The sequence below is a fragment of the Triturus cristatus genome, chromosome 5_2 (genome assembly GCF_964204655.1).
Source record: "Triturus cristatus chromosome 5_2, aTriCri1.1, whole genome shotgun sequence".
NCBI classification, from domain to species: Eukaryota; Metazoa; Chordata; class Amphibia; order Caudata; family Salamandridae; genus Triturus; species Triturus cristatus.
Window position 1 is genome coordinate 40,656,874 of NC_140588.1, and position 144,179 is coordinate 40,801,052.

Here is a 144,179-nt window from a genome sequence, read left to right on the forward strand (position 1 = left end):
GTCTGTCACTCCTTCACAAAATTCCTTTGTCAGCGTTCTTTTAACCCATCTTACCTTAGGTTTTGTGCACTTACAAGGCACATCCCAAGGGCCACATCATGTGTACCATTATGGACATTTAAATATGTTCCATTGGACAGGAAGAAAAAACCTGGGTGTGCAAAAATTGGTCTAGCATAAAATCTACAGCAGAATACCGGTAATTCCTCCCAAATGTACTTGGGTCCTTTGGATCCACTAAGGAATATGTACACTTACGCAGAATTATTCCTGAGCAGTTGACATACAGAATGAGGTCAGTAAGAGTAACAATTGGACAACATGCGGGGTAATAACCTGCCTCTCGTGGAACCGTCAATTCCTTATAATGCCAACTCACCAGTGTCACATTCTGTTTTTTCATATAAAAATTGTCACAATAAGGGGCCGATTCCGATAGCAAAACGTACCAACCGACACCTACCCGGAATGGAGATCGACCGACACGGACCGGCGCCGTACAACCCATGCAGTACGATGCAACGCGTGTGAATTACAATTACAACCGACACGTACGGAATACAAGCCGTACGACCAAGCCGTAGGGAAAACAGTGATTTGCCCAGAAAACGGACGCGATTAGCACCGACCGACACGCACCAGGAATGAACCCGACCGACGCGTACCCGCAATGTCCGATCCACGCAGTAGGATGCAATGCGTGTAAAACCAGACCAACTCACACGGAGCCCAAGCCACATGACCGACACGCACAGAAAACAGGGACCTGAAGCAATAGAGATCTCTGCGACCGAGGCGTATGAAACACAGAAGAAAGTCAGCGCGAAAGAGCCAGAGAAGCCCGCACGAGCCAACATCAGCATCCGTCTCGGTCAGAAGAACGTCTCCTTCATGCCTAGAAAACCCAAAGGATAAAATACAAAAAAAGGACCAAACAAGCAATGACAAAGTCTATAAATATAAAAAAAAAACTTGGAACAAAGACACACCCACAACTGCACCTATATAAAGGACACCAATCACTACTATGATCCTTTGCAAATTGAATGCATCAGCCAGCAGAAAACACCATCACACAGCAACCACAGACACACTCACAACTCACCCATCACTCAACTTTCACACCATTAGCACCTCACCAAAAGCACCCACACATACAGCTAGCAAAACCGACACTCACCCACCCTCACTTGCACCCTCACACACATATTACTCACCACCACCACCCATCACCATGCCCCCAAAAAGGAATACAAAGTTCACAGATAGTGAGTTAGAAGTGCTGGTAGACGAGATCATCAGAGTAGAGCCACATTTGTTTGGTACATTGGTCCAAAGGACCGTCATGTCACAGAAAACAAAGATGTGGGCGAGGATTGTGGACAAGGTGAACGCACAAGCACCAACGTTGCGCACAAAGGACAATGTCCAGAACAGGTGGTATGACGTGCGCAGGAGGGTCAAGAAACTTATCGAGAAAGATCACGCCTTGAGTCAGCGCACTGGTGGTGGCCCTCCTGCCAAACCAGTATACTTCAGGTCCTGGGAGGAGAAGGTACGGGACATCCTACCACCAGAGAGTGTCCATGGTCTAGCAGACATACCAGAGCCTGGTGAGTACACAACCAACATACTCAATATTGTGTGGCAAGGGGACAGTGAAACCATGCACCGTTAGCAAAGCCACAGTAACCAATGGATAATCATCCCAAGAGTGTATGCTAGTCAGACAAACACAATACCTGCCATCTGATAGTGACTTGTAACTGTGTCATGACATGTACAAACCTACCAACAAATAGAGCACAGCAGTGGCACAAAGCCAAATAAACACTGTCAGACAGTTTGCCACCACAAACACACTACCTCACAGTGCAGCTGACTGACAGGAAGGAATAGTGGGTATGCAGGTTAAGTGAGTTTGTCCAAAAGCATGATGGGGTATGTAGTCACAGATAATGCCCCCCTACAAATTGGCCCATCAAGACCTCTCTGAACCATGCCCACATCACATGGAGTGGAAAATGACTGACAAGATGTCTGACACTGGGCTCTGTTGTGGAGAGCACAAGGCCATGCTGGGAACTGGGCACCAACAAACACCAGGACTGCACAGTCAGCCATCTTGTCATTGCTGCCACACTCCCTCACAGGGAAGCAGAGTCAAAAGGAAGGAAGTATGGGCATGCTGCGAAGGGGGGTGTAGCCAAGAGCATGATGGGTGTTGCAGTGACAGACATTCCCCACCCACATGGCCCAGCAAGCTCACACTGAACCATGCTTACCTCAAAGGGAGTGGGAATGGACTGACAGGATGTCTGACACTGGGCTCTGTTGTGGGGAGCACAAGGCCATGCTGGGAACTGGGCAACAACAAACACCAGGACTGCACTGACTGACATCCTGAAAGTTGACCTGCACCCACTGCAATGGTGGCACGCTTCATGATGGGATAACTGGCCTGGGGGAGAAGGAGGTCCTGACTTGAAAACAAATAACACCAATGCTGGCCATACACACACCTTCTATGCTAAAACACATTGCACACGTGGTACCAGTCACTCATAAAGATGATGCCCGGGCAAGATGTCTGACACGTGGGCCTGAGAAATGATGTGGCTGAAAATCACACATATGCACTGGCCAAACCAAACACGGTCGCACACATAGCCATTGCAACCATATGTTCAAACTCACTGTCTGGGGATGCAGTGTCCAGGGGTGCCCCCTGGCCTGGCTGGGGAGGTGTGTCTTGCAGATGGCAAGTGTGGAGAGCCATATATAGTACATTGCACAAAACACACAGGAACTCACATATACATCATTGACAGGGGACATCTGACAGGGAATGGAATGGGCACACCAATATAGCCGACACCATAGCATGGTCTCATTCACACTCGGTGCTGTTGTGAGCTGCATTCCACTCCTACATCGTGCTGCAACATATGCATCCTTTACACAACACACCACTGACATAGACACTGTAGACACAAGGTCTAACCTGGACTGCATTGGAGGAGACATACTACTCACAGCAGCCAAACTGCAACACACACACCACCGGCTCTCACTGTCATGAGCATTGAAAAGCTAGAGTGCTACCTTGCCCAATCCATGTCACCATGGAGAACATTAACAAGTCAAATCACATATGGGCGTACAAAACTCAGCACCAGACTCATTAACGATGGTGACATCATCACTTGTATGAAATGAGATGGGAACTAGGAACACTGTAAAAAAACACTTTCTCCCAAGAGATCACAGGCAGACTGTGACCATGTCGTACCAATACACCAATGTGACACACAAAGACTAGCAAAATCTGCTACCACACCTACCCCAATCTTACAACATCTCCTCAGTGGAACTGTACGTATGTCCTTGATAAAGCTCAAATGTGTACAGGGATGACACACATGTGTCAGCAACGTGATGGCCCTCGAGTAGTAATGGCCATGTACAGACAAAACTATACATGAGCTGGGCATGCACACACTTCGACATGCACATTGAAAGTTTCATTTTGGCTGGGCAATGTGCCACAACAATATCAATCTCTGTCTGTGACAACCTTGGACAAAGCAGTGTACAGGCACGCATCCTGGCGTACAGCAGAAAATGTCATGTATGTGAACCATCGATGCCTGTAGAAACATAACTTACATTGTGTGTCTCTTCCAAACACAGGTGGAGCTGGGGACACAGCACCAAATGAAGAGGAGTCCCTGTCCCAGACTCTGGTGGACCCTCAGCTCTCTGGTGTGGATCCGTCTCTGTCCTCTTCGGATGATGACGAACAACCTGGCACCTCCGGTTTAAGTCATCATGCAGCACCAGCAGTACCAACATCTGCACCCCCTGTACCCATGCCTCCAGCATCTTGCAACAGACAGGGCACCCCCGCCAACACGGACAGACCAAGGCCACAGAACACCGACAGCACAGGGACACAGGACCCCCAGGAAGCTACAGACAACACCACCAGCAACAACACCCAAGGGGGCCCAGTGTCCCCTGTGCGTGCCGCCGCAGGTCCTGCCCGTGCGGATAGGGGTGCTGGGAGGGGTGGTAGGCAGAGGTTGCGCCTTACAGAGGGGTCTGGACTGCATGATGACCCCCAACTGGCACGCATCATAGATGTGTACCAGGATACCACCGGAGGATTCGGCCAGGTAGTGGGGGTCCTCAAGGACATTCAACAGTAGCATGCTGCCCATCATGCCCGCATGGCGGCAAAGTGGGATGCACTTACTGTGGTGCATCGGGACATACTCCAATGCCTCCGCCAGATAAGCACCAACATGTCCACACCTCCCTGTGTCGCCACAACATCTGTTGCGGCACCATCTGCCAGTGCCACAGGGAGGGAGAATGACTCTGGCGGAGAGTCCCCTGCACCGCAGACGCCTGCACCTGAGGATCCCCCCCCAAGAAGAAGAGGGGTCATCCGAAGAAGGACAAGTGAGACGCAGATGTCCCTACACATCCCCCAGGGCCTCCAAACGTGTTCTGGACAATGTTCTTTGTGCGCACCTTGTTGTATCTAACACAACTCGCCTACATGACATGGAGGGTTCATGTTGGTCCAATGTAGCAGATGACTGTGGACTTTACTCTGGACATTTCATCTACCAACACTTCCAACTCTACTGTGAACTTTGGATTCCAAACCCAATGTACAACACCCACCATCCTGTGCACTATCTTCACACATGTTTGTAAATAAACTCACCAGTACACTATACTTGTCTCTGTTGTGATTCCAACTTGTCATGTGTCATGGAGATTTTGATCTGCTAAACAACAAAGTACATGCCAAATACTACAATAATGTGACCACCATTATGTGAGTCAGGATGATATGACACATGTGAGGGAGACACACCACTATGGCACCACAACACATACTCACCATGTCCATGTAACTCATACCACACAATGATGTTGACCTGAAATACATTGGTATGCACAGACACCACACCTATTCATAGTCAGTGGTAACAAGCCCACAGGTGAGGTAAGCAAATGTCAGACAGATGTGGGAAGACAAACAACGCAACTAACAAAGCGTAGCACAGGTTCATTGCACATCATCAACATGTTTATTCCACAATAGTTGCAAGGTAATTGTGCGTTACAGTGGACACACGGTCACAAAGTGTCGGAGAATTGAAGTCCAGGGGTGTGTGGCACATCACTTGATGGGAATTGACAACTTCAACACTGGTGTTGGATTCTGGGTGTTGGGGGTCAGTGTGTCATGAATGCCGCCGTTCCTGACCTAAGATGGCGGCCGTTGACTGCGCATGCGCGAACAAGCCAGGCAGATTCAAAAGCCTGGTTTCCCCCGGAAGTGGCGCTTTGCGTTCAGGATCTTGAAGCCCCAATAACCCGAAGCTCGTATGTTATCCTGTTTATCCCTGGAACTCGGAGAATCCTGCTCCTCGCTTTCCCCGAACTCTATGACTCGCTTTTCATTCTTTGCACTCGGAGACAAGAACCTGTTTTCCGGATCACGAGTGCTTTCAAGAAACCCCGTTGCGGTACCTCGAGAGGTATCATTTTGTTTGTCCCGACAGTCGAAGTACGGAGGGAGGGGTTCCGCAGTGGAGTAGGGACGGAGGCTGTAGGTTCCGCTTGCTGGCCGGACCTGTGTTCTGCTTTCTGGCTGGACCTGTGTTCCGCTCACGGGCCGGACCTGGGTTCCGCTTGCTGGCCGGGTTGGTTGTTCTCCGTTCTGCTTCCCTGCCGGACGTCCACAACTCTGTGCTCCCGTCACTCGTTTTCCCCCCTTTTGCCTTGCACTTATTACCCCTAAGGCGGGGGTTGCCTTGGCTTCCAGCGACTTATAGTCGGTTCCAACTGTTACCTATCCTGAGGTCGGCTGGTACCATATGCCGAGTGAGACAACCTCCAGATATCCATGCGTTTCTATCCTTGTTTTGTCTCCCTTCTTCCCCAGCTCACCCCTGTAGTATAGAGTCTGATATACTTAGGTGGTGTTTGTGGGAAGTTGCGGATCTTGTCCTCAGTTCCTGGGCGTCTCTGCAGAAACACAGGTGAGAGAAATCACCTTCTTGACAGAACGCAAAGCTCAAAACGAAATAGCCTATTACTTCTGCCCAGGCGCCATGGAACTGAGTCAAGAGATGTTGGCGGATTTGGCTCATATGATAGGAAACCTACAAGTAGAGACTCAGTCTCTAGCAACTAGGGTAGATTCCCTGCAGAGGGACAGGAGAGTAGAAGGCGAAGTAGGCCGACCAGGTTCTAGCGCTTCCCCTTCAGTGATACAGGTGTCCACTCCACAACCTATACCTTTAGCACCCCCTGAGAGGTTTTTTGGGGACTCAGCTAAATTCGCTGTATTCATCAGTCAATGCCAATTACACTTCATGTGCAAGGCTACTTGTTTTCCCACAGAACAAGCCAAGGTAGCTTTTGCTATTTCCTATCTTGGGGGCGTGGCTGCTAATTGGGCCATACCACTCACAGAGAGAGACGATCCCTTATTACATGATTACAACTCCTTTCGAAGAGAGCTTAGGAAGTTATTTGATAAACATACATTCACACACTCAGCTGACACTGAACTCTTGAATTTACGTCAGGGTACCAAAGATTTAGCCAGTTATATCACTTCCTTCCAGAGATTAGTGGCCGAGGCTGGTTGGCCTGAGGAAAAGCGGAGTGCGCTTTTCTATAGAGGATTAAGGGACGATTTAAAGGACGCTTTAGCGCAAGTAGTAGATCCCCCTGATACCTGTCCCGCCTTGATAGATTTAGTGGTGAAAATAGATCATCGCCTCAATGAAAGATAAAGAGAGAAGGGCAAGGGGGACAACAAATCGGTATCCTACCGCGACAAGAAATAGGACACGGAAAAGGGTATTGATGATACAGAACCTATGCAGATAGGGATATTGAAGGGGCCGTTAACCAATGATGAAAGGCAAAGACGGAGAGACAACAAATTATGTTTGTACTGTGGGAAACCTGGGCATTTCCTTAAAGAATGCCCTGTGAGACCGAAACAGAATACACGGTCGGAAAACTAGCAAGCTCGAGACGTAAGGAGACAGGGTTCTCGGGTACTTCAGGGTTAATTGTCTCCTCTTCCGACATGCCTTTAAGTCAGGCACGCCATTTCTTTGTTACGGCTTGTATCTCATGGGATCGGCAACGGGTAGAGGTCCAGGTGATGATCGATTCAGGTGATTTCATTGACCTCCGGTGGGCTAAGAAACCCAATATTGAACGGGTATCCAAGCCCGTTTGGGAGGACGTAACCACTATTGATGGCAGTACCTTAAACTCTGGTCCCGTTACCCACCATACAATACCCCTACGGGTAGACATAGAAATAAAACACTCGGAGATTTTGGTATTTGACCTGATCGGTGCTCCTCAGTTCCCAGTTATATTAGGTTTGCCCTGGTTACACCAACACAACCCTCTAATTAATTGGAGAGACTTAACATTAGAGTTTAGGCCAACCTTCACTCCGGCTCAAGTACCTTCTCTTTCACTACTTGGGAGTGATCAAGTAGTCTCGGTTATGGCTGATGAGGGATCCTTGCCTCCTACGTATCGAGATCTTCGGTCTATTTTTGATGAAAAAGAGGCCACTAGTCTCCCCCCGCATAGAATCTATGACTGTCGGATAGATCTACAGGCCAGAGATCGTATACCGTGCAGTAGAGTGTATAACCTTACTGAAAAAGAAAACATCTATCTTCGGGAATATCTAGACAAAATGTTACATATGGGTTTCATCCGTCCCTCACGCTCACCGGCCTCTTCGTCTCTTTTTTTTATTCCTAAGAGAGAGGGAGGCCTGAGATGTTGCATTGACTACAGAGTGCTAAATCTGGTTACTATAAAAAACAGGTATCCATTGCCTCTGATTTCTGACCTTCTCGATCACGTAATGGGTGTAACAGTGTTCACAAAATTGGATTTACGCGGAGCTTATCATCTCGTCCGTGTCAGGGAGGGGGATGAATGGAAGACGGCATTTTGCACAAAATATGGATTATACGAATATTTAGTGATGCCGTTTGGACTGTGTAATGCCCCTTCGGCATTCCAGTTCTTCATCAACGAAACCCTCAAGGATGATTGATGAGTATGTCATCGTTTATATTGACGACCTGCTGATTTTTTCCTGTTCCATGGCAGAACATGAAAGACATGTAAGAAACGTATTAGAGAGGCTAAGGACGAACAAACTCTACTGTAAACTAGAAAAATGTATCTTTCATGTACAAGAAGTGCCCTTTTTAGGCTTCATAATTTCGCCGCAAGGACTTAGGATGGATCCGATGAAGGTGACAGCTATTCACCGATGGGCGGCTCCTCAGACAGTAAAGGAGACACAGAGCTTCATTGGCTTTGCCAACTTTTATAGAAGATTTATTCGTAACTTCTCCCACTTGGTTTCTCCCATTACTGCGCTCTTGAAAAAAGGTGTGAAATTCCTGTGGACTTCGGAAGCTGAAGAGGCATTTCAAGAGTTAAAGAAGACATTTACCCAAGCCCCCGTGTTAAGGCACCCGAATCCTGCACACACGTTTGTAGTAGAAGCAGACGCCTCCCAAGTGGCAGTTGGGGGGGTCCTCTCACAGTCAGACCTACAGACAGGGATATTGCATCCAGTGGCTTTCTTTTCACGAAAGCTTACCCCTGCTGAAATCAATTACACCATAGGGGACAAGGAATTGTTGGCCATAAAAAAGGCGTTTGAAGAATGGAGGCAATATTTACTAGGCGCCAACCACACCATTACGGTACTAACAGATCATCGTAATTTGCAGTATTTAAAATCAGCGAGAGCCCTTTCCTTGAGGCAATTACGATGGACTCAGTTTTTTAACGAATTCGACTTCCTTATCCGTTATCAGGCAGGAAGGAAGAATGGGAAGGCAGACGCTTTATCCCTCTTAGGCTATGAGCACGAAGGAACCCAACCTGAACCACCCCTTATTATAGCCAAGGATAGGAGGATAGGATAGTAGGGGGAATCTGTTCTGAAGAAGACTTTCTTGAAAAGGTTCAACGCGAACAAACCTCTGTAGATAGGAAGAGCGTAACCGGTTCACATACAGTCACAGAGGAGTCTGGGTGTCTTTATGTAGACGGCGGTCTGGTACTTCCAACTAAGGAGCTACAAAAGCAAGCATTAGAATGGAACCATTTGCATCCTCTTGCAGGACATCCAGGGTACATGAAAACACTAGAGTCCCTACGTAGACAATTCTGGTGGCCAGAAATGAGAAGGGACACTAAGCTCTATATTCAGCAGTGCAACATATGCGCCCAAGGCAAGTCGTCCCACCAGAGACCAGTGGGACTGTTGCTTCCCTTGCCCACACCTCCACGCCCATGGCATACTGTCTCACTAGACTTTATAGTAGACTTACCACGTACAGCAAAGGGACATACTACCTTATTAGTGGTAGTGGACGTGTTCACAAAACTAGCACACTTCATTCTGTTAACCCAACTCCCTACATCACAGACGCTGGCCTCGATATTTTTGCAACAGATAGTCCGCCTACATGGACTCCCTTCAGTTTTAATTTCGGACAGAGGGGCTCAATTCGTGTCTAAATTCTAGAAAGGATTGTGCACCCTGTTACAAATAGACGCCCGTTTGTCATCCAGTCACCATCCTCAAACGGATGGACAAACGGAGAGGGTAAATCAATGCTTTGAGCAGTATATTAGGTGTCAGGTCATGCAGTCCTCTAGCGAATGGGATGAGTTGGTGTGGGTGGCAGAGATAGCTTATAACAACAGCTACCATACATCAATCAAAACCACCCCTTACATGTGCACTTATGGTTATCATCCCAAAACAATCTGCCACCCCGCATACCCCTCTTGTTCTACGCCCAAGGCAATTGAATTGATACAAGAACTTCAAAGGGTTCATCAGACAGTTAGAAATAATCTTGAGCAAGCAAAGATCAGGTATAAGGAAGGGGCAGATGCTCACAGAAGGCCAGGGCCCGAGTATAAACAGGGGGACAAGGTGTGGTTATCTTCGAAGAATGTGGCTTTGAAAGGTTCTTGCAAGTTTAAGCCTAGATACATAGGGCCGTACGAAATACTAAAGGTGGTGAACCCAGTGGCCATGAAATTAGCTCTTCCCATGTCACTAAAGATAAAACCCTGTCTTCCATGTTTCCTTGTTGAAACCTTTAGAGCCAGGAACTCGTCTACCCCTCACTCCTGCACCCGTACTTATTGACAATGAACCAGAATACGAGGTGGAAAGGATCATAGATTCTAGGAGAGTCAGACGCAAATTGCAATACTTGATACACTGGAAAGGGTATGGAATAGAAGAACGCTCGTGGGAACCTGCTAGTAACGTGCATGCACCCCGTTTGCTACGCATCTTCCACAGACGGCATCCCGATAAACCCAGACTAGTGGGAGGGTCGTTGGGAGGAGTGTACTGTCATGAATGCCGCCGTTCCTGACCTAAGATGGCGGCTGTTAACTGCGCATGCGCGAACAAGCCAGGCAGAGTCAAAAGCCTGGTTTCCCCCGGAAGTGGCGCTTTGCGTTCAGGATCTTGAAGTCCCAATAACCCGAAGCTCGTATGTTATCCTGTTTATCCCTGGAACTCGGAGAATCCTGCTCCTCGCTTTCCCCGAACTCTATGACTCGCTTTTCATTCTTTGCTGGCCTGGCTGGTTGTTCTCCGTTCAGCTTCCCTGCCGGACGTCCACAACTCTGTGCTCCCGTCACTCGTTTTTCCCCCTTTTGCTTTGCACTTATTACCCCTAATGCGGGGGTTGCCTTGGCTTCCAGCGACTTATAGTCGGTTCCAAGTGTTACCTATCCTGAGGTCGGCTGGTACCATATGCCGAGTGAGACAACCTCCAGATATCCATGCGTTTCTCCTGTGAATGCACCGGACTTCGGATGAACGAACAAAGAAATCCTGAAAACTGGTAACTGTGAGAAGGGCGCTACTTTATTTCTTTTTTCTTAATGGCTGTTCTAATTTACATGAGAAGAAACTGAAGTGACACGTATAGCTCTGACTTATCAGATAATGGGTCCTGTATTTCTACCTCAGCAGTGAGGAACTAAGTGGTGAGCACGAGTATAGCTATTTATGATTATTCATCTCCTTTAGAAATACATTCAGTGTAACGTTCCTGTTTTCTGTGTTACTTATTTTCAAAGCCTCCTCGGCGTCCCGCTTTATTGTGTTGTCAGTTCAAGATAGGAAGAAGTGAGAATTAAGGTATTGCACTGAGTTGTGAGGGTTAGACAGGTAATTAGTGTATAATCTGTTAGCTAACCCCTCCTTCTTTCTTTTAGTTACTTTGAGATGAATCGTCTGGATGCTGTGACGGTGCCTGAGGTTCTTCCCCTTTTTTCTATCCTTGTTTTGTCTCCCTTCTTCCCCAGCTCACCCCTGTAGTATAGAGTCTGATATACTTAGGTGGTGTTTGTGGGAAGTTGCGGATCTTGTCCTCAGTTCCTCGGCGTCTCTCAGAAACACAGGTGAGAGAAATCACCAGCTTGACACAGTGTTGACCAAACAACAGGCAAAGTACCCTGGGAAGGACAGACACAAGACACAGTCAAAAGCACAGCAGAACAGGAGAGAAATGCAATACACATGCACAAAACATGTCAAAAGAAACCTACACAGAAACAAGTTAGCAGTTCGACACTATTGTGGAGTACAGACCACCTGAAAGGACACATCACTGCACGCATCCAGTCAAGTGGCACACAGACACACTCAAACAGCAACAGAGCAGCCCCAACACATTTCAGGCTAACTAAATACATTGACATTACATCCCTGTAAACTCACATTCAGGTGAAGAAGTTGTTGAAGAGCTGCGTGCGGACGTCACCCTCATCATCATCATCACTGGCATCGTGGCCCAGGCCTGGATCCTCCACAGGTGGCGGAGGTAGGTCATCGTCATCCTGGATGAGAGGCAACTTCTTCCGCACGTTGTGTAGCATGCAGCATACAAGGATAATTTTGCAAACCTTTGCAGGGTCATATGAGAGGGCCCCTCCGGTCTTGTCCAGGCAGCGGCATTTCAGGAGACCAAATGTCTGCTCAATCACCCTCCTGCTCCGGCCATGAGCCTCATTGTAGCGCATCTCGGCTGGTGTCACAGGTTTCCTGAGGGGTGTCAGCAACCACGGCATGTTGGGGTATCCGGAGTCACCTACATACAAACAGTTGAACAATTAGCTGAGTTCTGAAAGAGGGTGGAATACAACATTGCCAAACACACACAATGGTGAACAGTCAGTACACACCGACAAGCCAGGCATGCTGGTCTGACATCTGTGACATCAGCGTTGCAATGTGACTACTCCTCATGATGTAGGCATCGTGCGCAGAACCGGGGAAACGTGCACACACAAGTGGAAATGTTCCTGTTCCGGTGTGCCTGCTCATGTGCCTGTGGTGGTACCAGGGCTACATGTGTACCATCAATAGATCCGATGACGTTCGGCATCCTCCCCAGTGTATAAAAAGCATCCTTTATTTCAGTGAGTTGACCTGGGCTAGGAAACTTGATGTACAGGTCAAGGAAACGCAACATCCCCTTCAAGACATCGTGTAGCACACGACTGAACATAGTTTGCGACATACCACCAGCAGTAGCCACAGTGTACTGGAAGGTACCAGTAGCAAAGATGTGCAGGGCTGCCATCACTTTCACCTCTGGGGTCAGTGCTGTAGGGTATGTCCGGCCAGGTAGCAGATGTGGCGCCAACTGCTCCGCCAACTCCTCAATCAGTGACCTGGTGAAGCGGTACCGTCGGATGCAGTCGCGTTCCTGCGTGGTTTCAAGGTCTGGGAACGGTCTATGGACAGCTGGTGCCCTGCAATACAGAGATGAACAGAGGAAGATTGTCAATTCATCCACCCATGTGGCTATGACCAAGCCAAATATCACATGATACAGCATGACAATACACAATGTACTGAGGTGTGTGCAGTTGGGTATGAAAATATATGTCACCTACATGCCTATCACCTCACATCTCAAGTCCACATGTCTACATAAGTCCCATGTAGTGCAATGGCCAATCATTGGGCTGTGTCACAGTATCTATGTACTGCTGTCACGTTACCAACACACACCACAGTGACAAGTGAGGCCTGATGTCTCCCAGGCATCACAGATCTTTGACATGCAGATTCCCAGGGTCCCTGTATTGCCACATGGACACTGGCATGACATGGTGTATCATATACACGCCACAAGACAACCGTGAGTCCCAGCAGTGGACAGACATGGGGGTGGGTGCAGAGGACTCCCAGCAGTGGACAGAGACATGGGGGTGGGTGCATATCACTACCACCAGTGGACAGACATATGTGTGTGGGTGCAGAGGTCTCCCAGCAGTGGACAGAGACATGGGGGTGGGTGGATATCACTACCACCAGTGGACAGACATGTGAGGGGTGGGTGCAGAGGACTCCCATCAGTGGACAGACATATGTGGGTGGGTGCATATCACTCCCACCAGTGGACAGAAATGTGAGGGGTGGGTGCAGAGGACTCCCAGCAGTGGACAAACATATGTGGGTGGGTGCATATCACTCCCAGCAGTGGACAGACATGTGAGGGGTGGGTGTATATGACTCCCAGCAGTGGCCTGCAATATGAGGGGTGGGTACAGAGGACTCCCAGCAGTGGACAGAGACATGGGGGTGGGTGCATATCAACACCAGCAGTGGACAGACATGTGAGGGGTGGCTGCAGAGGACTTCCAGCAGTGGACAGAGACATGGGGGTATACATCATTATCAGATGACCACAACTCCATGGGTGTATGTACGCATCCCTAACTTTGGACAATGATAATAGTGCCATAACAACACATCACTCACAGCAGTGTCCCACTCCCAGGAGGATGGATGTCTTTCCCCCACTGCATGACACACTACATGTGGGTGTGAGGACAAATAACACATGCATACCCACCCCTGGCGGATGCAGCACAATACACACACTGAGATCATGCCACAAGACTGTATAGTCATGTCACTGCCAACTAAACTAAGAGAGCCACACACTGTCACGCACATCCCAGGACTGATAGGAATGTACAGATGCTGGGCCAGCCACCAAGATGTTGTCTCTCATGGAAGGAATAGGGTGGAGTTCCCACAGATACGATACCCACAATTGTGAGTCAGGTGCCCAAATACCCTGCAGAACAAGTACCATATGTGTGCTAGGCCGGGAGTACACACATGCATAGTGCTGAAAAGGGAGAATTTCTCCATGAAGGCATTTCAACATACTCAATACACAAGTACAGTGACTAGCAAGGATGGCACAGACGATGCAGCCGGAGAAATTGCTGAGCAGGCATGGCCATAGTTGAAGGGATCCGTCACCAACAAAGGAAATGTAGACACAGGTCAGCACAACAATTGTGCAACTCTTTGCAGGGAAGATGTCAGGTGCCACAGAGGAAGGAACACTCCTTGGGACAATGTCTCAAAACCAAAATAACACACACTACCAATGATTATTTGCAGAGACCTTGTGATGGCACGCAGAGACCATGGTCCACCTCATGACCATCAGACTAGAACATTTCTCAGCACCATAACACATTACCACAACACCAACTCCTGGAGCCTCAGCACCAACATCAATACCTGAAATGCGATAGTGTTCAAAGTAAAAATAAAATGCTTTATTCAGCTGTTGGACCCGGCCCTCGTAACATAGTCACACCTGACCCCTGCACCTCACACCAGCCCCGAGCCCCTGGCCTAGCCGATCCTTCCCACCAGAACACACGCACCCGACCCGGACTTCCCCCGTCCATAGGCCTTCCTCCTTCGGCCACCCCGGGCCCGCGTGCCCACTGTATGCACCAAGATGGCCACCCGGCCCCAGCGCGACCCTAGCCTACAGGCGCCACTCCGGCTGGAGGACATCGCGCCCCCCCTTGGGATGAGAGAGGGAGGAGCAGTTTCCATCACACCTCTGCGCTTCCCTGGGACGGTGGGTTTCGATCGACCTGCCGGCCTCCCTGAGGGCTGGCTCCACGCCTGCTGGGTGTCTGGGGCTCCTCCCGACCCGGCCCTGAAAGGATCAAAGGACAATGGCAGGAAACCCCCAACAAGCGACCCCCAGGTGACAAGACCCCTGCCTGCACAGACTCCGGACATCAAAGAGGAGTCGCCCTATAACAAGGGGTGCTCTGGGACTGTCCGGCAGATTCGCCTTGGAACCACCTGAGCCCTGCTGAGTGACTCGCGGCTCCCTGAAAGATCGTAAGACCTCCGAACTTGTGCTTGAGCCCTGCTGAGTGACTCGCGGCTCCCTGAAGATCGTAAGACCTCCAAACTCGTGCTTGAGCCCTGCTGAGTGACTCGCGGCTCCCTGAAGATCGTAAGACCTCCGAACTCGTGCTTGAGCCCTGCTGAGTGACTCGCGGCTCCCTGAAGATCGTAAGACCTCCGAACTTGTGCTTGAGCCCTGCTGAGTGACCCGCGGCTCCCTGAAGATCGTAAGACCTCCGAACTTGTGCTTGAGCCCTGCTGAGTGACTCGCGGCTCCCTGAAGATCGTAAGACCTCCGAACTTGTGCTTGAGCCCTGCTGAGTGACTCGCGGCTCCCTGAAGATCGTAAGACCTCCGAACTTATACTCGAGCCTGCTGAGTATCTCGCAGTGCCCACAGACTCCCTTGGTCCCGCCGGACCCCACGACGACAAGCGTATCCCCCAGCTCGAGGATTGTGAGCTGTGCGCCGGATACGCTCCTGCATTTGATCCATTCCCCCTAAAGACTGTCCCGCTACCTCCGAACCCCCCTCCAAAACTTTGTGAGCCCGCGCTCCACTTGTATATATATTGCCTTGCGGATCATAAAGATCTTACCACTCCGATCTGATAAAGATTTGCTCTTAAGAACTCTCGGTGTTGTGTCTTTTTGTCGTGTGGTGCAGAGTGTACGATCCTAGATACGAGATTCCTCCCCTGAGGAGTCTCCCGCCAGTGCCCGGTTACGATACCTCGAGGGTTGGTCTCAGGCCAGTCAGGGCCCCCTCCGGGCCCCTCTGAGGTCGCCTTCTAACATTGGTGGCAAGCGACGGGATTCGGGCCCATAATCTAGAGATCGTACCGTGAACGGCTGACGCACTACCGACAAAGATGGCAGAAGGGAGCGCCGTGGTTCTCGTAGAAGACGACGCCAGCACCGTGTTCCAGGTGGAACAGCTGGAAGAGTACACTCACAGAGAACTAAAGCAATTCTGTAAGGAACTCAGAATCGCTACCACTGGTCTCAACACCAAAGAAGATATGCAAAAGGCACTGAAAGCTTGGGTGGATTCTGGAGCCTCCCGCCCAGAAGGAGCGGTGGAGCCCCACGACGAAGCAGGACCCTCCCAAGGAGAACGCGGCAGCAACCAGGTGCGAGGCTTCGTACCAGACGGGGGCCTATCCCCGGAGGAACTCGCAGACAGAGAAAAAAGTCGCCATCACGAGCTCGAATTAGCCAAACTCAAAATTGAGGGCGAATTGAAATTAGCCGAGAAAAAGCTAGCAGTAGAACAGTTGCGAGTGCAAGGAGAACTGGAGGAGAAGAAACTTCAACGAGAACACGAGGGAAGGAGACTTCAACTAGAACATGAACGCAGCTTGAAGGAGATAGAACTGAAAGCAAGAAGCGAAGAAGCGCGGCCCCCGGGGAACCGGGAGGCGGCCGCCCCGACGGAACAGAAGGTCCACATCCCCAAGGATGTGGTCAAGGAATATTACAAGAATGATGACATTCAGCAGTGGTTTCGGGCCTACGAGGTCGCCATGACCTCCCATCGGGTCCCGCAGAAGGATTGGGGGGCTGGGCTATGGGGACGGTTCCTGAGCGAAGGGAGAGACACCCTGCTCGACCTACCCACCTCCATGCAGACCTCCTATGAACACATGAAAGCGGCCCTCCTCACAAGGTACGGCCTCACCCCGGAGATGTACCGCCAGCAGTTCCGGGACTGCAGGAAGATCCCGGGTACCACCTGGGTGGAATATGTGAATTTCTTCAGCCGTGCCTTCGATGGGTGGATCAAGGGCAGCAAGGTAACCACCCTGGAAGAACTAACTGAACTTATGTTATGGGAACACCTGGCTGCCAACTGCTTTGTGGAACTACGCCAGCATCTGCTCGACAGCAAGCTCACGGACCCGAGAAAGCTGGCTGTCGAGGCGGATCGCTGGACCAACACCCGGGTCTCCTGGGGCCCTGTAGGAGAGTACCCCCGAGCCAGTCAGGGACCACCCCGCCAGAGAGGGGGGGGAAACCAGGGAGGGCAGAGAGAGCCCCAGACTAGTCCCCCGAAGTCCCAACCTCTGCCTTTCCCGGCACCCCCACCAGCTGTATCCGGCCCCCCCTGAGACGGGGGCACCGGGTAACCATCACTTGTTTCCGTTGCCAGAAGCCCGGGCATTACGCCAATGACCCTGAATGCCCCATGGCCCCACGCACCAACCAGGCAGCACCCCCCGCTAGACAGATAGCCAATGTAGCCCTGGGGGAGGAGGTTGAGGAGGCCGAGGAGTGGGAACCAGCCGCTATGGCCCTAGTGTCCTTAGGGGATAGGGAGATGGTCCCTGGGAGCCTCCTGCCCTCTAACACAAAGAAATATGGCCAGCTCGTCACGATCAATGGCCACCAAGTAGAAGCCCTCCGCGACAACGGGGCCAGCATCACTGGGGTCCTCAGCCATTTAGTCCACGAGGACCAGGTCCTCCCCAACGTATTTTGCCCTGTCATTTCAGCCGACAACACAGAAAGCCTATGTAAGGTAGCCCTGGTGCCCTTCGAGTGGGGAGGGGTGGTCGGTAAACTGAAGGTCGCAGTGAGAACATCCCAGCCCTTCGACTGTCTCCTGGGGAACGACCTGGAAAGTTCCCCCTGGGGGCAAGTTGAGCGCAAGACCCACCTAGGGATGATGGGCCTCCCGGAGTGGGTGTGCGCCACCGCTCGATCCATGGCGGCTCGACTGACCCCCCTGAGGAACGTCGACGACGCCCCGACCCCTGAAGATGGGATGGTCCCAGCCGAGGGCCCCCACATCCCCCAACCGGAAGAGTCGCTCGCCAGTAACGACCCGCCGCCTTCCAACTCCACCTCAGACACCGAGTTAGGCAATCTGCCCGAATTAGCACAGTGGTGCCACGAAGGGGGCCCCTCCCGAGAGGAGGTCTGCCGAGAGCAGGCTACCTGTCCCTCCCTGGTCGGGCCCCGGCAACAGGCAGAGGCCCAGGCCGCAGGCGACCAGACGGGGACGCACCGGGTCTATTGGGAGAATGACCTTCTGTACAGCGAACAGAAGTCGGTGGAGCTAGGGTCCGGCCGGGTGCTGGTGGTACCACTACGCTTCCGAAACCTCCTCCTGGGCTTGGCCCACGACGTCCCCCTCGCAGGCCACTTGGGTCAGGACAAAACATACAGTCGCCTCGTGACTCACTTCTACTGGCCTAGAATGAAAGCAGATGTAGAAGCCCACTGCAAGTCTTGTCCCACGTGCCAGGCCAGTGGGAAGAGTGGAGGGAAGCGCAAGGCTCCCCTCCAGCCCCTCCCTGTCATCAGTACCCCTTTTGAGCGGGTCGGGATCGACATTGTGGGACCTCTGGACCCCCCAACTTCCCAGGGGCACCGGTTCATCCTCGTCCTGGTGGACCATGCCACTCGTTACCCTGAGGCCATTCCCCTGCGCACCGTCACGGCCCCCATGGTGGGCCGGGCGCTGATGGGGATCTTCTCCCGCATGGGTTTTCCCCGCGAGGTCGTGAGCGATCGCGGGACCAACTTTATCTCCCGATACATGAGGTCCTTATGGCAACAGTGTGGGGTGTCCTACAAGTTCACCACCCCGTACCACCCCCAAGGAAACGGCCTGGTAGAGCGGTTTAACCGGACTCTGAAGGGGATGATCGCGGGCCTAGAAGAGCCCCTCCGGCGTAAGTGGGACCTCCTGCTCCCCTGCCTCCTATTCGCATACCGAGAAGTTCCCCAGAAATCCTTGGGTTTCAGCCCCTTCGAGTTACTCTACGGGCACCCCGTCAGGGGGCCCCTCAGCCTGGTCAAAGAAGAGTGGGAGGCGGCGCCCCGAGGCACCCCCCGAGACGTGTTCCGTTACGTCCTGACCCTCCGCAATCAGACTAGGAGGTTCCGGGAGTTGGCAGAGGCCAATCTGGAGGCGAGTCAGGAGGAGATGAAGCGCTGGTACGACCAGAACGCCGCACTAGTAGAGTTTCAGCCGGGCCAGCTGGTGTGGGTCATGGCCCCCGTGAAACCCTGCGCTCTCCAGGATAAATGGACCGGGCCCTTCAAAGTAGTTGAGCGAAAGAGCCCGGTCACGTACTTGGTAGACGTCCAGTCACCCCGGGACCCCCTCCGGGTCCTCCACGTGAACCGCCTCAAGCCCCACTTTGTGCGGACAGAGCTGAGCCTCCTACTGGCCACTGACGACAGGTCCGAAGAAGAGTCGGATCCTCTCCCGGATCTTCTATGCACCAAGGAGAGGGACGGCTCCGTAGAAGGAGTGAACCTCTCCCTGTCTCTCACGCCCCAACAACGTGAGGATTGCCGCCAGCTCCTAGGGCAGTTTCCGGACCTTTTCTCCCTGGTCCCCAAGGTCACCGACTGGTGTGTCCATGACGTGGATACCGGAGACAGCCCACCAGTGAGACACCGAGCCTACCGAGTCCCCGATCGGGTCCGGTCCTGTATCCAAGCCGAAGTCTCGAAAATGTTGACCCTAGGCGTGATCGAACCCTCAGACAGCCCCTGGGCCAGCCCCGTGGTCCTGGTCCCAAAAGCAGCCGCCCCCGGGGTCGCCCCGGAACTCCGCTTTTGCGTGGACTACCGGGGACTCAATGAGGTCACCCGAGCCGATGCCCACCCCATTCCCCGAGCCGACGAGCTCATTGACCGGCTCGGAGCTGCACGGTTCCTCAGCACCTTCGATCTCACCTGCGGCTACTGGCAAATTGCGCTCACAGAGGGAGCCAAGGAGCGGTCCGCCTTCTCCACCCCGGATGGGCACTATCGCTTTCGCGTAATGCCCTTCGGGATGAAAAATGCCCCGGCCACCTTCCAGCGACTGGTAAATAGAGTCCTGGCCGGGCTGGAAAAATTCAGCGCTGCATATCTCGACGATATCGCAGTTTTTAGTTCCGAATGGAGTGAGCACCTCCAACACCTCCGGAGGGTGCTAACCGCCCTACGCCAGGCGGGCCTCACCGTGAAAGCCAGCAAATGCCAGATTGGGCAAGGTTCGGTAACCTACCTGGGGCACCAGGTCGGAAGCGGGCAGGTCGCCCCTCTACAGCCCAAAATTGACGCCATCCTAGCCTGGGAGCCCCCCACCACCCAAACAGAGGTCCGAGCCTTTCTGGGCCTCACGGGCTACTATCGGAGATTCATCCGGAATTACGGCAGCCTGGTCGGTCCCCTCACGGGACTCACGTCCAAGAAGCAGCCCAAGAAGATACAGTGGTCCCCTGCCTGCCAAGAGGCGTTCAATGCCCTGAAAACGGCCATGTGTACGGCCCCCGTCCTCCAGGCCCCCGACTACTCCAAAGAGTTTGTGGTACAAACTGATGCCTCCGAGCATGGCATCGGGGCCGTCCTCTCCCGAGTAAATGACCAGGGTCTGGACCAGCCCGTGGCCTTCCTCAGCCGAAGGCTGTTGCCCCGGGAACAGAGATGGAGTACCATCGAGCGCGAGGCGTTCGCAGTAGTCTGGGCCCTCAAGAAGCTACGCCCTTACCTGTTCGGCACCCATTTCAGGGTCCAGACCGACCATCGCCCCTTGCGATGGCTCATGCAGATGCGAGGAGAAAACCCCAAGCTTCTGCGGTGGTCAATCTCCCTCCAGGGGATGGATTTCACCGTGGAACATCGCCCTGGTACGGACCACGCCAACGCCGATGGCCTCTCCCGATTCTGCCGCCTCAGCGAAGAGAACCCCCAAGAAGATGGGTAGTTCTCTCCGGCTTTCAGCTGGGGGGGACGCGTGTTGGACCCGGCCCTCGTAACATAGTCAGACCTGACCCCTGCACCTCACACCAGCCCCGAGCCCCTGGCCTAGCCGATCCTTCCCACCAGAACACACGCACCCGACCCGGACTTCCCCCGTCCATAGGCCTTCCTCCTTCGGCCACCCCGGGCCCGCGTGCCCACTGTATGCACCAAGATGGCTGCCCGGCCCCAGCGCGACCCTAGCCTACAGGCGCAACTCCGGCTGGAGGACATCGCGCCCCCTCTTGGGATGAGAGAGGGAGGAGCAGTTTCCATCACACCTCTGCGCTTCCCTGGGACGGTGGGTTTCGATCGACCTGCCGGCCTCCCTGAGGGCTGGCTCCACGCCTGCTGGGTGTCTGGGGCTCCTCCCGCCCGGCCCTGAAAGGATCAAAGGACAATGGTAGGAAACCCCCAACAAGCGACCCCCAGGTGACAAGACCCCTGCCTGCACAGACTCCGGACATCAAAGAGGAGTCGCCCTATAACAAGGGGTGCTCTGGGACTGTCCGGCAGATTCGCCTTGGAACCACCTGAGCCCTGCTGAGTGACTCGCGGCTCCCTGAAAGATCGTAAGACCTCCGAACTTGTGCTTGAGCCCTGCTGAGTGACTCGCGGATCCCTGAAGATCGTAAGACCTCCGAACTCGTGCTTGAGCCCTGCTGAGTGACTCGCGGCTCCCTGAAGATCGTAAGACCTCCGAACTTGTGCTTGAGCCCTGCTGAGTGACCCGCGGCTCCCTGAAGATCGTAAGACCTCCGAACTTGTGCTTGAGCCCTGCTGAGTGACTCGCGGCTCCCTGAAGATCGTAAGACCTCCGAACTTGTGCTTGAGCCCTGCTGAGTGACTCGCGGCTCCCTGAAGATCGTAAGACCTCCGAACTTGTACTCGAGCCTGCTGAGTATCTCGCAGTGCCCACAGACTCCCTTGGTCCCGCCGGACCCCACGACGACAAGCGTATCCCCCAGCTCGAGGATTGTGAGCTGTGCGCCGGATACGCTCCTGCATTTGATCCATTCCCCCCAAAGACTGTCCCGCTACCTCCGAACCCCCCTCCAAAACTTTGTGAGCTCGCGCTCCACTTGTATATATATTGCCTTGCGGATCATAAAGATCTTACCACTCCGATCTGATAAAGATTTGCTCTTAAGAACTCTCGGTGTTGTGTCTCTTTGTCGTGTGGTGCCGAGTGTACGATCCTAGATATGAGATTCCTCCCCTGAGGAGTCTCCCGCCAGTGCCCGGCTACGATACCTCGAGGGTTGGTCTCAGGCCAGTCAGGGCCCCCTCCGGGCCCCTCTGAGGTCGCCTTCTAACATCAGCATAAAAAACAAATTATGAAATCACAGTATATACAAAGGCCAATGGCCAGTCCATAATAGAAGTCCTTGGGGGGACACATGGGCACGCGTCTCCCCTAGCTTGCCTGCACAGTGGAACCCTCAGGTTCGTTGACCGGGGGGGGGGACATGTGGGGAAGGACCAGGCACCGCAGGGACAGGAGGGGGTAGGTGAGGTGGGTGCAGGGGTGGACGTCTCCACCACAGGGGGTGGGGCAGCGCCAAAGGTGGAGGTGACCTTGGCGCTGCACACTTCTGCCAGGGCGTCCAGAGTAACCCCTGCACCAGAAGAAACCCCAGGGCCAACGGAGGGGGGGGCCAAGGGATGGGGTGCAGCGCTCTTGGGGGAGGGGGTGGACATGGGGGGGACTCAACTACCCTGCCCGTGGAATTCCTCGCCCGCTTGCGGGGTGGTGTCACAGTGGGGGTGAGGGCCAGCTCACCCATGTCGACCTCTTTGGGTGACAGTTTGGCAGGGGAGCCAAGGGGAGAGCTTTTGGAGGGACTGGGTTGTGAGGCCTGCGGACTCAGACTGTGGCTGCGTGTATGTCTTTTTGCCCCAGAACCAGTGGGTTTGCCTACATCCCCCTGAGTGTGCGTGCCAGGAGGTGTGTGCTTAACCTTACTTGGTGCTGTGCTGCCTGTGTCTGGTGGGGTGCGTGCTTGGGAATGTCTGGGTGTGCATGGGACAGGTATGGGAGAGGGAAGTGTGGATGGGGCTGGGGTAGGGCGGGACGAAACGCTGCAGGAGAGTCACTGCTGCTGTCAGGGAAGAGTCCATGGACCTCAAAAACCTGCGTTGTTCAGACATCATTGAGAAGCTAGTGTCTGGGAACAGGTGAGCACAGCAATACAATGAAGTCATGCCACCTCTTGTTTACCCAGAAAGAAACAGTAGTGGTGCACCCAAGGCAAACTAACACACCTCAATACTAAAGGTGTCCCCACAATCAGAGACCTGTAAGTACTTTGGAACACAAAACAAAAACATTTTGGTCCCTTGGGAATCACAATACTTTACACAATCGACATGTTCAGAATGTGGGAATGTGCCATTTTGTGAACAGAACACACATGTGCCTTCATAAAAGATGGCTCCCAAGGAGGTGCACACTAAACTACATTTACCCAGTCATTGAAGAAGCTGGCAGCCTTATTTAAAGAAGCCACTGTTAGAAAGAAATGGTGTTGCAGAAAGTACATATACATGGGCCCACGGAGGTCTTGATGACTTGACACTCGTAAGTTGGTATCACCAACAACCAAGGACTTACCCAAATTCCACAACACTGTGGGAACATGATCTGAAAAACAGTCTTATTAGAACAGTGCCTTCTTTTAAAATGTGCCAGCGTGTTCCCTGAAAGTGTAAAGGTGGTTTGTTGAGCACTTCCTTGGGAGACATCTGTCATGCAGGCACATTATTGTTCTTAACAACAAAACATCAAACTAAAACATTTAAAACATGAAGACCTGTTGACAAGTGTTGTGAGTGCCAAGGTACAATACTTTTTGACTAACAACTTGAATTATGTCAGTTGTCACATGGCCATCCGTTACCTGATGATACAGTTGGCAACACATCTGACCCACTGCCTGTCATGTGGAGTGGCACACATGTCCAAACCCAGGACAATGCATAAGCTAATGGGCCTGCAATTGTGTTGTAAAAAGGCATACCTGCACTGAGGAGACACCCTCATGGCAAGCCAGAATGTCCACACAGATGTCAGCACACAAAGACCAAACTACGTAGCATCTGGACCACACACTGGTGCAAAAAATGTATGAGCAGGAATCATGTATTTAAACAATTAACACATGCTGCAAAGCACAAACATTAAACCCTGCACAACATCACTGGGTCACTGCACGTTGAGTCTCTGTCCAGCCAATTATCACACACAGGTCATACCTGGCAAGGAGACATAAGGTTTGGCCATGTAGGCCTCGCCCGCACAAATCCCCCATACCTGAGACAATGTGATTGAGACAGATCAAGAAGTGACACCTCTTAATCAGGGTTTACAAAAATGTGCTGCAAGAATTCCCAAATATACTCCACATCACCTTGTGAGGCTGGCAACACATATTTGTGACAAACAACCATCAACAGATAGTTGTGAATAGACACACAGGCACTGCCCAGTGTGAGTATGCACAAGCCAAATGGGGTCTCCCTGTCCAGTGGACATATGCAGCACACTTTGGATAAATACAAATGAGGCCAGGGAACAATGCCACAGAGGCAAACCTGTGCTGAACACACTGAGAATGGGCACAGTGTTGGAAGACACACATGATCACGAGGCAAGGGTGTCTCAGGGGACTGTAGTGGGCACACTGCTCCTTGTTCCTGGAACGATCTGACTGTAACATGAACAACCGTCCTGGCACTATGCATATCTCCCACTCATGCACATCATGTCTGAGGCCACAACATTGGCCATGCATGCTGCAAGTGTGTTCATTTGAAACCTCACACTCCTATGTTGAGACTCATCATCAGTGCCAACCAATATGGACCCCCAACAGAGTGAACAGGACAGGGCACAGGCAAGGTACCAACACATGTCACAGACCACCCTCCCACATGATGCAGAAAGCAATGTGCACTTGGATTAACTGGCAGCCTAGATGACCATGTGCAATTGTGATTACACACAGACCAGGGGACACATGTCAAGGAGGGGAAGGGATGAATAAGAGCACCGGTTGACTTTGGGGAACAGAATATGCACTGCACATATAAACCCTGGCAGTGTATCCAGGCTACAGAGCACTTCCAAAAGCTGGTGACACACAACACAACAAACAGACATGTACCTACCCCCTCCTTGCTGCTGTCTCTCCTGTAACTGCCTATCCAGGTCAGGGAAGACCACCACCAGGACACGCGTCATGTGGGTGGTCAGTCGTCGGCGCCCGCCGTGGGTGCGTGGAGGTGAGAGCCCCAGCTGGACCGGGGCGATCCGCCGGGTCCAGCACCGGATGTCCTGCCACCGTTTTTGGACTTGGGCTAGGTGCTGACTGCGACCCCCCGCCGATCTCACGGCCCTGACGATCTCCTTCCAGATCCCCCTTCTCGTAGGCAGTTATCTGTGAGGATGACAAAGTGAGACAACATCACTACACCTGCTCCATGTCACAGAGACACACATTTGAACATCTTTGATATGTTGAACAGGGCATAGGATGCTGCCAAGGAATTGCATCTTTCTCATATAGACATTGGCCTCTGTGGAAGCCCCAATGCACTACATGGCATTGAAAGTACACAGGTGGCAGGAGGGGTGCGACACACTCCCTGATCATGGCACACACTGTGCATCACATGCAACACCAGGCTGATGGACAGCACCTCAAAGCAGTTACATGCCCCAGGCCGCTGACGCAACCTCAGCAGAGTACACAGACACACACAGGCACAGATCAATCGCTTGCCATTGGCAACAGCGGATACAAACCTCACTCTGCACATGTGCCACTTGCCTGTGGGGTGTCACAGGTATCGGGCTAGCTCAGCAAGTCAGACACACAGCACGGCTTACTTCTCACATCAGATGGGTAGAGCTGTTGCCCCCTCCATGCAGCTGTGGTGCAACACTTCACATAGACACTCACCCACATGACAAGAAACATTCACACACATCAATGTCCAGGAGGGAGTAAACATCACTTGGACACTCTCACCACTGGTCCACTCAACTAATACACATCTGTGGGTACAGTCACCTGTCACAACGGGGGGACCACTGAATCACCTCAGGACAAGAGCCAAAAAATGCCACCAAGGATTTGCCAGGCTGAATATGTCATGCACTATGCAGTGAATGTCACAGTAAGCACAATGCAAGTGAGGAGTGCACGCAGGAACTACATCATGCTCTGCATGAGAGACATAAGCCTTTCCCCCCCGGGACCCACTCTAAACAACATTGCATGTCTGTCACACCTGGACACAATGCCAGAAGTGACAGTCACAAAAAAGGTGCACAGTCAAAGGTAGTGAAGTCAGCACTCACCTGCTCCCCTGGTCTCCCATACAGCTTGGGGTACTGTGGGAGGAGGACATCCAGCAATGCCTCATTCTCCTCAAGTGTGAATGGCTGGGCCCTCTCCAAAGTACGCGACATGGTGCCAGAGGAAGCACAGACAGCAGCAGTGTGGTCGACAGGAAAGTTGTGCAGGCAAGTGCCCTCTCATGGGTTCTGGCTGACTTATATCTGTCTTGCTGGGGGCTTTCATTTACAGGAGTACAGAGTGATTGGTCAGACTCATTTGCATCCTATGTTTTCTCCAATCCCTTTAAACATACACCAATGACACAAATTTGCATGGTTCAAATTTTGAGCATCATAGCAAAGCAAACACCACTTTGCAACATTGTAATTTTTGGGCCAACTGACTTTTCAAGCCCACATGATGGCCACATTGCAACTGAAATCTCTGTATCCATGACAACCAGCATGCATTTTGGGCCTAATACTTGTCCCCTATGTAATTTTTGATTCCATAAAAACATGTACGATGCGTTTCATACTTACCCGTACATGTACAGCACCACTACAATAGTGATATGCACCGTACTCACACATCCATAGCGTGGGTATGGTGCGTATCACTATTGTAGTGGTGCCGTAGGGATACGCGTGGTATGGGCCGTACACACGCTCTGAGAGCGTGTGTACGGTCCGTACCGCGCGTACTCCTACGGCACAACTACTATAGTGATACGGGCCATACACATGCTCTCAGAGCGTGTGTACGGTCCGTACCACGCGTACTCCTACGGCACCACTACTATAGTGATACGGGCCGTACACACACTCTGAGAGCGTGTGTACGGTCCGTACCACGCGTCCTCCTACGGCACCACTACTATAGTGATACGGGCCGTACACACACTCTGAAAGCGTGTGTACGGCCCGTATCACTATAGTAGTGGTGCCTTAGGAGTACGCGTGTTACGGACCGTACACACACTCTCAGAGCGTGTGTACGGTCCGTACCACGTGTACTCCTGTGATGTCTCTGGCTGTTCACTCAGACTGGCCCCCAGCTCGTTTCAGGGCATGTCATGTAGACTTGCCAATCAACGGGTGTATCTGGCTTTTCGTAGGAGTATCACCAAGCTGTCATACGTGTCCTGGATGTATTGCACAGACCAGACTCTGTATTTAGCTGATGTGTAGTAGCAGTTTAGCATGTGCTCTGTTCATTGACATTGATGTTGTTATGCTCTGAATCTTCGTTATTCAATACAATTTTCTGCAGGGCACCGCCTGTCCCCCGACCATTGCCAGACTTGGGTGCCATGAGGGAACGTGCCTGCATCTGACGTTACAGATTCACTCAACAGTTGATTGAGGACTTGACCGACAAGCTGGCACCACACCTCCAACCGCGACACAGTTATCCTCCTGTGCTGACCCCCAAGATGAAGGTGATGGCAGCCCTACATTTTTTTGCCACAGGTACGTTTCAATTCACCATAGATGATGTTGGTGGCATGTCACAGTCAATGTTCAGCCGTGTCCTACGTAATGTTTTGGCAGCCATGTTGGAGCACCTTGATGAATTCATCCATTTTCCTACTCCTGAGGAGTTGACAGGTGTCAAGGGTGATTTCTATGCCCTGGGAGGGATGTCCCATGTCATTGGGTCCATTGATGGGACACATGTGGCTTTGGTACCACCACAGGCACAGGAGGTAGCCTATCACAACCGTAAACATTACCACTCTATTAATGCCCTTGTGGTGTGTCTTGCTAACATGCTGATTTCCCATGTCTGTGCACATTTTCCAAGGTCAGCACACGATGCCTACATCATGAGGAGTAGGAGGGTGCCACAAATGATGCTGCAGCTGCACAACGAACGAGCATGTCTTGTGGGCGGGTATACTCTGTTTGTCCTGTGTGTTGCGGTATCTTTGGCTCTTACGGCATCTCCTGACCCACTTATTTACATGATGTTTCCATGTAGGGGACTCTAGCTATCCCAACATGCCATGGCTGATGACACCTCTCCGCAACTCAAGATCAGCTGCAGATCACCGGTTCAACAATGCACACGAGCAGACCAGGCGAGTGATTGAGAGGACGTTTGGCCTCCTGAAGAGCCGATTCAGGTGCCTTCACAAGACAGGCGGGTCCCTCCCATATGCACCGGAGAAGGTCTGCAAAATCTTCCTCGTGTGCTGCATGCTGCACAACATGGCAGTGGAGAAGGCAGTGCCACTCATCCTGGAGCAGGATGAGCAGGAATATCCACCCTTGGAGGATGAAGGGCTTGGTCACGAGGCAAGTGAGGAGGAGGAGTATATCCGGAGTCAGCTCATACGCAACTTCTTCTCATAATGGTGGTCACTGGGTCTGAGTGTGCACGCTTGTAGCCTTGGGTGGCATGTGTTGCAATGTGTGTGTCCAGCTGACTGTATGCTAAGTGACTTAGATGTGTGTTCTGATGTGTCACTCGAGTGATGATGTCATTCCACACATTTTAGCAGAGACACTTTCTTTTAAATTAGCATGGGGACAACATTGTTCATGTTTAGTAAATGACCATGTATGCGGAGAAAAATCTTTTAGCTGACTTCTTTTGTGTCTGTCATTCCCAGGTTCTTGCGCATGTTGTCTGCTCGTGTCATCGTTGTCCTCCTGCTATTCCTCATGAGTATTGCAATATGTGCTGAATCAGCGTTCCATGCACGGACATGGGGAAATGTCATTTTGGGTAAGGATTGCAGCAAGGCATTTTGGGGGTGGTACGTGTTTGGAATGTGTGGGGACTGCTTCTGTGCATGTTGTGTCACCATGCATACATGTCTACTCACCATGGGGCACATAACAAGTAGCATGACTCCCATGAATTGATAGTCACCCTTTGTGACAGTTATCTGTAATGGATTTTGGATTCTGATGAAGGCATCAATGTGTGTAAAACTTCCCTCTGAAACATACGGGATGCTACGGGTGGACATAGTGTGGTACATCCCCATAACACGCTCAATGGGAAATTGCAGCCTCTCCGTGTGCAGCAGGAGGTGTTTGGCTCATCCCCTTAACTTGTGTGCCAGTTCATTTGGATTTACAATATCCGTGTTGTGAAGGGGGTGTCCAGCGTAGGCCCCACATGTTCAGTCAAATGACCTGTGAGTCTGTTCATATTGATGCATTTCCTTAGTGTGAGTTTGAGTAACAAAGGTGTTCTTCACCCTCCAAAGTGCCTCATGTCTGTCAATGCAGGTCTCTTGCCACTTTGCATGCGTCATCTCTGGCATAGTTGTCAAAGATTGTCCATATGAGTGTATGTGTAGTTCGGCAACATGCAAGCAGTTCTTCATGGCTAATAATCTCTATTGTGCATGAAGTCCATGGTTGTGTATGTATTTGGGCAGGTTGCTCCCCCCAACGGGCCGTCAACGCCTGCTGAGGGTGTGTCTCCTGTGCGCAGCTCAGCCTTCTGTTTCCTGATCCTGTGTCAGTCATCTTTGGTGATTGTTCATCCATTTTCTCTGGGTGAGCCATGAGTAACCTGACACTCCTTCCTTTACGTACGCCTGTTGCAGTTGTCCTTTCTGACATCCTTGTCTTTGTGTGCTACTTCGGCCTAGTTTACAGTACATGCCGCCTGCTGCTGCGGCCCCTGCAGCGAGGGCCCACCAAGTTCCCGGATTCTGCAACCCACACACCTCCAAGATGCTCCTCCCTTCCTCCCTCCACCCATTTATTAGGCTGTCATCAGCTTGTCTGTGCCACTGTTGCAGCCACGCCGTGCCAAAGGCAGGACCGTCAGCGCATGCAACGTGCACATTGCACGACCCTCATGTCCTTGCATGACCCACATCACACAACAGTATCATGTTGCAGCCACCCTCCAAGCAATGTCCAACCGAAAATCAACCGCCTGCTCTCAGGCATACCCTAAGCGCACACACGACACCTTCACCTGCTGAGTGTGCAAATCCAACTGCCTACACAGCGCTGCCCCGCCTTCCAGGCCCTGTCACACCAACCAGGTCATGTCCCTCCTACTCCACACCGGCTCCGTCCAACAGCACGCCATTGCACTCTGTTACCTCCTCAACACAACAGGCCTACATATCACCTTCATGACAGTGACCTGGATAAAAGCATCCTCAGCACACAACTTCTTCATTGCCATCTCAGACGGATACAAGAGCACCCGCAGGGATGGCACTAACAATCCCGGAGGATAAATTGATATCTATTCACAAGTACGCACTCAGGGTCACAAATCCGGTTTGGCACAAACCCCCTGCAACCCCTCAGAGTAACACTCATCTACAGATCTCCAGGCCTACATCCACAATTCCGCAAAGCCATCAACACGTCCATCTTCACGCACGCCCTCACATCCACAGGATACATGTGGCTGTGGGCCAGGAACTTCTGGCTGGATGAGAACCACACCAGCATCCATCATTGGTCCATCCACATTAGCATCCACGTCTCCGACAAGCAACACACTTGATGTAAGTCAACACAGACATGCTGTGTGGGACACTGGAACCAACACCACCGCCACACCCTGCTACCTCACACACTGGATCAGCAACTGATCCAACAATCTAGCCACGTTGACGGACTTTCCTGTGACGCACAACAATAATTACACAGCTATCACCATATCATCAGCAAGGACAATTGGAGATCCCTCAAATGGGGCCGAGGCAAAAAAACGCACGACGTCAAGGAGCTCATCAGCATTGTGAGTGCACTGACATCAGCTCTCCATCCAAAAGACACCCCAGCCATGCAAGGCTGAGCCAATCCCTTGCAACTTTCTACCACTGCAAGCTCATGGACATACACACAAGCCTTGGCACACAGAGGCAGAACGCACTATTATACGGGGGACCACCCCCCCTCAGGTTTTGGACTTCCATCATCAGGAGATACAACACCCGGCTCATGTGCAACATCCCCTGGGGATCTCCATCAGGCCCCTTTCCACACAACATCTCAACCACATCATTCCCCATCCTTGTAGCCCCCGTCCAGCACGTCATGTATGTATCATTGGAGTTAGCCACATTCCATGGTAGATAGAGGCATGCAGTGACCCAGGCCCTTCTTAGACAATGGACGGCAGGAACGCAGGATCTCAAGGAACATCACCGGGCTTCCCTAGCCAGCAAATGTCATCAGGAAGACAGTCAACAAGCAACTGACAAACTTCCTCCACGCAAAGAGCTCCAGGCAACCTGCACAAGACCATCTTCCACAGTAATCACCCCACTGCAACCGTCATCATTGCCACCAATACCGACAACTTTGCCCTGCTCAACAATGGTGAGGCCACCCCCCTTGACCTCTCCACAGCATTATACACGATGTGCTCACACACTGTCAGCTCACACATCTCCAACAGTGGTATCCAGGGGATGGACCAGGATGAACTCTCCAAGTAGCTCACCAGCAAGGCCATGGGAGTGGGACTCAAGCCTTAAGCATGTAGTACAGTGGCGTTATCTGGCACTTGGCCCAGGGCTCATCTCTCAGCAAGTCAATCTTCAATGTGTCCATGACCCCCCTCTCCACCATCACATGCGCACACAACCTCATCATCATCTCGTATGCCATTGACAGCCATCTGCTCCTCACCCTCACCAAAGACACAGCCATTGCCAGTTCCAACCTTCAAGAAGGCATGAGGTCCGTTGATGAATGGCTGAACATCAGCCATCTGAGGCTGGACTTGGCCAGGACTGAGGTAATCATCTGAGGATTGTCCCCTTACAGCTGGGTCAACTCCTTGTGTCCCACCCGCCAGGGCACTGCACCAGCACCCAGTGGCCAAGCACACAAGATGGTGTGCATCATGGACTCGTCGCTCACAATTGCCATGCAACTCACCAGCATCTGCACCTCATGCTGCAAAACCCTCCGCATGATGCACATGATCCACAGATAGATCCACTCCAAGGCAAGATAGACCGTCCCCCAGTGCCACGACACCAGCCGTGTCAACTACAGCCCCGCCCTCTACGGAGCAAGAACAGCCAAACTCCCGGAGAACTTATCCACATCCAGGGTGCATCTGCACACCTCAGCTTCAACATCCCGCGCCCCAGCCATATCACCGTCCACCTGAGATAGCTGAAATGGATCACTGTCTGCTGCAGGATGACCTTCACACTCCTCACCCACACTCAGGAGGCAGTCCACAACCCCAGACCCCAAACCAACCTTGGACGTCTGTCATCCAAGACCCCGTTGGGCCAACTCCATACATCAAACCTTGCCCTGGCCACCATTCTTCACATCCACCGAACTCCAGCATGCAGGAGATAGTTTTCCCACCTGTCCAAACATACCTGGGACTCCCTCCCCGGGAACCTCCACATGAGCCATGACCTCTACGCCTTAATGATACTCTTCCAAATTGGTCTGTCCGCACAGTATTGCAAGCCCCCCCTCAGCAGCTTGAGGCCATCACGGGTGAGTATTGTGCTCCATGTCTGTATTGGATGATACATTGTGACCCATGTGTGTCCTGTACCAGACTCAGATCCCAGGGTATGGATGGCTGGAGTTAGTTCAACACTGAGGTATAGTTTGACATTTCCCCACACGTATGTTGTGGACTCATGCAAAATGACTGCAACATCTAATTAAAGAAATTTAGTTTTATTCTCGGTGGGGGGCGTGTTTTGTGGGAAAAATAGGTGCTATACAGTGTGCCTAGAATCCAAAGTTCACAGGGGGAAATGGGATCCTTGGCATTTGAAGTCATCAGAGTCCAGAACACAGTGTTTGTCATCATTGGTCAGACTGTGACCAGCAAGTCCATGTAGCAGAGAATGTCAGTGAATGAGGTGATGCTGTTGCGCATGAAGGCCAGGTGCCAGGCCTAGTGACCTGGGAGATGTGGATGGTCCGCTGCCTCTCACGGTCTTTTCAGCGGACGACCCACCTTCCTTGCGGGACCCTCAGATGCAGACCTTGACGATGTTTGGGACTCTCCGTCGGACGAATCCTCCTCCTCCTCCCTCCCTGTGGCTGGTGGTGGTCTTCGCCTGGTGGCACAGGGAGGGTTGCCCATGTTGTCGGCGATCCGACGAAGTGAACGGCTTATGTCCGTTTGCACTGCCAGGAGCTCAGCCAGTCTTGCCTCCATCCGTCCTTGGTGTTCTTGTTGACTGGCGTGTTGCTCGGCCTGCTGGTTCTTAATCTCTGTGAGGGTCAACACTAACTGGCTGAACTCCCTGGTGTCACGCCGGTATGCGTCCATGATGTTGCGTATGTGTGACATACCGGTCCCTTCAGCTGGCTGGTCAGGTTCTCGCCTCCGCCTGCCTCCACCCCCACCACCCCTGCCCACACGAGCCAGGCCTGCCGTTGTGGGCACATCGGGTCTACGGGACCCCTGAGGGATGGCAGTTGCAGGGTTGTCTGCCTCCTCCTGGGTGCCCAGTGAACCTTGTCCCTCCAGGTCAGACTGGCTCAGTTGTTCAGTGCAGGCAGGGCTCCTGGGTGTCTCCTGGGATGTGGCAGGAATGGAGGTGGTGGTTGGCACAGATGTTCCTGAAGCAGGTGCTGCAGTGGCTTGGACACCAGAGGGTCCAGGTGGGTTGGAGTCATCCGCGGAGTGTTGAGAGGCATCGCTGCCGGTGGGCTCAGGTTCCTCCCGAGCCTGGGACTGTGATTCTTCACCCCCATTGTTGGAGGGAGATCCATCAGGTTGCCCTGTGTGTGAGAGAGAGACAATGTTAATGCTGTTTCATGCGACATCCATGTTTCATACATATTCAAGTTGGCACAGTTCCTCCAGGTAGTTGTATGTGCCTAGCATTCTCCTCAATGTTCACTTGTGGATGGGTATGTTGCGAGGGACAGATTGATATGTTCTCCAGAGTGTTTGACATGTAGATTTTTGGCTTGGATGCTTCTTTGGCTATTTATTGATCTTGTTGTGTCACATGTCCATTGTGAGAGTGGGTAAATCCATTGCCTGCCCCGGGTGTGTGTGCATGTGTAAGGGGTGTGTGTGACAGGGCCTGCTGGTGGGTGTAGTGTGATTTGGCAGTGGGTCTCCCAGGTGATGTATCTGTCCCCCCATGGAGCATGCTGCCATGACAGTGAGCGTGAGTTCCTGTCCTAGATATCTGAGCTTGTTGTGTTGGTGTTTGAGTTTGCAGTGGTCACAGGAGGGCCTTGTGCTGCCTACAGCAGGGCCAAGTGTCAGCTACCTTGTCAGTACTTTGCCAGTCCCTGTGCATTGAGCATGGTGCATGGGTATGTACCTGGGCCATATGGGCTGAGGGCAATGGTGTCTGATTCAGAGTTGAACAATGTGTTTTGTGAGCCCCACCCTCCCAGCATCCCGGACATCCAGTCTTGGGTTGGTGCTTCGTGTAGCCTGGGACATGGCATGGCCTTGCTTTGTGAATGGGGCATACACATGTTAGTGGCATGAGCGTTGTTTTTGAGTGTGGTTGTGTCCGGTGAGGGCTTGGGGGTAGTTGCGTGCATTTTGTGTAGTTGGGGTGTGGATGCCATTCCCCCCATGTTCCATGAGTTGTTTGTGTACTCACCAGGCTCTGGAAGTCCTTGAAGTCCGTGTACTCCCACTGGCGGAAGCGGGGCCATCACCTTCTCCTCCCAGAGATGGTAATGTATTGGTCTGCGGGGCAGCCCACCTCCAGTGATGTTGCTCTGGGCGTAGTCCTCGTTCATTTTCTGCTTGACTGCCCTCCGCAGATCGTACCACCTGGCTTGGCATTCATTCCTGGACCTTCTGATGGGTGCAACAGCATTCACCCTATCGACGATCCTCTGCCACGGGTGTGATTTTTCGGCTATGCTGGTCTGTCTGACCAATGTTCCAAAGAGCTGTGGCTCGACTCTGATGACTTCGTTGACAAGGATGTCCAGCTCCTCCCTTGTGAACTTTGGATTCTTGTCTGTGGGCATGGTGTGGGGTGAGGGTGTGAATGGTTGTGGGTGTGTGGGTGTGAATGTGAAGGTGTGTGTGGGAATGTGAAGAGGGGGTATCTGTGAAGGAGTTTGTGTGAAGGTGTATATGTTAAGGTGTATGGGTGCAGTTGTTGGGGTGTGCTCTGTAGCTGCAGTGAGTCTGTTGCAAAGGCTCATGGTTTGTGTGTGTGGGCCCTTTTTGTTGGTCCATTTGTGGGTGTGCCTGAGTTTGAAATTTTGGTGGGTGTGTTATAAGAGGTGGTTGTGAGTTTGGGCCTCTGTTTGCCTGTTTGGATGTGCCAGGTCAGTCATTTTGATGTTTTTTCTACTGTAGACGTGTTTCGTGGTGTTGTGCGAGTCGAATTGACCCTCCTTGTGCTGTTTTACAGTGTCCTGGTTCAGTACGAGTTGTTTTCGCGTATGTAAGGTGCATACATACGCGATGTTGTACCGTGCTCGTATACGCAATGTTGTTGTAAGGTCCGTACATACGCGATGCTGGGGGACGGGGCTGGGGTACGGTGCATCCAAGTACGGGGCTGGGGTACGGTGCGTCCAAGTACGGGGCTGGGGTAAGGTGCGTCCAAGTACGGGGCTGGGGTACGGTGCTGGGGTATGGTGCGTACGAGTAAGGGGCTGGGGTACGGTGCGTCCAAGTACGGGGCTGGGGTACGGTGCTGGGGTACGGTGCGTACAAGTACGGGGCTGGGGTACGGTGCGTACCAGTGCGGGGCTGGGGTATGGTGTGTACAGGTACGGGGCTGGGGTACGGTGCTGGGGTACGGTGCGTCCAAGTACAGGGCTGGGGTACGGTGCTGGGGTACGGTGCGTACAAGTACGGGGCTGGGGTACGGTGGGTCCAAGTATGGGGTTGGGGTACAGTGCGGACATGGGGGGTACGGTGCTGACATACGGGGGTACGTGTGGACATACACGGGGGGAGGGGGGGCTGTACGACTCGTATCCCGGGCACAAGTTTACCCGGGATACGAGTGGTACAGAGTTCGCTACGTACGGGATGTTTTACATATGCTTGTGTATTCGGAAGGGCGGTACGGATCGTACTTGTGCGCTCGGACTTCAGTTTTACGATTTGTACGTAAAAATGTCCGGGTACGTCTCGTAGACCTTTTCCCGATACGATTCGTATGAAGTTTTCACGTACGAATCGTACTTCACCGGTGGGACGGGACTTGTACGATTCGTACGTAAAAATATACGGATACGAGTCGTACGGGAAATATTTTTACCCGATCGGAATCGGCACCTTTATGTTAATTATTTGCTTGTTTTTATAGTGTTTGCTTAATTAGTTAGAGTTTTCTAGTGGTTTATGTTTGTGTGTTTTAAATTTATTTATTGTGATAGCTTTTTTGAATTTCTTAGCTGAAACCTTGTGTAATTTTTTTATATTTATTCTCTTTATTTATTGTATGTTTTTATTTTGTTTATTGTTGTTATTTAATTTTATATGTTTATAAATGTTTTATATATTTTATAATATTTATGTTTGTTTATTTTTGTTACTTTTGATTTATTTTTTATATTACATTGCTTGTTTATTAATTTTTTTTGTATATTTAATTTATTTATGTACATTAATTTGGTTAATTCGTAATTAATTTGATTGTTTATTGAAATAAATTGGTATATTTTATCTTAGTATATTATCGTAAATAGTATTTTTTATGTTAAAATTCTATTTTCGATATAGTTAATATGTATTTTATCGATGTTTGGTTTATCGACATTGTTTGTATCGATATTTTTGATGTGTTTCATTTTATTTTAATGTTATAGATATTTTTGTGTTCCAAATTTTTGTTGTCGATATTTTTGTCATCAAGATTTATTTAAACAATATTTTTGATCGATATGTGTTATTTCTATTTTGTGTATTGTGTGTCAATATTTTTGTTTAGGATAGTGTTGACTCGATCTTTCTGTATTTCGATGTTACGAGAGTCCATGTTGTATCAGTGATCCAAAAAATACTAAGCTTAGACTGACTTAAACCATTTCCCCTAATTGTATATGTGCTGCACAGTGTAGCACACGTACAAAGTCGGAAAGGGAAGCAGAAATGAAAGCATTTCGCCTTCCTTGGGCCTACTTCAAAAGGGAGTCGTTTTCTGACTCTCAATCTTGTCTACTTTATTTAGGAAATTGGGTTTAGCATCCTGCATGGGAATGTCCATGAACCACCCATGGTACGCCCCCTTTGTGCTAAGTAATGTCAAGTAGTGCCATGCTCTGCTTTGCCTTACTTTCATGTTATTTCTGTGCTAAACAAGTTTAGCCCTGGAAAGTAAATCGGAAAAAAAAGATTTTGCACCAATTTGCGTAACTTTTGTGATGGAAACACGGTGTAAAATCTTAGTAAATCTCCCCATAATTCTGTCATATTCGATGCCGGAGAAAGCGGACCTCCAAATCTGAAATATCATGTTAGCTGCCATCCCTCACTCATATTGCTCACACTGGTGCTTCCGGGCCATCTAGCTGTAAGCTATAGCCTTCGCACAAGTTTGCTTGGTAGATGGCCCGGATCCTGGGCTAACTTCAGACACAGCTACAGTGATGGATGTGACAAAAAAGTAGTATATCAAGGTCTTACACATGTTTTCCTCTCTCTGTCTGGCCATTTGTTCCCCTCTTATAACTATAGTCCAGACATGTTTGTTTTATATACCTTTCACCATTAAATAGTGTTAAGCAGTAGTGTTCCTTATGGGGTTGTGTAGCATCTTGCAGAATCTAACAATACTGTACATCTATGGCCGGATCAGGAACCGACGCGGACAGTGCAGACGGTAAGTCAGACACCCACCACACAAACAAACGACACGTACCCGCAAAATGTCACACACACACAGGGTATCCATATCCTTCCCACTAGCAACAGGCCACCATAGGGGTTGCATGGACAGCACCACTACTACCCCCACTCATAGGGCTTATGTTGCCCATCACTACTGCCACCCCCACCCATAGGGGACCTGTTGCCCATCACTACTACCACCCCCACCCATAGGGCTTATGTTGCCCATCACTACTGCCAACCCCACCCATAGGGGACCTGTTGCCCATCACGACTGCCACCCCCACCCATAGGGGACCTGTTGCCCATCACTCTTGCCACCCCCACCCATAGGGCTTATGTTGCCCATCACTAATGCCACCCCCACCCATAGGGCTTATGTTGCCCATCACTACTAGGATGGGTGATGCGCCACACATCCATCATACACCAACATTAGGTATGTCAGCAAAATACATCCCCCCTAACATCATGAGAACAGTGTGTAGTCTGTAACAAATGCCCACAACAGTGATTATGACTTCGAACATACAATGTAACTACCATCACATGTGTGACCAAAAACTGAGTGTGGCCTACGCAAGGCAAGCATCACTAGCACTGTGCCAATGTAAAAATAACACCCCCTCACTGTGTAGAACAAAAGTTAAGTGTGTGGTTCCAAACTGCAGCAAATTTTGAGCATTGTGGTGATGGGATCGAAAACCCCCCTCATCACAGTGACCAAAAGGTAAGTGTCATCATGGTCAAAGCTGCAAATGTCAAACAGCATGTATGATTTCTGGTCCCAACACATGAAACACTTTTGGGGCAAAGTAGTGGTTGTGTCCCATACCCCCAGAGATGTGGTGAGGCTAACAGTGCTGTGAAATACAAACATACTCTCGGCCATGTGCAGACAGCACCACCCATGGGGGGCTGACAATGCATACAGTGTACAATGACACAAAAGCAGAAGTGACCATCAAAAAGCATACACACATCTCGAAAATAGACACACAAATCAAAACAAACTGTAGACTGTAGGTGTCAGGTCACAAACTCCCATTCCATGCCAGCAATGGGACCTAACAACCAGGATGAATGTGCAAAATGATGTGATATGACTCACAGGGACAGCAGGGTAAATCACAAAAACAACATCCAGACAATGGCCCACAACAGCAATACCAATGCACTGGTGCAGATGCACAAACACAAACAGGCAACCTCACACTGCACATCTGACACAACATGTGTGTGTGTCTCAGTATCCCCAGGCAACTACACAACACATGACGGGGGCTGAACCACAGTGAGACAGATGTGGACACAGTGCCATACAAAAGTAAACCATCAATGGTCCCCCCTTAGTGGGCAATCAGGCATTGTGAGATGAGAGGGAGCACAACAGACACATGTGACGCAAGCTGAAATGGACAGCAACTAACACAGCAAGAGACTGACACACAACAGCACTACCCTCAGGGACCAGACATTGGGGTGACACAAGCATGCATGACACGTCCACTGTGCTGACAAAGGTAGATGTCGTACAAACTGTGAAACCCAGACATGTGTCCTGTGCCACAAACGTACATCACACCTACACAAACACAAATCACTCAGCATGGCCCGTCATCCATGGACAAACGGGAGCTAGGGGTCCATCCATGCAAACATTTACATAAGTCCACCCTCAACACCACACACCCTGAACTGCACCAATGTGCATCTGTGAAGCCCACATGGACAGGTGACATTGCACATGCCCCCATGACAAATACAGTAATGTTGGGAGGAACTAAGGTGCACAGACTCATCACACAAGGACAGTTTACAGCCCTGATGAATGACAGACATACTGCACAGCATGCGGTACATGACCATGACGTCAAAGCTCACGTAACCTTCCGAATACCTGCCACAGTCCCAGGACAATGCAGAAGCCAAGGAGAACCACAAGGCACACATGCTGACACCTGCAAACATTGCAGCCCTGAACCGGACAAGTGGGATCAGTCACACACACATACACATGTCTCAATCACTGAAAGGTACCACCTAGGGACAACTACATGATATTGCGAACAAACAAGTGCCTTGGGGACCCCTGACTGTGTCCCATCTGTGTCTGACCACATCATCACCACTCAGAACAGACAAATCCCAATGATGAAACAACAATTAACAGTAGTGTGTCATGCACCCACACATCTGGTAGCCCATGGCAAAGTTGTGGGATGAACACAGTACCACTCAGCAAGCATAAACAACAGGAACATATCAAGTGAACACTGCCTGTGTATGAAAAGGGATGTGGACACACACACACATGCCTACACAACACACAACATGGGCCGAGCCAATGTCACGGAACAACACACTTACTTGAGGCGACTCAACTCCTGTGGAAGCTCAGCTGTGCCAAACATAGTCCCAGCGGGTCTCATTCATGTCAGCAGAACACTTGGTCAGTCAGCCATCAGTTACCACACAATGAAGGCTCTGGTCACAAGAGCCTGGGTACGGGAGTCTCCCTTAAGTCATCTGCACATACTCAATACATATGTCCAGCAAGTTGCACAGAGGACCCAGTTGCTCCTACACCAGTGATGCCCACACTTACATGTCCAGTGGAGATGCGCCCACAGCCAGGAAAATAGACAAATTGGACAATGGGAAGCACATCATATGTGCATGTGTGCAAGCCACAGATGTGACCATGCAAATGAAATGTTTACAGAGATGTCCACAAATTGTTAATCATGACACACCAATTTAGCTGCAAAGGATGATATGGAAAATGACCAGAATAGGATACATATCTCATGGACCACATGGAGTACCTCACATCAACACCTCAGTATTCAAAATTTGAAATCCAGCATTACAACTGCAAGGTCATGCTAAACATCATCAACATAATGTACAGCTAAATCAAATTCACAAGGATAAAGAAAGAAACTTTATTCAGCAATTTTAAGATGCAAAGTCCTTTCAAAACAAAGGCCAATGGCCAGTCCATATCCAAATGACAAAACGTTAACTTGAGTGACAACTGTCACACGTTGCTGCCTGCACTGGTAAGGACAGGGGACATCCCCTCGGAGGGGCATACAACGGGGCAGGCCAGGCACCGCAGGGACAGGATCAGGGTGCAGCAGAAGGAGGTAGTGAAGGGGTGGTGGATGCAGGAGAGTCACTGGCAACTGCAGTGGAGCTGACTGAAGTAGTGGGTGCAGTCACATCTGTGGGGCACAATTCAGATGGGGTGTGTGCCGGCACAACTGCAGTGGGCAGGTCAGATGGAGTGGACTGGGTCCCCACTGCAGTGCCCAAGTCAGTCAGGGTGGTCATGGACTCCACTGCAGTGCACTCAATGGGAGTGGAATGGGGTTCAGGTGAGGTCGGCAGGACAGAGGGGGGGCACGGTCCCCACATCAGTGGCACAAACTGTCTGACCGGGGGTATAAGAGCAAGTGGTAGGGGGGAGGGCCTCAGCATTTTGGGGATGGTGTATCTGTGGGTGGGGAACCTGGGGCAGGGTGTGGCACGGGAAGCTCTTGAGTGGTGGCCTGGGGGATGGAGGACGGAGACTTTTTCGTGGCGCTGCGGGGCAGGGGTGGGGTCTTGCTCTTCCGGCTTCGGGGGAACTTGCGGGTGGGGGCCTCAGTCTGACTGCGCCTGCGGGAGGGTGTCTGGGTGTGAGGGGCACTCCCCTCTGTGTGTGGGGACTTCCTCTTTCCCTTGTAAGATGGATCTGCTGGGTCGGTGGGGAAGAGGCCAAGGTCACAGAGGAAGAGCTTCTGTGGAGATGGGGTTGCACGTGAGGCACGGGAAGGGGGCTGGAAGGGAGAGGTATCGGAGGACTGCGGAGTGGTTGTGGATGATTGTGTGTGTGTGTGTTTGTCTGCAAACCATCCCCAGTGAGTGTGGTATCAGTTCCCTGTGCTTGCTTGTGTGCAAGTCTAGCCCTTGGTTTGGGTGTTTGGGTGCTGCCCGTGTCTGTGGGTTTTGTGAGAATGTGCAGGTGTGTGTGTGCTTGGGACAGGTAGGGTGCTAGGAATCGTGGGTGGTGCAGAGGGTAGGAGGGGTGCGGGACTGTTGGAGGAGGGACACTGTTGCCATCAGGGAGGAGGCCACAGACTGATTGGTGCTCTGTAGGGCAGACATGCCCGATGAAATGTCCTCCATGAACGACACCAGTTGTGTCAACAGACTGGTGTGTGCATGGAGGACATTCAGCATTGATGTCTGCCCTAAATGAATCTGTTGAAGCAAGTCCACAGACTCCTCACTCAGGGCAGCAGGGGACACAAGGACAGGGGGTGCGGTGCCTGGCACATGCTCCCAAACACGATAGCCTCCACGGACCTCTGGGATGGGAGCCGATGGGAGGGTGGTGATGGTGGTGTGGGCAGTGGCGGGGACAGCCTCCCTAGCTGGGGTTTGGAGGCTGCTGACACCCGCCTCCACAAGGGAGTCATCCTCCGAGCTGCTGTGGCCCTCAACTGGGGTGGATGTTGCTGAGGACTCCTCGGTGTGGCTCCACTCGCCCTCCGTGCCACTGGGTCCCTCCGACTCCTTGCCTTCTGTCCAAGTCAGGCTCTGTGGCTCCTCCTGGTCCGTGGAGCTGTCCCCTCCTGTGGCCGTGGATGTATCTGAATAGAATTAAGAAAAAAGAGAACAACATCAGTCACCTGCACTGACTGCACACACCACATTGAGTACATCACATCACAGGGCACGCCCTGGCATCATCAGCTGAACACTTCTCAAAGTGCTCACACTGTTTAGAATAAGCCAATTGTCAGTCTCACCATCAACCATGGCACTCTTATCCCTCCTGGACTTGCACCCATATGTCTGTTGCATGTTGGATGCTAATACCCCAATGTGCTGACATGCACCACCTACACATTTGTTGGACATGCAAGTGAACATGTAGGAGTATGTCACTATACACACATCACATCTCTTGCCACTGACTCAGTACAGGTGTCAGGATGAAGGGATAGGCAGAGTGTTATTTCACATGCTTGTGATGCATGCCAGCAACACACACTATGATGTTCTCATGTCCTGATAGTCAATGCCACAATGGGGTGCATAGAGTACATTTGAACACAATGCAGGATCACTCATAGCAAGTTAAATGCCATGGCACTGGCATGCCTGGAAAGTCAGTCAACACTGTCTCCTGTCACAGGGGCAGGGCATCCAGACAACAACAGTATGCACTGTGTCACAATCATAGCTCATGGGTAAAGCAAACTCTTCAGCTGACAACTGCACTTGCCCATCCCCTGCAAACAACATATCCCGTATCCAGAAGACCCCACATCATACAAAACAGACATATGAGTCTCTGCGAACACAACTCCCTGAACATTAGCACATCACAGTCTGCTGTGCATGTAACACAGCTGCTTGAAGTGCACAGTTGCATACACCATTGTGCACTGTCAAGTGATCACACACCTATATGTCACACAGGTCTTGTCTCTCATAGTCACATCTCAGATGTCCTGCTGACCCTCAAACTTATGAACACCACAGTTGTACGTAAAAGGAAGCCACACCACAATGACACAGAGCCAGACACCTGAAGGCACATGTCACTAAGCACAACCTGTGAGTTGTATCACAGGAGTGGGATTACAGAGTGTTTCTAAATGCCCTTGAGTAGGCATGACTGCCCAGGTCTACGTGACACATTGTTTAGCCCTGAACAGTAGTCAGGTGGCTAAGCAAGTGTGACACACTTGATATACATACTCCTGCGGCACACAAATTGGAGTACCCTGCTGCATGTGTTTGTTTGAAATACCCCAGCCACATGTGGCGAGTCAGACCTGCAATTGTAACACATATCAAGGGCGCACACAGATCACATGTCAGATCTCAGGCATTGTCTAAACAATTGACCCACCCATGAAACACACAACAGAGTCACGGTAACATATGCTGTCCGGAAGCTGAAGCATAGCTGACTGCAGGGACACAGTGCCCTAGTGACACAAGCAACAGACTGTAGGGTCCACACCTGTGGATCAGATCAGGAGGGTGCATCACACAATTGAGGGACATGAGTATTGGACTACAAGACCTACGTAATGTGGAAGTGTGACCAGGCCAAAAGACTGCAATTAGCATGTCAGACATAGTACACAGATTAGGCATGGACTTACCCCCTCCTTGCTGCTGTCTGGCCTTCAGCTGCCCATCAAGGTCCGGGAAGACCACTGCCAGGATCCTGTGCATGTGGGGGGTCAGGGTCTGGTGTCCGCCCCTCCTGCAAGGAGCGACAGCTTCAGCTGGACCCTTGCGATCCTCCGGGTCCAGCCCCGAAGGTCCTGCCACCTCTTCTGGCAGTTGCGGATCCGGCGCTTGTAGACCCCCACCGATCGAACTGCCCAGGAGATGGTCAGCTAAATCTCCTGCTTCTGGTGGACATCAACCTGTGAGGATGACAGAGTTAAAAGTCCATTAACACACATGCCCCATATTCGTGCTGCACACAGTTGGATATACATGTCATCACAAAGGAAAATGAGATACACAGGTAGTGCACCCATGGAAAAGGACAAATGCCCTGCATGTCTGACATGTTAACAATGCCTGGGAAGTTGAAGCTTGCACAAATGCACTTTAGCTGCAGAACACCTGTTCATTACATGCACCTACACCATCTGGGGGATGAAAGTACTCAGTGAGTATGCTTGCCACTGGTGTACACACTGCTAGTACTGCTAGTCAGACAACATGCACAATTAGGAAGGCAGTGGACTGCACACTCACCTGCTCCCCTGGTTTTCCATACAACTTGCTGTACTGTGGAAGGAGCCTGTCCAGCAGGGCCTGGTTCTCCTCCTCAGTGAAGGCTGGGGCCCTCTTCAGAGTACGTGCCATAGCAGTAACCAGAGGATGCCGAGACAGCAGCAGTGGTAGCAGGGATGTGGTCCAGTAGCATGTAGTGCAGGCAAGTGCGCTCCCTGGGGGCCAGCCAGCCTTATATCTGTGCTGCAGAGGCAGACTCTGTGCCATGTGTCCCAAGTGATAGGTCCAACACGGTAGCATTCTATGAATCTGTCCAATCCATAGAAATATACGACTCATACACGTCTTCCGCATCGTTCAAATCTTCACCTTCATAAAACCCTAGTAATTACAACATTGTTGTAGGCATCCAACTGAATTTCTAGCGCACGACTCGTACAAGTTTTAAATCTGCATCCGTCTCCATGACAGTCCAGAGCCAATTGGTGCGCCCGGCTCGGTCAACTGACTGTACAACGGGTAGTTTGAAAATACACATGCACCCGTCTCCATACGATTCAATGGCCATGGTGTATGCCGGTCTCGGACCATGCCTGCCCGACGCGTATGCATGATAGTCACCCGCGTCGGACCTCATTGTAGTCAATGGCTAAGCGTATGCACGGCTCGGTCCTGAACTGTGCAATGCGTACGCATAGTCACCCGCATCGGACCTCATTGCAGTCAATGGCTAAGCGTACTCACGGCATGGTCCTGAACTGTGCAATGCGTACGCATAGTCACCCGCGTTGGGCCTCATGTGATCTCTTTGGAGGAAGTGTTCTTTTACAGTGTTCCTAGTTCCCATCTAATTTCATACAAGTGATGATGTCACCATCGTTAATGAGTCTGGTGCTGAGTTTTGTACATGCATAAGTGATTTGACTTGTCAATGTTCTCCATGGTGACATGGATTGGGCTTTTCAATGCTCGTGACAGTGAGGGCCGGTGGTGTGTGTGTTGCAGTTTGGCTGCTGTGAGTAGCATGTCTCCTCCAATGCAGTCCAGGTTAGACCTTGTGTCTACAGTGTCTATGTCAGTGAGTGGTGTGTTGTGTGAAGGATGCATATGTTTCAGCATGATGTAGGAGTGGAATGCAGCTCACAATAACACAGAGTGTGAATGAGACCATGCTATGGTGTCGGCTATATTGGTGTGTCCATTCCATTCACTGTCAGATGTCCCCTGTCAATGATGTATATGTGAGTTCCTGTGTGTTTTGTGCAATGTACCATATATGTCTCTCCACACTTGTCATCTGCAAGACACACCTCCCTAGCCCGTCCAGGGGGGCACCCCTGGACACTGCATCCCCAGACAATGAGTTTGAACATATGGTTGCAATGGCTGTGTATGCCACCGTGTTTTGTTTGGCCAGTGCATATGTGTGATTGTCAGCAACATCATTTCTCAGGCCCAGTGTCAGACATCTTGTCAGTCCTTTCCCACTTCCTGTGAGGCGAGCATGGTTCAGTGTGAGCTTGATGGGCCATGTGGGTGGGTGGGGATTGTCTGTGACTGCAACTCCCATCATGCTCTTGGCTACACCCCCCTTCCCAGCATGCCCATACTTCCTTCCTTTTGACTCTGCTTCCCTGTGAGGGGGTGTGACAGCAATGGCAAGATGGCTGACTGTGAAGTCCTTGTGTTTGTTTGGCTACAAGTCCAAAGAGCCCCTGTGCTTCACACAGCAGCACCCAGTACGGTGTATCTTTGGCTGATATTTCACTACGGTGTGAGTCAATGCATTCTACACGGTGAGTTGTGTGGAGTTTGTGTTGAGGGGTGTGTGTGTCTCCACATGCTGGTAAGTATGGTCAGAGATGTCAGTCCTCCTTCCCACCCGGCCAGACATCCCACCATGAAACTTGCTTCAATTGGAGGGCGTGCAATTTGTCTTTCAGGATGTCAGTTAGTGGTGTCCTGCTTCTGATTGGCACACAAGCCCTACCAGGGCCTTGTGCTCCCCACAGTAGGACCCAGTGTCAGCCATCTTGTCAGTCATTTTCCACTCCCTGTGATGTGGGCATGGTTCAGAGAGGTCTTGATGGGCCAATTTGGAGGGGGAGCATTATCTGTGACTACAAACCCCATCATGCTTTTGGATACACTCACTTCACCTGCATACCCAATATTCCTTCCTGTCAGTCAGCTGCACTGTGAGGTAGTGTGTTTGTGGTGGCAAACTGTCTGGCATTGTTTAGTTGGCTTTATGCCACTGCCTTGCTCTATTTGTTTGTCGGTTGGTACATGTCATGACACAGTTCCAAGTCACTATGAGATGGCAGGTATTGTGTTTGTCTGACTAGCATACACATCTTGGGATGATTATCTATTGGTTACTGTTGCTTTGCTAACGGTGCATGGTTTCACTGTCCCCTTGCCACACAATATTGAGTATGTTGTTTGTGTACTTATCAGGCTCCGGTATGTCTGCTAGACCATGGACGCTCTCTGGTGGTAGAATGTCCCGCACCTTCTCCTCCCAGGACCTGAAGAATACTGGTTTGGCAGGAGGGCCACCTCCAGTGAGCTGACTCAAGGCGTGATCTTTCTCGATGAGTTTCTTGACACTCCTGCGCACGCCATACCACCTGTTCTGGATATCGTCCTTTGTGCGCAACGTTGATGCTTGTGCATTCACCTTGTCCACAATTCTCGCCCACATCTATGTTTTCTGTGACATGGGGGTCCTTTGGACCAGTGTACCAAACAAATGTGGCTCTACTCTGATGATCTCGTCTACCAGCACTTCTAAGTCATCATCTGTGAACTTTGGATTCTTCTTTGGGGGCATGGTGATGGGTGGTGGTGGTGAGTGATGTGTGTGAGGGTGCAAGTGAGGGTGGGTTAGTGTTGGTTTTGCTAGCTGTATGTGTGTGTGCTTTTGGTGAGGTGCTAATGGAGTGAAAGTTGTGTGATGGGTGAGTTGTGAGTGTGTCTGTGGTTGCTGTGTGATGGTATTTTCTGCTGGCTGTTGTCTCCTATTTGCAAAGGATCATGGTAGTGATTGAAGTCCTTTATATAGGTGGAGTTGTGGGTGTGTCTTTGTTCCAGGTTTATTGACTTTGTCATTCCTTGTTTGGTCCTTTTTTTGTATTTTTTCCTTTGGGTTTTTTAGGCATGAAGGAGACGTTCTTCTGAGCTCGACGGACGCTGATGTTGGCTCGTGCGGGCTTCTCCAGCTCGTTCACGCTGACTTTCTTCTGTGTTTCAAACGCGTCGGTCGCGGAGATCTCTATTGTTTGAGGTCCCTGTTTTCTGTGCGCGTCGGTCATGCGGCTTGGGCTCTGTGCGAATTGGTCTGGGTTTACACGCATTGCATCGTACTGCGTGGATCGGACATCGCGGGTACAAGTCGGTCGGATTCATTCATGCTACGTGACGGTCGGTGCAACTCGCATCGGTTTTCCGGGCGACTCACTGTTTTCCCTACGGCTCGGTCGTACGACTTGTATTCCGTACGTGTCGGTTGTAATTCCTACATGTTGCATCGTACTGCACGGGTCGTACGGCGCCGGTCCATGTCGGTCGATCTCAGTTCCGGGTCCATGTCGGTCGGTACATTTTGCGGCCGGAATCGGAATCGGCCCCATAATGTTGTGAAAACAGCTTTCAGAAACATTTCTGAAAACATTCATGAAAAACTTGCTATGCAAATGATATTTCTCCCCAGACTGTGATATTTCTCCCTAGACTTTGATGCACTTGACCTTGTTTTTCAAATTTTATGAACCTTTCAGGCAGTGGCATAGCTAGACCTTTTGCCGTCTGTGGCGGTCCCTGCTTTTGCTGCCCGGCGGCCATGGGTAAGAGTGGAGGGAGTGATTCCTGTTTGCTGCCACACGATGGCCGCAGGTAAGAGCCCGCCCTCAAAACTAGTGCCGCTCGGAGCGGACCACGTGTTTGTACAGCATCCATTGAGCTCGCTACAGCTGGGCCCCTTTACTGTCTCCTGTATGGATAGGGGAACTGTGTGGCATGTGATGTTCATCAAGTAGTGTGCTTTACGCAGTGGCGTAGCTAGACCTTTTGTCCCTGCATTTGCCGCCCAGTGGCTGCGGGTAAGGGTGAAGGGGTGCTGGCAATTACTGTTTGCTGCCCCGCGTGGACCACAGGTAAGAGTGAGTGGGGAAGAGGGTGCCACTCCAAAACTCATGGCACCCGGGGCAGACTGCCCTCCTATCCCCCTGCTATACCCATGCTTTCAGGCGAAGATTTTTATCACCTATTTTAAAAAAGCAGGTCTACTGTGTAGACCAACGTTTTATATTCTTCTCATGGTAGCAGATGCCACAGTGTGTATTTCTGTGGAAGCTTTTATTAAATATGCAATATATTGGTGCAATTCTGTGGATTTTTAAAGCTTTATGTATTTATGAGTCTGTTTTTATTGATCATATATTTTATGTAATGTTTTTTATCTGTTCTTTTATGGTTATTCTCAAATAACCAAATAAAGATAAAGATTGATTTTATACAAACATTTTTCTGGCACCAGTCGAGAAGCACAAGAAGCAAGTATTGTCAGTGTACCAAAAGATGCCAAACACAACCATCAATAGCTCGATTGTAGCATAGAAAAAGCGAATGTTTTTAATTATTGTAGTCCTAAACAAACAGTGGCTCATGCATATCTACATATATCACAAACACAGTCAGAAATCCTAGTCTTATAAATACTTGGTCATGGACAGCAACTGCATCAACATATCCTAATAGAGATTGCTATTGTGACTTGCATGTGTGTCAATCATGCTAGATCAAAATAGAGAACAGTTCCAACTCTAAGGGGTAATATATGACACTATGGGGCAGGGTGATCTATCACATCAATATTGAAATATGAGGATCAGTAGGCAGCCTGCATTCACACAGACACTAGGGGGTCGATTCCGATCCTGTAAAAAGGCCCTACGAATCGTCGTACCGAGCGTTTTCTCCGTACTACTCGCACCCGGTAAACTGTCCCTACAACCTAGGAAGTACGATTCGTACAGAAAACCTATTTCCGTACGAATCGTACACAAGACCGTACATGGAAAAAATACCTACGATTCTGATCCGGAACAGCTTGTACGCGACGTCCGGACGTATTCAGGCAGCGGTTTCCGGCCCAGCAAGTACGATTCGTTCCTACGTCACTCCGTATGGCCCTTTTTTTACGGGAGTCAAACACAGCCGGAAAAGCAGAGTTCGACGCGAACCGCTACACAACGGAGCCCCGGTACGTGACGTACACGCCATGAACCCCATCGTACGTGTCATCCCGGTCCTCTTGGCCTCCGACCTGGTGCACCGCACCCGACGCACACGCCACAGAAGTACAATGAGACGCTCCGTCTGCACAAATCAAAGTGCAAGAAATTAGAACGCTTATGGAGGAAAGACTACTCATTTACATCGGGTACCGCTTACAAAACTGAGCTGAAATACTATCATAAGGCGTGTGCTACCACCAGAGCCATCCACGTCAATAAATCCATAAACGAAGCAATAAATAAATCTAAAACCCTATTTAACGTGGTGAAAGAGCTCGCTGGTTCACAGACCACGGCAACACCTCCCCAATTGTCCAACATGCAATGCGATGAGCTTGCCCAGTACTTTATTTCTAAAATTACAAACATACATCAGGACATTCTCGCTCAAAGCAAAACCCAAGTTCCCTTCATTTCCCCTCAGACTAGTAACGCGTCCATGAACTCTTCTGGGTCACTTCCACCGCTACTATTAGCCTGGCCTGATCTCTGTCCGTTAACTCTTTCAGAAACATTGAGCAAAATCAAGTCAGGATCCCCGCTGGACCCTCTGCCCGCCCCGATTTTACGCTCTCTAAACTCCTCGCATTTAGCCACCATCTGCAAAATGCTAAACAACTCATTGGATACTGCTTTGTTCCTAGCTGTTGGAAACATGCCATGGTCACCCCGCTTTTGAAGAAGCCACTAGCCGATCCCAAAATATCCGCCAATTACCGTCCCATTTCTTTACTAACGTCACATCCATGCCCATCTTTCAAAATTTGTAATTGACAATAACCTGTTACATCCTTCCCAATCGGGATTTCGCCCCGGTTTCTCCACAGAGACGACCCTATTGGGCGTCACGGACAACCTGCGTCTGCTCTTGGATCGAGGAGAAACAGTTGCGCTGATCTTACTCGATCTCAGCGCAGCTTTTGATACTGTGCTACACAGTATCCTTCTCAAATCCCTCGCGGCCATTGGCATTGGAAACAAAGCATTGGACTGGCTCGCATCCTTTCTGTCTGACCGCATGTTAGAAAAGGTAGACGGACCGGGAGGGCCGGCCGGGGTCAGGGGGAGAGGTCTCCGGGGAGAGCCGTCTCCAGCGATCGTACAGACAAGTAACTTCCCCCCCCACAGACAGGTATCACACACGGATAAGGTTCAGTGTTCTTTATAAGCACTTATTTAAGATACGGTGGAATGGTACAAGGAGGTCTGGACTCAGGGGTCCCCTCGATTAGAGTCTCGCAAGGTAGGGAAGGGGGTAGCGTGACAGTCTATTTACCAATCAGGTAGTTCGGATGAGATGATGACGAGCTCACAATCCTCGAGCTTGGTGGTTAGGTGGTACGGACCGCGGCAGCGCCAGCAGGTCCCGGTGCGGGTGGTCGATACAACGGGCCGCGGCAGCGCCAGCAGGTCCCCGGAAGATGTACGGTCCGCGGCAGCGCCAGCAGGTCCCGGTGCGGATGGTCGTTACAACGGGCCGCGGCAGCGCCAGCAGGTCCCAGGAAGATGAAGGTTGCAGAAGGCCGCGGCAGCGCCAGCAGGCAGGACGATGGTTCACAAGAGCGGCTACGGCAGCGCCAGTAGACCGTCAAGGTTGAGTTCACTCGGTGTCTCTCGACTCCAGGATACAACTGCCTTCCTGCTCCGGAGCTGCCTCAGTTATAGGGCTGGTGCCCTTTGATGTCCGGACCCTCGCACTGGGAGGTCGGAGGGTCCGGGATGAAGGTGTCCAGACACCCAGCAGGGGGTGGAGCCAGTGCCTGGGGGAGCTGGGGGCGATCGGCACCTGGCGGGGGAGAGTCCTTGATACTTCGTTCTCCCATTGACCTGCCAAGTGGTCCGCTCACCTCCTGGGTGGATGGTGGTGCCGGGATGTCGGGGCCGGCCAGGCCCGGGGTTAGGGTCGAGGTGAGGCCATGCGGCCGCGTGGTGCAGGGCCCAAGAGGGCGGCTTGACTCGGCCGGGGAAGCCGGTGGGGCTGGGCCCCGTGATGAGTAGGGGTCCGAGGGCAGAGGGTCCGTCGGGAGACGGAGTACGGGTGCTTGTCGCGGGGATATGCCAGGTGGGCCGGAGTTCGGGCCCTGTCGTGCGGGGGGGGAGCAAGCCGTCTGTGAGGCCTGTCCAACATGCGTCCCCCCCAGCTGAAGGCGGGGAGAGTCACCCATCTCCTTGGGGACTCTCTTCGTCGAGGCGGAAAAAGCGGGACAGGCCATCCGCGTTGGCGTGGTCTTGGCCTGGTCGGTGCTCCACGGTGAAGTCCATTCCCTGCAGGGAAATGGACCAGCGCAAGAGTTTCGGGTTCTCCCCCCGCATCTGCATCAGCCATTGCAGGGGTCGATGGTCGGTTTGTACCCGGAAGTGGGTACCGAAGAGATAGGGTCGGAGCTTTTTGAGGGCCCACACTACTGCAAATGCCTCCCTCTCGATGGTGCTCCAACGCTGCTCTCGGGCCAGGAGACGTCGACTGATGAAGGCCACCGGCTGGTCATGACCTTCGGGGTTCAACTGAGAGAGGACGGCTCCGATGCCGTGGTCGGAGGCGTCGGTCTGCACCACAAATTCCCGACTGTAATCGGGGGCCTGGAGCACAGGGGCGGTGCACAGGGCGGCCTTCAGCTCCTCGAAGGCCGCTTGACAATCAGGAGTCCAATTGACCCGCTTCGGTTGGTTCTTGGATGTGAGACCCGTGAGGGGCCCCACGATGCTGCCGTAGTCCTTCACGAACCGCCGGTAGTAGCCGGTGAGCCCCAAGAAGGCTCGGACCTCAGTCTGGGTGACGGGGGGCAGCCAGGACTGGATGGCCGCAATCTTAAGTTGTAGTGGGGCCACCAGTCCGCTTCCCACTTGGTGCCCAAGGTAGGTCACAGACCCTTGGCCAATTTGGCACTTGCCGGCCTTAATGGTGAGGCCGGCCCGCTGGAGGGCTTGTAGGACCTCTTGGAGGTGACGGAGGTGGTCGGACCAGTGGCGGCTGTATACAGCGATATCGTCCAGGTAGGCGGCGCTGAATTCTTCGAGCCCCGCCAAGACCTGGTTCACAAGGCGTTGGAACGTGGCGGGGGCATTCTTCATGCCAAAGGGCATGACCTTAAATTGATAGTGTCCATCGGGGGTGGAGAAGGCTGACCGTTCCTGAGCCCTGGGGGTGAGGCCGATCTGCCAGTAGCCCGCCGTTAGGTCGAAGATACTAAGGTAGCGGGCGGCCCCCAGCCGGTCGATCAGCTCGTCTGCTCGGGGGATGGGATGAGCGTCGGTCCGGGTGACAGCGTTCAAGCCCCGGTAGTCGACGCAGAATCTCAGTTCAGGTGCGGTGCCGGGGGCAGCGGCCTTGGGAACTAATACAACCGGACTGGCCCAGGGACTGTCTGAGGGCTCGATGACCCCGATCGTGAGCATCTTGGCCACTTCCTCCTGTATGCAGGCCCGTACCCGATCTGGTACGCGGTAGGCCCGGTGCCGGACAGGGGGACTGTCCCCGGTGTCTACGTCGTGCAAACACCAAGGGGTGACCCCGGGGGTGAGGGAGAACAGGGCAGCGAACTGCAGCAGGAGGTCCCGGCAGTCCTGGCGTTGCTCCGAAGTGAGGGCGTCAGAGAGCCGGACCCCGTCCACGGAGCCGTCCTTCTCCTGAGTCTTCAGGAGATCCGGGAGGGGCTCGGAGTCTTCTTCTGTACCACTGTCTGTAGCCATCAAGAGGCTTAGTTCGGAGCGCACAAAGTGTGGTTTGAGCCGGTTGGTGTGGAGGACCCGAAGGGGGTTCCGGGAGGACCCCATGTCGATGAGGTAAGTGACGGGGCTTTTACGCTCGACCACTTTGAAGGGCCCCGTCCACTTATCTTGCAGGGCACATGGTCCGGTGGGGGACATCACCCATACTTGCTGCCCAGGCTCGAATTCAACGGAGGAGGCATTGTGGTCATACCACCTCTTCATGTCCTCCTGGCTGGCCTCGAGGTTCGCCTTGGCCATCTCCCGGAAGCGCCGGGTCTGGTTTCGTAAGGCCAGGATGTATTTGAAGACGTCTGGAGGGGTCGTTAAGGGGGCCATCTCCCAACCTTCCTTGACTAGGCTGAGGGGCCCTCGCACAGGGTGCCCGTACAGGAGTTCGACGGGGCTAAAACCGAGGGACTTCTGGGGAACTTCCCGGTAGGCGAAGAGGAGGCACGGGAGCAGTACATCCCACTGGCGACGGAGAGGCTCTTCCAATCCCCCAATCATCCCCTTGAGAGTGCGGTTAAAACGCTCCACTAGTCCGTTCCCTTGGGGGTGATAGGGGGTCGTGAATCTGTAGGTGACCCCGCATTGTTGCCAGAGGGACTTCATGTATTTAGATATGAAATTCGTACCTCGGTCGCTGACGACTTCTCGGGGGAAGCCTACCCGGGAGAAGATCCCCATCAGGGCCCGGCCAACCACCGGAGCTGTCACTGTCCGTAGGGGCACCGCCTCGGGGTAGCGGGTGGCATGGTCCACTAGTACCAAGATGAACCTGTGTCCTTGTGCCGTGCGGGGGTCCAGAGGCCCCACAATGTCTATCCCCACCCTCTCGAACGGGGTGGTGACCACCGGGAAGGGTTGCAGAGGGGCCTTCAGCTTCCGACCACTCTTCCCGCTGGCTTGGCATGTGGGGCAAGATCGGCAGTGGTTCAGGACGTCATTCCTCATTTTCGGCCAGAAAAAGTGGGTCACCAGGCGACTGTACGTTTTGTCCTGGCCCAGGTGTCCAGCCAGGGGGACATCGTGGGCCAGGTGGAGCAGAAAGTCTCGGAAGCGGAGCGGTACCACCAGAACTCGACCGGCCCCCAGCTCGGCGATTCTTTGCTCGCTGTAGAGCAGGTCGTTATCCCAGTAGACCCAGTGGGTTCCGGTGGTGTCCCCGGCGTTTTGGGTACTGGCTTGTTGGCGGAGTCCCTCGAGGGAGGGACAGGTCTTTTGTTCCTGGCGGAACTGTTCTTGGGTGCGCCCCCCTTCTTGACGCCACTGGGCCAGATCTGGAAGGTCCTGGGGTTGCGCGTCTTCCTCGGTAGTCGGGTCCGGGAGGTCGGACTCGCCGTTGTCCTCTACGGGGGCAACCGGGGGCGGAGGTGCTGGCCATTCGGTTTCTTCTGATCGGGGGGCGGCCCGGGCGGCCATGGATCGGGTGGTTATGCAGGCCCAGTCCGGGAGGCCCAGCATCCCCAGGTGCTCTCTTTTCTCGACGGTGGCCCACGGGGAACTCTCGAGGTCATTCCCCAGGAGGCAGTCCACGGGGGCATCGTCCCGGACCGTCACCTTCAGTAGGCCGGAGACCCCTCCCCATTCAAACGGGACGCAGGCCATCTTACACATACTCTCAGAGTTATCTGCCGAGCGGACGGGGCAGAGAATGTTCGGCAGGATCTGCTCGGGCTTCACCAGATGACAGCGGACGGCCGTCACGCTGGCGCCGGTGTCACGCAAGGCCTCGGCTCTCTGTCCATTAATGGTCACCCACTGACCGTATTTTCTGGTGTTGGCGGGTAGGGGAGCCCGCGGAACCATGTCTCTTCCCCCTAAGCACGCCAGGACCATGGCGGCCGGTTCCCACCCTTGCTGGGCCGGCTCGTACTCTTCGGGTCCCTCCGATGATTGCTCTTCCCCTAGGGCAGCGGCAGCTACCTGGCGGGGCTTGGGTGTTTGGTTTAGCGGGCAGTTCGGGTCATTGGCGTAGTGGCCGAGTCGCTGGCATCGGTGGCACGTGACGTTGGCTCGGTAACCAGGCCGCAACGGGGGGTTGCCCCGGCCGGCCGGAGGCGGGGTGCTGGCCACGGGTGTTGCTGGCAAGGCGTCTCTCCCTCGCCCCTGGCCCCCTCCTCCTCCCCGAGGACGGTGCTGGCCTTGGTTGCTTCTGTTCTGGTCGTGTGGCCCTCTCCGGCCCACTCGGGTGCTTTCCCACCGGTCAGCTTCGGCGGCGAGCTGCCGGGGGTCAGTTAGCTTACTGTCGAGTAGGTGCTGCCTGAGCTCGACGAAACAGTTGTTTGACAGGTGCTCCCATACCATAAGGTTGAAGAGTTGTTCGTAGGTGGTGACCTGACTTCCCTTGATCCAACCCTCGAAGGCCCGGCTGAAATAGTTCACGTATTCTACCCAAGTTGTACCTGGGATCCGGGTGCAATCTCTGAACCTCTGGCGGTACATCTCGGGCGTGAGGCCGTAGCGGGTGAGGAGGGCAGCCTTCATGTGGTCGTAGGACGACATTTGGTGATCGGGGAGCTGCAGCAGGGCATCGCGACCCTCGTTGATAAATCTCCCCCAAAGTCCGGCTCCCCAATCACTCCGGTCGATCCGGTGGGAGGTCATTGCGATCTCATAGGCTTTAAACCACTGTTGTATGTCGTCTTCTCGGACATATTCGCGGACAACATCCTTGGGGATGTGAACTTTTTTCTCACTTGGCCCCGGGGTGTGTGGTCGCTCAGGCACCCCCAGTTCCTTATTCTGTTTGCGCAGTTCTATTTCCGCTAGTCGGCGCTCGTGCTCGAGCGTTATTTTCTTCTCTTCCAGCTCTCTCTGTCTCTGCTTTTCTTCTCGTTCCTCTCGAAGCCGCATATGCTCGAGGTTGAGTTTCTGTTCAGCTAACTTGAGTTCCCCATCCATCTTGAGTCGTGCCATCTCCAACTCGTGTAATCTGACTCTGTCTCTTTCTCGGATCTCCTCTTGCGAGAGGCCCGTTCCCCGCTCCTCGGGAGCCGTGGCGTTCCCTTCTGGTGTGCTGCTGTTTTGGTCTGGTGTGACGCTGCTTTGGTCGGAGGGCCCTGTGACCCCAGTTTCTGTCCATGACTCAAGAGCGCGCTTTAGATCATCCTTGGTACTCAGGCCGGTGGTAGCAATGCCAAGTTCTATGCAAAATTGTCTCAGTTCGCGGTGGTTGTATTCTTCTAATTTCTCCATTTGGAATTTCTCGGTGGAGCTGCTATCTTTGGTCGACATCGTGCTTATGTCGTGGGGTGAGCTACTCTCTGTACGATTACGCGTTGATTCGGATCGCGCCGCTGGCCACCAATGTTAGAAAAGGTAGACGGACCGGGAGGGCCGGCCGGGGTCAGGGGGAGAGGTCTCCGGGGAGAGCCGTCTCCAGCGATCGTACAGACAAGTAACTTCCCCCCCCACAGACAGGTATCACACACGGATAAGGTTCAGTGTTCTTTATAAGCACTTATTTAAGATACGGTGGAATGGTACAAGGAGGTCTGGACTCAGGGGTCCCCTCGATTAGAGTCTCGCAAGGTAGGGAAGGGGGTAGCGTGACAGTCTATTTACCAATCAGGTAGTTCGGATGAGATGATGACGAGCTCACAATCCTCGAGCTTGGTGGTTAGGTGGTACGGACCGCGGCAGCGCCAGCAGGTCCCGGTGCGGGTGGTCGATACAACGGGCCGCGGCAGCGCCAGCAGGTCCCCGGAAGATGTACGGTCCGCGGCAGCGCCAGCAGGTCCCGGTGCGGATGGTCGTTACAACGGGCCGCGGCAGCGCCAGCAGGTCCCAGGAAGATGAAGGTTGCAGAAGGCCGCGGCAGCGCCAGCAGGCAGGACGATGGTTCACAAGAGCGGCTACGGCAGCGCCAGTAGACCGTCAAGGTTGAGTTCACTCGGTGTCTCTCGACTCCAGGATACAACTGCCTTCCTGCTCCGGAGCTGCCTCAGTTATAGGGCTGGTGCCCTTTGATGTCCGGACCCTCGCACTGGGAGGTCGGAGGGTCCGGGATGAAGGTGTCCAGACACCCAGCAGGGGGTGGAGCCAGTGCCTGGGGGAGCTGGGGGCGATCGGCACCTGGCGGGGGAGAGTCCTTGATACTTCGTTCTCCCATTGACCTGCCAAGTGGTCCGCTCACCTCCTGGGTGGATGGTGGTGCCGGGATGTCGGGGCCGGCCAGGCCCGGGGTTAGGGTCGAGGTGAGGCCATGCGGCCGCGTGGTGCAGGGCCCAAGAGGGCGGCTTGACTCGGCCGGGGAAGCCGGTGGGGCTGGGCCCCGTGATGAGTAGGGGTCCGAGGGCAGAGGGTCCGTCGGGAGACGGAGTACGGGTGCTTGTCGCGGGGATATGCCAGGTGGGCCGGAGTTCGGGCCCTGTCGTGCGGGGGGGGAGCAAGCCGTCTGTGAGGCCTGTCCAACACCGCACTTTTCAAATTTTCTCCAAGTCCTCGTCCTCTAAGAGTTATCCCGCCCCCCATGGGGTACCCCAAGGATCTATCCTTAGCCCTCTCCTTTTTAATTTATATGTCACACCTTTGGCTTATGTTGCACAAAGTTCTGGTTTAAATCTTTATTCTTATGCTGATGACTCACAAATTGTTTTTTCACTGTCTCAAATTCATCCCACAACCCCCTCCCCGTTGCAAACTGGACTCAGCAAAATATCTAGATGGATGAGCAATAACTTACTCAAGCTAAATGGCGGAAAGACGGAGGAGATTTTGGGCAACAAACCTGATCTCTGGAACCTGAGTCACTGGCCCACTACCATGGGTCCTCTTCCAACTCCATCTGAACAAGTGCGCAACCTGGGTGTAATTATCGACAAGGGACTTTCCATGAAAGATCAGGTTAACAGAGTCACAGCCACCTGTTTCACCATTCTACGATGGCTGCGTAAAATCCTCTGGATGCTCCCCAAAAACACCCAGAGATCTGTCGTGAATGCCTTGGTGACCTCCAGATTGGATTACGGCAACGTGCTCTATCTGGGGTCCTCAAAGACCGTCACACGGCGCCTTCAGCTGGTACAAAATGCTGCAGCTCGGCTTCTCTGTGGCTGTCCTAAACGTGACCACATCACAGAACGCCTGAGAGAGCTGCATTGGCTCCGTGTTGAAAACCGGATAAAATTTAAAGCTTTGAGCTTTATGCATAAGATCAAGACCCAATCAGCACCCCTCTATCTTCAGTCCCTTGTCAGCCCCTATCTTCCTACTCGGGCTCTCCGTTCTTCATCCCATCATCTTTTTAAGGTACCTAAGTTCAAACTTACCAGAATGGGCGGTAGTAGCTTTGCGAACTTAGGACCCAGACTGTGGAATTCTCTTCCACTGGCGCTACGGATGGAAAACTGTCACATGCGATTTCGCCGAGCAGTGAAGACCTGGCTCTTCGATCTCTGAATCTTCTGCCTGATGTTGTCAATCTGTCTCTTAGCGCCGGGAAACCCTTAGGGGTAGCTGTTCGCGCTCAACAAATTCAATTAATAAATAAAATACCCAGGGGCCGGGGGGGGGGTGAGGGGCAGGAAACATACCCCATACACAAACCCAAAGTTATAATATGTAGGCCATACAATACCACCAGGCTCTGGTCACTTGGGGGGGCTTGTCCAGCAACACCTGCGTACCGCAACAACGGAAGTGGACGTGTACGGTGCGTACCACACGTACCCCTACGGCACCATGACAACTCAGGTATAGACCGTACCCACGCATGAATGCGTGGGTACGGTTCGTACCACATGTACCCCTATGGCACCATGACAACTCAGGTACGGACCGTACCCACGCATTCATGCGTGGGTACAGTGCATACCACACGTACCCCTACGGCACCATTACAACAGTGGTACGGACCGTACCCATGCATTCATGCATGGGTACGGTGCGTACCACACGTACCCCTACGGCACCATGACAACTCAGGTACGGACCGTACCCACGCATGAATGCATGGGTACGGTGCGTTCCACACGTACCCCTACGGCATCAGTACATTTGGGATACGAGGCGTACACACGCCATGAATGCGGGCTTACAGGACTGGCCCTGCATGTTAACATCATATTGGTGTGTGTGTAGGTCCAGACCAGCAGTGTACAGCTCCAAGGGGGTGCGTGGGTGGGTGCATATGACTCCCAGCAGTGTCCAGACATATGAGGGGTGGGTGCATATGACTCCCAGCAGTGGACAGACATATGAGGGGTGGGTGCATTTCACTACCAGCAGTGGACAGACATATGGGGGGTGGGTGCATATCACTACCAGCAGTGGACAGACATATGAGGGGTGGGTGCAGAGGACTCCCAGCAGTGGACAGACATATGGGGGTGGGTGCATATCACTACCAGCAGTGTCCAGACATATGAGGGGTGGGTGCATATGACTCCCAGCAGTGGACAGACATATGAGGGGTAGGTGCATATCACTACCAGCAGTGGCCAGACATATGGGGGTGGGTGCATATGACTCCCAGCAGTGGACAGACATATGGGGGTGGGTGCAGAGGACTCCCAGCAATGTCACACTCCCAGGAGGATGGATGTCTTTCACACACTGCATGACACACCACATGTGGGTGTGAAGACATATAACACATGCATACCCACCCATGGCAGATGCAGCTCAATACACACCCTGATTTCATGCCAACAGACTGTATAGTCATGTAACTGCATACAAAACTAAGATAGCCAAAGGGAACACACACTGTCACGCACATCCCAGGACTGATAGGAATGTCCAGGTGCTGGTCCAGCCACCAAGATGCTGTCTCTCATGGAAGAAATAAGGTTCAATGCCACTAGATACAATGCCCACAATTGTGAGTCAGGTGCCCAAATACCCAGCATAAAATGTACCATTTGTGTGTTAGGCCGTGATTACACACATGCATAGTGCTGAAAAGGGACAATTTGTCCCTGATGCCATTCCTACATACCCAAAACACAAGTACAGTGACTAACAAGGATGGCACAGATGATTCAGCAGGAGACATCGGTGAGCGGGCATGGCCATTGTTGAAGGGATCCGTCACCAACAAAGGAAATGTGGACACAGGTCAGCACAACAATTCTGCAACTGTTTGCAGGGATGATGTCAGGTGCCACAGAGGAAGGAACACTCCTTGGGACAATGTCTCCAAAGGAAATGAACACACACTACCAATGATTATTTGCACAGACATTGTGATGGCACACAGATACCATGGTCCACCTCATGACCATCATACAAAAACATATCTCAGAACCCTAACACATTACCAGAACACCAACTTCATGAACCTCATCACCAACATCAAGTACCTGAAATGCAATAGTGTTGAAAGTAAAAGAAAAGGCTTTATTCAGCACAGAAAAATAATAAATTAATAAAACTATGTACAAAGGACAATGGCCAGTCCATTTCTCGAGCCCAAGGGTGGACGTAGGGGACCGCGTCCACCCCTACCTTACCTGCACAAACGAACCTCAAGGTTTGTCGACCGGGGGGGGCATCATCTGTGGCAGGACCAGGCACCGCAGGGACAGGAGGGGGTTGGGTAGGTGTGGTGGGTGCAGGGGTGGATGTCTCCACCACAGGGGGTGGGGCAGCGCCAAAGGTGGAGGTGAACACGGCGCTGCACACTTCTGCTAGGGCCTCCATCCTAACCCCTGCACCTGAAGATACCCCAGGGCCAACGGAGGGTGTGGCGGCCGAGGGATGGGGTGCAGTGCTCTTTGGGGAGGGGGTGGACATGGGGAGGACTCAACTCCCCTGCCCGGGGACTTCCTCGAACGCTTATGGGGTGGTGTCACAGTGGGGCTGAGGGCCAGACCAGCCATGTAGCTGTCCTTGGGTGACAGTTTGGCTGGGGAGCTAAGGGGAGTGGTTTTGGAGGAACTGGGTTGTGAGGACTGCGGACTATGACTGTGGCTGCATGTCTGTCGTCTTCCCCCAGATCCTGTGGGTGTGCCTACATCCCCCTGAGTGTGCGTGCCACGATGTGTGCACTGTGCCTTACTTGTGGGTGTGCTGGATGTGTCTGTTGGGGTGTGTGCCCGTGACTGTCTGGGTGTGCGTTGGGCAGGCATGGGAGAGGGCAGTGTGGGTGAGTCCGGGGTAGGGGGGGACGGAGCCCTGCAGGGCAGTAACTGCTGCCGTCAGTGAAGATTCCATGGACCGCAGAATCCTGCGTTGGTCAGACATCGTTGCTGACATGCACTCCATGAACGACACCACCTGTGTGAGCTGTCTAGTGTGGTCATGGAGGACATTCAGCATCGATGCCTGCCCAACCTGCAACTCCCGCAGTATGTCCACAGACTCTTCACTGAGGGCAGCAGGGGTGACAGGGGCGGGGGGTGCGGTGCCTGGCACGAAGGAGACACGGTGGAACGCTGCACGGACAGGAGGGACAGGAGCAACTGGGAGGGCGGAGATGGGAATGGAGGAGGCGGGGACAGATGTGGGGATGCTGCCAGTTGGTGTTGCAGCCTCCGCCTCCTCAGGGAGTTCAGCCTCGGACCTGTCGGCATCGTAGCTGCTCTCGCCTCCAGACAGGTCCTTCAACTGACTCCCCTCGCCCTCCGTGCCACTGGCTCCTGCTGACTCCACAGCACTGGCGGCACTGTCGCAGGGTCCCTCCTCTAGGTCCATGCAGGTGTCTCCCTCGTTTTTGGTTGATGATGCTGTGGGCAAGGATAAGAAACCAAAATGCATCAGTCACCTGTAGACATCTGACACATGAGCACAAAACAATTGGTCACAGTGCATGTCCGGCAATGCATCATGAGTAACAGCTACATTACTCGGCACATATGTATGCCCTGTACTGCCCAGTTGGTAGACCCACTATGCCACTTGGACACAATGAAAAAAAGAACACACCAGGCCACAACTTGAATGAGAAATACACTGAGAAGCTAGTGTCTGTGAACCGGTGAGCACCGCAATACAATGAAGTCATGCCACCTCTTGTTTACCCTGAAAGAAAAAGTAGTGGTGCACCCAAGGTAACCTAACACACCTCAATACTCAAGGTGTCACCACACTCAGAGACCTGTAAGTACTTTGGAACACAAAACAAAAAAATGTGGTTACCTTGGGACTCACAACACTTTACACAATCGACATGTTTTGAATGTGGAAATTCGCCATCTCGTGAAAAGAACACTCATGTGCCTGGATGAAATATGTCGCACAAGGCAGTGCACACAAAAGTACATTTACCCTGTCATTGAAGAAGCTGACACCTTTTCTAAGAAGCCACAGTTAGAAATAAATGGTGTCGCAGAAAGTACATATACATGTGCCCACGGAGGTCTTGATGTCTTGACACTCGTTAGTTTGTATCACCAACAACAAAGGAGTCTCACAAAATCCAGACCACAGTGGGAACATGTATATGGAGAATCTGCAACACCAATTAATTCTAACAGTGGCTTCTTTGAAAAGGTGCCAGTGTGTTCAATGAAAGTGGAAATGCTGTTTGGTGTGCACTTCCTTGGGAGATATCTTTTATGCAGGCACATCATTGTTCTTAACACAAATCATCAAATTACCACATTTAAAACATCAAGAACTGTTGACAAGTGCTGTGAGTGCCAAGGTACAATTTATTTAGAGTAACAACTTGAATTATGTCATTTGTCACATGGCTATCCGTCACCTGATTACACAGTTGGCTACACATATGACCTACTGCCTGTCATCTGGAGTGGCACACATGTCCACAACTAGGACAATGCATAAGCTAATGGGCCTGCAATTGGTTTGTACTGTGGGGACACCCTCATGGCAAGCCAGAATGTACACACAGATATCAGCACACAAAGTCAAAACTGCGTTGCATCTGAACAACACAGGTGCCAAAAATGTATGAGCACGATACATGTTTGTAAAAAACTGACACAGGCTGCAAAGCACGAACTTTAAGCACTGGCCACCATCACAGGGACACTGCACGTTGATTTTCTGTACAGCCAATTCTCACACACAAGTCAGACCTGGCAATGAAAAATCAGGGTTGCACATGTATGCCCCTCCCGGACCCCCCACCCCAATGTGACTCATACAGATCAAGAAGTGACACCTCTTATTTAGGGTTACAATAACTGTGCTTGAAAACTTGCTTCATTAACACAACATCACCTCGTGGGGCTGGCAACACATATTTGTGACAAACAACCATCAACAGATTGTTGTGAATAGCCACACAGGCACTGCCCAGTGTGAGTATGCACAAGGCACATGGTGTATCCCTGTCCAGTGGACACATGTAGCACACATTTGAAAAATACAAACTAGGCCAGGTAACAATGCCACAGAGGCAGACCTATGCTGAACCCACAGTGAATGTGCACAGTGTTGGATGACACACATGATTAGGAGGCCAGGGTGTCTCAGGGGACTGTAGTGGGCACACTGCTCCGTGGTCCTGGAATGAGCTGACTGTACCATGTTCTACCGTCATGGCACTATGCATATCTCCCACTCATGCACATCATGTCTGAGGCCACAACATTGGTCATGCATGCTGCAAGGGGGTTCAGTTGAAAGCTCACACTCCTATGTTGAGAATCATCATCAGTGACAACAAATATGGACCCCCAACATAGTGAACAGGTCATGGCACAGGCAAGGTACCAACACAAGTCACAGACCACCCTCCAACATGATGCAGAAAGCTATGTGCACTTAGATTCACTGGCACCCTAGATGACCATGTGCAAATGTGATTACACACAGACCAGGGGACACATGTCAAGGAGGGGAAGGGATGAAAAAGAGCCCCAGGTGACAATGGGGAACAGAAAATGCACTGCACATATCAACTCTGGGAATGTATTCATGCGAAAGAGCACTTTCAAAAGCAGGCGACACATAACACGACCAAAAGCCATGTACCTACCCCCTCCTTGCTGCAGTCTCTCCTGTAACTGCCTATCGAGGTCAGGGAAGACCACCGCCAGGACACGTCTCATGTGGGGAGTCAGGCGTCGGCGGCCACCGTGGGGGCGAGGACTGACGAGCCCCAGCTGGACCCGGGCGATCCGCCGGGTCCAGCACCGGATGTCCTGCCACCTCTTGCGCACCTGGGGCAGCTGCCGACTATGCTCCCCCGCAGATCTCACGGCCCTGACGACGTTGTTCCAGATCACCCCCTTCTCGTAGGCAGTTACCTGTCAGGATGACAAAGTGACACTACATCAATACACCTGCTCCATGTCCCAGAGACACACATTAGAACATCTTTGAAATGTTGAACAGGGCATAGGATGCTGACATGAATTGCCTCATTCACAACAAGAAATAGCCCTGTGTGCAATTGAAAGTCAACAGGTGGCATGAGGGTTGCAACACACTCACTGATCATGCCACACACTGTGCAGCACATGCAACAGCAGGCTGATGGCCAGCACGTGCCAAGCAGTCACATGTCCCACTCCACTGACGCACCCTCAGCAGACTAGACAGACACACCCAGGCACAGATCACTCGCCTGTCATTGACAACAGCGGCTACAACCCTCACTCTGCACATGTGCCATTTGCCAGTGGGGAGTCACAGGTGTCGTGCTAGCTCTGCAAGTCAGACACAAAGCACGGCTTACTTGTCACATCAGATGGGTAGATCTGTTGCCTCCACCATGCAGCTGTGGTGCAGCACTTCACATAGACACTCACCCACATGACAAGGAACATTCACACACATCAATGTCCATGAGGCCGTACACATCATTTGGACACTCTCACCACAGGTCCACTCAACTCATACACATGTGTGGGTACAGTCACCTGTCACACTGGGGGGACCACTGAATTACCTCAGGACAACAGGAAAAAAAGCCACCAAGGATTTGCCAGGCTGAATGTGTCATGCACTATGCAGTGAAAGTCACTGTAAGCACTATGCAAGTGAGGAGTGCACACAGGAACCACATCATGCTCTGCATGTGAGCCATAAGTATGACCCCCCCGGGACACACTCTAAACAACATTGCATGTGTGTCCCACCTGGACACTATATTGACTGTCACACAACAGGTGCATAGGTAAAGGTAGTGGAGTCAGCACTCACCTGCTCCCCAGGTCTCCCATACAGGCTGGTGTACTGCGGGAGGAGGACGTCCAGCAAGGCCTCATTCTCCTCCAGGGTGAATGGCTGGGCCCTCTCCACAGCACGTGACATGGCCAGAGGAAGCAGAGACAGCAGCAGTGTTGTCGACTCTTGAGTTGTGCAGGCAAGTGCCCTCTCATGGGTTCTGGCTGCCTTATATCTGTCTTGCTGAGGGGCATTCATTTTGAGGAGTACATAGTGATTGGTCTGAATCATTCGCATCGTACGTTTACTCCAATCCCTTTAAACATACACCAGTGACAGCATTTGCATCGTTCAAAATTTGAGCATCATGTCAAGTCAACAACCACTTTGCAACTTTGTATTTTGTGGCCAACTGACTTTTAAAGGACACCTGATGGACACATTTCAACTGAAAACTCGGTATTCATGACAACCAGCATGCATTTATGGCCTAACACTTGTCCCTTATGTGTCCCCTATGTACTTTTTAAATCCACACACAGGTACTGTGCGTTTCACACGTACCCCTACGGCACCTGTTGTACAGTGTGTTTGACACGTACGTGTATGCACTAGTAGTACACATACGTGTACTACTATTGCGATCCCCTTACGGGTACACACTAGTAGTACACGTACGTGTACTACTAGGGCGTACCCGTAAGCGGATCGCAATAGTAGTACACGTACCTGTACGCACTAGTAGTACACGTACTAGTGTGTACCCGTAAGGGGATCGCACTAGTAGTACACGTACGTGTACTACTAGTGCGATCCTCTTACGGGTACGCACTAGTACGTGTACTACTAGTGCATACCCGTAAGGGGATCGCACTAGTAGTACACGTATGTGTACTACTAGTGCGTATAGGTACATGTACTACTAGTGCGATCCCCTTACGGGTACGCACTAGTAGTACACGTACGTGTACTACTAGTGCGTACCCGTAAGGGGATCGCACTAGTAGTACACGTACGTGTACTACTAGTGCGATCCCCTTACGGGTACGCACTAGTACGTGTACTACTAGTGCATACCCGTAAGGGGATCGCACTAGTAGTACACGTATGTGTACTACTAGTGCGATCCCCTTACGGGTACGCACTAGTACGTGTACTACTAGTGCGTACAGGTACGTGTACTACTAGTGCGTACCCGTAAGGGGATCGCAATAGTAGTACACGTACGTGTACTACTAGTGCGTACACGTACGGGTACGCATTTCACATGCTTACGATGGTAATACAGGCGACACATGCCAGGAATGGTGGGCTACCAGTCGCACAAGGATGTCCATCAAGTACTTGTCATTGCATACTTTCATGGGCAGGCCCTAGGTGTGTTGGCCAGTGATATTGATGCTCACAAAAAGTACCGTAATGGAAAATGTTAAAGACGAAATTCAGAGTGTACAGAAAAAACTTTTAAGTTTAAACACGAGAACCCTCACTCACCATGACGGTGACATGCTTCATCATTGGGTTCCCTCTTGCACACAGTGTCCGCAAGGTACACTGTGCGGGCTACAACTCTCCCTTCGGAGAGGAGCTTGAGGTGTTCTACACTCCAATGTGAATCTGTGAATGAGGGGCAGAGTGCAAAATAATATCAAAAGTGTATTAAAACCATCGCTAGACGGAGAAAAATTATTTATTAACTCTCCCTTCTGGATGGATCTAAAATAAGTAGTGTGACGATAGGAGTAAAGATATTTCCTATCTGACTAGGTCAGGTCAACATGTTTCTGCCAATTGATATAAATTCATGGCATTCATCAGGACCATTGTCTTGTCGCTCTGCTTAAAAATAATAAACAAAAAACCATACTTATATTATGTAGGTGTCGTGAATGACCAACTTCAGTTTGGTCTTCTTACTGTAACACATGAAAAAACAATCTTTAATATATCACATTCATAATTTGTCAAAAGTGCCTATTGCCAAAGTGTCTGTGGAATTTGTGCCAACCAACACCATAGTGAAGTACACGAAAATGAAACATGGTTCTCACCAGAAAGCAGATCAATACCTGCCAATATCTTTCATTGGTCCTTTACGTATATAAGCGGGTGCCTAAAGGTAAAATACGAATCAATACACACATTATAATAAAACACCAGTCAGGATCAACATACCAAAATGCGTAAATAAAATGCAACAAAAATGAGTCATCACACCACTGCAACCGTCAGCATTGCCACCACCAACGACAACTTTGCCATGCTCAACAATGGTGAGGCCACCACCCTTGACCTCTCAATGGCATTCTACACCATGTGCTACCACACTATCAGCTCACACATCTCCAACACTGCTATTCAGAGGAGGGCCCAGGGTTAAATCAGAAAGTCGCTCACCAGCAAGGCCCAGGGAGTCTGCCTCCACCCTGCAACATGTAGTACACTGGGGTCATCTGGCCCATGCCACAGGGCTCTTCTCTCAGCGTGACGATCTTCAATGTCTCCATGACCCCCCTCTCCACCATCACATGCGCACACGACCTCATCATCTCGTATGCCATTGACACCCAGCTGCTCCTCAAACTCACCACAGACCCAGCCATTGCCAGATCCAAACTTCAAGAAGGCATGAGATCCGTTGAGGAATGGCTGAACATCAGCCCCCTGAGGCTGGACTTGGACAGGACAGAGGTCATCATCTGAGGATTGTGCCCTTACAGCTGGCTCAACTCCTTGTGTCCCACTGGTCTGTGCACCACACCAGCACCCAGTGGCCACGCACGCAAGCTGGTGTTCATCATGGACCCATCGCTCACAATTACCATGCAACTCACCACCATCTGTACCTCATGCTGCAACACCCTCCACATGCTGCAAATGACCCACAGATGGATCCACTCCAAGGCAAGACAGACCGTCCCCCTGGGCCACGACACCAGCTGGCTCAACTACAGCACCGACCTCTACGGAGAACAACAGCAAATCTGCAGGAGAAGTTGTCCACATCCAGGGTGCATCCGCATACCTCATCTGCAACATCCCCCGCCCCAGCCACATCACCGTCCACCTGAGATAGGTACAATGGCTCACTGTGTGCTGCAGGATCCCCTTCAGACTCCTCAACCACACTCAGGAGGCAGTCCACAACCCCAGACCCAACACCGACCTTGGATGTCTGTCATCCAACACCCCGTTGGCCCAACTCCATGCAGCCCACCTTGCCCTGGCCACCATTCATCACATCCACAGAAAAACTGCATGCAGGAGATAGTTCTCCCACCTCGCCAAACAGACCTGGGACTCCCTCCCCGGGTACATCAACATGACCCATGACCTCTACACCTTCATGATACTCTTCCAAATTGGTCTGTCTGAGCAGTATTGCAAGCAACCCCTCAGCAGCTTGAGGCCATCACGGGTGAGTATTGGGCTCCATGTCTGTACTTTGTGAAACATTGTGACCCATGTGTGTCCTCGACCGGACTCAGATCCAAGTGTATGGATGGCTGGAGTTTGTTCCACACTCAGGCATACTTCGACACATCCCCACACGTATGTTGTGGACTCATGCTAAATGACTGCAACATAAAATTTCATGTCTTAATTTTTTATTTATCGTTCTGGGGCGTGATTTGTGCACAGAAAAAGGTGCTATGCAGGGACCATAGAATCCAAAGTTCACAGGGGGAGATGGGATACTTGGCATTTGAAGTCATCAGAGTCCAGACCACAGTGTTTGGCATCATTGGCCAGACTGTGACCAGCAAGTCCATGTGGCAGATGATGTCAGTCAATGAGGTGATGCTGTCGCACATGAAGGCCAGGTGCCAGGCCAGGTGACCTGGGAGATGTGGATGGGCCGCTGCCTCTCATGGTCTTTTCCGTGGACGACCCACCTTCCTCGCGGGACCCTCAGATGCAGGCCTTGACGATGCTTGGGATGCTCCGTCGGACGAATCCTCCTCCTCCTCCCTCCCTGTGGCTGGTGGTGGTCTGCGCCTGGTGGCACAGGGAGGGTTGTCCAAGTTGTCGGCGATCTGACAGAGTGAATGGCTTATGTCCCTTTGCACCGCCAGGAGCTCAGCCAGTCTTGCCTCCATCCGTCCTTGGTGGTCTTGTTGACTGGTGTGTTGCTCGGCCTGCTGGTTCTTGATATCTGTGAGGGTCACCACTAACTGGCTGAACTACCTGGTGTCACGCTGGTATGCCTCCATGATGTTGTGGATGTGTGACATACCGGTCTCTTCAGCTGGCTGGTCAGGTTCTCGCCTCCACTGTCCTCCACTCCCACCACCCCTGCCCACACGAGCATGGCCAGCCGTTGGTGGCACATCGGGTCTACGGGACCCCTGAGGGATGGCAGTGGCGGTGTTGTCTGCCTCCTCCTGGGTGCCCACCGCTCCTTGTCCCTCCTGGTCAGACTGGCTCAGTTGTTCACTGCGGGCAGGGCTCCTCGGTGTCTCCTGGGATGTGGCAGGAATGGGGGTGGTGGTTGGCACAGATGTTCCTGAACCAGGTTCTGCAGGGTCTTGGACACCAGAGGGTCCAGGTCGGTCGGGTTCATCCGCGGACTGTTGAGAGGCGTCGCTGCCGGTGGGATCAAGTTCCTCCCGAGCCTGTGACTGTGATTCTTCCCCCCCATTGTTGGGGGGCTATTCATCACATTACCCTGTGTGTGAGAGACAGACAATGTTAATGCTGTTCATGCAACATGCATGTTTCATACACATTGAAGTTGGCACTGTTCCTCCAGGTAGTTGTATGTGCCTAGCATTCTCCTCAATGTTCACTTGTGGATGGGTATGTTGCGGGGGACAGATTGATATGTTCTCCTGAGTCTTTGACATATCGATTTGTGGCTTGGATGCTTCTTCGGCTATGTATTGGTCTTGTGTTGCATGTCCATTGTGACAGTGGGTAAATCCATTGCCTGTCCTGGTGGTGTCTGCTTGTGTAAGGGGTGTGTGTGACAGGGCCTGCTGGTGGGTGTAGTGTGATTTGGCCCTGGTTCTCCCAGGTGATGTAGCTGTCCCCCCATGGAGCATGCTGCCATGACAGTGAGTGTGAGTTCCTGTCCTAGATATCTGACCTTGTTGTCTTGGTGTTTGTGTTTGCACTGGTCACAGGAGGGCCTTGTGCTGCCTACACCAGGGCCAAGTGTGAGCTATCTTGTCAGTATTTTCCCAATCCCTGTGCATTGCGCATGGTGCATGGGTATGTAATGTAAAAATGTAATGTAAAAAGAACTTGTAAAGCGCGGCTAACACCAGAAGGTTTCTTGGCGCTGAGGACAGAGAGACAGAAAACAAAACAGTCCAGGGGGCTAAGGAGATTCTAATTGTAGGCTATACGGAATAGATAGGTTTTCAGAAGAGACCTAAAATGGGTTAAAGGGGAAGCCAGTCTCAGGCTTAATGGAAGGACATTCCAAAAGGAAGGGGCAAGAAATGAGAACCTTAGTCCTCCATGTTTTTTACGATTGAACTTAGGGATTTGAAGAAGAGCCAGGGAGGAAGAACGAAGGGTACGGGAAGGGACATATGGGTGCAGAAGTGAAGAAATAAACAGAGGTCCTGTACCGGCAAGGGATTTAAAAATAATGCAGCCCAGTTTAAATTTACACCGCTCAGTGATGGGGAGCCAGTGGAGGGATTTCAGAAGAGGGCGTACGTGCTGGTATTTGGGTTGGTGGTAAATGAGCCGTGCTGCCTGGTTCTGGACCAGTTGGAGCCTCTTTAATTGGTAGATGGGTAAACCAACATAGAGAGAGTTGGCATAATCCAACCTGGAGATGACAAGTGCCAGTAATACCAGGGTAAGGGCCTCGGTGGTCAGGAAGCGGGCGATCTTACAAATTTTTCTCAATTGAAAGAAGCTGGAGGACACCACTGCACTGATCTGTGGTTTCATTGAGAGATCGTTACTGATGGTGATCCCTAGGCTCTTCACTGAGCTGACTGGGATGGGGGGTGTGCCCAGCCTGGAGGGCCAGAAGGTGGGATTCCAAGGGTTGGCTATGCCCCCGACAAGCAGAAGTTCAGTCTTGTCGGGGTTAAGCTTCAGATGGTTCGCCCCCATCCAGTCACTGATATGACAAAGGGTGGATTGAAAATTGTCAATGGACTGGGCCGTGGGATTAATGTTGAAGACCAGCTGGATGTCATCCGCGTAATTAAACGCGGTGACACTACTGCCTTGTAGCGAGCGAATGAGGGGGGTGAGATATAAATTAAAAAGGAGAGGAGATAAGGAGGATCCCTGCGGAACACCACAGGTTAGTTTAACTTCATCCGCGGAGAACTGAGAGAGCCGGACCGCCTGATGGCGGTCGCTCAAAAAGGAGCGGATCCAGGCTAACGCGGGGCCCTGGATGCCGGCCTCCCCGACACGGCTGATCAAAATATCATGGTCGACCGTGTCGAAGGCGGCCGACAAATCGAGGAGCACTAGGGCATGACTGATGTTAGAGTCCGCCCCTCTCCGTAGTTCCTCCATTACTGAAAGTATGACAGATTCTGTGGAGTGATTGGGTCTAAATCCAGCCTGTTGATGGTCGAGGAACTGAGAGTCCTCGATAAAAGTACTCAAAGTGTTGGTCACTTGAGCCTCAAGGACCTTGCTAAGATAAGGAAGGAGGGAGATGGGTCAAAAGTTGCTCATGGTTGTGGGGTCTGCCGTGGGTTTTTTAAGGATAGGTGTGACCTCAGCTCGTTTGAATGACCCAGGAACGGTGCCAGAGGAGAGAGAGTTATTCAGCAATGCCAAAGGGGGCGAAGGGCAAGCTGTAAAGGCCTCACGGAGGACTGAGGGAGGGCAGCAGTCAGTGGGGGATCCTGACGCAACCTTTTTAAGAAGGGCTAAGAATTCTGTCTCAGAGATTGGAGGGATCTGGGTCAGCTGCCTGGAGTGGAAAAAAGGCAGAGGGGACTCAGGCCCATGATGGTGAGAGAGGGCTGAGGATAGGATACTCTTCTTGATGTTAGCTATCTTTTCAATAAAGAAAAGGTTTAGAGAGTCACAGAGTGCCCGAGATGGAAGGGGTTTAGGGGTGATCCTATCTGGGTTTGATAGCTCCTCGACAATAAGGAAGATGTCCTTGGTTTTAGTGGCAGGGCCGACAATCTTATTTGAAAAATACATAGATTTAGTTTGCAAGACTGCTAGTTTATAATCTTTGAGCAGGGTGGCGAAGTGCAGTTTCTTGTCGGGGGCATAGTCTCGTCGCCACTGACGCTCAGCCTGCCTAAGGCCCAGCTTCAAGGCTTTAAGATCGTCCGTAAACCATTTTTGGGCATCATGAGGGCGTTTAAGTTTTAATTGTCTACGAGGGGCCACAATGTCGCTGGCTGACTCCAGCCAGTGTGTAAGAGCAGAGGCTTGGGTGTCGATAGATCCCAGACTGGAGGGGGTGGAGATTTTAAGTAAAGTGGCAAAGTCATTAAGATTAGCCCAGTTCCAATTCCGGGCTGAGAGATTTCCTTCCTTAGGTCTACTAGGAATGGGGATGACTATGATAGAGAAGGAAATTATAAAATGGTCTGACCAAAGGCAGGGAAAAATGAGGGGAGTGGAAATATCCAGGTTGGATGTCCAAACCTGATCCAGAATATGGCCCTTGGTATGAGTAGCTGTTTTTATGTGTGGAATACAGTTCATGCTGGACAGGAGCTCAGTAAATGATATGGAGCAGGTGTTCTCCTTGGCATGAGAGGGCCAGTAATTAAAGTCACCCAAGACCAGAATTCTTGAATTGTTGATAATGAGTTGAGACAACACATCACCAAACAACAAAGGGAAATTCTGCATAGGTTGGGGAGGGCAATAGACTAACACACAGACAAGTGGGGTGATGGGGGATTCCAGTCTGGCCGTAAGAAATTCGACTGAAGGAATGGCGATTAAGGTCAAGGCAGAGAACCGAATGGAATTTTTAATGATTGCTGCTACCCCACCTCCCGGCCTACCAGAGACTCTGTTTACATGGAGGATGTAGTAACCTGTAGGGATTGCTGCAAGTAAGTCAGGAGCGGAGTCATCATTCAACCAGGTCTCTGTGAGCAAGAGTATATCCGGCTGCTCAGAGTCTAACAAAGCAAAGATTTCCAGCTGGTGCTTTACTAGTGATCGTGTGTTGAGGTAGATCACGGTCAGATGATTAGATGAAGTTTGATCATTAGATAGAAAAGGAGTGTTAGGAGTGTTGGGAAGAGGGGCTAGGGGTGAACCTATTATCTCGGGGAAAATATCTCTGGTGCAAAGAAGTCCCAGTGGCTCACATTTAGACAGAATAGGGGGGGGGGGAGCCCTGTGTGAATGAAGTCGGATCAAGTCTATGGAGGAGTATTTCCTCAAACCAACAGGGGGATGGGCCCCAGGTCCCAGTCGGTCGCGGACGGGCGCAGACGGGCTCGCCTTAGGCGCGCCTTCGGCGCGCCCGCTGCGCTCGTCCGCTGCGCGTCCTTTATGGCAGTGAGAGGGGGGGTGTGGCCTCGCAATGGTGGGCGTGGCCTCGCTTCCGGCTATGGCGGCGAAGGCGAGGTGTGTCCCGCGACAGCGTTGGTCAGCTGTGCGGCGGGATCTCGAGCAAGTATTCCAAGGGGGGAAGAGTGCCCAAGGAAGTAGCAGCGGTAAGTGGTGCCACGAAGTAAAGAAAAAAGACAACAGTGATAATTTTAAAATGCGCTAAGCTATCTCCCGGCTTCCGCCTCAGGAGCTATTTGTTGCAGTCTCAAAGTATCTAGGAGAGATATCGCGCGCCTAAAATGCTTTCCGGGGGGGCGTGGCCTCGCAATGGTGGGCGTGGCCTCGCTTCCGGCTATGGCGGCGAAGGCGAGGTGTGTCCCGCGACAGCGTTGGTCAGCTGTGCGGCGGGATCTCGAGCAAGTATTCCAAGGGGGGAGAGTGCCCAAGGAAGTAGCAGCGGTAAGTGGAGCCACGAAGTAAAGAAAAAAGACAACGGTGATAATTTTAAAATGCGCTAAGCTATCTCCCGGCTTCCGCCTCAGGAGCTATTTGTTGCAGTCTCAAAGTATCTAGGAGAGATATCGCGCGCCTAAAATGCTTTCCGGGGGGGCGTGGCCTCGCAATGGTGGGCGTGGCCTCGCTTCCGGCTATGGCGGCGAAGGCGAGGTGTGTCCCGCGACAGCGTTGGTCAGCTGTGCAGCGGGATCTCGAGCAAGTATTCCAAGGGGGGAGAGTGCCCAAGGAAGTAGCAGCGGTAAGTGGAGCCACGAAGTAAAGAAAAAAGACAACAGTGATAATTTTAAAATGCGCTAAGCTATCTCCCGGCTTCCGCCTCAGGAGCTATTTGTTGCAGTCTCAAAGATAGGGTATGTATCTAGGTCATATGGGATGAGGGCAATTGTGTCTGATTTATGATTCAAACATGCGTTTTGTGCCACCCACCCTCCCAGCATACCGGACATCCATTCTTGGGTTGGTGCTTCATGTAGCATGGGACATAGCATGGCCTTGCTTTCTCAATGGGGTATACACATGTTATTGGCATTAGCATAGTTTTTGACTGTGGTTCTGGCCGGTGATGGCTTGGGGGTAGTTGCGTGCATTTGGTGTAGTTGGGGTGTGGATGCCATTACCCCCATGTTACGTAAGTTGTTTGTGTACTCACCAGGCTCTGCAACTCCTTGGAGTCCATGTACTCCCACCGGCGGAAGCATGGCCATCACCTTCTCCTCCCAGGGATGGTAATGTACTGGTCTGCGGGGCGCACCACCTCCAGTGATGTTGCTCTGGGCGTAGTCCTCATTCATTTTGCGCTTGACCGCCCTCCGCAGATCGTACCATCTGGCTTGGCATTCATTCCTGGTCCTTCTGATGGGTGCAACAGCATTCACCCTATCGACAATCCTCTGCCACAGGCGTGATTTTTCAGCTATGCTGGTCTGTCTGACCAATGTTCCAAACAGCTGTGGCTCGACTCTGATGACTTCATTGACAAGGATCTCCAGCTCCTCCCTTGTGAACTTTGGATTCTTGTCTGTGGGCATGGTGTAGGGTGAGGGTGTGGATGGTTGTGGGTGTGTGGGTCTGAATGTGACGGTGTGGGTGTGAATGTGTAGATGGGGTATGTGTGAAGGAGGTTGTGTGAAGGTGTATATGTTAAGGTGGATGGGTGCTATTGTTGTTGTGCTCTGTAGCTACAGTGAGTCTGTTGCAAAGGCTCATGGTTTGTGTGTGTGGGCCCTTTTTATTGGTCCATTTGTGGGTGTGGCTCAGTTTGAATTGTTGGTGGGTGTGTTATAAGGGGTGGTTGTGAGTTTGCCCCTCTGTTTGCCTGTTTCGATGTGTCCAGGTCAGTCCTTTCCATTTTTTGTGCAGTGTAGACGTGTTTTGTGGTGTTGTGCGAGTCGAATAGACCCTCCTTGTGCTGTTTTACAGTGTCCGTGGTTCAGTACGGTACAGGGGTATGAGTTGTACAGACACACCCCCCCATGCGTTGTGTATGTATGGTGCGTACACCGCCATTGCTATTTACGCTGCGTACACCGCCATTGCTATGTACAGTGCGAACACCCCATTGCTATGTTCCGTGCGTACACCGCCATCGCTTATGTACGGTGCATACACCGCCATCGCTATGTACGGTGCATACACCGCCATTGCTTATGTACGGTGCGAACACCCCCATCGCTATGTACGGTGCGTACACCCCCATTGCTATGTACGGTGCGTACACCGCCATAGCTTATGTACGGTGCGTACACCCCCATTGCTATGTACGGTGCGTACACCGCCATCGCTTATGTACGGTGCGTACACCGCCATTGCTGTGTACAGTGCGTACACCGCCATCGCTTATGTACGGTGTGTACACCGCCATTGCTATGTACGGTGCGTACACCGCCATCGCTTATGTACGGTGTGAACACCCCCATCGCTATGTACGGTGCGTACACCCCCATTGCTATGTACGGTGCGTACACCGCCATTGCTTATGTACGGTGCGTACACCGCCATTGCTATGTACGGTGCGTACACCGCCATCGCTTATGTACGGTGCGAACACCCCCATCGCTATGTACGGTGCGTACACCCCCATGGCTATGTATGGTACGTACAACCCCATCGCTTATGTACGGTGCGTACACCAACATTGCTACTGTACGGTGCGTACACAGACATTGCATATGTGCAAGTCATTCCCCGTGTACAGGACGGACGTTTTCCGTACAAATCGTAAATCGGAAAGCCGGTCCGGATCGTACTAGTACGGTCGGACTGCATTTTTACGATTTGTACGGAAAAGTGTCCGGGTACGTCTCGTACAACTTTTCCCGATCTGATTCGTACGGATAGGGCTGATCCGTATGTACTTTTTCCCATACGAATCGTACTTCACGGGTCGGACGTGACTTGTACGATTTGTACGGAAAAAAATACGGATACGAGTCGTACGGGAAGATAAAATACAGGATCGGAATCGGCTCCTTGATTGTGTGCATATTCCCTTCCTCTGTCACCCTGGTCTGGGCTTGCAACATCAGGCTGAAGTTTTAGTCAACCTGAGATAAAATTCAGCGTGGCTCCAACTGCTTACTGTCCTCTTGTGGAAACCTGTGCCTGGTCCTTTTTATCAGTACCACAGACCAACTCTGTGTTCTGCAAGAGAGATCACTGTTGATATTTCTACTTGCTGTACCAGACACCAGACACTCATCTCCTCTTAATTAGGCACCAAGACTTATGTGCCTAGTTCTTTCTTCATGTTCAACCAATGTACTAAGGCCTTGCTCACAGTGTTCAGATACCTCGTTGAATAGACACTTACTGTGGTGGTAGTCTAGTAGCATTGTGATTAGGAAGCTTCAACCACAGAACAGCCCTCCCCATATTGCCTTTTTTCCACTCTTGATCTTGACTCTCAGTTCTGCAGTCGCTGATGCAATTTCTCTGTAGGCATTAAAAGGTTTCTGCACTAATCTTTCACTAATTTCAGGTCACAAGCCCACATACATAAAATCCTCATGGCCCTGCCTCAGAGCAGTGAACGGGCACTGTGGGTATGCTTCTGACATGCCAAAAGTTTACCAAAGACAGATCACCTATGCCAGTCCAATCCTAGCTGGGTACAGACAACTTGATGCCCAAAGAATTGCACATATAGTTAAGATGACATTCTGGCATTGATATTAACATCTGCTACAATGGTAAGACCTGTGTTTCAGACTTGCAACTCGGGGCGTCCTACGGCTAATTTTAGTGCCAGCACACCTTCTTCTCTTACCTGCAGTTCCACCAAAAACATCCAAGATAATACTACTATTGGGATGGAAAAATCCCCTGCCCTGAGCCCCAGATGCAGTAATATCTGGATCCTTGCCACCGATTTTCATCATGGCCAAACACACATCATGCGTATGTTCCTTGACTTAGGCCTGTCGCATGGACTGCAGTCTTGTTAGACTGGGAGGGGCACATAAAGAGAGAGTTACCCTGGTAGTGGTAAAGAGCTACTGAACATATCTGATCAATAAATATAATAAGAAATACAACATTACATGCATGTTGGTATTTGGAAAGTTTCTTTAATTTCATGACACAAATAATGAAGGTTAAATACAACATGGGATCTAATGGGAAGCTCTGACAGCACACATGAATGGACACCACTCTCAAAACTCGGGCTGTTAGGTGATTACACAATAATACTCTTACTGCCTGTATGCTGCTCACATTCTTCCAGCTAAGCATGAAGAGTGGGCCAGGCTGCTGTCATGACCCTCTACAGTGGTGTATTTTGTGGGTCCTTAGAATGTGACTGGTGGGACACACCCAGAATGTCCCGGGCCTTAATCTGGACCCAGCATTAAAGATCCTCCCAGTGCTTCCAAAATTCCTTCTCCTGCTTGGTGCAGACAGCCACTGCAGGGCAGCTCATGCCAATGTCCCTCAAAAAGTGAGCAAAATTAGAGCCTGTGCTGCATTGCTCAGCTGGGTCTCTGAACCCCCATAAAGCTGTGGGTACCTTTGGAGAACACCATTACAAATTATGTCTAATTTTGATTCAGTAAATGGGGGCCCTCTCCTTTGTCCCTTAGCCATGATGGGGATTTGGCTAAAAAAAAAAGGAGCAGCAGGCTGGAAGAGGATGATGTCTGCTATCTATATATATTTTCTTGGCTGTTGTGATAGATGATATCTCTACTCTGGAAAGCTCTAGATGTCTGCATAGGGACAGCACTTCACATATCAGAGAACTATTTTCGCATGTGGAAGAAAACCCCATAAGCAGTAGGGATATCCTTGCATATACAGAAATCCTACAAAAATCATAGGATCCCAAAAACTATAATAGAGATTTTTTAGGTTTATCATTTATTTGTCAAAAGTAAGTTTTGGAGTATAAATGTTCTACTGCATGAGTGTACTAAATAACAGCTTGTTTTTTACTGTCTTAATTGAAAAATGTTTGAATGAAATAGCAAATAAAGTGTCAATTAAGATTTTTATTAAGTAAAGCATGTTTGTTGATGAGATTATGTCAATTAAACACAGTTGTCTCAGGAGGTTATACATGGACAGAGCAGTAGTTCACTATTCGTCACAGACAAGAGACTGTCCTAAAACATAAATGAAGCAACCAAACTCGCAACTCAAGAAAATAATTTGTTAATGTGTCGATTCTGCATCCATGTATCCTGAGCTTTATTTCTTTGCCCCACTTTGGGTACATGGAAATGGGCGTAGATCAGGGTAAGGTATATATACAAGCCCTGTCGCTTGGCAATGATGTACAACACACAACAGGCTACAAGAGTATTGCACACAACTTCTGGGGAGTGAAACAGCACCCTTGTGAATGACCAAGTCATCTGAATTGTGACTTAAGGATCCCAAAAGTACATGCACAATGGCTCTTCTATTTGTGTTTGCCTTATTGTACCTCTGTTGAGGTAGTGTGGATGAACATTTGTAGAGTTTTTAGGAAGCGCGGGGAGCGAGCATACCAAGAGTCACCTGTAACAAAGACATAACATTGCTTAGGAGCTCTGTTCTAAATGTGATACATCATATCTACATACATACATTAGTTATCAGGGTAATGTGTGTGTATTATGTTAAAGTGATTGATGAGTATGTTTGAGATGCCATCCACTCAGGTGCATATGTAGCCGAAATTCCTAGCAACCAAGCAGCATGTAAGAGGTCATTGACATAAGATGAAGCTGTTGTGTGTGAGTCTATGAAAGGCAACATAAGCATCAGTGAAACAGCCTCAAGCATTGCAGACCCGTACGTTGATGGAGTGTCAGCGGTGTCTGTTGCAGAAAAGGTGCGCTGTGTGGTGAGGTGGCTGGAGGGCCATCTGGGTGAAGTGAATAGCATCTACCACTCAAGAGAAGTGGGTAAATACACAAAATTCCCTTGCCACCCTTCGCCTTTCTGCCCCAGTAAATGTGAATAGTGATAAAATGATGCACTCTTCTGTTGATGCATCTCCATACCTCAGTGGCATAACTCAAAATGTTTGGCCCCCATTGCAGAATGTGCAGAGGTTTCCCATATCTCACAGATATTTATTGGTCTTGAGCTAAATGGGGCCCCCTGAAGAGTTGAGGGGCCCCTGAGGTCATGGGGCCTAACTGCCCTGCAGGGGCCGCAGAGACCTGTTGTATGCCCAAGCCTGTGAATGCCCATATTTTCAGAGATAAAAATGTCACGTGGCCATGAAATAGATGGCAACCAGTATTTTGACATGATCTTGGAAGCCTGGGTGCAGGCTGTAGGTGAATAAAGCTTCTGCTCCCAGTCTGCAATGATGTCAAGGATCACTTCAGGTTATGCAGAGTGTCTGGCAATGATTGCTTCCCTGGACACTCCAAAGATGTTGATCCTTTGCCTCTAAACTCCTTTTGCGTCAAATAAAGTAAATAAACATACACATTCACCAACATAGGGACCGATTACGATCTCGTCCGGAAAGCTTTCCGACCGATTGGTTCTGGAATGCTTTCTGGACGACTCGGATCGCAGGAGTCCGACCGAGCGATTTGGATGCATCCGGATGCTTCCAGATATGATTTGGCCGGAATCCCATTGACTTTAATGGGAACCTGTTTTCTGAACGAGAACACAGGCTCCCACTGAAAAAAGGGGTGGCTGGGGAAAATCGTGCACCCTGTGGCAGGCACCCCTTGGGGCCTACCACACTGTGCATGGTTGGGAAGAGGGGACCCATGGGTACCCCCAAGGGCCTGATTCGGAGGGCCCCGGGTGAAGGGGGGCCTCAACAGGCCCCCAAAGACAGATTCTGACAGCTGTTTCATTTCAGGCTAACCAATTCGGAACAGATGTCCGAATCAGTCATCGTAATCGCTCGCTCGTAAACCATGTCCATAGAGCTGTACGAATCGGCTTCGAAAGGCTCGACCTGTCCGAATACCTTTTGGAACCAATTCAGACAGGCCTAATGGTTTCCGTGCATCGTAATCGGTCGTTCGGAACTGGGTACGATTTAGTTGGAAACAAGGGCTCTGAATCAGATTCGGCAAACCCGAATCCGATTCGGAGCCCTTCCAAACGTTTTCGTAAGTCTAAATATATTTTTAGTGTGTGGGGTAATTTCTTATTTCCACAGCCTTGATGTGATTTGTTGGAATTGAAATATGTTTAACCTGCAGATGGAAGTTGAAGTTCAACACAACCATTCCTGGCATTAGCAAGTGTGTTGCAATTGTTGTAAGTCTTGGTATAAATTCAACAGAATTAGATTCATAGAAACAATATATTGGACTGAAAAAAACATTAAACAGGATTTGCTTAAAAGTTAAAAAGTTCATTGCTTGAGTCCTTTTTGGCTGTAGTACCTTTTGAAGTGCAGTTTGTGAATGACAATTGGCATACTCTTGTGTGGGTGGATTTTTGTCTCTTCCTAACCCCCATACTTCCCTTTATCCCTCCTTATGACTCACTAAACCCCTCCTTTTTTGTAGTATCAAGTCCTCATTTTCCAGTCACTCCCCTGTATTCCTGCTACATTTACTACAGAAATGTATGCATACAGGTGGTGGAGATCTTCATAACCAGGCAGCGGTGTCTGCACTGAAAAGGCAGAAGTATAGGGGTCAGAGACATCTACACGTAGATTTGTGAATAGCATTTTGTAGTATGTGAGTAGTACTATTGTACTACAAAACTTAACACAAAGTGCAGTTTGGGAATAGGCCCCACACATGAGTAAATATCCACATGTATGTTTACCTTTCTGAAAAGGCACCTCAATAGTTAGTGCTTAAGTCACTGAGCAATGTTACTAGTTACTCCTGGAACGTGAAGCCCACTGTTAATATGGAAGAGCTCTAACATAGAACATATCCATATTCTATTTATTTTACTGCCTGCTATGAGAGGTGCTAATGAGTGAAAGGTTTACATTAGCAGGAACCATCATAAAATGCTAGTATACTTTAAAGTTGTCGCAAATACTTTTCATATCTGAGAATATGAAAAAGATATTCAAAGCCACATACTCCCATTGAAGAACCCATGCAGGGTAATGTTATTTTTAAATACATATTTGATATTCATATAATATCCAGGTTTCTGGTCACCACTGATGAGCGACAGATGAATTTATGATTTGCACTTTACATTGCGGTACAGTGGGAACACAAACAAATGGATACACGTTGTGAAATTGTCCATAATTGAAACATATCACGCCTATTCTTCTACAAAATTATGTTTTTTCTCTTTTCTTTTATGGAGGAGTGCATTGACAGCTCCTCGCAGTGTGATATTATTTTGGTATGGTTAATTAGATTCTGGCAGCCTACCTATTGTGCAAAAGCATAATAGCATCAGTATGAAAAAAGAAAATATATGGCACTGTATCTATTGAGCAGATCACTGGAGTAATTTTTTTAAAATTGCAATGCACCTTGCAATTCCATCAATCAGATCGCGTCAGAAGAACAATGAAGGCCCTGCTGTAGATACCCTGTGGAATATCAATAAAGCCCCTAATTTTAGCAGTGCTGTGGTCACAAAATCTATTGCTTTTCAGATGGTGTTAGAAGGTCATTCAAACAAATGATTCCCTTCCACACAGTGACAACAGTAGAAAACACGAATTCAATACAAACTGCTGATTTTCTCTGGTAGGCCCACTAGCATGTCTAATGAGGGGCCAAATGGGGACTGTACCCATCTCTGTTTTTCCTTGGTCCTCACAGTTCCCCATCACCAGAGCTGCTAAATGTACCAGGAGGCGACACTGAAAAAACTAACAGACACTGTACTGTTATCTTTCTACAAACAATAATTGTCCAACCATCCATCATTGCAATGCAGTGTTATTTGCTTAAAATATTTAAACCTTACTTTGTATGTATGCAAATATATCTCTATTTAAATATAAATATATGCAAATGTCTTGTCTTCAGAATTCAAAACAAGAAGAGAACAGCAGTCCAAATAGTGGATCCCAAGGAAGTTTATTTCAGGAAAGAGAAAAAGTCAAAGGATTTTGGTTGTCCAATTACAACCTTCCTCAGGCAAGATATACAAATATAAAGTCAGATTTGAAACAATATATAATATATATATATATATAAAACTATTACTATAACTTAGAAGTTTACAATACACTATACACTAACGTTACCATCTCCCATTGCATCAGTTATGCCATGTGAAAACATATCATTTAAAAAAACCTTTATAATATTTGAAATGACATCATTTGTGAGAACTCAGTGTATGGTATAATAGCGAGTTATAGTTTGGTTTCTGAGTAAAAAAATCATTGTGTATGGAGTTGTGTTAGTTATAATCGTGTTAGGGGCCTCGAGATATGTCCCCTCATATTGCTCCTGTCGGCATTGTGAAGAACTTAAGGGTCAATCTAGACACTACCCTAACAATGAAATCCCAAATCCAGACCGTGGTGGGCTCATGCTTCAGCATGTTGAAAATGTTTCAAATCTTCTTCCTTTGCTATCGGTCGAGTACCGGAAGACAGTAGTGCAAGCCTTGATTACATCCAGGTTGGACTATGTTAATATCTTGTACCTGCGCCTTCCTGAGTATTTATTCAATCGTCTGCAGGTGGCTCAAAATGCAGCGGATAGAGCCATTTTTATGGTAGGTCCCATAGCACACATGACAATCCACCTGAGGGCATTACATTGGCTTCCGGTACATAAGAGGATCCAGTTTAAAGCGCTGGTTGTAGCTTTTCGGGCCTTTCATGGCACAGGGGTGGTGTATCTTAGGGGAAGGGTCCAACCCTATGTGCCGCAATCAGTCATTAATGCACATTCCCAAGCTTGCCCGCTCTCGTATAGGCGGTCACTCTTTTTCAAGTGCTGACCGCCTGCTCGTGGAACAGACTGCCTCCCTCTCTTAGGCAGGTCCAGGACCTGATGACCTTTAGAAGACAGCTTAAAGCCTGGCTTTTCCAGCAGTAATTCTTTGTTCGGCCGTGGCTTGTTTCGTGAGCTCTGTTTCCTGTCTTTCGGAGATTCATTGTCAGCGACAGGTCACTCTGTGGAGTAGCCGTGCACTTTACAAGTACCCATTTTCATTTCATTTAATTTCATAATAATGTTAAGGAGTTGTATCAATTTTAAATGGGTGCTAAAACTATAACTAATCAATGTCAATTCTTTGTGTAGTTTAACTTATTGTTTTTTATTGAAATAAAAAACTTATGTTTTCTTAACTATAACTAAGCTGGAATCTTTGTTTTTTTCATGAATTGCCTTGGTTTTGTTATTATGTAAAACAAAGTATATTTTGCCTCAATAAAGAAGTTGGAAACTTACCTGGTGTGGAGTGCGGTCCTACAGCTGGGGAACTTTGTGGTAAATATTTAAACGCGGCGCTGCCAGGCCGCGGGGACAACACATCGCCCGAGAGCAACAAGGGTTCCTGTGGCGTGTAATGTCACATCTTGATGGACACATCAAGTTAACAAATCAGGCACACAAAGTCTCTTCCTGCAGCCCACTGGAGGGCTGTGAAAAGGCATCCCAAAGTAAGTGCGGCAGACAAACCCACTGGAGGGTATAATTGGAGACAAAAAAACTACAAATCCCAGCATGCATGAACTGAATAATTATCATCATGGAGGCACACCGGAGGCCATTTAATTAATCCAAGCACACAGAGGGGATGTGGTGAGCCTTGATTGAGTGTTTGCCCGACACGGCCTCTGAAGAGAAGCAACATCGCTTCGAAACGCGTCAGGCCAGGGGTCTAATAGGGAAGTGAAGTTGTATGCCTCAATAAAGAAGTTGGAAACGTACCTGGTGTGGAGTGCAGTCCTACAACTGGGGAACTTTGTGGTAAATATTTCAACGTGGCGCTGCCAGGCCGTGGGGGCGACACACCGCCCGAGAGCAACGAGAGTTCCTGTGGTGTGTAATGTCACATCTTGATGGACACATCAAGTTAACAAATCAGGCACACAAAGTCTCTTCCTGCAGCCCACTGGAGGGCTGTGAAAAGGCATCCCAAAGTAGGTGTGGCAGACAAACCCACTGGAGGGTATAATTGGTGGCAAAAAGACTACAAATCCCAGCATGCATGAACTGAATAATTATCATCACGGAGGCACACCGGAGGCCATTTAATTAATGCAAGCACGCAGAGGGGATGTGGTGCGCCTTGATTGAGTGTCTGCCCAATACGGGCTCTGAAGAGAAGCAACATCGCTTTGAAACGCGTCAGGCCGGGGATCTAATGGGGAAGTGAATTTGTTTGCCTCAATAAGGAAGTTGGAAACTTACCTGGTGTGGAGTGCGGTCCTACAGCTGGGGAACTTTGTGGTAAACATATATATATATATATATATATATATATATATATATATATATTCACTGAAAAAACCATAGGTTTCACACATGTTATAGTTAGCGGAAATTTTACTGATAAAAAACCAATGAAATTCCCCCGTTATAGTTAGTGCAGGCAACTATAACTCACGCGACCGCAATCTTCTGCTGATGCTAATACTGTATTTAGACACTTATTTGCCCATGTCTTCTTCCATACATTTTTAGCTATACATATATTACAAATATTTTTTTTCCATAAAGACACATATGTCATCAGCAGAAGATTGCGGTCGTGTGAGTTATAGTTGCCTGCACTAACTATAACGGGGGAATTTCATTGGTTTTTTATCAGTAAAATTTCCGCTAACTATAACATGTGTGAAACCTATGGTTTTTTCAGTGAATTTGCAAGGTTTTTTAAATGCTAATTCCTAACTATAACGTGTGTGAAACCTATGGTTTTTTCAGTGAATTTGTACGGTTTTTTAAATGCTAAGTTACTTTACGCCATTCGTGGCGTGCGCACCCACTTAACGCAGTTCGTTCCGTGCGCGCACGGTGCGCTTCGCACACCGTGCGCGCACAGTGAGCACGCGGTGCGCTTTGCGCACCGCGCGCCCACTTTACGCAGTTAGTGCCGTGCACGCACGGTGGGCACGTTACGCTAGATGGGCAATGTACGCACGATGCGCTTCGCGCACCGTGCGCACATGGAGGACATATGATGCACTTCGTTTTGAAAGGTAATATTTTAATTTTTCGTATATTTTATAAGCCATGCACAAATGGTGCCCTTCGGGCACCATTTGCACACGGGGTGAAGAGAGTGTGGATAATTTTTTTTTTTATTATTTTTTTTTAAAATATTTTAGTTTATCTCAGGTGTAATAAGCCATGCACAATTGGTGCCCTTCGGACACCAATTGCACACGGGGTGGAGAGAGTGTGGATAATTTTTTTTTTTTTTTAAATTTTTTACCGTACGCGTACGGTAAGCGTAATCGGCGAAATTACCGAAAAAATAAAAATTCCGTTTTTGGCCTTGGGGGATCTTTGGGGACTCCCTCAACATGGCTATGTGTGTGGGAGCTGTCTAAACAGCCCCTTTACATGTTTTTGGGATTTATATTTTAAAAATCACTCTCAGTGCGAGAGAGAAAATGGCGGCCGCCGCTTCCTGGTTTCGGCCGATTCGAATGTTTACTTAGATCTAAGAGCCAATCAGAATCGCGCTCGCGCACGCCACCGTACGCGTACGGTAAGCGTACCGTAAGCGCACCGTAAGCTGGCTCAGATATATATATTGATTTAAAGGCTATTTTCTCAGAATGTACTGAACAGATTTACACCAAACCTACAAAAGGCACTTCCTTGACCTGAGGACTACCTCTCTGCCAAATTTCTAGTAATTCTGTTCAGCCGTTCGGGCTGTAGCCCTGTCTAAAGGTCCTATGGAAAAATGCATGGGAAAAACGCGTTTTGGGACCCCCCTTTTATCTCAGCCCCCGCTTGACGAATCCCCCCGAGACTTTCAGGGTAGGAGCGGAGCGTAGCGCCCCACCTATTTTGAAAAATTCGCGAGGATTCGTCGACCGGCGCCAAAGTTATTCAAAATAGAATGTTGCGGATTTCCTATGGAAACGTGGTCCTAACTATAACTACCTACTGGCGACCGCCAGTAGGTAATATATATATATGTATGTCCTTTCCTGTACATGTGGCCTGAATTACATTGGGAGCACCAAGCTACAGGCCCATGTAAGAATTTTACAGCATTTAAGGGCCATTGTAAACAATGACTCGAACTACCCCGTAGCACGGCATTTCAGAAAACTACACAATAATGATCTGAATTGTCTGAAATATTTCATTGTTGATGGTGTCCCCGCACAGCGAAGAGGGGGCAACAGAGAAAAAGCCCTCAGACAACTCGAAACAAATTACATACTCGAGTTTGATAGCAAAGTGCCTATGGGCCTTAACACCAACGAAGATCTACATAATTTTATCTGATTAATGGCAGACCGTAGGGAATTTCTTTTGCTCTCCCTCATTTTAAGATTAGCTTTTAGCGTTCTTGATTGTTTTCTGCAGTGCATATAATATCAATTCCCCATGTTCGTAGTTATCCCACTGTTTGACTTACCTTGTTTACCTTACCTGTATCCTCGCCAATTATATGAATACCAGTTTGGAACAGAACTGTTACCCAGTCGTTTGGACTAATTTGCTCCTTTTATATTTTTCCCCTACTTTTGTCTTTCCAATTTTAAAGGAGTGAGGCGACAGACAAGAAAACTATGAGTATCTACTGTTACCTCCTCTTAACGATGTGTTCCAGTTTTCCAAACATGAGGAGACTGCCACCTGAGTTCCCTTCTTCAACTGGGTACCACACCACCAAGTTACAAGCAGTGTTAGGGACCCATGTTAACTCAGGACTCACGTTTGTTCACATCCATGTTTTTGGTTGACATTATGTATCTGTCATGCTAGAATTTCATCAATAGTACTTTGGAATGTTCCTCTTACCTACCTCCTTGCTGCATTCCCGCTGACTTTTTATCAATATTTCATTAGTTGTGCACTTTACTCACTTTTAGATTGGTTTTAGGATCTTTTACATTGATTATTGATTTTAACAGCTATTTTGGGTCGCTCATTTAGATTTTTTCAACGGATATTCCTCTCAAATATGTTATTATGTGGTAATGAATTCGGATTGTGGATAATTTTAAGGACAGTATCTATGGTCTCTATATGCATTAATATGCATCTATTTGCAGTTTGCACTACCTTTGCGTATTTTGCACACTTGCATCTTGTTGCACATTGATAGCACCTTTTTGCACTTTAGATATCAGCTTTTGCACATGTTATTGCGTATTTGCACAACGTAGCACTGTACCTTGAACCCATGCAGAATAACCTGTAGTTTCCAGGTTGTGATTTTACTATTCACATCAAAGAGCATTCTTTAAACAGGTTTACCGTTTTTTTAAAACCATTTAATGTCTCCGACCCATGCTGGCTTATTTATCAATGTATCTGTATTTGCTATATGTTTTCCATCACCATATTATAAACTCAAAAACCAATGTATTTTTTCCATGTCTATGGACACAAGCATCACGAGATTTTAGAGTGCTTTTGGATTATAAAAACACAATGTTTCAGCAGTTACTTCATGTGATCAAGGCCATCTGGTGGCCGAAACGCGTAATGGCGTGCTGTGTGGGTGCTGATCTACATTAAAACCTTTGAAGCACGATTTGGTGTCCGTGTGCTTCTTCCTCGCCGGTTGGAGGTGGGAGACAGCTGTTTGGATTTCTATATATATATATATATTCACTGAAAAAAACATAGGTTTCAGGCACGTTATAGTTAAGAATTAGCATTTAAAAAACCTTAGAAATTCACTGAAAAAAACATAGGTTTCAGGGGCGTTATAATTCGTTGGACATTTCACTCGCACAAAACCATAGAAATTCCCCTGTTATAGTTAGTTCAGCTAACTATAACTCGCGCGCCCACAATGCACTGCTGATGATGTCACATATTACATCACTCATGACATGGTCAGTGACATCACTCATGACATCACTGATGACATCTCAAATGACATCACTGATGACATCACTGATGACATCATCCAGTGAATGTGTGTTTTTCTGAAAATTAAATATGTTTTATATATGTATATCTCAAGGTCGATGGAAGAATAAATGGGTATATAAGTCTCTAAATTGATGATTTTTATTTGAAAAATTGATGGTATAACTGACTGATTAAATGTATCTTAGTGAATACATGGCTTTGTGAGTAATGTTTTAATATGTAAATATCTGTATCAGTCTCTCACTTTGTGTATAAGTAGCAGCATGGGTTGGTGAGTAGCTACATGAGTGTCTATATAGGTTATTATTTGGTTTTTTTGAGTATCAGTATGAGTGTCTGAGTGTCCGTATGGTTCGGTGGGGGTATTACGTAGTGCATAGATGCATGATTGAGTGACTCACTGATTGTATGTGTTGAAGACAGCATGTGTGCAGGACTGTATGGGTGGATGAGTGTGTGTATGGGTGTGGTAGTGAGTCTCAATAGTGTCTTAATGAGTAACTACATATGTTTTAAACTAGTATATGTGACTATTGGTGTATACAAGTGAGTATATGTGAGAGTGAGAGATTGGAAGAGTACCTGTATGAATATGTATGAGTTTCTATGAGTGATTGTTTAAAAGACTAAGTATGTGTAAGTTTCTGTAAAAGTAAGTGTGGTGGTGTGTGTATAACTGTTTATGCAAGTAAATGGATGTTTGATTCTTTATTAGCACGAGTGACTATGTGTGTGAGTAACTCTATGGATGAGTGGCTTTGTGTAACAGGATGTATAGGTGTATGAGTACATATGATGAGTGAGTACATGTATGAGTGACTGTATAGGACTGTTGGTGAATGAGTGGATGTGTATGTGGATCTTAGAATTACTGAATAGGTTGTTGTCACTGGTATTGGTATGTCCATTGTTTTGAAAATGTTAGTTTCTGTTTTTGAATGTGTGCAGCAAAGGTTATATTAGGGTGAGAGGAGGTCTGCCACTCTATCACAAGGATGATCTCATCAGTGATATCATTTGAGATGTCATCAGTGATGTCATGAGTGATGTCACTGACCATGTCATGAGTGATGTAATATGTGACGTCATCAGCAGTGCATTGCGGGTGCGCGAGTTATAGTTAGCTGAACTAACTATAACAGGGGAATTTCAATGGTTTTGCACGAGTGAAAAGTCCAGCTAAGTATAACGCCCCTGAAACCTATTGTTTTTTCAGTGAATTTCTAAGGTTTTTTAAATGCTAATTCCTAACTATAACGTGCCTGAAACCTATGGTTTTTTCAGTGAATTTCAAAGGTTTTTTAAATGCTAATTTCTAACTATGACTGCATAGATAGGACATGTGAAGAAAGAAGAAAAAACGCACAGAAAGAAAAAAAAGAAATGCAGAAAGAAGCAACAGAAGTCTTCAAAGATGAAGAAAAGTGCAGGAAGATGGATAACGTGCAGAAAGAACAAACAAAAGAGCATAAAGAAGCCTTGTTGCAAAATCATCCTGTACCCTCAAATTTTTCAGACGGATACTGGTGGTAACTGAGTCTGACTAACCAGTCCTAGAGCCAGTGCTATGTGAAAAGACACTTAGAATACAGTGAAAACACCTACATACACTAGGGAACACTATGCGTTGGGGTCCCCCTGTGATTAGCATGACCTCCTCTGTAAGCCCCTAGTATATAATAGGGCAGGGGGATTAAAACTACCTCTTAAAATGCGCCACAGGGCATGTTTGCACACGTCACCTCAGGCCCCGTCCCCTCCCTTCCCCACTGTGTAAACACGCCCTGTGGCCGTTTTAAGTTGGGAGATTAAGTCCCCTTGAATCCTGAGGGTCCCTAGGGTCCAACTAGCCCACTAGGTACCTCCAGTAAGCACCATTGCAGAGTGGCGCTTACTGGAAGCAACTGGTGGGCTAGTTGGCCCCCAGGGTCCCTCAGGATTGAAAGGGAATTATTTCCCCAACTTAAAACGTGCCACAGGGCGTGTTTGCACACGTCACCTCAGGCCCCGTCCCCTCTCTTCACTACTGTGTAAACGTGCCTTGTGGCCGTTCTAAGTTGAGAGATTAAGTCCCCTTGAATCCTAAGGGTCCCTAGGGTCAAACTAGCCCACTAGGTACCTCCAGTAAGCGCCACAGAGCTGCGTTGCAGAGAGGTGTAAAAAGGGATGTGGCCTCAGAACACCTGTCTAAAACGCAGCTCCCTGGTGCATACTGGCGATAACTGTTGGGCTACTTGGCCCTCAGGGACACTCAGTATTGAAGGGGAATTAATTCCCCAACTTACAACTCGCCAGGGGGCGCGTTTGCAGAGTGGTGCAAGGAGGGGGCGTGGCCTCCAGCACGATGCCGGTCTTTTTTTTTTTTTTTTTTAAGACGGGGCAGTGTGGCCCCCCTTCTTTTTCTAATTTATGGGCCCTGGTGACCCCATCCCCCAGAGCCTGCCCCCTAATTTTTTTTTTTTTTTAATTTGGAAGGGGGCCGCGTGGCCCCCCTCCCGAGGCCTTAATCAGCCCCGGGGACCCCAACCCCCGGGGCATGGCCTTTTTTTTTTTTATTCTTTAGCAGGGGGGCTGCATTGCACCCCTCCTCAGGCCACTTATGGCCCCCAGGGACCCCATCCCCCGGGGCCGGCCTTTATTTTTTATTATTTTTTTTTTAAATATTTATAGAAACACCTAGGACATGCTGGACAAACCCTACGTACCTATCACCATGACGATTTGCGTGATATTCATTAAAAAGGCGACTATGCATACAATGAATCCACGTGGAATTTATTTACACTGCTAGTGAAGCTCTGATGTGTCTGATGCCCTACTGTGCCTAATCCCGGCGCCCCCGCCGGTGGGTACTCTCCAAGTAGACACCCTTGTCATTTATTTATACAAACATGGGTAGCTATTGACGGGCACATTTAATACACACGCACACCAAGCCATTCAAAGGGGATTCAACAAAAATTTGACCAAAACTATGCAAGAAACCCCCCTCACGGTTAATAAAACACACATCCAACGCCGGATGTGTAATACTTTTTATTTTACTCTCTGGAAAGGAGACGAACCTCACTTGAGAGTCACAGCGCGCTCCTGGCTGAGCCCAATGCTGTGTTACACCCACCAGTGTCTGCCGAGTGCCACACATCTCTGTATTGTATTCCACCAGCTAGTGCGTATGCTATGACACTCTCTAGCCCATGTGCACTGTAACACCACCCCGTGAATATGTCATGTCACACTTGCCTTCGCACGGGTTATATTGCCCCATCTAACGTGCCTTCCTCGATGCCTATGTTATAACGCACAGCGCTATGCCATACATATTACAATCTGGGATCCATAACTTTGTCACAGTGCATATGAAACATTACACTCCCCAGCACATATTTTATATTACAACTTTAGAGACTAGTTAGGTTACACAACACTCCCCTGTGCATATTACACTCCAAGGTGCATATCGCATAGCACGCGCTAGTGCCTGTGCTATCTCACGCTCTCCAATGAATCTGTCATTGCGCACAATGTATTGCATATTATATTTCACACTTTTTGGTGCATAGTTTATACCATACACTATATCTAGTTTTCATTTTCAATCGTGCTCTCAGGACTATATTCTATATAACACTGCGTTCACCTACCCTTTTCACGGGCATTACATTTTGCGATGGGGGTGGAGAGTCAGGGGTGTTTCTGCCAAGTGAGCCCGGAGTCACAGTCACAAATGTCCTCTTCTTCCTGAATAAACGTGAGATTATGCTGCATACTTGTTCATATTTTAAGTAGTTCGCACAGACACACATTTTAAAAACAGTAAAGTCCTAATACCCACCTTCTCTGAACAGTTAGCTTGCTGCCCCATCCACCTTCTCCCTGTTCTCTGTTGTCTGAATCCCTGGACCTCCTCCCTCCTGCCATGCATGGTCTGATGTGCTGCCACAGTCCTTCATTTAGCATGATGTACCAGTCCACTCCTCCTGCCCTCCATTGCCCAATTCTATGCCTCTTCATTGACCTCCTGCTTAGCCTCTGTGCTTAGCTTGCTGCCCCTATTCTCCTTCCCCCTGCCCTCCGATGTCTTTGTGCATGCCCCTGCTCCATCCTTTTTGCCCACCATGTTCCATAGACCTGCTACTCCTATCTACTCTGAGTGTTCTGTTGAGCTGCCACTCCCCTCCCACCTGCCTAGCATTGTCAGATGACTGTAACCTGTCCATGCCACCTCCACCCTGCCTGTCCACATTCAATGCCCCTATCGCCTTCCTCCTGTCCTCCATGGTCCATTTTACTGCCACACCCTTCTGCCCTCCCTGGTCTGTTGTGCTGCAACTGCTCCTCCTGCCTGCCCCGCATGGTCTGTTGTGAGGCCCCTTCCCCTGAACTCTCTTGTATGTGCCCAGGTCCTGACCCTCCCGTCTATCCTCCATGGTCCTTTGTGCATGCCCCTGCACCCTCCTTCTTGCCCATCATAGCCATTGTGCTGCCACTAACCCTCCCGCTTTCCATGCATGGTCTTCTGTGCTGCCACGGCCCCTCCCACCTTCCCTCTGTGGTCAGCTAGCAGCCCCTGACCCCCTCCCACCTTTCCTCCATGGTCAGTGTATATGCCATAATAGTCTCACTGTTGCTCTCCATGGTGCCCATCCTGCCTGACCTCCATGGTCATCTTGCTGCTCCTGCCCTGCCCCCTTGCCCCCAGCCCTCTGTTTCCATGTGCAGACCCCTATTCCCTCCCTCCTGGCTTGTCTGTTCCATTGTAATGCCCCTGATCCGTCCCTCCTGCCCTTTATGGTCTGTTATGCTGCAGCTTTCTCTCCTGTCTGTCCATTATGGTCAGCTAGCTACCATTGCCTCTTTCCCCACTGTTCTCTGTTGTCCATGTGCATGGTCCTGTCCCCTCCCTATTGCTTTCTATGGATTGTTGTGCTGCACTCCCATCCCGCATGCCCTGTGTGGTGTATTGTGCTGCTGCAAACCCTGATGCCTGCCCTGTAGGGTCAGTTGGGTGCACCTCTCCATGTCCCTCCTGCCCTCTGTTATCCGAGTCCATGTCCCTACCCCAATTCCTCCTGCCTTCCATGATCCAATGTACCATACTTGTGAACATTTTGAACTTGGTAAGAGGGAGATTTTGAAAAAAAACTGGGGTATTGATTTTCCCCTTTGAGTTACTTTGAAAAATAGGAGATTGTAGACAGGAGACAGATCAAATAAAGCCCATTTGAGTTTAAAAACATTGGACGTTTCCTGGCTGAATCAGGTCTGCTGGCATGTATGGTTGTACTACCACTGCCTCTTCCTTCTGCCCACAATGGTCTATTATATTGCCACAGCCTCTCTTGCCAGTCCTGTATTGTTGGTTTGTTGCCCCAGCCCCCCTTCCACTGCCCTCCATAGTCTGTTGGGCTGCCACTGCCCTTCCTGCCTGCCCAGTGTGGTCAAATTGTTGCCTCTGCACCCTCCTACCTGCCTTCATTTTTCAGAGTCCGTGCCCCTGGCCTCTGCCTCTCAACAGTATCCTAATGATCAACTAGATTGCTAACATTCTATATTTATTACAAAAGTGTGGCATGCCTGACGTCATCTTGATGTAATCAAAACTTTAATACCTAGAGCATTTCCTTTAGAAATTACATATATGAGAGGGTCTTATTTGCATCAAAATTATGGTTACTGCTCTAAAAAACTAAAATGAGGACATATTTTCTGAGTTTTCAAATAGCGACAAAGCACTTTTAAACTATTTGTTATCTTTATGTTTTTTTATCCACTTGACCACTTGATTAAATGTTGCACTTAGGGGAGAGGATGTGGTGTTACTTCCAGAGCTGCAGACTTTGCAACTGGGGAACCAGTTTGGAGTTTCTGCTTCAGCTCGACATTCTGTGATTCTGGTCAAATCACTTAATCTCCCCATGTCTACAACCAAAATGAATTTGTTCTTGTGTGATGTAACCAATGCTCATGTAAAGCACTCCAATACCTGGCAAGTCTACACTATAGAAAACTGCAAAAACACTTCTGTCATTGGGCTACATGTGGGCTACATCTGGGTGATATTTGTGCTACATTTGGGCTCTTTTGTCTCTGGTGGCCATCTTGGGAGACTTATTTGTTATGAAGTTTCCTAATTTCCGCATTTACTACAGTCTCCTCAGTAGGAAATACTTTCAGTTTTTTACTTTGATTCCATCAAGAAGGCATTCAGATGTGTCACACAGTTGCCATAAATTCAGAATGTTAGCACTCTAGTTGCTCATTAGATCACTGTAGTAAAGCTACTGCTCACCAGGGAAGTCTGCTGCTGGTATTGAAAGTGCATGTTTCAGTCTGCATGTCAGGATTTTTTAATGAAATACAAGAGGATTTGAGAAGTCACTCAAAATGTGCCCTAATTTTTCTTTCTTCAGCACTAATCATACTTTCTATGGCAAAATGAACCCCCTCATTTTGTTCCTTTTTAAATTAAATGTTTTAAGAGTTACCACTTTATTCCAATCAAGATGGCTTCAGGTGTGCAATACGTTTGTCATAAGTAGGACTGTTAGTACTCTAGTTGTTCTTTAGAACACTCTGGGAAGCTGCAGTAGAACACAAAGGAATCAACTGACAGTCTCTGCCCTTGTTGGATGTGCATGTTTTACTGAGAATGTCATACTTCATTCTCACATGACTGAGAAAGATAATGTGAATTTACAGAAAATATGCTCTCAGTTTAGCTTATAGATCACCTTCCAAACCTCTGTGGGAAAAGCATGAGAAAATAGTTTTCTCTCAAACATGATTTATGATATCCCAGCAGAAGGCTTTTTCACATGGGAAAATCACCTTAGAACACACCACAATTCCTAAAATGAGTATGGTACCATCAACAAATGATTTATAATGTAACTAAAGTCTTAAAACCTTCTATTGACTGCAATGCTTTTTAATGAGGTGCTATCATGTATATTGGTCGCCAAGATGGCTGCCAGCACTTCTTGAATGAAGTGCTGACAGCCAATCAGATCTCACGATGAGATGTGTGGTTAGGCTCCGCCCAGATATATATGTGATTTTACTTTTGTTTTTCTCAGGAACTACTGAACGTATTTACACCATTTAACCAAAAGGTATGACTCTGAACCAAGGACTACCTTTTTGCCAAATTTGGTGTAATTCCGTTCAGCAATTCGGGCTGTAGCTGCGATTAAAGGTTCCTATGGAAAATTGCATGGGGAATACACGTTTTGGGACCCCCCTTTTTTCTCAGCCCCCGCTTGACGAATCACCCTGATACTTTCAGGATAGGAGCGGACCGGAGCTCCCCACCAGTTTTGAAAATTTCGCGAAGATTCGTCAACCGGCGCCAAAGTTATTCCAAATAGAATGTTGCCTATTTCCTATGGATAATAGGTCCTAACTATAACTACCTACTTGCGACTGCCAGTAGGCAAGATATATATACATATATATATATATATATATATATCCGTTCCAAACTTGCTTCTGCAACCCACCACCTCCTGAACGCAAGGCGCGTCGGCGTTAACGGACCTCCGAAGCCCGGTCCAACACTATGATTCAATTTCCAGAAAAACAGAATGTCGACGCCGTGTCGTTTGGAAAGTTGTTTTAATGTCAGCTGAAAAGAGTCAGACGCGTTTTGCCTGCCCAGCAGGCTTGTTCACCAACAACTCCAATAAAGTTTTTACCACCATTTAAGCTTGTGCATACGCTCCGTGTCACATGATAAACTACAACAATGAAAAGTGAAGACATACTCGTAGTTCTTTGGTCACAGCATATGCCGATCTCATTTACGCTATTACATATGAGGTTAAAACTTTGTTGAATAGTGGGATATGAAATTGTTAACAACAATAGACACTTTTGGTAACATTCAAAATGGCCTATTTCATGGCCATAACAATAATCATTATTTACCATCATTGATATCTCTAGTGAGACTAATCACTGCGCTCGTGTCACAAAATCCAAGTCAATATTACATCTCGGTCCAAATGCATCAATGTTCTTTGACATGCAATGCCCCAGTGGGCCTTCATATCATTTATCCAAACCCATTCCTATTCTTATAATTTTTTATTACATCTTATATACTACCGCGCCCGTGCGCAAAACCTCTCTGATTATCTTTTCTCTATCCTAGGTATATACTATTATATGTCATGTTGCATCATACCGGGTTGTCTTCACTTTTTTAAGTGCAAGTGAAAATTAAACAACAAAAACACAGAAAAAATTATTTAAAAAAATGATTAAAAAAATATATAATTGGATCATGAGGATGATTCATAAATATGTGTACAGGTCTTCTTCCATATTTAACCCCATAGGGGTTTTTGTATTAAGCCTGATAATGTAGCTTGATTCCAGTCTCCCTAGGGTTTTCTGACAATCACCCCCTCTAATGTTGACTGGTACAGCATCTATAACAAAGTATGTCAAACCACTCACATCTTTGTTATGGATTTGGTTAAAATGACGGGCAACCGAATATGATTGGTCCGGATTCTTTATGGCTCGCAGATGTTGCAGCACCCGCTTATGTACTTGTAGGATTGTGCTGCCTACGTATCTCAGGCCACAAGGGCACTGAAGCACATAGACAGCAAACTCTGTTTTGCATGAAAACTGCCCTTTGATTTTCTGTTCCTTCTTTGTAAAGCCAGATAAATAACTGTTGGTATTTTTGCCTAAAGTACAGGCCTTACATTTTGTGCATCTGATAAACCCATCTTTCCAGGTTAACCATGTTCTATTAACATTAGATATTCTGTCAATTGGTAGCATATTGCTTACCAATGCTTGTTTTAATGAACGTGCCCTTCTAAAAGTGATGAGAGGTTTTCTTTGAACACACTGTTTTAGAATTGGATCACTCCAAATGATGTGCCAATGTTTTTGTAGAATGAGACGTAGATCCTTGTGCTAGTTGTTAAACGTGGTAATCATTCTACACTGGGAATTCCCCATTTTATTCTTAACCTCCTTTTTACTTGAATTGAAGAGTAATTCTTCTCTTGACCGTTTTGTCGCTCTATACACAGATGTTGCAATGCATTCCTCTGAGTATCCTCTGGCAGAAAATCTGTTTTTGAGACATTCAATTTCTGCCTCCAGATCTTCCTTGATACTGCAATTCCTCATAGCTCGAAGACACTCTCCATAGGGAATGCTTCTCACAGTTTTGATACTTATAATACCCAGTTGCTTGAGTGGCAAAGACAAGGCTTAATTAATAAGGATGAGTATGCTTATTTTAAAATATCTAATCCCACCACACCAGTATTTTATGGAGGGTAAGAATAAAATGGGGAATTCCCATACATTGTAGTACAGCCATTTACTTTCTGCTGTGCCAGACAATGGTAGTTGCCAGCAAGAAGGACGGCAACATTCTTTGCCAGTTACTTATCGTTCACTGATGTCCTCTCCCACATCCCTAGTTTTTTTCCCTCCCTTCCTTTAAATCCTGTATGCTCGCCACCTTGTTTTATTTTTATTGGTCCTGTTGACCTATTAGGACACAAACTATAAAATTACAGTTAAAAGTTTATGAAAAGAAGAAAAATGTGGTTCTTTTTAGAACTACCCAAATATTTTCAATAATAAAGAGCTAGTGTTAATATTGACCATATGTTCACAGGAAACAGCAAACTATAATTCTACAGCATATAGTAAGCAAAGGTAAGTGTGTTTGAGTTTAATGGTGTGGCGTGCAGTAGACTACAGTGTTATATTGATAATTGGTCTTCAGTTGAGTGATGTTTAATTGCACATCATTGAGTGACGTGTTATTTAGTTGAGTGGCTTTTACAACAATATCAATAAGAGTAATAAAGGAAGGAATGTTTGTGGGAGTACACTAAAGTATAAATAAAGTCTTGTGTTGTTTTTTTCAACACAGCTGACAACAAACACACACGCAATAGCAAATATTATTACATTTGTACCACAGTGATATAGAAACGTGAAGACATCTTATAAACAGAAGTACAGGTCAATCCACATTTGCTTTTCATTTTTCTCTATTTCTCAAACATACCTAACATAATTGTTAAACAGGTATGTCATCATTTAGAATCTTAATAGGGTACGATGATCATATTGTCATAGTCATCATGAAACGCTGGGGAAAAACAAATCAATTGGATTGTGAAAGCAGCCCATAGATGCAGTGCATGTTCAACTTTTTCCGTATCTATGACAGTAATCTCATATATGTGAAAGCCAAAAACACAATTATACTTACAAATGATTTCTTCAAATTTCATCAACTATGCAAGGCGACATAATAACATATCTACTGAATTATATAACCCCTAGTCTAAATTTTCTTTGTATCTTAGTTGAAATTGGAATGTTACAACTCAGAATTTAGGATGCAATTTTAACAGGTAACTGTCTTGTAAATGTTTGGGCAGCCTGTGCTTAAAATAAAATGTGTTATCATCACAGTAGATGGTATAGTGTTCTGATGCTGCCGTCTGTTCATAATGGAAAATGAAAGCAGTAAAGTTAGAAATGTAGGTACTGATTTTTCTGTTATTCACAGTGCCTCTTTGAATCCTCATAATTAGATATTCTGATACTATTCTTAAAGTGTTGACACAAGTTCTGATTTACAATTTGGACGGACGTTTGAATGCACAGCCTACATATTAAAATGTTCAATTAAATTGATTTGCTATCTGAGATTGACATGTTTACAAATCTTTCAAGATTAGTAACAGTGGAGCTTGAATGTAAGCAATGGAAGCTTTCATGTTCCCAAGATAGGGAAGTCGGATCTGCTTCTTATGGTTACCCCCACTTTTTGCTTGATGCTACACTGTTTTTGACTAGTCTGACTGGGATCCTGCTAATCAGGACCCCAGTCTATCTGCTTTCTCCCTAAAATGTAATGACATGTACATAGATACACATCAGATTGGATACTGGGGAACCCTTATAAGTACCTAGTATATGGTACCCATGGGGATAGGTACCCCAGAGGCCTCCCATGGTCTGAAGCATGTATTATGCCACCCATGAGAGGCCATGCAAAATGGGACTACAGATCTGCCATTGCAGCCTGTGTAAGCTGGTGCAGGCACCACTTACGATAATTATAGGTTTACCATATTTATGGGTCACTACACCTAAAAACTATAAGCCACCCCTATAGCAGGCCTTAACAATCCTAAAGGCAGGGTGCTGGGTTTTACGTGAGAGGGTGTCCCTGCATGAGCAGAGCCCCTCTGCAGCCTTCGGAGACTATTCTCTCGGGTTGTCTGTGACACAGCCTGACATATAGTTAGAGGTGCATTATAACCTTGCGGTAAATGCTTTCTCGAAAACGGCTGAAACAAAACATGTTGTGTTTGGTATCAAACACTTTGGAATTATACCTCCACACCGGAGGTATGATTCCACCCTTCTGAAGCAAGCTTCATGGGTCCGTGGTTTTCCCGGTACCAGCCTTCTTGACCCTGACAGCACAAAATGGTTGCTGGCGACCATAGACACATTTCTGCCCTCCTGCTGCTGAGCCAAGCTCGAGCAGGGAAAGGCAGCACAATAGGCATCCTGTCACAGGGAGGACAGGATTTTGGGCCAGATGTACAACATGCAAATAGCGCCACGCAAATTGCAGCTAATTTGCGACTCGCAATTTGCGAGGCGCTATTTGGCATGTACAACAGTGTGTTTAACACTGTTTGTGATTCCCAATGGGGTTGCAAATTGCTGTGCTCCTGAATATTAATGAGCCTCTCACAATTTGCGAGCCCTTTGGGAATGACAGGCCCTCCCAGGGATGGTGGCCTGCTGGGCTCAGCAGACCACCATGTCTGGGACTAGTTTTAAATGAAGCAGTTTTCTTTTTAAAGCAGCCTGTTTTCCTTGAAGGAAAACGGGATGCATTTTTTAAAAAAGAATTAAACGTTTTCGTTTGATTTTTTAAGGGCAGGTAGTGGTCGCTGGGATCACTGCCTGCCCTTAAAATATCTTTTTAGAGACAGTCACAAAGTGGAAGGGGTCCCCTGGGGACCCCTTCCAAATTGCGACTGCATTACCGCCCTTTTGAAGAGGGTGGTAATTTGCGAGTGTTTTGCGACCGCAATTGAATGAATGAATGAATGAATGAATGAATTGAATTCTTGTTGAGCGCAGCTGCCACCCCAAGGGTATCCTGGCGCTTGACCTTCAATAATTCATCAGATCTAATGCACTACATTGGTTTTGAAAAGAGAAAGGTCTTCAACTCTTTTTTAAAGGAGGTTAGTTGTTGCTTACTCCTTAGCAGCAAAGGAAGAGTGTTCCACAACTTAGCTGCTGCATAGCCAAAGGCGCGTCCGCCCATCCTCACTCTGGCGATTTTAGGAACTTTTATCAAAAAAGCCGAGGAGGATCTTAAGGGTCTGGCAGCCTGATACCAAATGAAAAGGTTTTGGAGTGGCAGAGGTCCTAGACCGTGCAATGCCCTGAACACAATACAAGCGGCCTTAAAGAGAATACGCTGCTGGACAGGCAACCAATGGAGATCAGATAAAGCTGCTGAAGACGACGCGGAGCGTGGTCGGGTTAGTGCCAGTTTGGCTGCCATGTTTTGGATCCTCTGCAACCTAGACACCAAAGACTTAGGAGCCCCCAGAAGCAGTGCGTTACAGTAGTCTAGTCTACTGAGTATAGTACTACGCACCACCTCTGCTCGAGCTTCCAAGGGAAGCAACGGCAAGATTTTATGTAGGGCTCGGAGTAAGCCCATGCACGTTGCTCTGGTCTTATTTACTGAGGTGTCTAGCTGCAGACTAGGTTCAAACATGATCCCCAAGTTACGAGCCGACTCAGCAGCTGTCACAGTACCCATAATGGAAGCCGGCCAGAAATCCTCTGGTAACGGGCGGGAGGGCCGGTCCAAGGAGCAATGAAGCACCTCGGTCTTTACCCCATTTAATTGGAGTGAATTAAGCCGAAGCCATTCTGCTGTTTCCGACATACACTGATGGAAAGTGTCCCTCGAAACCGCCTCCTTACCCTCAAAGGAGAAGATCAGTTGCGTATCGTCGGCATAGTTGATGACTGAGATGCCGAAAGATTTTATCAAACTGATTAAGGGTCGGAGGTAAAGATTAAAAAGAATCGGACTGATCGCAGACCCCTGTGGCACACCCTGTTTCACCTGACGTATGGCTGAACGAAAAGGTGGTAGTGCAACCGCTTGTTGCCTATTATCAAGATACGATTTTAGCCAGTCCAGCGCCAAACCAACAACACCCGCTTTCTGGAGACGATCCAAAAAGACACCATGATCCACCGTGTCGAACGCGGCCGACATGTCCAGCAGCACTAAAAAAGCTGCCTTACCCATGTCGACACGCGTTCGCAGATCATCTAGCACGGTGATCAGGGCAGTCTCAGTCCCATGTGCTGGCCTAAATCCGAATTGGACTGCGTCCAGACATGAGTTAGATTCCAAAAAGTTGGATAGGGTTCTTGTGACCAGCCTCTCTAGAATTTTTATAGGAAATGGTAACAACGAGATAGGCCTATAGCTAGCTGGACATAGCGGGTCTAAAGAAGCCTTTTTTAACAGAGGTGTCACTATTGCTAATTTCCAGCTATCGGGTACCAAGGCTGTAGCCAATGACTGGCAGCAGATGGTGTACAACGGAGGTAGCAATTCTGTCTTGTGGGTCTTCCATATTTTGGGCGGCAGCGGGTCAAGTGGGGAGCCTGAAGATATACCATTAGCCAGTGTATAGAATTCCTCCAAGGAAGGGGTGGGAAAGCAAAATAGTTGCTGTTGCTCCCCTTTAACCTCCTCATCACCTGGGAAGTGAAGGGGTTTCAAAGGAGGAAGCTCTGTCACGGCCATGTGGCCCGGGATCAAAAGGCCACTCAAAATTAGCCTAATTTTATCCTCGAATGCAGCAGCCAAAGAGTTACACAGTTCCTGAGATGCTACGGTGACTGGTGCTGCACAGGTAGGGTTTGCCAAATTGTTTACCAGTTTAAAAAGGGTCTGTGATTTGTTGGTGGCTTTGGCCAGGGAGTCTTCCAGAAACTTCGCCTTAGCCAACCTTAAGTGAACTTTATATTCCCGCAAGGCCTGCCTATATGCCACACGGTCCAGTTCCCCGTAACCTCTCCTCCAGGCGCGTTCCGCCTGTTTACAGCGGAGTTTCTGTTGACTAAGGTCGCTAGTAAACCAGGCGTTAACTCTCCGGGGTTTAGTCTTCACCCTCTTTAGAGGGATCAGTTCATCTAGTGATGTCAAGATTTGTTTACTAAAAGCAGCGTAGCTTTTATCCACGGTTTCCTCCACCGCGAAGATTGTAGGCAGCAGTGAAGGTGGGCTTGACCCCCTTAACAAACGGGACCACTGTCTACTAAACTTATACCTAACCAGGCCATTTTCACTACGCTGTTGTCCTGACACAAAAATAGACATAAGGATCAGAGCATGATCTGTCCAGCATTGATCCAAGACCTCATTAATATCGACCAGCTTATTATCGGCAAAGACCAAGTCCAAGGTGTGCCCCGTTACATGCGTAGAACCCTGCACAAGCTGCTCCAACTGAATATTACTGCATGCTTGGCAGATTTCTCTAAAGGCTAGTTCTTGTGAGCCTGAGGGTCGTAAATTGAAATTGCCCAACACTATAAAGTTAGAGTGTGAGTTAGCTAGGTCGTAGACAAGGTCAATGAAATGCTGGAAAGAGGAAGCCGTTCCAGAGGGCGGTCTATAGCACAAAAGTCCTGCTAATACAGTGCCACCGTGAGCCATCAGGGAGAAGCCCATGAGTTCGAAACCTATCACCTGTTTCACTGCGAACTGTAAGAGGGAGAGTGTATCCTTACAAATAACTCCCACTCCACCACCCCTTCCCGTAGTCCGGGGGATATGTCTTATGAAATATCCCAGAGGACAAGCCCAACCCAACTCTGCTCCACTATCTGTTCTAGTCCAAGTCTCTGTTAGGAACAAGATATCCAACTTAGCCGACTCAACTAGCAGAGAGATTTCTGCATAATGCTTTACAAAGGAGCGAACATTAAGAAGGCCACAGGATATAATGGGCGGGGTAGATGAGCGCATGGTGTGTCCTTTCCTATGGGCCGTATGGTGATTCAAAGCACACAGTTCTTTTCGGGAGTATACTAAGTGTGGAATACTGGAGCCCGTAGAACCGGAAGCAACCGGGACGCGAACGGGCGCAAACGGGCTTACCTCTGGCGCACCTCCGGAGCGCCCACGGCGCTCCCGCTGTGCGCTAACGCTGCGCGCTAACGCTGCACGCTAACGCTGCGCACCTGTTCCTCCATTCTAATTTATGTATTATGCCATGCGGGATCCACCTACTATGGCGTCCGACCCACCCAAGATGGTGCCTACAATGGCCAAGCCTTCCCTGACCCACCCAAGATGGCGGTCAAGCGCTACAGACCCGGAGCCCCGCTAACTAAGTCCCGCCGAATGCGGGTGACACCACAATTTAACGTGCAGGTAAGCCTGACTGTCTCCCCAATATAGACGGCAACGCAGTGTGGCAGCAAGTTTTAAAAACAAATTCCAGTAGCGTATTTTAAAATGATGCAATGCGCGCGATGAACGAGGTCTGCCTTACCGTGTCAGAGAAGCCATTAATATAGCTCTCCAATACGCGGGATCCGCCTACTATGGCGTCCGACCCACCCAAGATGGCGCCTACAATGGCCAAGCCTTCCCTGACCCACCCAGGATGGCGGTCAATCGCTACAGACCCAGAGCCCCGCTAACTAAGTCCCGTCGAATGCGGGTGACACCACAATTTAACGTGCAGGTAAGCCTGACTGTCTCCCCAATATAGACGGCAACGCAGTGTGGCAGCAAGTTTTAAAAACAAATTCCAGTAGCGATATTTTAAAATGATGCAATGCGCGCGATGAACGAGGTCTGCCTCACCGTGTCAGAGAAGCCATTAATATAGCTCTCCAATACGCGGGATCCGCCTACTATGGCGTCCGACCCACCCAAGATGGCGCCTACAATGGTCAAGCCTTCCCTGACCCACCCAAGATGGCGGTCAAGCGCTACAGACCCGGAGCCCCGCTAACTAAGTCCCGCCGAATGCGGGTGACACCACAATTTAACGTGCAGGTAAGCCTGACTGTCTCCCCAATATAGACGGCAACGCAGTGTGGCAGCAAGTTTTAAAAACAAATTCCAGTAGCGATATTTTAAAATGATGCAATGCGCGCGATGAACGAGGTCTTGTTGCAAAACATTCATACATGGGGTTGCGGTTGCTATTAGGCAGGGAACTCCCCTTCCTAATAACGACTCGCAATTCCTAAATAGCGAGTCGCAAATAAATTGCGACTCGCTGTTTAGGAATTGTACATAGCCCTTTCACATCTTGCATGCGCACATGGGTAGGAAACCCGTTTGCGCATGCAAAATACGGTCGTACATCTGGCCCTTAGTGTTTTGGAGCTGGGTGGGTACACTTCCAAAGTACCTGAAAGTTTGCATGAGGGGCACATTTGGTGTGCATAGTCCAGCTCAAAGCAGTTCTGGGAGCAGTTGGCTCCTGCTCTGGCGCGAAACTTGACAAAGGACATGGGTGTAACCAACCCCCTGTCCTGACCTTCACCTGGGAGGGAAATCTGTCCAACCCTCTCCTGTGACTACAAAAGGGCTTACCTGGTTGTAGGACCCTAGATTCGATACGGACAAGATTCTGAACAAGAAACCACTGACCTTCGACCGTCTGCACTTCAACTGGGCCCGACTTTGACTCCCTCTTCGTCCAAAGCATCCTCTGTGCCCATGCACCATACAGGCTCCGTGCAGGACCTGTGGAGCATCAAGGACAACTGAAGTATCTCCCTTGGGGTGAAGGAGTCACTCCCCTGCATTTGCAGGCACTGTAACGCAACTGACTGGCCTGCTGATCCTAAGCTCCTGCAAACTCCGAAGGCTCCGGCAAAACAGGAGGTGGGTACCTATGTTTCGGGAGGTCGAGCTGCCCTCTCACCCAGTTTGAGGCCAGTATCCCTCATGGGGACCGTATAACCTGAACCCCTGTGCACGGCGTACATTTGCAAGTTCATATGCTTGTTGGTGTTCCCCAACTTCGTTCATTGGGCTGTCGATAGCCCCAGCCTCTGCACACATTTCGTACCAAGGACTTTGGCCTCCTCGCACTCTGTGCTCTGCAAGCTGTTGTTTGGTGAAACTGCTAGAGGTCCCCTTGCCAGTCCGGTGCCTTCGGCCTGTGGGTCCCTTTGAGGGACAATCCTGATTTTCTTGGGCTCCCCTGGTTGCTCTAGGCCTGCCCTGACTCCCCTTGCTGTGGTGAGTCCTCTGGTCTTTGCTGGACCAGACCGTAACCTTTCTTGACCTTCTTCGTGGGTTGCCGTTGCCAAGGCTTGTTGGGGCTCTTGCTGGACACCGACCCCTCAGCACTATACATCCTTCGTGAGACAGCTCGTATGTGACTCCTGGTTGTCCTCGACGTCTCCTGGCCCCTGCAGCTGTAGAGTATATGACATACTAACTAATATAACCTGCAGTACCAAATATGTCATTTATATAATTCAATGTAAATGTACCAAAATATATGTAGGAAGTACTATATGAAAGTTAAAAGAACGTATGAGTGAATATTTAAGAGCAATTAAACAGAATGACATACGGTATCCCATGACAGAGCACGTACACAATTGCATAACCCAGGATGACAGAAAAAGTTTTAGATTCTTTGGAATTGAGCATATTAAAACTGACCCACGGGGTGGAAATAGAGAACTCATGTTGCGGAGGCACGAGGCAAGGTGGATCATGTGTTTAAGAGCCGTAGAAGATGGCTTAAACTACGATCAGGAACTACAAGACTTTTTGGGAGACTGAATAAGGTCGGTTATGAATAATGACATTAAACAGATTACACATTGATTCTGGTGACATTGAGACTTACCCTCTAATTAGCAGAATTTATAGAATACCTAATAAGTGTGCTACTGCATGGCGGTTTAAACAATCTGATAAATAATGAGCATTATAATAGGGGAGCCTTTGATTGTGTAATGTGATCAACGCACGATTTGTTTGGAATCAATGAGTAGAAGATGTAAAAAGTTATATGGCGGTATGCGAGGTGAAACTATGGCTTTTGATTATAAAATATTGAATATGCTGCCCATTTTCTGAATTGGTTGTAGAGAATTTATGATCGTTTGTAAGTGAGGTGGAGTTACCTACAATTATGTAACTGGTCGCAGATAATTTGTGATCATTGGGTCATGAGGTGAAGTTACCCATAATTAAGGATCCCTAGAAATGTTGTTATCAAACATCTTTATATATATAAAAAGATTTATTTAGAATGAGGAACCAATTAATATTATAATGGTTCTAATGGAATTGTCTACAGACTGCCATGAATTCGTTTTAACACTAGGTTAAGATGGCGCTGAAAACAAATGGAGGCTGGATGAGTCCGTTTTTAGTTTCTGATAAAGATTATTTTACCGTGAACACGGAAGATGGCTGGTCCTCGCCTGTACTCGGGTGCAGAGATACAGAGACATGGAGAGGTAAGAGGAAAAGAGGGGTTCCTCAACTCTTTTTCTTCAGTTGCATTTTAATTCCTTAATATGATACCGGAACGGTAACTTGACCTTTCGGCATCTATTCTTCCCGCTAGGAGTCGGGAGAGAAAGCGACGGTGGCTTGACATTTCACTGGGCTGTATTGGGTCTTGAAATAAAACGGTAGGGATACTTCCACCTTTAACTATGAAATACATTGCCTTACGTTAATTAGTGAGGGCAGCTTCCAAAATCTGTTGCTTTGGGTTTATGTTTCAGATTTTGAACAATATTTATAAGCGGACTGGAGATTACAGCAATTTTGGTCGATGAGACACTTACATAGCGGACTTGGGATCAACTTACGCCGTAACTATTAATTTTGGACGGTATGGGAATGGCGATTTGACAGTCTGACTGACTATAATTTCGGCTAGTAAGGTTTGAAATTTAAGGCACTAAACAGAACGTTACTTGTTTATCTAGATTTGGAGCTTGTTCTTATAACGGAAAATTTCGATTTTAAAAGGAATAAAGTAATTGGAGGTAAGATGGACATATGCCCTTACTGAGGTAGGCGTTATTGTTGAAAACGTGGGGGTTATTGATTAAGTATTATGCACTGATAAACCTTTGCCTCGCGCACTCTGGAATAACAAGAGACTTTATTTTGCTCTGATTTAACAGAAACATATTTGAGAAACTCTAAGGTACCGGCGTCATTTGATGTGTTCTTATATATTACTCACGTGGGCTATATAGACATAAAAACACTTTGGTTTAGTCAAGGGACCTAATAGTATGACCACAAAATCACAATGAACTAGATGTAAGGAATAAGTGAAATGCTGAACTTCTTGTTATGTTTCAAAGGTGACTTTAAATTATGTGTTAAAATAAGGAAGGCACAACCATTTTAATTTGGGCTTGTGTAGAAATTTGTTGCACTGGCTGTAGGCTTGAATAGTCCTTTGCTCGAGGTTCTCAAAATATGGGCTTTTTGGCACCTATGTAAAGCGCTACAGGATGTGTTTACAAATGCTTACTTTGTATTATTTCCAGCCCTGAGGAAGCCGTAGGTTATCCCTACCACGGCGAAATGCGTTGGCGTAAGGGATGGGAATTTGATAACATTAAAGAAGAGAACAACAAGAGCCCAACTGAATTTTGTTGATTTTTGTTTCTTACATACATAATTGAATCATAGAAGTGCATGTGTGCTCCAAAAACATTGTTAAAGTATTGTTCAATTGTTTGATTGAGTTTAGGGAAGTAGGGTGTTTTCTTGGGCTCCCCTGGTTGCTCCAGGCCTGCCCTGACTCCCCTTGCTGTGGTGAGTCCTCTGGTCTTTGCTGGACCAGACCGTAACCTTTCTTGACCTTCTTCGTGTGTTGCCGTTGCCAAGGCTTGATGGTGCTCCTGCTGGACACCGACCCCTCAGCACTACACATCCTTCATGAGACAGCTCGTATGTGGCTCCTGGTTGTCCTTGATGTCTCCTGGTCCCTGCAGCTGTAGAGTCAAGGTCTCCTTCTTCTCTCCTGAAGCACCTGACATCGGTGAGCATTCATCTCCTGAGTGACCCAGACTCTGTCCCCTTTGCTTTCAGATTCCTTCCATCAAGAATCCACCAGCGGATTCCACTGGACACTTTTCTTCTTTCCAGCAGTGGCATTTCTTTGAAGACTCACATTTTGAACGACGGCGGTTTCCGACACCACTTCAGTCCTATTCACCCAGCTTTCCTGAGATAGGTAACTCTGGTGCTTTGGTATCCACGTGTGGGGTGGCTCTCCAACCTTCTATGTTCCAAAGGGTTTTCTTGTAATCCACTGATAAGGATCCTTAAACTTTAAAATAGCAACTGCGACTCTCCCATTGAATTGTACATAGCACGTGATCGTGTTCTCACACTGCACCCATCCTCCGTGGGGTCCCTACTTACTCACCTTAGGTGGTTCCTTGGGGTCACAGCGATTCTACACATTCTAGACATTGTCTTGACTCAAGTTGTATTTTTTTACCACTATTGTAGTATATGGTTTGGTCTCCCCCGGGAGCCCACTGTGTATTAGTGCTACTTGCGATTGTTTCTGTGCTATAGTATTGTGTGCTTTGTGTATATGCGTATAGCAGATGCTGTGAGGTATTTAAGGTGTTATAATAATAAATATATATTCTTATAACTACTGTGTAATTCTCTTTTCATTTAACCAATACAATAAGATTGCATTCTGGTAAAACAAGTAGCTTAACATTCCTTCAAGACTAAGCCTGAAGGCTGCTCTCCACAGCGACCACTTGTATAGCTTTCTAAGGTTATCTTTGACCTCTTAAATCACATCAAGGCTTGTTTGGACTGGTGCATGGTGCCCCCTTTAATTAGTGGACATCAAATACCAGACCAACTTCTCACAGGTGTCTTTACACATAACTACCTTATCTCTAATGCCACTTGTAGTGCGGCATATGTGGTTGCCTGATACATTTTTTCATGAAGATATAGGAAGGTCTTGCAGAAAAGCTGACCTACATTTTGCTGTATTAGTTCTTTGACTGACTCTATGCCGTAAAAGTAGATTAACAATCACATTAATATAGCAATTAATGCCATTTTGCTGATATTCTGTAATTTCTGTGTTTTGTTTTTAGGTTGTTCCAAATATCTACCCATATGAGGAGCGTATGTCTTTCAAAAACAATTGTATAGATTGACACGGCTACTGTCTGTATTAATCCTTGTGTCATCCAAATTAATAAAATATAGTCCTGTTATTGTTTTAACATGAGAAAGAGCAATGTATGCCATTCCCAATTTGAATACTGTATAGGGAATGTTAATTATTGTGTAAGTTATGTTTAATCCTGGTGATTTGTGGATTGTAGCCGCATAAGCCAAATAAACAGGAAACTGATCTCTTTGAATATATACATTTTGATAATGTAAGAATCTTGCTGTACACTGCAAAATGTTTATTACTGTTTAATGTGGTCACATTTTATCACAATAAATTCAATGTCTTCATTATTTTCAGACATCGAAAAGTCAACTACAAATCCCATGACTGCATTTACAAGTCTTTCTTCTACCTGTAAAATTCGATGTAAAATAACACAACAGTTTTTACAGAGACATACATTTTTCTCCAATCCTGCTGAATGAGATACTGTTTTCTCCATATGTTGTAGTTTTGTAGCTAAACATTTGCTACTAGGTATATTTACTCAGTGGCTCTCTACTTTATCTTTACGAATGAGATGTATAATTTCCTGTTTTCCAGATGTAACATTTCATTACTGATTTGAACAAATTCTTCAAAAGTTGGCATTAAACAAACTAAGGGTTGTGATTGTGAAAAAAGATAATGCATTACTTTAGCAGGAGAATGAAGGTTAGGAAACAATGTACTTATACTTTGTTGCTTTAAGATAATCCTTGCTTCTTTAGTGAGAACGTCAAGGAGAATTGTTCTGTTCTATTTTGTATATACTTATCCTGGTACTGTGATGCTGTTTCCAGGCAAAATGGATGCTTCCACTTCTAGAATCCAGTGTGTTTGTGGATGGTTGCCTGTGGACAGTTACCAGGGATCAAGGAGATACCAGGGATCATTGTATCCTGCTGAATAAACTTCAAATGTATCTTAATTTCTTGGTCCTGATGGAGCAGGGTTTTCTGTAAATAAAACCTGCTCGCATTAAACCTTCCATTGTGTGAAAATCATTAACAAAGTTTTGAAATTACCCGAAAAAGTATTATTAACCTTTAGTTTCAGAAAAGAAAATAAGAAAGGTGTGGGAAAATGGCAATGGGTTTAAGTAGGCCACAAATGATTCCTGCACGAAAAGACAGCAAAGAAGGAGCAAATATTATTTTCATGAGCAAATGTGGAATGAAAACGCATTTCGCGTTTTTTGTTTATCATTTGATGAAGCAAATATTAATTACATAGAATAATAGTATAAAATGATTGCATTTATATTAGACTAATGAAAGATGTATTTCATTTATTTGTTTATTTGAGTGAAAGACTGAAATGAATTATGAAATGGAGCTTTTATTTTGAGCAAATAACTGAATCTGTTTATTTCTCCCAGAGAAAACTGCACGCTTTACAAAGAAGGACCCAAAGCTGACATTAGGGTTAATTTTGCTTTAAAATGTAGAAATGCAGAAAAATGTGTTTTATTCTTCATAGATGACTATTGTGTTCTTTCACATCGATGGCTGCTACGTGTTCGAAGTATCAGCAGAACTTCCTATTGTCCGGGGAAATAATTAGTTTTGTGGATAGCTGTGCTAGTAAAAAGTTACAACTTTTGTTTGAATGCGAGTGTGTCGAGGAAGGGGAAGATTCTGGTTTTTTTTTTGCTGAAGGACGATGGTGACAGCATGAATCTAAACAAAGAACTTTTGAAAGAGAAGAGCGACGGAAGTGGTGTGACTTACCACCCCATGCTTCTAGACCAATGAGGAGAGGGACTTTCCCGGATTTCGATACAAGAGTAGGGATGAACTTTTAACTTTAGGGTATAACTATTAGTGATAGAATCCATGCTTTTTTGGAATGAGACAACTAGAGGGAGACTTCTGTGCGAGGCGTTCGTGTGAGTTGTTTCTTTGACATCTTTTAGCTGATGCTTTCTGTAAGCTGACTCCTTAACTTTACCCCTCATAAATTTGTGGTGATTGCCCCAGCTTTCCCTACCGGCCGGAGGGTTAGTATTTCCAGATATTAGCACGCTGTGCTATAGTTTTCTTAGGTTCTTATGAAATTCTGTTTTTGCATTATTCTTGCTATAATGCACTTTTTTCTCTTACTCTATCCACTCAAACTCATGCTCCTTAAATGAGATGTTATTGTGAATTACTGAATTTGTATTCTCTTGTGTGATGGTTCTAATTCAATACAGTACCTTTGTTTGACCATTCCCTATGTTTTCAAAGAAAACAGATAAATGCAAAGTAATAGAGAAACTGAGGCAGTCGTTATTGATTATTGTAAACAATGAGACATATATAAATAGTTGTATATAGTGTGGTTTGTAGAATATTCCCTTTGTTCTAGGTCCTCATGAGGGGGATATCCATCTAAATCTTTTGCCAAATCCCTGTCAACTCTCTGGTCCGTCGGAGGACCTAATGTTGATATGGGCCAAAATTCAGTCTTATAAAATAGAGATTTTTAGACTGATTCAGTGCGTGGTGTGAATATTACACACTCTGCCTTAGTTAGCCCAAAGCCCTTTTCCCACTGTGCCACGCGCTATCAGTTTTTGGCAGAAGGATTAGGATGGTTAGTGTAGATTGATTATACTGGCAATTGATAAAGATGAGAATTATTGTTTGTATTAATCTTTCGTATTTTTTTGTTACATGTAGTAGTGGTACTGGTTTTGACATTAAAGGAATGGTAGCGGGTCCAAAGAGGCCTAATGTCCTGGGATAAGCCCAAGTAGTTTTGCGTTGTCTGCTGTTGATGCAAGTATTGAGCAATAGTCTTATTGGCAGTATTGCACAGGGAACTTTGGAGTTAGTATAGTAGAGATTTTATTTGGGTACCTTTGAAAAGCACATCTGGAGAAGTCCCGAAGGTCTTTACTTGAATGAGAGTATAATCCCGCTGGTCGGAGATTTTACTAGTAGCGAGAGCATTCTTGGAGAGTTTGTATCCATCTTCTTTTAGTGGAGCAGACAAGCTGGAATGTCTATGTATTTTAACTCTGTTTGTCTAAAAAGTTTGGAAATAGTTGCTGATAATTTTTGTAAAGGGAGAGTCAGTTGCAGTAGTTATACTGATGTCACAGGAAGCCGCGCTACAATTGGTTAGCTAGTGTGAGTCATCACAGAGAACTGCTCTGCTATTGGATAGCTAGTGTGAATGGTCATAAAGAACGATATGCTGCTATTGGTTGATTGGTATGAATCATGCTGGTATTGGACATCGAAAAAACAATTGGATTTGTTAGAAATATGGAAGGAGTTCTTGAATAGAGTTTTTAGGGATTGATCAAAACAAAAATGAAGTTATTAAAATTGTTAAAAACCTTGTTTAGAAAAGATGAGCCTATACCCATTAGAGAGTGAATTTCTGTACCTCCGGGGGGTATTCCTGATTCTTTTATGTTGTTAGAAAGGGATTATCATACGTGTACATGGTTGGAAAATTGGGTGAAGTATACAGAGAGAGATGGTAATATGGCATTTCCAGAGTATAGTACTTTAAACACTAGGATTTTAGAGAACTTGAGATATCAATGAATGAGGTGAAACCAAGTCTGAGACCTATGCAGTATGAAGCGCTTGAAGAGGGGGAACACCAATACCAAAGAGATAAGGATAGAATTGAGAACAAAAACAGAAACACTGTGAGTAGATACTCAGTGGCAAAATGGGATACACAGATGAAAAAATGGAGGAGAGATGTAATGGCAATAGCTAAAGGAATGTATTCAGTGGTATTAGTGGAGAATAATGAAGGAGGAAAATATAAAGAAAAGAAGAAGAATATTTTAGAGACAGAATCAGATCCAAATGAGGTAGATGATGAGTTGTTTGTTAAGTTATTAATGAATACACCTCCACCGTATCAGGAAGAACAAGAGAGACCACCACCAAGTGCTCCAATGATTCAGATAGAAAATTCCCAGAGGAACAATACAAGTGTAGTAAGTCAGGCAAAAGGAGATTTAACCAAACAATAAATCAATTGAGTTTGAATGCAGATGCTTTGTTGGTTCTAGTAACTATTGGTTCCATTATATATAATAATGAACTAAATGTTTCATAGGTGCATGCTCTAATAGTTCCTAAAGTTCTAAATGACAGAACTAGCAGTGTAGCAAGTGAATAAGAATCATTGATTGATATTTCTGAAAGATCAGTAGAAACTCCAAAACGTGGTGTACAGATTGATCCAAGGAGATTGTTATAGAACACAAAGGGAGGGACAGTGACACCTACATTAGGAAGGTCTTTAGGGCCTTCACCGGAGTGGATTAGAGCGATGACATCTAATAAAGTAAATATGGATGCAGGCAGATTAAAAGCGGATTTGGAAGAAATGTTATTGGGTGCAATTAGTCCAGAGAGATTGAGTAGGTATCAGGAAGAAGAGTTGTTATTCTTATGTAAAAATATCACAATGACAGCAAGAAGTCTTCTTGGGAAATTGGCTGAAGTTGCACAAACATATGGAGTGGATATAGAAAAGATAAAAGCCTTACAAAAAACATACAGATTGAATTTCTGTGACAAAGATCTCGAGAGTTTGAATGCTTCAGGAAAGCGATTGCAGATTAAGGAGTTAATTAACACATTGGGACGATGGAGTGTATTAGATCGTTTGAAAAGATGATGGGCTAAGAAGAAGGAAGAAACAGCTGTAAATACATGTGCTTTATCAATTTTTACAGTGAGAGAAACAGGCACAGAAGCGACTGAAATGATATATCCCATGAGAGAGGTACCAGGAGAAGGATATGTTCATGTCCCGTGGTCAAGACAGGATATTTGTCTTTTACAAATGAATTTCCCAGATTGAGAAAAACCAGTGGACTGGTACAAGCAAGTAGAGACATTTGTGAAAGTTTCAAAAGTTTTGTAGAAAGACTTAGATGGTTTGTTTGATATTGTGATCCCATCTGATTTGTGGATTGAGTGTAAAATTGCAGTAGACTGGCCAAAAGAAGAATACCCAAGAGATGTAAAAACTGGAGTACCATCTGATAAAGTGATGAAAATGTATAATCAGGTCATTACCTATTTGAAGGGGAAGATTTCGCTAAAAGAGAGATTGGGTTAAAATAGATAGGACTACACAATAAACTAAAGTAACAGTGCATGCTTACTATGAAATGCTTTTTCAAGTGTTTAAACAGTATAGTGGCATTGAGAATATCCTGACAAGGACATGGGTCATTTTGTATATAGGTTTGTGTTTGGATTGAGACCAGAGATTAGTACGATGATTCAACAGCATTCAATTTTTGGCAAAACAATTCTGTTGATGAGATATTGCGCTATGCAAAATACTGTAGGGATGATATTGAAATGAGACATGCAAAGTTGAAAGAGAAACTAATGTGGGCTCAGATGAAAGCAGTACAGAAATGTGGATTTGTGGATTTTGCTCAATTAGGTTTTCAAGGCAAAGATCATGTTGTTCAAGATTCTCAGAATGCTACTGCTACTAAATGTGGTGGTGCAAGAGGTAGAAATAATAAAGAGGATATCAAGAAGAAATAATCGTGTCATGCTTGCGGTAAATTTGGACATTGGAAACGTGAGTGTAGGAGCTTGTTGACAAATACAGGTGGTGGTACAGGTGTTAATGATATGAATCATAAACAGTTTAATCAGATGCAAAACCACATGCAATATCAGAATTTACAAATACCAGATGGGAGAGGACAAGGTTTACAAATACCTCAACCTCAAATACCTCAAGCTCCTATGCCATCTAAGAATATGAATCGTCAAGTACAGAGATACAGTGAGAGTATGGGTTTTTACACGGATGAAACAGCAAAGCTAAATGTACAAGTGGCTTCACAATATTGGTTGCAGTCCCAAGGGAGTGATTAAGATACATCTCAATGACGGTGCCTGAGGGGGGAGGAGTACGTGCTTGGCGCATCTCTAGATGTAGATTAGTCTGGTCCTTTTGTGGATGGAGGGGTAGAAGGTAATGTGTTTTCATTCCTTGTAGAAACTGGTGCTACCTGTTCCACTGTGAGAACTGTGGAAATTCCTAACCTATCCCTCTCAGGAGTTAATATCCAAGTTGTAGATGTTTCAAATTAATTGATCAAAACTCCAGTAACAAAACCAATGAAAGTGCAAATTGGAGTTTTCAGAGATTTACATTAATTTGTGGTGTGTGATACAAGTCCAGTTAACCTTTTGGGTTGAGACTTGTTGTGCAAAATGAATTTCACCATCTACTGTACACCAGATGGAATAGCATTCCATACAAGGAACGAAGATGTTGTTTTTAAAATGATAAGGCAAGGGACAGAGGTTAATGATTTATATCCTTTATTTACAGCAAAGGATTTGCCTGTTGAATTGAGAAAAACTATGTTGACTGATGTGTGGGATTTTTCAGGGAAAGATATTGGATTTATGAGAGAAGTTGAACCTATTCAAATTACAGTCAAACAAGGTGCAGAATTTCCAAAAACACCACCTTACAAAATGAGTCCTGAAACAATTGCAGGAGTAATGCCTGTGATTGAAATGATTGAACAAGGTATTTTAAAAGAGATACTAAGCAGTCCTTGTAATTCGCCTATTATGGGAATTAAGAAACCAAGCGGGAAATGTCAGATAGTCCAGGATTTAAGGAAAATCAATCAGATAGTAGTACCTTGTTGCCCAATAGTGCCAAATCCAGCAGTAATTCTAGATCGAATTCCATGTGACGCAGAGTGGTTCACAGCAATCAATTTGTGTCAAGCACTTTTCTCGATCCCATTTGCGTTCTGGTTCGGAGACTGTGTCTTGGCATGGTGCCGAGTTCCTCAAGGGTATACTGAAAGCCCCTCAATCTTCAATCAGATTTTGAAGAGGTGCTTAGAATAATTGGTAATGCCTAATTGCTCAGTGCTAGTCCACTACATCGATGATATGCTTGTTGCATCAAACAGGAGAGAAGCTTGTGTGACAGATACGATTGCTCTACCGAACCATTTGGCAGTAGGTGAGCATAAAGTGTTACCAGCAAAATTGCAATTTTGCCAAAAAATAAGTTCCTTATTTGGGGCTCAAAATTGAAAAAGGAGTCAGGAAAATGTCACAGGATCAAATAAATGCGATCTTGCAAATGAAACCACCCAAAGACACGGACAGAAATTTGAATATTTTGGGGTATGGTTAGATACTTCAGACTGTGGATAAATAGATTTTCATTGACAGCTAAGCCAGTAAAGAAACTGACTCACAAAGATGTGTCAGATCCGATTTAATTGGATGAAGAAAGCATGAGGGCATTTGTTGAGTTGAGAGACAGCCTTTGTCGTGCACCAGTCTTAGGAATGCCAGATTTCAACAAGGATTTTGCATTGTTCTGTTATGAGAGAGATGGTTGTGCACTTGCAGTTCTAATGCAAATGCATGGAACAGCATGTCGCCCTGTGGCATATATTTCAGCAACACTTAGGGGTCCATTATGATGTCGGGCGGATCTCCACCGCCCGACCAGCGGTGGCGATCCATCCGACATCTATCCCCGCACGCCCTCCAATTACCCCCGCCATATAACAATGACGGGGTCGCAGCGGCAGATGGAAAGACCGTCCACCGCATCTCTGATGGCAGGCAATCCCTCCGATTGCCTGCTGGGCGGATCTTTGGCCTAATATGGTGGCAGTGTCTGGAAGACACCGCCATCCATATCAGGATACCTGACGGAGGGGGCCTTTCCATGGCGGCACATCGCCACCATGGAAAGGCATGTGGTCTTTTGTATTGGGTGCCAGTTGCGGGCCCCCAAGGTGTTGGGGGGGGTGGGGGGGGCACTTGGGGGGTACCCATGGTACCCCCTACATTTGCATGCACAAGGTGGCAGGCACTGTGCGGTGCCTGTCACACTGTGCATGCAAATGCACAACATGCATTTTTTACATCCCGGCGGGTGCTGCTTACAGCACAGCCCGCCGAAATGTGAATAAGGCAGGATGCGACCGTCATGGTGGCGGTCGCATCCTGATTGGCATGGCGGGACTGCCACACCTATGGCGGGTGTTCCCTTTTGCCGTCGCAGTGGCGGGCAGACAATCCTAATGATGCCCTTGATTGTGTAGCTGCAGCTTTACGAGGTTGTTTGAAAGCAGTTGCTGCTACTTGTGTGAGTTTGGAACAGAGTGAAGCAATTGTGATGGGACATCCATTAAGGATGTATGTACCACATTCTGTTGAGATTTTGTTGACTTGAATTCGAACACAGCATCTTACGAGTAGTTGATTGACAAAATATGAACATGTGATACTGGGAGCTGAGAATGTAACAGTGACGTACTATGATACTATCACCATTCTTTTAGATTCCTTTCGATTACTTTTAGTTAGTAATTTATCTCGAGTTTTTTGGTGACACCGCGTTTTAGCTTGTTCCAGTATGGGAATTGGGTAACCTCTTGCTTTAAATCTTAATTGCATCTCTTCAACTCGTTTGATAGCAGTGGTTGGAAGGAATCTAAAAGAATGGTGATAGTATCTAGATTCTCCGCCCAAGCCCGTGCCACAACTGTAATAACTGTAACTGCATTATTCCAGGCCAAATGGTGACACACCACGCAAAGGCAATAATATTAAATTGAGGGTTACAGCTACATGTGACACAATGAACGCTATCTACTTACTTAAATGTCCATGCGGACAAGCATATGTTGGAAAAACGGAACGAAAAATCAAAACTGAATAAATGAACATAAATCCAACATACGAAATAACAACATGAAATCGGTGGTGGCTAACCATTTTTTGAAAATCACCATAATGTCAGTCAGTTGAAATTTCAAATCTTGGAATCAATTACCAAAGAAGAGGGTCGGGACAATAATAAATATCTCTTACAAAGAGAAAATGTTTGGATAAAAAAATTGGAGACTTTAAAACCTTTTGGCATGAATGGTGGAATTTTCATGTTACCTGTAACTGATTGAACACTCGTTTCGCTTATACTAGACAGTTCTCTGTTTGTTTATGTATAATCTGGTTAAAGTTGTGGAAAACTGTATTTCATTATGGAGTCCATTAAGTACTAAACGTAACGCATTTATTTTTAAAAAAAACATATATTTTAATGAAGTATTAATTGTAATGCATGAATATTTTTAAATGCGCTTTACACTGCATGTGAATAATCACAACTGTTTTGCTTTGATGAGCACACTCATTGTTTTAATATGGCCACTCTTATTTCGATCACGAATACACGCACTATAGTATCCAAAATGGCCGCCACGCTCAGAAACATAGTCCTATGTTTAGCTTTACTATTAACAAAAAGCCATTTAACAAACAATTCACGAACCGAACGTAATACTGGACTTGCTACCGCAATGCTACCTGACTGAATTCATAAGTCGCTTGAATCCTTAAGTGGAGCTTGCCATCTATATTTTCTATATTTGTTTATAATCTCACGTTCGTATATTGTTATCGTGCACATGCTTGCTAAAGTCTTTTTTAACATGGTTCTATACTCGGCCACACATTTTACTAACAATTCATGAACTGGGCGTACAAACATTGGATCTATCACAGCAGCGCTAACCGAACGAATACACATTTGTTTGCTCTTGAACACATTTTTGTGGATTTAGGCCCAGATCTCTGTACTGGGGTGAATGTATGACATTGTTCTGCATTCTGTCCATCAATAGTTCTTTTTGCATTTGTCACCCGAGTGGGACGGGTATGCTCAGACGTGAGTCCCGTGCTCTCCATGCCACTGGAATCAAGCTATCCTGGCTGAAGAGGGGTGAAACCCTGAAACCGATCCTAGGATGCTTGTTTCCAGTCCAGGGAGGACCTGACCTGGCAGTACAGGCTGGACTGTTTCCATTGGGCACAGGGTCAAGACTGATTTGCATATGGCTGGGTCCAAACTGGAATGGCATGGTGATCAAAAAAACGATGGATTTAGGCCCAGATCTCTGTACTAGGGTGAATGTATGACATTGTTCTTCAATCTGTCCATCAATAGTTTTTTTTGCATTTGTCACCCCGAGTGGGACGGGTATGCTCAGACGTGAGTCCCGTGCTCTCCATGCCACTGGAATCAAGCTATCCTGGCTGAAGAGGGGTGAAACCCCGAAACCGGTCCTAGGATGCTTGTTTCCAGTCCAGGGAGGACCTGGCTTGGCAGTTCGGGCTGGACAGTTCCCATGAGGCAGAGGGTCATGACTGATTTGCATATGGCCAGGTCTAAACTGGGTGGCATGGTGAGCAAAAGAATGATGGATTTAACCCAGAACTCTTGACTGGGGGTGAATGTTTTGATTTGTTCTGCATTCCGTCCATCAATTGTGTGTCTTTTGCTTTCTCGCCCCAAGTGCACCAGGTATGCTCAGACGTGAGTCCTGGGCTCACTGTGCCACTGGAATCAAGCTATCCTGGCTGAAGAGGGGTGAAACCCCGAAACCGGTCCTAGGATGCTTGTTTATGGTCCAGGGAGGACAATGCTTGGCAGTTCGGGCTGGACTGTTCCCATGAGTGCAAAGGGTCAAGACTGATTTGCATATGGCCAGGTCTAAACTGGGGTGGCATGGTGAGCAAAAGAATGATGGATTTAACCCAGATCGCTTGACTGGGGGTGAATGTTTTGATTTGTTCTGCATTCCGTCCATCAATTGTGTATCTTTTGCTTTCTCGCTCCAAGTGCGCCAGGTATGCTCAGACGTGAGTCCTGGGCTCACTGTGCCACTGGAATCAAGCTATCCTGGCTGAAGAGGGGTGAAACCCCGAAACCGGTCCCAGGATGCTTGTTTCCGGTCCAGGTAGGACCTGGCTTGACAGTTCGGGCTGGACTGTTCCCATGAGGCACAGGGTCAAGACTGATTTCCATATAGCCTGGTCTAAACTGGGGTGGCATGTTGAGCAAAAGAATGATGGATTTAACCCAGATCTCTTGAATGGGGGTGAATGTTTTGATTTGTTCTGCATTCCGTCCATCAATTGTGTGTCTTTTGCTTTCTCGCCCCAAGTGCGCCAGGTATGCTCAGACATGAGTCCTGGGCTCACTGTGCCACTGAAATCAAGCTATCCTAGCTGAAGAGGGGTGAAACCCCAAAACCAGTCCTAGGATGCTTGTTTCCGGTCTAGGGAGGACCTGGCTTGGCAGTTCGGGCTGGACTGTTCCCATGAGGCACAGGGTCAAGACTGATTTGCATATAGCCAGGTCTCAACTAGGGTGGCATGGTGAGTTAAAGAATGATGGATTCAACCCAGATCTCTTGATTGGGGGTGAATGTTTTGATTTGTTCTGCATTCCGTCCATAAATTATGTGTCTTTTGCTTTCTCGCCCCAAGTGCGCCAGGTATGCTCAGATGTGAGTACTGGGCTCACTGTGCCACTGGAATCAAGCTATCCTGGCTGAAGAGGGGCGAAACCCCGCAACCGGTCTTACAATGCTTGTTTCCGGTCCAGGGAGGACCTGGCTTGGCAGTTTGGGCTGGACTGTTCTCATGAGGCACAGGGTCAAGACTGATTTGCATATAGCCAGGTCTAAACTGGGGTGGCATGGTGAGCAAAAGAATGATGTATTTAACCCAGATCTCTTGACTGGGGGTGAATGTTTTGATTTGTTCTGCATTCTGTCCATCAATTGTGTGTCTTTTGTAAAAAAAACAACAAAGCCTTGGCTCATGTAGGAGTCGATGGAGGGGGGACACACTGTGTTTCTGGTGAAGGTGGTGGAAGGCGCCTTGAGCGTTCCATGATCATTGTTGCGGCCTGTTTGATGACTGCGTAGCAATGCTATGAAGGAGAGTGCATCCCGATATAACCTTGTGAGGCTCAACCCTGTATCCTGGGCAACCCTGACGCCGGCACATTGGTGTGAAAGATGTACCACCATTTTGGATCGGGTTGAAAAAAAGTGGAGCTTGCCATCTATATTTTCTATATTTGTTTATAATCTCACGTTCGTATATTGTTATCGTGCACATGCTTGCTAAAGTCTTTTTTAACATGGTTCTATACTCGGCCACACATTTTACTAACAATTCATGAACTGGGCGTACAAACATTGGATCTATCACAGCAGCGCTAACCGAACGAATACACATTTGTTTGCTCTTGAACACATTCTTGTGGATTTAGGCCCAGATCTCTGTACTGGGGTGAATGTATGACATTGTTCTGCATTCTGTCCATCAATAGTTCTTTTTGCATTTGTCACCCGAGTGGGACGGGTATGCTCAGACGTGAGTCCCGTGCTCTCCATGCCACTGGAATCAAGCTATCCTGGCTGAAGAGGGGTGAAACCCTGAAACCGATCCTAGGATGCTTGTTTCCAGTCCAGGGAGGACCTGACCTGGCAGTACAGGCTGGACTGTTTCCATTGGGCACAGGGTCAAGACTGATTTGCATATGGCTGGGTCCAAACTGGAATGGCATGGTGATCAAAAAAACGATGGATTTAGGCCCAGATCTCTGTACTAGGGTGAATGTATGACATTGTTCTGCAATCTGTCCATCAATAGTTCTTTTTGCATTTGTCACCCCGAGTGGGACGGGTATGCTCAGACGTGAGTCCCGTGCTCTCCATGCCACTGGAATCAAGCTATCCTGGCTGAAGAGGGGTGAAACCCCGAAACCGGTCCTAGGATGCTTGTTTCCAGTCCAGGGAGGACCTGGCTTGGCAGTTCGGGCTGGACTGTTCCCATGAGGCAGAGGGTCAAGACTGATTTGCATATGGCCAGGTCTAAACTGGGGTGGCATGGTGAGCAAAAGAATGATGGATTTAACCCAGAACTCTTGACTGGGGGTGAATGTTTTGATTTGTTCTGCATTCCGTCCATCAATTGTGTGTCTTTTGCTTTCTCGCCCCAAGTGCACCAGGTATGCTCAGACGTGAGTCCTGGGCTCACTGTGCCACTGGAATCAAGCTATCCTGGCTGAAGAGGGGTGAAACCCCGAAACCGGTCCTAGGATGCTTGTTTATGGTCCAGGGAGGACAATGCTTGGCAGTTCGGGCTGGACTGTTCCCATGAGTGCAAAGGGTCAAGACTGATTTGCATATGGCCAGGTCTAAACTGGGGTGGCATGGTGAGCAAAAGAATGATGGATTTAACCCAGATCGCTTGACTGGGGGTGAATGTTTTGATTTGTTCTGAATTCCGTCCATCAATTGTGTATCTTTTGCTTTCTCGCTCCAAGTGCGCCAGGTATGCTCAGACGTGAGTCCTGGGCTCACTGTGCCAATGGAATCAAGCTATCCTGGCTGAAGAGGGGTGAAACCCCGAAACCGGTCCCAGGATGCTTGTTTCCGGTCCAGGTAGGACCTGGCTTGACAGTTTGGGCTGGACTGTTCCCATGAGGCACAGGGTCAAGACTGATTTCCATATAGCCTGGTCTAAACTGGGGTGGCATGTTGAGCAAAAGAATGATGGATTTAACCCAGATCTCTTGACTGGGGGTGAATGTTTTGATTTGTTCTGCATTCCGTCCATCAATTGTGTGTCTTTTGCTTTCTCGCCCCAAGTGCGCCAGGTATGCTCAGACATGAGTCCTGGGCTCACTGTGCCACTGGAATAAAGCTATCCTAGCTGAAGAGGGGTGAAACCCCAAAACCGGTCCTAGGATGCTTGTTTCCGGTCTAGGGAGGACCTGGCTTGGCAGTTCGGGCTGGACTGTTCCCATGAGGCACAGGGTCAAGACTGATTTGCATATAGCCAGGTCTCAACTGGGGTGGCATGGTGAGTTAAAGAATGATGGATTCAACCCAGATCTCTTGATTGGGGGTGAATGTTTTGATTTGTTCTGCATTCCGTCCATAAATTATGTGTCTTTTGCTTTCTCGCCCCAAGTGCGCCAGGTATGCTCAGATGTGAGTACTGGGCTCACTGTGCCACTGGAATCAAGCTATCCTGGCTGAAGAGGGGCGAAACCCCGCAACCGGTCTTAGGATGCTTGTTTCCGGTCCAGGGAGGACCTGGCTTGGCAGTTTGGGCTGGACTGTTCTCATGAGGCACAGGGTCAAGACTGATTTGCATATAGCCAGGTCTAAACTGGGGTGGCATGGTGAGCAAAAGAATGATGTATTTAACCCAGATCTCTTGACTGGGGGTGAATGTTTTGATTTGTTCTGCATTCTGTCCATCAATTGTGTGTCTTTTGTAAAAAAAACAACAAAGCCTTGGCTCATGTAGGAGTCGATGGAGGGGGGACACACTGTGTTTCTGGTGAAGGTGGTGGAAGGCGTCTTGAGCGTTCCTTGATCATTGTTGCGGCCTGTTTGATGACTGCGTAGCAATGCTATGAAGGAGAGTGCATCCCTATATAACCTTGTGAGGCTCAACCCTGTATCCTGGGCAACCCTGACGCCGGCACATTGGTGTGAAAGATGTACCACCATTTTGGATCGGGTTGAAAAATCTAACACTACAGAGCTTGTACGCGGGGAGGTGGCAGCGGTTTGCATTAGTTCCTGCAGTGACCAGCACAGCTTGTGCTGATCAAGCGAGTGGGTGCAACGATTAGGTGGTACATCGGTAAAGGTGCTTTGTTTTTACAGTTTATATGTACGGTGGAGCGTACACCTTAGTGCATGTGTGTGAGTACATACTCTTACAGTGATGCACACACCTTTTGGAAAAATGCATGGGAGCAAACCTGGATTTGTGAATTCTTTGCAGAATTATCAGGATTAGGCACCTGTTTTCAGTGACAAGCACATTGTTTGTAACCCTGCCCACCTCATTTAAACCACATCCAGGAACATTGTCGGATTCATCGCCTGCCTGTGATTTCTGGGTTGGAAACAACTTTGAAGGGTGGAGTTTTCGGGTGAAGCTAAAAAAGTCATTGTAGTGTTCTGTGTCTAATACTAAGAGAATATTTATGACATTGCAGTCAATCGTCATGCCACCATTGGTTTTACAAAACCCAGGTCAGCCATGTATGGGTTGGGAGGACTGGAAAGAAACCTTTGAGACTTATTTAGAAGCCATAGGTGGGGATGCATATAGCAAGAAGAAAATCAGCAATACTTAAACACTGTTTAGGTCTAGAAGGGAGGAACATGTTGAAAACCTTGCCTATGACAACATTGGAGGGGAGGAATGTTGATGCAGGGTCTGATAATGAAGGTGAGGATGTATATGAAGCTGCTCTTAAACCATTAGAGGAGAATGTTGAGAAGAAAATGAGTTTAGTGGTTGAAAGACAGACATTTTTTTACCGGGCCCAGATGCAAGGGGAGTTGGTGGACATGCTGTGACATGTACGTTCAAAGATCTTAGGGACGAGATTATAAGGTATCAGATGAGAAATAGGATGTACAATGTAAAGATTCAGGAGAAATTACTTGGTCTGAAGAATACCACTTTGGACAAAACTATAGAGGTGGCAAGACGGATGGAAAATACCTCCCTCTATGTGAAAGAGTTGGGTGGTGCTGGGGCACAAATAGAGGATCATGAAGAAAGTGTGACTGACATAAGTGTGATAACAAGGGTAGTTAAGGAAACTGAGGATAAAACAGTGAGAAAGGTCAAGAAGGAATGAAGATTAAGACTTGTTTTAGGTGAGGAAGCATGAGGCACACAGCAGAGGCTAATCATTGTTCCGCCGCTAAGAGCAGATGCTACAAATGTAAGAATGTGGGGCATTTTTTGAGAGTTTGTAAAATGACTGCAATACCAAAGTACAAAGAAACAGTGAATTTAGAGGACAAGGATGTGACTGCAGACTGTGAGTGTATTTCATGTGAAAGTGAAGAAGAGGATATTAGAGGTGCTAGTGGTGAGTGGTATGGAGACATTTATGAGTGAAGAAAGCAAAGAGAGGGGTGACAGTTATCGTCCTTGAAGTGTGTAGTCAAGGTGAATGGGAGCACGTATAGGTATGAGCGGATTCCTGTTACCCGTTTACTCTCATTGACAAGCTCACACGGGAGAGTCTGGGGATGTGCGAATTGTGTCCCATTGATGTAGAACCGGAAGGGTATTATGGTAGCAAGTTGCCAATTCTGGGTTATAAAGTGGCATGATTGGGATTCCAGGATGGAATGACTGAAGGTAAGGTTGCGGAGAAAGGGAGGTCCTTGTTACGATGGAAGGAGCAAAGTGCTTTGGATATCATTCTTGACTCAAACCATCCTAAGCAGGTGCTGTTATCAACATCACGAGAAGCAGAGGAATGGTTCACCAAGTTTCCAGCTCTATTCAAGGAAGAGTTAGGTTGTTTAAAGAAGTTTAAACACCGTGTTGTTATGAGGAAAGGTGCAGTGCCGAAAGTGCACAAAGTGCGTAATATTGTGCTTGCCTTGAGGGACAAGTTGAAGGTGGAATTGCAAAGATTGTGCAAGAAAGGGGCAATTGAAGCCATTGAAGTGTCTGAATGGTTGAGTCCTATAGTTATCGCTTGGAAACCTAATGGATATATTCAGATGTGAGTTGATTTGAGAGATCTGAATGACGATATCTGTATATCTGGATTGACCGTCATCCCCTTTCCCAATCAGTGAAATGCTGGCAAGTGTGAAAGGGGGGATGTTATTTACCATCCTAGATTTGTCCGGTGCTTATCATCAGGTGTAACTGCAGGAGTAATCTCTCTGGAAGTATTATGCTGAGTGTGTTTATCACTTTACTGAGAATTTTCAGGTTTTGCAGGCATTAATGAATAAGTGTATGAAGTTTGGGTGGTCGAAAGATTGGCAGCGATCTTTTGAAGAGGTGAAAAGGTCTATAACCAGTGCAGTTACTTCGAAGCCTGTTCGAATCTGAGGAAAAAGCAGTGATAGTGATTGATGCTAGTAATCATTGGCTAGGAACTGTACTGGTGCAAGTGCATGAGGGAAAAAAGGGTGTGGTGACTTGTGCACCACGCACATTGAAAGGGACAGAAAATTCTTATTCCACGGTTGAGATGGAAGCACTGGCATGCTGGTGGGGGGTGCAGCACTTCTGAATTTCTGTATGGGGTATAAGAGTTGAACTTTGCACAGATCATAAGCCATTGGTGGATCTCTTTACCATAACTGGTGCTGGGGAAGCTGTACCCTGCTTAGCGAAGTGGAGTATATGTTTGATGTGAAGTATGTGCCAGGCGTAGAAAACATCAATGCAGATTGTTTGTCCAGGTTGCCATTGGAAGAAAATGATCGGTAGGAGGAAGATGAATGGATGGTGGCGGAAGTGACAGAGGTATTTGGAGCGGTTGGTAAAAATGAATGGAAGTTGGGACTCTCAGACGATCAGCTATTTGTGAGATTTGTGAGATTGATAGATGCATTGCCGAGGACACAGGGTTGGAAATTGGATAAGACTTGGATTTGTTCAAGTTTGTTTAGATGGAGTTGTTTGCAGCAGATGGTGTTGTGATGAGAGTTGAAAGACTAATAGTTCCAACTGTAATGAGGAAGAGGTTGTTGAAACTTCTTCACAAGGGTCATTGTGGAATGTCTCTCATGAAAAGGAAAGCTCAAGTGGACTTCTGGTAGCCAGACATGGACAGGCAGATTGTGAAATACGTTTGTGATTGTATTTCGTGTGCATGCATTGACAAATCACATGTAACCCAGGAGACGACTATAAGTCCTGTGGTGTTGCCCAAACGTTGGTCGGAGAAGATTGACATCAATATTTGTGGTCCTTTTGATGGGTTGAACGTGAGTGATGAATTTCTATGGTAATGAAGGACTATTTTTCAATGTGACCTGAGGTTGCATTTGTAAAAGATGTAAAGTCTGGTAGTGTGATTGCGTTTTGAGAAGACATCTTTTAAGGGAGGGGTGTTCAGCAGAAATATTGACGGACGATGGTCCCCAGTTTGTATCGGAGAAGTTCCACTCTTTTTTGAGAATCAAGCACAATAAAACCCCTGTATATCCTAGGGGAAATTACTTCATTGAGTGTTTTAACCGCATGCTAAGGAGCGACCCTTGACCCTGTTTTCAGGCAGGTCGCTCCCCCACGCCGCACAGCTCCACCAGTAGGTTGCTGTGTCTCTGCTGCCTTGTACCGCCGCTGCCGCAGGTTTGAGGCCCCTCTGCCTCGGTGGGCCGGCGCTGCTGTCTTTTTGTGTTGCTGCCTGTGTAAATTGTGTTGCTACCCTGTGTACTTTTTTGTCTCCTTTGTTTCTCCTCTGACACCTCTGCGCCCCCTTTTCTTTTGCCTTCTGTAACCCCGGTGCTCTTGCCTTCACCCGTTTTTCCCGCCGCTGTGTCCCCTGCGGCCCTGCCACCCTGCTCCCCCATTCGTCAACACACTCCCGCCTCCCAGCTGCTCCTCCCTCCCAACTCCCCTTATATGGTGGCTGCGCGCCTAAGGCAAGCCTGTCTGCACCCGGACCGCGCCCAGCGCCAGACTCCCTGGCCATGACAATAACCAACACCACTACGACGCCAGCACCCTCCACGCTTTCAACACCGGACGATCACACACCTGCTTCCTGGCTGCCCCGAAGCACACCCAAGGACCCTTCTCCTGCAGGAGCTGCAGCTTCACCAGCCTCCGAGCCACCAAACCGCCCACCGAGAAAGGACACAACCACCTCAGATGCATTCTACTCTACACCCGCTCCGCACGCAAACACGCCGTCGAAATCTGGGACCTGCTTGACACATCCTCCCCGGACATCGCCTTCCTGACAGAGACCTGGATGAATGCCTCCTCGGCACCCGACATCGCCATAGCCATCCCGGACAGCTACAAGATTACCCACAGGGACCGCACCAATGGAGTAGGAGGTGGAATCGCCATCATCCACAAGAACACCCTCAGGGTCACGACCAGCCCCGATGACACCCTCAGCACCGCCGAACACCTACACTTCCAGATCCACACTGATCCCAACACCACTCTCAGAGGAACCCTCGTCTACAGACCACCCGGCCCCTGGCCAAAGTTCAGCGACTCCAGCGCGACTTTGTCAGCATGCACGTCCTTGCCTCCACAGACTACATCCTCCTCGGGGACCTGAACTTCCACCTCGAGAACAACAACGACTCCAACTCCACTACCCTGATTGACAACCTCGCCAACCTCAGACTTAGACAGCTCGACACAACACCCACCCACTCCGCCGGCCACACGCTTGACCCCATCTTCTCCGCAAGCTCCCATGTCACTTTCAGCCACACCACTGAACTGACCATCTCTGCATCCGCTTCACCTTCTGGACACCCACCACGCACCACCGCACTCAACAGATCCCCCACCACAGCTGGAGCAAAGTCATCGAAGACCAGCTAAACACCACCCTTGCCCAAAGCCCACCCGTCGACCCTACCGACGCCGACACCGCTACCCGCAACCTCAGACAGTGGCTCGACGACTGAACCAACACTCTCGTCCTGATCCAGAAACCCTCTAACAATCGCACCAACAAAAAAGCCAGCAGGTTCACCATGGACCTCCAGGCCTCCAAGCACACCTGCAGAAAATTAGTGAAGAAATGGCACCGCAACCAGACGCCAGACAACTACGCAGCCCTCAAGAACACCATCTGCAGACATCATCGCCTCATCAGATCCGCCAAAAGGGCCTCCTTAAAGGACCGCCTAGACAACAACACGCACAACAGCAAAGAGCTCTTCAACATCGTGAAGGAACTCTCCAACCTCAGCTCCAACACCAACGGCATCCCACCATCGCAAGACCTGTGTCCCTTGCCACCTTCTTCCATCGCAAGATCGCAGACATCCACGACAGCTTCAACACCATGACCGCCCAACAGCAACTGTGATCTCCGACCCCACGGCCGTCACCCACATCGATCCCCTGCTCACCTGGACCACCATAAACAACGACGACACCATCAAGATTGTGAACACCATCCACTCCGGCTCTCCGTCAGACCCATGCCCGCACCACATATTCAACAAAGCCTGCGCCACCATCGCACCCCATCTCCGCAAGGCCATCAACATCTCCTTCGAGACCACGACCTTCCCGGAGAGCTGGAAGCACGCTGAGATCAACGCCTTACTCAAGAAACCCAAGGCGGATCCGAGGGACCTCAAGCACTTCCTGCCCATCTCCCTGCTCCCGTTCCCGGTGAAGGTCATCGAGAAGACCGTCAACAGACAACTGACCCGCTACCTCGAGAACAGCATCCTGGACCCATCCCAGTCTGGGTTCCGCAGCAACCACAGTCATGACACCGATGACATCAGGGCCCTGCTGGACAGCTGCAAAACCGCGGCCCTCATCCTCCTGGACCTATCAGCCGCCTTCGACACTGTCTGCCACCGCACCCTACGCACATGCCTCCACAACGCAGGGATCCAAGACATGGCTCTGGAATGGACCACCTCCTTCCTCTCCGGCAGAACCCAGTGCGTCCGCCTCCCCCTTTCCATTCCGAAGCCATCGAGATTATCTGCGGCGTACCCCAAGGATCATCCCTCAGCCCAACACTGTTCAACGTCTACATGGCACTGCTCGCACACGTCGCCCGACTGCACGACCTCAACATCATCTCTTACGCCAACGACACCCAACTGATCCTCTCCCTCACCAAGGACCCCCTCACCGCCAAAACCAACCTCCACGAAGGAATGAAAGCCGTCGCCGAGTGGATGAAGAACAGCCGTCTGAAGCTAAACTCAGACAAGACGGAGGTCCTCATCCTCGGCTCCACCCCCTTGGCCTGGAACGACTCCTGGTGGCCAACCGCACTTGGAGCAGCACCGACACCCACCGACCACGCACGCAACCTAGGGTTCATCCTTGACTCAACACTCTCCATGACCAAGCAAGTCAACGCGTCTCATCCTCCTGCTTCAACACCCTCCGGATGCTCCGCAAGATCTACAGGGGGATCCCCACCGAAATGAGAAGAACAGTCACCCAGGCCCTTGTCAGCAGCAGGCTGGACTACGGAAACGCCCTCTACGCAGGCGCCTCGGCCAAACTCCTGAAACGACTCCAACGCATACAGATCGCCTCTGCACGCTTGATCCTCAACATCGTTCACTACAGCCACATCACACCCCACCTGAGAGACCTGTACTGGCTTCCTGTCAACAAGAGGATCACCTTCAAGCTCCTCACCCACTCACACAAGGCACTCCATAACACTGGACCGGCATACCTCAACAGATGACTCACCTACACTCCGAACCGCCAGCTCCGCTCCGCTGACCTCGCCCTCACCACCATCCCCCGCATCTGAAGAGCGACCACCGGTGGCAGATCGTTCTCCCACCTCGCCGCCAAAACCTGGAACACCATCCCCATCCTCCTACGGCAGACCCAGGTCCTAATTACCTTCATGAGGCTACAGCATATCATGAATGGAAACATAGATATTAGAGCAGCATAACATGAATAGAAACATAGACATTTGAGTACATCGACTAGTACCTAGAATACTGGAGGTCACATAGATCGAGGTTATTGGCCAGATGCAGAGAGATGACGGTTGAGGAGAAATTCTTTTAGTTGTCTCTTGAAGATCGTGAAGAAGGGATTAGTCCTGATGTGGGTAGGGAGAGAGTTCCAGATTTTAGGGGCATTCCCAGAGTAAGAGCGTGAGAGGTCTTTTTGTTTATGTCTTTTTGGGGGATTAAGAGGAGCGAGTTGGAGCTTCTTAGGTTTCATGATTGACCTGCTTTTGGGAGTTTGGCTGCAAGGTAGTCCGGTTTGCCTGTGCGTAGGGCTTTATGGGGGAGACTGGCAGTTTTGAAAGCGTAGCGAGCTTCGATTGGAAGCCATTTTAGGTCCTGTAATGCAGGGGTGATGTTTACGGTGGATCTCAGGGGGGCCAGGTGTGTTTTAGCTGTCCCAGTTAGTGTGGCATTTCCATAGTCCAGTCTGGAGAGAACTAGAGATTGGGTTGTGATTTTTAGGTCATTGAGGGGTATGAAAGGTTTAATTTTGTTGAGGAGTCTTAGGTTGTAGAGGGCGCCTTTTGCTGTGGAGTTAATGTGGGAGCTCATGTTGAGACTTGGGTCTAGAGAGATTCCTAGGGATTTGACTGAGATTACTGGAGTAAGTTTACAGTTTAGAGATTAAAGGTTGTTTATCCATTCTTGGATTTGAGGTGGTTGTTCATGATTGGAGAAAACAAGGATTTCGTTTTTTTCTTGGTTGAGTTTGAGGTGGTTGAGTGTTAGCCAATTTTCTACTTTTGATAGTGTGGAGTTGAGTCGTAGGATGTCATTGAGTGAGGCGATCTCGAGGTATAGCTGGGTGTCGTCATCATAGAGTTGATAGTCGATGTTTGTTTGTTTTAGAATGGTAGTGAGTGGTTCCATGTAAATGTTGAAGAGTGTGGGGGAGAGGACTGAGCCGTGGGGGACACCTCGAGTTGAGGGGGAGGTGTCGGACATTGTATTCTTGATTTTGATGAATTGGGAACGGTTATGAAGAAAAGAGGAAAACCATTTAAGGACATTACCATCTGCTCTGATGCGTTTTTGTAGGGTGTCTAAGAGTGGTTTGTGGTCTGCCGTGTCAAAGGCAGTTGATAGGTCGAGGAGGACAAGTAGGCAACATCTGTTTGAGTCAAGGGAGTTATGAATGTCATCGGTTATGTTCAGTATCGCGGTTTCTGTGCTGCATCCCTTACTGAATCCGGATTGGTGTGAGTCAAGTAGGTTGTTGGATTCCAGGTGTTGGTTCAGTTGGGCGACAACACATTTCTCCAGGATTTTGGCTCGGAAGGGATGGTTGGTGATGGGCCTGAAGTTTTTTAGGTCATTTAGGTCGGCATCTGTTTTTTTTTAGTAGGGCAGTGACTTGGCCTTGTTTGAGCAGTCAGGCATCAGTCCGTTGCGTAGGGAGCGGTTGATGATCTTTGTCCACAGTGGGCTTAGGGCGAGGTTGAGGTTCTTAGCCAGGGAGGCGGGTAGAGGGTCAGCATAGTGGTTGGAAGGTTTGGAGTTGGTAATCACATTGGAGATGTCCTCTTCAGAGAGAGGTTTGAAGTCTTTCCAACACTTGGGGAAAGATGGGGGTTTAGAGTGAAGGTTTATTTTTGTGGTTGATAGAGGAGGGGTCTCGTCTTCTGAGAGTGTGTCATAAACTGGGGTTGAGTTAGGTTTGGTTGTGGGTGAGGATTTGCTGTGTTGGGAATGAGGGCGCCGGTCAAGGGAGAGCTCGATATTGGAGATTGTGTCATCGTAGAATTTGGCTAGGTTGTTACACTGAAATTTGGAGGCAGGGGGGTTTGCTTTGGTGGGCTTGGAGGTCTGTTTCTGGATGATGTTAAAAAGTTCTTTGGCATGGTTCTTGGCTGTGTCCAGTACACTCCAGAATAAGGAGGCTTTTTCCTTGATTATGTGTTTTTGTAATTGCTGCGTTCTTTTCTGAGCTGGGAGAGGTTGGTTGTGGATGGGTCCCCTCTCCAGAGTCTCTCTGCGGCGCTTACCTTTCTTCTTTCTGAGTCGAGGTCTTTGTTGAACCAGGCTCTGGAGGGGGTGTCTCTGACCCTTTTCAGTTTCAGGGGGCTAGTTGGTCAAGAGCAGTTGTCATTGTCCTGTGGTACAGTGTCATGAGCTCGACCGTGTTGAGGTTGTCTGTGGAGGGAGGGAGAAGTGAGGTTATTGTTTCTTCGAGGACAGGACGGGGATGGTTTCTGCTCCTTTGATGGTTAGTTTGAGTTTTGGCTGGAGGACTAGAAGTTTGATTGATATGGAATATAATGATGTGATGGTCTTACCAGTCGATTGGTAGGATGTTATTGATGGTTATTGTTTCGTTTTTGGCTATGATTGCATCAAGGGTAGCACCCTTGTTGTGGGTTTGACCCTTGCAGTGTTAGGTGAGCTTAATTGTGAGAAGGAGTTCATTTAGAGACTAAATGATAGTGTCCTTTTCGTTATTCCAGGGGAGGTTGAAGCCAACCAGGATGCTGTTGTCGGGGTTGGCTAGGGAGCAGTGTGTGAGTAGGTCTGATATTTGTTCTCCGAATGCAGCAGAGTTTCCTGGGGGGTGGTAGATGAGATGGCATTTTGTTACTTTGCTGTTTTTGCGAGTTATGATGTGTGTTTCGAGGTATTCAAAGGTAGAGAAGGAGTGGGTTTTGACTTCAACAAGATTGATGTTGTTCTTATGGATGATGGCAATGCCACCACCTCGTTGGTCAATTCTGTTTTTTTATGATGATGAAGAAAATAGGGGGGACTAGAAGGTCAAGGAGCGGATTGGATGTTTCATTTAGCCAGGTTTCAGTGAGGAACGTGATGTCAATGTCATGATTCAGTATGGCATCAGCCAGCTCTATTGCATGCTGGACTGCGGAGCTGCAGTTTATAAGCATGCAGTTTGTCTTGCCGCTGTTAGAAAGGTTTTGGGAGGAGCGGGGAGCTTGGGGAATGGTTTAGCATTGGGGAGGAGGGGATTGGGTAGTTGTGGGTTCGTAGGTATTGGCCAGGGACGCTGCTTCTTTCAAAGACATCTCAGGAACCGCTCTTCTTGTTCTGAGAGATTGGGTGATTCTAGGGGTGGAGCGACAGCTGGTCATCTGGTGCTTGGGTAGTTGAGGTGGCTCATTGATGTTTATGAGGGAGGGGAGTATTAGTTGTTGGATGGGGAGGGGGGTTTTGGTGTTGAGAAGGATTGTGTTTACGCTTTGCGAGATTGAGTTGATTTGGTTATGGAGAAGGGATACGTTTTCGGTTATAGTCATGAGGAGCTTAGGGGTCATTGGGAAGAGGGTGTTGAGTTGTGCTTCAATGTGTGTGAGGCATTCAGTTAATTCTGCCATGGACTCTAGGTTTGGGGTAGTGGAGAGGAGGGGTTGGGGGGCATACAGACTGAGGATGAAGATTGGGGCAGGAGGGTTGGGGGTTGGTAGGGTTAGGGGGAGGGGAGGTGAGGTAATGGGGGAGAGGTGCAGCTGAGGGTGTAGGTTTGGACAGGAGGGTTGGGGATTGGTGGGGCTATGGGGAGGGGAGGGTACTGTAGCGGTTCCAGCATGGATGGCCAGGTTGGGTCAGCTGAATATTAACTACCGGCAGTTGCGCGAGAATTGAAAAGTATCAGGCTATATATGGTAAAAAACACAATGAAAGGATAAAGAAAAGTGGCAAGACTTTTGTGTGAGGAATGCCAATGAGAGGGTCCCAGGGAAATTGGGCAAGAAAGGGTTGCTCCAAGTTATCTTCTCTGAAGGAAGTGATGGAGGTGAAGGGCAACAATCTCATATTGTTTGATGGTGAGAGGTGGAATTTAAGACGAGTATCCACCTGCAGTGAAGCAGAGCAACAGGAGTGGATGAGGTCTGGTGGTGACCTGGCATTGGCAGAAGGTGACGTTGAGGAAAGTGGTATGTCAGTAAAAAGGGAGCACAGTGCGTGTGTAAAGCCAAAGCCCCAGCTGTTAGAAGATTACGGTTGTATATAGGTGGTAATAGATGTTCAATATTTTAGTTTGGAAATGTTTCTTTAAGGAAGGGAAATATTACATGTTCTATTTTGTATATTCTTACCCTGGTACTGTGATGCTGTTTCCAGGCAACATGGATGCTTCCACTTCTGGAATCCAGTGTATTTGTTGATTCTCAAAAGCTGTGAAGCAGATGGTTGCTAGGGATCAAATCTCAAATGTATGTTATTTTCTGAGACCTGTCTTCCAAAAATAATCTCTTATAATATTTTAGCACATTCTTCATCATTAGCTTGCCTCATATTCTGTGTTAGTTCTCTGTATGTTTAAAATTCTACCAAATGTTGACATTCCCCATACTTCTTAATCAACAATTCTGAATTTGCACCTGCAAATGTTTTTAAAATTGGTTCACCTTGTGCAGGTGTACTTTATAATACGTCTTCAAAAGCAATTACATGATTCCATCCAGACTTTCATTAAATGTTTCTCAGTACTTCCATCCGCAAATGAGTCAACATTAAGGGCTCGATTACGAGTTCGCAGTGCCCATCAGATAATGATTTTCCTCATGTCTGGCAGGCTGTTTTTAATGGTACCATGGCGGTGCCTCATAAAATGGGCACCGCAATGGGAATACCAAAAACAGCTCCTGCATGGCATGGACTGAAAAGTCCATGCCATGAAGGAACTGGGGTGCATTCACGCATGGGGGCACAACATGTATCCCCATGCACATGGGCAAGGGACCTGCAGGGCCCCCTTTGTTTCAGGACCGCCAGCCTTTTCATGGAGGAAGGACCTCCATGAGTCCGCTGGTGGTCCTGTAACTTGTAATATGCATGGCGAGGCTGCAGTGGCACCATTAGCAAATTACTGAGGCCCTGACCGCCATGCAACTGCAAAGGAATGGTGGTTCCCTGGCAGCTGCAGGGGTGCAATGGCTGTCCAACCGTCTCACTTGTAATGAAGCCGTTAGACTACTGGTGCAGTGGTGGCTGGTCTGTTAACGACGTGCCCGCAAGTTTGGCAGTCCTGAGATGCCAGACTCGTAATTAGGCTCTAAGTAGGAAACCATCCTGACTTCACCTATGATCCAAACTTTTATTATTTTTAGAACGCTTCCAAGTTTTTCACATGTATCAGTATTTCCTTTGAAGAATTTCAATTTGTTATCATGCTCCACAGGCAGTAACAGTGGACAATGTAACGTAATTTATTTAAATGATGTGCTCCTATTTCAGTGAGAGCAGTAACTAAGCATGATCAATTTGAATTTGTAGCTTTATGCACACAAGCAGTAATTACATTGATAAGAAAAATTTTTCCAGTACATTCACAGAATCCATTTCATGTTCAAGTCTATGATCGACTGAGTGCTTAATGTTATTTTCTATTTGTATTTGTTCACAATTTAATTGTGATACTGAGAAATCTAAAATCACCACTTTCTTTTTTACCTCGTCTATTGCATGTTGAACGTTGTCCACTGCAACCATGCCTTCATTATCAATTATTGGTTGTCCAAGTGGGTCACCAGTCTTAAATGTGGACGTATTCATTATTTTTGCAGTATACCTTCAGATATTTGTTGTTCAAACATTTCTAAATATGTGTGAAATTGAGATACTGCAATCACATTCTTATATGCATTAAATGCATTGTCATAGAATCCAAAGAGTCCTATCATCTTTTCTTCTTTCTTCCTTGGTTTAAATAGTTGTAGAAGTGCTAAATGGTAGCATTATTATTTTTCTCCTATGCCATAACTGAGTTTGTGATGATTAATGAGAATAGATTTTGAATGACTTATTGAACATCTATGGCTGCCTTGCACTCAATGTTTTCCAGGGCTGATATCTTCTGCTATGTTATTTCATATGTGTAGAAATGAGCAACTTGATAGAGAAGTAGGTTTTCTAGCAAAGGACTTCTCTGTGGGTAATAGGTGTCCAACATGTTGGTTTTCAAAATGTTTTAGTAGTCAGATCAAAGTGTGCAAGATATTCAATTTCAGGTAGGCTCTAGAGAACTCTTCTATAGGATAACCAGAACCCTAAGTTATGCCACAGAACTGCCTGGGATTTGACACATAAGCTTGAAGAACTCAAATGGTTACATGCTTTATAGCTACTGACTTCTTAGTGAGTAAGCCTTTGAAGGCTAAATTGGTATACATTTTACTTAAAGACTGCTCTGCAGATATTTCTTCCCATACTTCCTTCATATCAGGTTTTTCAGCCTTTGTAATATAGGAAGTAACGTAACATGCATCTGCTAGAGAGTGATCTGCAACAAATTGCGTATTCATGTTAGCATCCCACATATGTAGTATTTAAGGGTTGTAGTCATTGAACCGTTTTGATGCCGGTGTTCTTCTAAGATTGTGAGCATTTTGGGGTGATTTTCCAATTACTGCATGTCTAACAGATGACATTAAATTGTTTCCTCTTCTTTACTGTAAAATTGGTCCTAGAAATCCAAAGCAACATTTAGAGTAATGTTTCAATATTGTAATAAGCAGTATTCACCACACTTATGTGATTGAAAGGATAAAACTTGTTCAAATTTTTCTTGTTTTACTCTTTATTTGGGAGACGTCACAAGTAACATAACATTCCAAAAAATGTAGAACTGATATATCAGAGCCAAATCCAAACTTAGGTACATCTTTAATACACAAAAGCATATTAAAGTGTGGTGCTCCTCTTGCTTGATATTCTTTTGTCCAAAATGAATCAATCACCTCTCCAACTGGATTGTTCTTATTGTTGGTTAAGTATTGAAGCATGGTTTGAAATTTGTGGTTGAAATATCGGCAAACATTAACAGGGTCCCAGGAACATAATTCAGTTGTTGTTTTGCGGGTAATGTCTGCAATATTAGCATTTCCTTTAAGTATAAATTGATATAAGTCATCCCATAGATACTCAGCACAACTTAAAGCAATAAATCAAGTTGGTGGTCCTATATTTCTGAACATACATATCAATTCTCCATGTCTTCAAAACCAATATTCATTTGTCCCTCGCTGACATTCCATAATGTTGATCAAGGTATATTCTATGTTCTCATCTATGTTATGTACCTTTTGTACAAAATCCTGTGCTGTTAAAATAGTGAAAAAAGTTCCACTCTGCATCACATGTACAACAGCATAACAAGTGACTGAAAGTGGGATGTGGGGTAGTTTGATTCTGATATTTTTTTTGTATAAAGGGGTAGATGTCGTATGGTTTACCCTATTTTATATCCTTCATCTTTTTACAACAATTGTTTTATAATATAAGACTAAGATGAATCATGGTTTAATACTTATTTTAATTGTATCATTGTGTCTGCTACATCAATGCTACTTTGCTATGACTCAATCATTTTAACTAAAGAATTCTTTTTTAACTGTTAAATTTTAATAGATGCAATGTCTTTTATGGTTTTATAATCGAAATAAAGACTTTATGAACTGAACTGACTGAAAGTTCACTTTTGTACAACAGTGTGAAAATATAAGGAATGTCTTGAGGAAAAATTGCATTCTTTGAATCTTATCTTGTTGCTCGGTACTCCAATGCAGAAATTCCTTACAGAACGATCATCATATCGTCCACCTTTTTCAGTGGGGAACATAAGTGGATAACATTTTGCTTCCAGAGTTTGTTCCCAGACACTAATTGGCTCTCCTCTGGTTCCCCTCATCTGATATTCTAAAGCATCACCTGTCACATCTCTTGAGTGTGGCAGGTGTATACTGTAATGTTCATAGATTTCTTCAACTTGCTCCCGATTGATCTTTTGCTATTGTCCTGCAGCATTTTTTTTTACAAATGATAAGTAAGTGGATGACTTGTGCTGGATCTGAGTGAAGTGGAGCAGTATTGAGTTGTTCTAATTCCAAGGATGGCGCTTTGACAAAGTATAATGTGCCAACAACTTTTCTCATAGATGAATAATATGTGGAGAGCATCTTTTTGTGATCGAAGGTGGAGTCAAACATGCAATTTTTAAGGCCACATAAAGAATGTCCCTATATGATAGTAATGGTCTGAACTGGACAGGGGTCTAATTTCTGTACTCATTTAATTTTCTTAACGTTTTGATGATTCTTCCCACCTGTAAATCATATAGTTTGTTGTTTTACAATTTTTTCTATCCCTACTACCATGTAACACTGTGTTTTGAATGTTTCCCAGCACACTACATACCAACGTTCTTCACATGTGTCAGAAAGGACACAATTGGTGTGTTGATGGTAAGCCTCTTATTGAAAGTATGGTTCACTACTAGAGGTATGTCTCCAATTTCCCTGGAAAAGTTTGAGGAAGTTTAGTCTTTTGTTTTTTTACAGCATAGTTTATGTATTTTATAGGTTAAAATTAAACGGTCCGCCTTTAATCTGATTCATGATGAAACTAAACAGTTTTCTTTTCACATTAAATGCTTTTTCAACAATATGGGGAACATATTGTTTTGGTGCATGTTTGTCTGTCCTTTTCCTTATGAAAGGAAATGTTTGTAGTAGATTTGTGAGAGCACACATTTTAGAGTGCTTTGCAGTAATGTTCCTAATTTAGTCCTTTCTTGTCAGAGTTAACAGCTATTAGGAGTAGTCAGGATTTTTGATGTTGTAATGGGTAAGTTGCAATTTTGTTCTCTTTGACAATTGTTAGGAATTAAGCTTTTCATCCTAGGGTCTCTGTAAACAGTCTTAACATGTGTAATAGTCTTACCAGCAGTTTAAACGTCTACCTTCTAACCCTGCATTTTGTTTTTGTCTTATCTCTCTGCTGTAAACCTCATTTGTTGCATCTTCTGGTAATGTATTGTAGGCAATTTATAAAACGTCTGCAAATCTGGTGGTTAAAAAACATAATACATGAATAGTTTCACTCTTGAACAGCCATATCCCGATTACCCTGTTTTCTCAGTATAAAAGCGTACTTATTTTTTCTATGAGTATGACATAGGAATATTTACCTATTGTATGTAGAATTTTGTAGATGATCAGGTAAACTGTGCAATAGCTAATGAATTTATTTGAAGAAAAAATAGAGTTCTTTCAGTTTCCAACAGTTATCAGAGTGGCTATAGTTGTACCAGCTACTTAGTAGTATTTGGCTATGTTGCCTAGTTAGTGTCATAGACCAATGGGATTGGAGCTTACTTCTTCATTGTATTAGTTAGCTACTCTTACTTTTCCATTTGTTTCATCATGATATGATCAGTAATATTTGTTTAGTACTATTAGGGCATGTTTCTTGTCCTCTTTGTGTGATCATCTATTTACATTGTGCTTCATTTGTGTATTGCACTTCTTATGGATTTGTTTATGGGTGTTTCTCTTGTCTATTATTACTGAAACTTTAAATGTGCAGTCTAGTTTATTTTTATTTTTTCACATCATTGCTGGTTTTGGTAGTTTTGTGCTACATTTGCAGCCCAAAATGAATGTAAGTCAATGACTGTAGTTTTTTTAAAAAGTGTCAAAGTTAAGTATTTTGAAATTTTCCAGTCACTAATTTCTGCACATATTTGTTTCTGTGGGTTACCATTGCTCCTTCTTGTATGTGAGTGCATGACGAAGATGATTCATATTTGGCTTGTTGGATACAGTTTTTTGGGCCAGAGAGCATGCAACGAAACCATCTTTGGAAGCTAATTTGGGTTTTGAAAGGAGTAGAGATTACATGGATTGGTGAAAGACATTTGAGATGGAATCAGTTACTTCCTCTACTTTCTTCTGTTAGTGTATGTGACCATCCAAACTTTAGGATAATCAACTGTGAATTTAATAATGTAGGTCATTTAATAGAGTTAAACTTGAAATTGAGATAAAAGACACATTTTGCCAATTAATATATGTTTCCAAAGACACATTTTTTTCTCCAACATTTGCCAGAGACAAAAGTGAAAATGGTTTACTTTAACTACTACAAAGTTTGAAAAAACTTGCTGACATGTTTACAAGACTGTGTCAGCATTCATTAGAGATCATGGCATGTCTTCCATTTTTCTTTTAGAGATTAAATATTCAAATCCAGTCCCGAATTTCCAGATGGTGTGCATTTTACCAGCTATGGCAACCATGTTTTTCTCTTCAACATTAAAAATTGGCTTAGTGAACATATTTAACTATGTTTACTTTACTATAAACAAATGGTTCTTTTAAGAGCCACCCTATATTTTATGTATATATTAATGCTACTTTTCCCAAAAATGTTTTTCCATTTTTTAAGTACTTCCTAGATACTTATTCAATGGTACCGCAGTACACCATAAAATGTGTTTAAAAGTTAATTCCCCCACCACTACTAAGCTATCTAATGTACCTTGATCTTTCCTATACTACATAACATCAGCAAACGCTTGTATTTCTGAGTAAAACACATAACACAGCATAACTGTGTTTCAAACAAAATGGCTGCCTTTTCAGTGTAGAAACTATGGGGGTCATTACGATGGCGGTCGGACTTTTGACCGACCATCATCGTTGCAGTAGTGGGGCCTACCCACCAACTGCATTATGATGCGACCACCACCACGGTGGTCACAGGCCCTATTGTTTGCACTGTGGTGGGGATGCAGTCAGCAGCTCCCTCCTTCTATGCAAAAAAAGAGACACTTGCATATCCCTGCACTACGTGGCAGGCATCATTGGTGCCTGCCACATGGTACAGGGATATGTAGGGGGGCACCACAGGTGCCCCCCAGTGCCCTTGCCCCAGCCTCAGGGATTGTGGGGGGCCTGCTAGTGGCCCCCAAATCCATTTCCGACAGCCGTTGTGTGGCGGGTTGACCGCCACAGAACGACCGGCGGAAAGGGATATTATAATGCCTTGCTGGCACCGCCATAATGCTGGCCATCCGGGGAGGTCTGACAGGCGGTCGGAGACAGACCGCCTGTCGGGACCATGGCGGTCGGTCTTTCTGACCACCACCTGTCTGCCAGCCATAGTTATCTGGCAGGTGGAAAACCTCATTCAGATGGCGGAGGGACCGCCACCGACACGCTGTCGGTGGCGGGCCCTCCGCCATCGTAAAGAGGCCCTATGTCATTAGCCAACCAGATTTTGTGTTGTCATCACCTTGTACCTCTGACATACCACAGTAGTACAGTAGTACTAATGCGTCAACGAATTTCACACACATTTAGTGTCTTACAACTTCATAACCACCAAATCAATTCACTTGAGATAACAAAAAGGATCATCTAGACACTATAGTGTATATTCTTGCCATAATAAATTGGAATGTGTGCAGCCATTTTTTCCACTATGACAAATGCAAAGGTCTATGGAAACTACATTGGTGGAAGAAACTTTTTGGGGACAACCCCTTTATACATGCCCCCTGTTAGAAATGTTGTCTCTAGTTGACAGAGGTATGCACCCTGTCCAAGTAGAGACCACAATCCTAGTCAGGGTAAGCTAGATGCACACTAAACGATAGCCTGTGCTCACCCTCTGGCAGCTTAGCACAGAACACGCAGGCTTGTGCATTTGTGCTACACACAAACACACAGTAACACAATGACGACACCACAAAAATACTCCACACAGTTTAAAACAATAGAGACTAATTTTATAAATAAAACAAGACCAAAACAACAAAAGTCTCATCAATAGAACCGCAGTTTTGAATTTTTAAAGAATAGAATAAAAAATTAGTGCTTAGAGTCAAATAGCACTTAGGGATTACTTAGGGGTTGCCTTGGACCAGTAAATCTTTGATGGTCCTGGGACTTTAGAACAGGGGCCAAGCCAGCAAACCTTTGGAGTCACACTGGGTTCAGGTGAGATGGGTCTAGTTCTTGTCCTACGCAGGGCAGAGATCAACAGGCAGCAGGGCAGCTCAGCAAAGCAGAAATCATTTCCTCCAGAGCAGTAGCCAGACAGAGTGGCAATCCTTGTAGCACAGTAGTCTGTACTCCTGGCAGACTTCTTCACAGGTCTGGTAGTGTACTGTCTTGTCCTCAGTACTTATACCCAAATGTGCCTTTGAAGTGGGGGTAATCAGCCTTTTGTGTGAAAGCATGTAAGTGTCAGCTTCCTCTCTATCTTTCTGCCCAGGAAGAGCTATCAGAATGCAGAGGAATGTAAATGAATTCTCTGTAGCACCCACCATTTCTCTGTTTGTAGCTGTCTAGAGGGATTTAAAAAAGTGTATCCATCACCCACCTCAGGCGTGTTCTGGAGACAGGCTGCAGGAA